The 144,179-nt window shown below is 47.7% G+C and overlaps 1 protein-coding gene across 1 annotated transcript in view; it reads right to left on the bottom strand.

Annotated features, from left to right (window-relative positions):
* SKOR2 (SKI family transcriptional corepressor 2) overlaps nucleotides 1-3,870 on the bottom strand; it is a 41,944-nt gene extending 38,074 nt beyond the window's left edge. Inside the window, exons 1-2 of the mRNA XM_053913144.1 lie at nucleotides 3,594-3,870; nucleotides 1-1,511 (exon numbers count right to left, since the gene is read on the bottom strand). The exon at nucleotides 1-1,511 is cut by the window's left edge and continues 1,124 nt beyond it. Of these exons, the coding sequence (XP_053769119.1) occupies nucleotides 1-1,462 (1,462 nt within the window). The 5' untranslated portion in view covers nucleotides 1,463-1,511; nucleotides 3,594-3,870. The remainder of the gene's footprint in view (nucleotides 1,512-3,593) is intronic.
* Between the last annotated feature and the right edge of the window lie 140,309 nt (nucleotides 3,871-144,179).

Consider the following 144,179-nt stretch of genomic DNA (forward strand, 5'->3'; position numbering starts at 1 on the left):
GTGCTGAAGGCGGCTGCGGTGGGGGCTGTAGGTAGGTGGGCACGGGAAGCCCACCTGGGGTCCGCGGGGGCCAGAACATGCAAAAGGGCGGGTAGAAGGCGTCCTTGCGGCCCGCGGGCCAGAAGAGGCCCGACAGGCCGGCCTTGGGCCCAGTGCCGGCGCTGCCCGCGCCCCCCAGGGCCTCGGCTGCGGCCCCCGTGTCCTCCTTCTTGTGGCACAAGCCAAAGGCAGCGGCTGCGGCCGGGAAGGTGTAAGGGTGCGGAAAGAGCCCCCCGCAGCCCGGGAACTTCTGCAGCACACCCCCAAACGAGCCCTTGCTGGGAACCGGTATAACGGGATAGCTGCGTGGGCCCTTGGAGCCGGCCGCCGCGCCCGCGCCGGCGCCCACGCCGGTGACGCAGCCGCCCCCGGCGCCGCCCCCTCCCGCTCCCGCGCCGCCCGAGGCCGCGGCCACCGAGAGGCTGGCGGCGGCGGCCGAAAGACTGGCTGCAGCCACGACGGCCGCCTCCTGCAGCGAGTCGTCCTCGTCGTCGAAGCGCGGCCGCTTGTGATGGGGGTGCGGCGCACCTGCCAGCTCCGCCAGGGGTGGTGGGGGAGGCGGCGGCGGTGGCGCCCCCAGCAGGTGTGGGCCCAGCAGTCCCCCGCCTCCAGCCACTGCTGCGGCCGCTGCCACCGCCGCCGCCTTGACCGAGCTGAGCGGATGGCAGGCGGGGTGCGCGCCCGGCTGAGGCAGCGCGCGCTTGCGGCTACCGCCGTTGAACATGGCCTTGACGTCCTCCCAGGCGAAGACTAGTTCGTCCTGGGGGCTCTTGTCTGTGAGCTTCAGGTGACGACGCCACGAGTTGAAGTTGGCTGCGTCCGGCTGTGTGTACTTGGCGTCGGGCGTACGGTGGGAGTGGAAGATGAACTTGTTGGGCGAGAAGTACATGTTGCAGTAGCTGCATTTGATGCACTTGGCGCGGGAGCTGTTGTAGCGCGCGGGGATGAAGCTGCCGCGGCAGCCCCAGGCGCATTCGTGAGATACGTCGAAAGCGAAGTTGTCCGGCAGCTTGGGCGGCCTGTTTTCGCCTAGGAACGACTTGCACAAGCGCTCGGCCTCACGTTTAGTGATCATGCCACAGCGGCGCGATGAGATGGGCATGGCTCCTGCACGCCGCAGGATCTCCAGCTGCACGGGCGTGCACTGCACGCACGTGATGCCAAGTGCTACGCGGCGATTGTGGATCTCGTTGTAGCTGAAGTTCTTGAGGAGAGTGTTGGAGATCTGCGCCAGGCACAGGCGCTCCTGCCCGTCGATCACCAGCGACACGATGGGAATGCCGTAGAGGATCACCTGGCCCACCTGGTTGGGTTTGAGGTTGGCGTGGCCCGTGCGCTGCTGGCTCAGCGCGTCGGGCTGGAAGGCGCTCGAGGGCGATGCCAGCAGGATGTCGTTGGGCCCCGGCAGCGGGCTGGAAGCCATCTCCTCCGGCGGGAAGCCCGGGCCAAGCCCTCAGGGTCTGCCTTGGAGACTGGAAGAGAAAGGAGAAAGCGTTGTGAAGAGCCTTTTCAACATAAAACACAGGAGTGGATTGAGTCCCTAACTGAAGAATTATAATAACTTCCTTGCTTTGACAGATACGTGATAGTCACCTGGCAGAGTAGACCAAATTTCAGACACAAGGAAGTCATCCCTTAATTTTCTTCCAGGTCACCCTTCTGAAATGCAGGGACTTGGAAGGACTTTTTTTTTCTTTCTGTTCTAAACATCCAAAGTAAATTAGCTATCCCTGATTTATAGAAGCTGTTAGAATAAATGGCATGCCCGCTAGAAATTAGGAAGTAACGATGACAGTTGCAACTAGTACAGATTACAAAAGTTATGAAAAACTGGGGCTTGGCCATTGAAACCCCAATTTAAAAAGAGGCCATTTGCATGAAAATTGATTTTGATTAAAAAAATAAATCCAAACCTTTTAAAAAGTGATTTTTGTGGTGTCTGTAGTTTCCTTGTGGGAAATTCGCTACTGGTTGAGACACATATTATTAAAGCAAAACAAAATCCCTCCCTCCTCATCTTTGTCATTAGATACTTTCATACTGTAATTAGATATTTGGGGGGAAAGGTGGGGAAAATTTACAAAGCCATATGCATGATTGCACCAAAATAGGGGGTCGCACTTTCAATTTTTCAAAAAGCTTACTTGCTGAACTGACGGTTCTGCTTCCAGAGAAGTAGCTTAAACAGATGAAGGTATTGACTAGTACGTTTAAAAACTGTGGGGTTTTTTTTTTGTCATTTCCATGACAATGAACAAATAAACACATGCGCGTGTGCTAGGTCTAGAACAGTGCAAAGAAACTAATAATTTTGCGGGAATCATTATTGATGGGCTTAAGTGGCAAATTAAGGTGTAAGGTGAACCACTTTCTGGGACGTAGCTCTACAGATAGATATCTCTGTCTCTTCAGGGCGGATGTAACCACGCTATAGATAATCTGGGTACTAGGTACTCCGTGGGCACATTGAAAGCGGAAGCCCTAGGTTGGGCCTGCAGTAAAATTCCTATCATCTCTGAGATACCATAATGAGGGAAAATATCCAGTAAATGGAAAATACAGAAAAATCAATGGAAAGAAACCTTTTTGACAACCATGCAAAGTCAAAACAAAGTGGCTCATTCCCTAGAAAGTAGACGTGAGCTTTCTCCCCCAGCCCCACTCCGATGTTGTGTGGGGCGCAGCCCTGGAGAGTCACTGATGCGGTAGCACGGCACTCGCGGACAAGCACACTGGAGTCTGTTGTCACAGCGATTTCAGAGGATACATTATCTTACTCGTTCACCCACATCGTCACACCCTTGCCCTCTCTGGGCCCCTGCGACATCTATCCCCTTGCCTTTGCCCTTCTGCCCTCGGGATACTCAGCTCTCACTACCTTGCGCGGCCTCCAGGAAGGCTGAACAAACCTCGAGGCGATCAATCCAGAGGAGACCCTGCCTTGTCACTTAGGATGGACCAGAGACAGTATTTCTAGGGGACAGGGCATTAAATGGCAGGTCAAGGCACAGTGATATTGGGCCTGACACAATCAGCTCTAACTTCTCCAAATGGTCCTTCAGTGTTCATTTCCCTCCCAAACAAGATTCTTATTACCTTAATAAGACCTCGAGATAACGGGAACACTCGCTTTGGGGCAAAGGAGCGCGGCGGGCCTGGCCCTGGCGGAGGGCTGGTTTTGCGTTACAAATCCGCATCTTTAGCGGCCATAGACTGAGCAGAAGTGTCTGCACTTTCACCCCAAGCCCTCCCAGAAACTCCTATGATAGCAGGGACACGAATAAGAGGGTTTAGGATGGGGGGGGTTAGTTTAAAGAGAGCAAGGGGAGAAAAGACAATTAAAAGTAAGTTGGACAGGAAAAGGAAGCTGGAGAAGTTCCTTATCCTACTCACGAGCCAACAACCCCAACTTAACTCCCTCGACTCCCAAACCGATCGCCACGAAAACCTACCGCTGCGCCTTTCCTAACCCGGAGAATCCCACCGGTGGGGATCTCAAAGAGTGAACCGCACGAGCTGTGTGGCGAGCTAGGGTCGGCCCGTTCTGGCAGTACCTGGTGACCCCTCCGTGTCTTTACGCGCGTGGCTGCCGGCCCATCTTTCGAGGGCTCTCGGAAGCGAAGCATCCAAGCGGGTCCTCGAATCCAGAAGGCAGGACTCGGCGTGAAGATCCTGATGATCGCTGGCGCTTAATGGCGCTCGAGCCCCGACCAGGGGAGAATGACAACCCGATTTGCGGCGGGGCGTCCCCGGACCGCAGAAAGTGTGGGCGCGCGGAAAGCCGCGGCAGGCGAGCCCCAGGTGGAGCGCAGTCTGACAGCGCCTTTCTCTGTCTCTGAACTCGTGTCGGACGGAGGGGACGCCACCCAGCGGGCAAGGTGACGTCACCGTCTCCCTGACACTCCACATTAAAGGGCTGGCATGTTACAGGGAAGGAGGGGGAAAGCGAAAGAGGGAGAGAGCGTAATATCTAGATACATTCTGAGAAGGCACGAAAGCTAACACCTAAACAACCCTCCATTGACAAGGACCTCCCCAGCCCCGGAGCAAACCGCAGCCAGGTGCCAGAGCGGCGTGTCTGATCTGGGAATGGAAAGCCGAATAGTCTGCGTGCATCCGGGGGACCTGGATCCTGGAGGCCCCAGATTCTGGAAGGCGCCTCTAGAAGTGGCTATCCCTGCCCGTTATTGTTCCCGTCCCTCAATTCCCGGCGTCACCCTCCTTCAGGAGTGATCCCTCTGGTACACGGTGCACATCAGTAACCTCACTCGTGTTTCGGAGAAATAGAAACTACAGTCAGGCAGAGAATAGAAGAGCTTCAGCACCTCGTTTGCAGCTCTGCAAACTGAGAAAGAGGGAGAAGTTCTGCGTAGGGCGTCCAGTCTGAAAACTTGGAAGGAAGCACGGGGAGTGTCCTTACTTTGGAACAGAGTTCCTTTTTAGGTCAAGATGCCGAGAATCAGTGCAGCACTCTCTATTTTAGAAAGTGTGCGGTCAAGCGAGGACCTCACGTGAGTGCGTGTGCGCGCAGATCTGTTAACTGCAGAGTAGTTCTCTCACCCATGTTCTGAGACCCACGAAGCAGCCTCAGCACCAGGAAAAGGTGAGACTGGAAGGCACCAAAGCCTCAAATCCTGACAAGCCCTTACTCAAGTTGCTAGTTTCCCCGGAAAAGTAAATTTCTCATGGAACTATGTGGGAGCATTCCCACCCCCCAAAGGGACAACTAGGGTGAGAAGGAACCATTCCCCATGGCTTTCCCAAAGTGAGGCACTCACTAGGATATAACCAAGTGTCAGTATATTGCCTCCTAATTGATCAGCTGTTGGGAGTCAAAATTACCATTCCTGGGTTATCAGAAAGGGAATACGCTACCTATTCAGAGGACATTCTAAGAAGGATACACTCAGGGGGGCGGGATTTGGGAATCCTTTAACTTTTTCCTTTACAATCAAAGCTGAATTTTCAGTTGCTGCCTGTTGAAACACACAGGCTTGAAGGTGGGCGGGCACATTGTTGAACCGATCCGACAACCTCCGCTAACCTGGAAACCCAACCAGGCACCATTGCAGCATTAACAACAAACCATCACTAACTAAACAGAAAGGGAAAATGCGAAATCTTAACACTTCGTCAAAGGTCAGTAAGATCAAGGGGAGTCAATCAAACAGGAAAGCAGGTAATACAGGATTTGTGACTGTTTTAAATTAATATGCCAAAAACAGTTTCAGAGCCATGAAAATCACAGCATTTGTTTGGACATAAGTTTTCAAATGGCAGTGAAATAATTTTTCATTCATCTCCTAGTTCCTAAAGGCATTAGCAGCACAAAATAGACTCTGTTCGAAGGGGCTGAAGTCAACCCAGTGCTCCCTCCCCAGTGTCCTCCAAGCCTCCCATCCAGAAAAGAAAGGAACCTTAAGCTTTCTGCCTGCCCAGCCCATTTTCCAGCAGAGTATCATCGTCATTCCCAAACCCCTTCCCAGGGACAGCAGAAGGCCTCACACTCTTCGGAAGCTTCCAAGGCCAGACCTGTTTTTCCCACCTCCCCTGACTCCTGTTTGGTTTGGGGCTCCCACAAAGTGAGGCCCTAACTTGCTCACTGTTAATGGAGGCCAGGCTGCTAGAACAAAAGCCTGACCCTCGAGGAAAGAAAGCCTGGAAATGGGGCCGATTTTAACACTGAAAGGGGAAGAAATGAAAGTCCTGTCCATGCATTATCATGTGTCACAGGGAAGTGCCTGGTCGCTGCCCAGGAGGGAACACCACGGGGTCTTCGATTTTTATCTGGATGTTCTCATCTTTGCCCCCCAAAGTCTCCTCTTCCTCTTCGAGATCCCACCTTTTTTCTTTTAAACTGTCTTCAACAACATCTTTCTGTGAGAAGAGAAACAGAACCAGTCTTTGCCCTCCCTCCCATCCCAGGTAACACTCGGGTAACACTCCTAGGTTACCCAAGGAGTGAATCCATTAATCCGCACCTGGCATTACCTGTAGCCACCTGCTTATCTGATCTTTCAACATTAACATTTATACACTTCTTTGGGGTCTTACTGCCACACAAACCTATGACTTTCACACAAAAAGTTTCACTGGAAAGAGAAATGTGTGATGTTAGGTTAAGTACTTTTATACGAATAATTCTAAGACTAGAATTACTTCCCAACCCCCGCCCCCATGCCTGAGCCATCAGAGCAGTTCTATTTTTGGAAGATGCAGGTGGAGAACAGTTGCTCAAAGCCAGACTCTGTGCTCCAGAGAATGTTCACCTTGACTTCTGGAGCTGGGCTGCAGAATTACAGCCTTTTTTATACGTTCTGAGTCTGAGCAACTTTCTGTCACTCATTATCTCTTTGACCCTTCGCTTTCCCCTCAGTCTGAACAAGTCTCCTGATGGTCCTCTACTGCCCTTCCATGTTCCTCTCCCGGACCAGGGGCTCCTGGTCCTTGCCGTTCCCTGTCCTGGCCCCCATAGACCCTGGCAGGCTCAGGGAGGAGCCGGCGGTGGCAGAGGCGGAGGCAGCGCGTCCGGGCAGAGTTAATCAATGCTTTCCTATTCCAGCTGACATGCATTTTACACGTCGGGACTCTCCTCAGCCGGCTAATTGATTCAAATTGTTTTATTGGTTAAACTGGTGTCACCCGTTCGCATGATCTATCACCGCACGGAGGAGAGCATTTCCACTCTCATCTCCGTTCCGGGCGGCTGCGGTTCACCCAGGCCAGGGACAGGTAAAAGAGCCCAGACACCGGACCCAAAGGAAAACCACAAACCGAACTGGCCCCCTTGGAACTGGAGAGGCGACGCCTCGATGCAGGCGCACGCGGCCGACGTGGCAGCTTGGATGGAGGTTTCCCGCTGTAGCTTTTAACAATTGGTTGAAGCGAACCCACACCTAGCCTGGGCGTCCAGCACTTCGGAAGCATCTGTTTTAGAGCTACGGCGGCGGACGCTGCGGGCTCCAGCCCAAGGCCTAAACAGAGGCTGGAGCTGTCCGTGGTGCCGAAGCGAATCCTTCGTTCACACTGCGTTCAGGGCTCTCCCGGAAAAAGTCTCCCAGCCTGTAACCATGGGAGCCCTGGAGTCGACTCCTGACTCCACTATGGCCTTGTAGAGGCAGGCGAGGGGCGACCCAGAAGCACACCCCTTGTTTCTACACTACCTGCCCTACCTGCAAGTACTGAGCCACTCCCCACTCCCACCCCTGCTTTTCAAGGACCATAAAGGTAGATAAAGGATTTTTAACACAAAGTCATTACAGTCAGAAGCACCAGATATTCTCTCTCCTCCCACTCTTAGCCTCGGTATTGGAGATTCCAGGATGGTTACAGATCACAGAAACAGCCTCTATCCCCTCACGCATCCACTCCTGCCCTAGTCTCAGCCTTAGGCAGAAGTACTGATCACTGCTTCTGTGCCCCTGCCAGAGGTGTCCCTGATATTGGTGTCTTTGCATCAGGCAGGGCAAGAAAATGGTTTCCCTGTTAGTTCCAATTCTGACAGAGGAGACCTGCATGGCCCAGAGGGAAACTGGAAGATTGGCAGAACTAGCAGGGACTTCACGTTCTAGCAGGGCAGAACTTCAACTCTCTTGAATTTGGGTATGTCAGAAAGTACAGGAGAGTCAGCCAGATGAATCTGGGTGCCCATTTCTCATCAATCACTTACTAGATGTAGAAGCTTGCTTTGATAACTAGCCCCCATGCTGTGTTTCTTCATCTCCAAAAATGAGGCAACTGGTTCATAGCCAACAGGGGTGCTGTGAGAATTAAATAAGATAGTGTATGTCAAGTGCTTGGCACACAATAGTCATTTAATGCATGGCAGCTTTGCAAGCACCTTCCTCAGAGAATGGGGAGAAGCGTGAAACCTGTACTCTTGCAAGATACTTTGGATATCTAGCTCTAGAAGAAATGACATCAAAGGCATTTTAGCTTAGTAGTGAGCAGAGTGGTATATAGAGGTGGCTAGAACCTCAGCTAGTGTTTGCTTAATCTGTTTAAAATAAGTTAATAATGAAAATAGCAAATGTAATGGTCATTACGATAATGATTACTGATAGCCTTCAGTTCTCCCCAGTTCAACCCCAAAAGGCTTTCTGCAGCCTGGTATGGCCAGCTCAGACTCCCTAGGTTTTCCTCCAGTGCTCTACTTGGAGTTACACGAAGCAAACCAAGGATTAGGAGCAAACCAAAGACTCACCTATGATGGAAGTCACAGAACAAATGAGAAAGGCCTCTGAGTATTCTGAGGGTGGCTCTTAGTCTTTGAGCCTTCTCAAAAATATTGTCTATAAACAAATGCCCTTTTCCCTTGGGCCAGAAAAGTACAATGAGAACAGAAAACTAAAAAATCTGAACCAGGAAAATGAACACAGTTTGCAGGATCGATATCCTTGCCCCAGAGATTCCTTGAGATCCTCATCCACCAATGACTGTGGGAGTCAGTGAGTCCTTCTTACCCTCCAAAGAAACACCACCTTTGTAAAAAATAAAGATGGTGGAAGAAAGAACCAAGACTTAATTTCCCTTAGTCAGAGGAAGACACCCTTATGAGAAAACTTGCCCTTGGGTTAGTGTCAGAGGAGACTCTTACCCCACCAGTTCACAGAGGCCAGGACTAAGGGAAACACTTGCTCTTAAATGTGTGTGTGTGTGTGTGTACACACACACATATATGTATATATGTATATATATAAAATAAAAGATTCACATTTCTTCATATGACCTCACAAACTTGTAAACACAACAACACAACAAGGTACATACATGTGCACATAGCTTGCATGAAATAATAAAATCCAGAATGGAGCATGAACTTAGTGCACTTGGTGATAAAATTCAAAGGCACACAAAATACTGGAGGACGCACATAAACCCATGGATGCAGGCTCCCTGAACACACGAATGTGCATCGGATAGGGACACTGGCACAAGGAACAGGCTCTCTCCCTTCCCTCTCTTCTCCTTTCTCTCTTTCTGTGCTTGCACACACATATGTGCCCTCTACTTCCCTCCTCCCCATATTGGGAAGGAGGGGTCCTTTGAAATGGAGGTGGTCCCAGCTGGAAAACCCCAGAGCTCATTTAGATCACATCACTTCAGGCTTTTGTCTCTGCTCCTGAATAACCTAGGCCGCTACAACAAAAGGATAGGCATCTACATGGAGTTTTCATTGGCAAAGATGTGTCTCAAAGATGCTGCTGCTATAATAATGAATAATGAGGCAAGATGCTTGCCTTTTGATTGCCACTCCTAAACAAGGGAGTGGAGAAAAAGGGAGAAAAGGAGAAGGAGAAAGTAAAGCAAGAAATAAGGTTGTGAAAGAGAAAGCCAAGGCAAGTATTTGTGTGGATTCATGCAAAAGAGCCTTTACTTGTATGAAGACTCCAACTACCACCAAGAGTAAGAAATGTGGTTTGGGGCTTTAAAAAAAAAAACTGGGTCTTTTGTTTCAGGGAACCAATTTAAGAAGCAACTGAGGCTGAAGATTCAGAAAGGGTGTGGAGCAGGACTTAAAGCTGGGAAGGGGAGGCAAAGGAGTAAGAGTAAGGGGATGGGGGTGTAGATTTGTCTGTTGACGTGTCTCAAGAGAGAAAATGACATAGATATACATTTAACATCTCCCTAGCTGACACTGGTGGAAGGAACATTGATTTTATTTCCTGGGGAAATGAAGGCATTTTCCCCCTTTCTTGTTCTCTTCTCTCCCACCCTTTCCCCATGCGAAAATTTTCCACTTTGCCATCAAGCTCGATCCTATCAGCTAATACACTGTTAAACTATCATGTGCTCTCCGGCTGCCCAATGGGCATCAGGCCTTCAGTTTTCCTCCTGACTACAGTCGTTAACTCAGTGGTAGCAAAAGGTAAAATTAGATATTAGCAAAATAAATCTCAGGGAAGAGGGGAATAAAACTCTGAGTCACTGATTTTTCCCCTGAAAAAATAGCAACCAGTGAATATTCAGAGGAATTTTTCTTTTTCTTTCTTTCTTTCTTTTTTTTTTGGTGTATTTAACAGTACTTTTTAAACAAAAAAGGCTTTTCTCCATGGGATTAGGGATGCAAAGTGAAAACATAACCAGACCAAAGGCAATACCAATCCCAAACTTTTCCAAGATGCATTATGATATCATTGACAAACTCTTAATGTTGGCAAATAATTAAATTTTCCATCTTTTAGAACTGTGTAACCTTGGGTGTCTTAGAAACAAATTGTACAAACAAACCGCAGAGATGAGCACTGAGGGTTTCAGAGGAGATATAATGAACCAACTTTAATTACTAACTTGAAATTAAAAATGTAATATACAGATTTAAATTTATTTTCACCTAAATTGTGTATAAAATTATATGGCTTTTGCAGGCTAAGAAATGCTTTGTAACCAGCCATGCTACTAAAAAGTCTGAAGTAGTTTCCAAAACCGAGTTCCCAGACTCACACAGTAATAATGATACATTTATCATTACTGATGACCACCTACTGGGTAATTATTGCTTTGTTACTACTATTACAATCAAGAGATTTCTTTATTTACTGTTAACATTCACTTAAAACTGAATGTTAATGACTGTTCTGAATTCACCAAAGAGAGTTTTCTGTTATATTTCAGGACTACTTACGTTCTGGTTCAGAAATGGGAAACCATATTATAACAGAGTGGAAGGCTGGTTGAGCACTTGGTTCTCACCCTTTCTCGAGAATGAAAATGGCTTTCTGAGGAAATCTGGAGCAAAATTTTCCAGCTCAGAGTTGCAAAAGGTTAACATAATGCAACCACTTGACTTGTGCTAATTATGTAAGTATTTTATTACAGGACATTCATTCATTATTGATACTTGTTTGCAGTAACTTCCTGCTTGGGGAGTTATATTTTATATGAGAAGTAAACAACCCATGGCTCCAGGGCTAGCCTCCCCCAACCCCCTAGATCTGATTTCCTCCCACCCCTTTGTCTGGTTTCACAGTTCTCCTTGGTTGTTATGTCCCTATTGAGGCAGAAAGACAATTCCCCAAAACCTTACTCTCTTTCCATTTCTTTCTCCCATTCAGGACTTTCCAGTTCTTAAAAAGGCGAGAGCTTGGGGTTTGGAGAGTGTTGGGGTGGGGATGAGGTAGGTCTGAAAATGAACCTGGTTTTAATGTTTCCTTTTACATCACATGAAGAGTTTTCATAAAAATCCAGGTTCCTTGAGGCCTGGTCACCAACTTCCTCTTTGGAAGCAACTTCAAGCTCCCAGCCCAGCACAGCCAGGCTAGCCAGAGGTCAGGAGCTGGTCATTAGGGAAGTGGATGTGGTGGAAGCCATTAACCAATGGAAAGGCTCAGAAAGAGGTTCCTCTCTAAGTCAGAACCCAACCTTAGTGCCAGTCATTGTTGGCGAGGTTTCCAATTTCTTCCCAGGGCCTACTCCAAGTTGCACAAGGAAAAGGTATGGGTTTGCCCTTGTGAAGGATTGTGCTTGTTGTTTGGCTGAGGGGCTCTCAGAAGTTTCACTACAAAAAAATGCACTGGCCATTTGAGGCTGGCTATCTTGTAAGAGGCCAGTGTTTCCTAGAGGGAAAAGGCCCTGGCATAGGCCTCCAACCTAGGAGCAAGGGTTTCGTCTTGGGCTTTCTTCCAGGTCCTGAGACCCCCTGCTTAAGAGTCTCAGTTCAGAGCTGGGATAGACACAAGATGCCAAGGGTTAGCATGCTGGAGACTCTTAGAGGCAGTGGGGAATTGGAGATGATGGAGAGGCAGTGGAAGAGCATGGAGCAGTGTGTGTGTGTGTGTGTGTGTGTGTGTGTAAATATCCTGTTATTTTAAGGTTTGGGTAAGTTAGGGAAGAACCAGGTGGAAGCTGGGGTCTCAAAACTTTGGACTAGTTTGAAAAGAATGAAATGGTATGGCCTGGAATGAGGGGTGGCTTTGGGAAGGTTCTGCAAATTAGTTGAGACTGAGCAGGACTTGTCACAGGCCTGGGCAGCACTGGCTGAGCTCAAAGTGCAGGTTCATCCAGGGCCTCTGCTATGGAACCTAGAACTTCTGCACTTTGCACATGGGTGAGGGGATGATGGATAACGGGAGGGTGACTAGGAGTTGGGAGGGCTCTGGGAAGATGAATTCTGGGTGGAGGGGAGTGGAAAAGTGCTGAGACTGGGTCCTGAGTGGGTGCTCTGGTGTAGGCCAGCACAACTCCCCCTCCACTGGGCACCCAGCTTCCCTGCTGTTACCCCACACCCAGGTGGAACCGCTCCTCGTGGTCTATGGAGGGATGCCGTTCCCAGCAAGGCTTCCTTAATGGTCCTTTAACAAACTCTTCGATCTCTTTGGCCGCCCTGGCTCTTGCCAGCCTCCTCCCTCTTCCTTTCTCCACTGCCTCCATCAGTTATTTATGACCAGCGTTAATTATTCACAAACAGAGAAAACTCCAGCTTTGGGAACTTTTCTAGGAGCGCTTGGGGGTTTCTTTCTTTCCCGCCTCCAGGTGGGTTTGAGTACTGGCGACTTTCTGAGACTGTTTGGCTGGATACTGATTTGAAGTGGAGAAAGGGAGCTAGGCTGGGGTCAGGGCGCGGTGAGGGGTCGGGGTGTGCATGTGTGTGTGCGTGCGTGTGTACCCCTCGACCTAGTCAGGTCTTGCCTTTGCAGGCCCGGTGTAAACTTCTGGGACCCGGAAGTTACCAGGTGCGCTCGCGGGAGTCGCTGTCCGGGCTTGGAGGTGCTGAAACCGCGGCGTGGGCTCTCCGGCGGCGGGCTGCTGGGATGTGGGCACGAAGATGCGGCCGCAGTCCCCGCCAGGGCAGCCTCTTTCCGCAGCTTCTCCGAAAAGTCTCATTTGCTTCTCTCGCTCTGTTTTTTATACTGCCCCCCCCAACCACCACACACAAGTGACAGCAGAACGCTGTAACCAAAGATTAATTGCCTTAATCAAATCGACCCACCCTCTGCAATTAATCTTTTAGCAACAAATTAGACCGTTTACCTCCACCTCTCGGGTCAGAGGAGGTGGGGTGGGGCGGGGGATGAGCAGGGTTGGAGACTTTGACAAAACACCCAAACGGTGCGGGGTGGGGACTTGCGAATGGGTGTGGGTGGAAGGCGTTAGGGGAGGGGGAGGCGGAGGTGAGGGTCAGCTGCCCGGCTGTGCCGGGAGCCGGAAGTTCCTGGAGTCCCTTCCAACCCAGTTTTCTCCGAAGAAGGGGAGGCCGAGGGCGGAGGACAAGGCCACTTACCTGCCTGCGCCGCCCTTTTTCGGTCTTTGACCCTCCGTGCTCAGTACTCCCCGCCTGCCTCGCGCAGGGCGGCTCCGCCGCCTTTCTCTGCCTCCCGCGGCGCCTGGCACTTCCCCCGCGCGGGGTCCACCGGCGCCGCCGCCCGCGGTCCTCGGCACTCCTGCTCCCGGTCGGGTCTTCGGCCTCGACTCTCTCCCCCCTCGCCTCTTCCCTTCTCGGCTGTGCCCCGCAGCCTCCCAGCTCTTCCCACTCCCCTCCCGGGCAAGTTCTTAAGTTTGGGGTGAGGGTCGCTCTTCTCGCGACCAGCTTCTAGGCTTAGCTTGCTCGGATCCGCACCCCGCCCCCCCAACCCAAGCCCAGACCTAGGTCTCTGACGCCGCCTGTTGGTCAGGCAGGGCAGGGCAAGGCGAGGAGTGCAGCGCCAGCTTCAGCCCCTCACCACTCACACTTCCACCCAGCGGTCCAAACGTGAGAGAATGGAGGCGAGGGTGGGAGACCTAATAATTGGAGAGGGGCCAGAACAAGAGGGGGCAATTTGCCTCGGGGGCGTGCAGCCCTACGTGGCAGCTTAGGCTCCCTGCCAAGAGAAGGGTTATCCCAGGGCGCGCAGGTGCACCTCTCGCAGCCCTCGGGCACTAGACTAAGAACCCGCACCCCTTCATCAGTCCCCTAGGAATAGACTACTGGAGGTGAGGTCGGGTCGGGAGGAAGAAGTCCTAGGGCAGCGTTGGTTCTGAGCACCCATTGTGCGTCTCCAAAACCGGGTCTGGGGTGAGGGGTTTGCGCTCGACACCACCAAGGAGGAAAGCTTTAGGGCTAATCTCATATGCTGCTTAAAAGAAAAGTTAGCCCAATCCTTCTCATTAGGAAGTGTCGGACGCACGGAGGGGCAAGCGCCGGCCAGGGGTTCCAGTCGGAGTGCAGCGCTCTGGGCGGAGCTCGCAGGGGCTACTGGTCGAATTTGGGAGGTCTGCGCGGTGTTCCAAGAGGCAGCCTTTCAGGCTCCGGCCTGGTGGTGCCTCTCTTAGCCACTTCCCAAGTGCAGGCAGCGCTCACTGGATCACTTCACCCTTGGAACTTCTTGGGAAGCCTGGGTCTAGCCCCTGCTCCACCAAGACATCCGCGGGAAGGAGGTCGTATCCCCCTCCCCATTCTCATCCTGTCTTTTTCATTGAAGGAATTGATGGACTGTTCCTCTCCTCCCCCCTCCTTCTCTAATAAACGCTTCTCATAGATTATTCGAGGAAGAGAAGGAAGGCGGCTGCTTAAAAAACAAAAAGCCATAGCCCTAATGAGTTCAATTACAATGTGGTAAACACATTGCCTCTACGCTTTAATTAAGCCTGCTGCCCAATTTTAACTCATTAGTAATTCATTAAGAGAACAGCCCCGTGCTGGCGGGTGGAAGGCAAAGCAGACCGATTGGAAGCTGCGGAGTCCCGGCACTGGCAAGCCGCCGCCAGCCCTAAGCGTCGCTTGTGAGTGAGGCAGGTTTGCCACCCGGTGACTTCAGCACCTAAGAGTACTAGAGTCCCTTCTGCCCAGATGCGCGGGGCTTCGCCACTCCAGCCCGGGCGATGACTTTTCCTGGCTGGAGTTCCTCGGGCTTGAAACAGCCTTTGCAGACCTGTTGTGCGGGTGGTGAAGTTGTGCGGGCTGGGCCACAGGTGGGGAGAAAGTCCCCGGATTTAACTCGCCTTTCACCCTCAAGGTCAACCGTAGTCCCCCGGTTCGGCTCATTCTGCCTCCACGCCTCCCTTTGGCCTCGTTTCGGGAGATAAATCTAGGTCCAGACTTGGCGCTCGGCTCCGGCTACCCGCTGCACGCGTCGGGAACTTCTGCTCTGGAGAAGCTTCAATATCAATCAGACCGTGACTTTTTTCGGGGTGGGGAGTTGGTCGCTTGGGAGTGGGCGGGAGGAAAAGATTGTCGGCCAGGGAAGTGGTGATTTGAACGGGGATCAGACCTCGTCTTTCTCCTCTTTCGATCTCTACTCGACTACATGGACATGTTTGTGACTGTCAGTTGACGCCAGCCCTCTTTATGGAAAAGAAACGGAGACAGAGTTGCAGATTGAATCACGCGCAGGCAACGAGAACTGTCACGGTCTTTTCCTCGAATAATCGAGGAAGGGAGTGCAAGCCGTTCAGCTCGAGTTGGTCCCTTTCTTCCAGTCCCTGTTCAGCGGGTTCTAGGAAGAAAGTCCTCGCGTGTGTTCTGAGCGTCCCACAGCTGAAATAGGAGGAAACTCGTGGGTCCCCAGGCTTCAGCGCCGAGTTTCCAAAGAGAAGGGAAGGGCCAGTGTTAAGGGGTGAGGCTTTGGTTCAGGAAAGGACCTTTCACTCCCTTCGTACGAGCCCTGGGCTCACACTTTTGCTAAGAGGAAGCATTGGGCACCGCACCCCGGCCTACTGCGCCCCCTGGGTGAAAAACACCTTGCGCTGGGCAGGGGTTGGCCGGGTGCCGCCTCCGAAAGGCGGCGGGGGTCTGCCCAACACTATAGTGTGGACCCCGCGGCCCTACCCCCTGGACCTCGGGGAAATGCCGGAGGCCGTTTGCCCACTCTTCCTCCCGAAGCTCCTTCTCGGAGTTGTCAGTTGCCTCTGCAGACCCACGCCGCTCCCTTCCCTCTCGCAAGCGGCAACTCCTCCTGGAAGCCAGTGAATGGACGGGATTTCCTCTCCGCTGAGGCTATTGGATCCCGCAGCCCAATCGCCCAAGGAGCGCAGGGCACGCTGCGGGGCTTCGCTAACTTGTCTTTGTGCGCTCCGGGACCTTAGGAGAGATGAGGGGGGTGTCTTTACATTTCAGTCTATCCGCATCTCTCCCCTCCCTCAGCCTGGAGGCTGGAAATGCTGCGGTTTCAGATTGGGTACACTGAGGACGTGGGTCACACCAGACTACCTGGGCTCCCCAGAATCGGCTGGGGAGGCACCGCGGCCCAGCCTGGTCCCCGCACTCGCTCCTTCAGTAATTCACCGTGGAGCTATCAGAGGGGGGCGGGGGCGGAGCGGGAGCTTCCGGGCGAGTGTGGCACCAAGTTGCGTGGACCCAGCTCCTGGATCCAAGGCTCCCACGAGAGTTTCGTGGGTGTTGCCTGTGGCTGATTTTCACGGCATCCGCGCTGTCCTCACCCTCCTCCCCAGCTGGTCTCTGGGGCAACAGCGCCTCTCGTGCCCCGGGGACTCGCCGCGCGGAACTTGCCTGGAAAAGGGAACCTCTCCAGCCCAGTGAAAATCTAAGCCCAGTGAAAATATTAAAATCGGATCAGTACCCCAGGAAATCCGGGCGCCTAAAATGAAGGAGGGCGTGGACAGGGATCAGAAATGCGTGGCGGCCGACTGGCTCAGGTCACCGGCTCTTTCTCGGGAATTCCGGTGCGGAGAGCCCCCGGACGTCTGCTGGAGAGGTCCGAGGCGCTCGTCAACGAGGGCGTTTTCCTCCGCTCTGGGGAAAAAGTTGCCGGGGCAAACGTTTCCGAGAGGTCCCTTGTGCCCCACGTTAATTACAGCTGAAATAGATTACCTTCCTTCAGTTTTTCCTTCCCTAACTCAAGGACGGGGAGGTAGGCTATAATTTATTCCTGTTGACAGTGGTGTAAATAAGCACGTTTTTGCATTACTAAGAATTGACTGCTGGGGGGCGGGGATCGCTTCTCTGCACTATCAGATGGAGACTTTAGAACTGGCTCTGAGACAAGGTGACCTTGGTTGTCCAGTGCTTTCATCTAAGCTCCACCCCTCTTTTTAATCCTGACCCCAGATACCGAGAAAAAGGCTGGAGGAGGCCATTTTAGGGGGCACCGCTAGGGATTTGCCTGATCAGCTTAAGCCCACCTTTTAGTTTCTTTTTTTAATTAATTGATTTTTTAAAAAACAAAGGAATGTGGGATTTTTTCATTTGATATATTTTAAGAGAAGGAAAGGTAGGGAGAGAAACAATATGTGGTTGCCACTTGCACGCCCCCTACTGGGGACCTTGCCACAACCCAGGCTTGTGCCCTGACTGGGAATTGAACCAGCGACCCTTTGGTTCACAGGCTGGTCAGTCCACCGAGCCACACCAATCAGGGTCCTTTTACTTCTTTTGCAAACTTTGATATCACCAGGGAAGATTTACCCTTAGATACTAACTGTTTGTTAATATGCTAAAGATATTTTTAACTTTCTTGACTAAGCTGACAAGGTGACTATGGTGACAGGGCTGCCACCCATCTCTCTCAATTGGCTCTATGTCTGATATGTCACAGAGCCAACTGAGAGAGCGGGGGGGGGGGGGAATAGAAGAGAATCCACTCTTCGGAACTGCACAGAAAACAAAGATACCTGTTTATTAGTCTCAACTACACAGGCTAATAACAGTATACAAGCCTGTCTTAACAGGAATTGTTAAGGGAGTCTGGGCACTTGCTTATGAAAGGCAAGACTTGAGAGCAAGCTGGGAATTTCTTCAGGAAAAATGTCACTGTAGCAGTAAAACAGGAAGGGTACTCTGGCTCATGTTTGAGATATTTCTTGAGGGGAAGGAAAAATGTGTCCATGGTTAAAATACTTTCCATGTGCCAGGCACAAGTGAAGAATTGTACATACATGTTTCTATTTAGTCCTCATGTGATTCTCATGTGCTAGGTATTATTACCCACATTTTACAGATTATGAAAACTGAGGCTCAGAGAGGATACTTTTTCTCAAGGCCACACAGATAGTAAGTGGCAAAACCAGATCTCTTTGAATCCTAGACATGCTCTCCTTTCTCCTATGCCACCCAACTTTGATCCTTTTAAGAATCTCATTACGTGTGCTTTAGATCCATTTGACAGATCGCAAACCCAGAGTCCTTGGACCATGGTTCTCAGATGCGAGGGTGGCCTACTCCTAGAGGCTGCACTGTCAGCCAGCCTGGAACGGGGCCCAGATCTGCAGCAGGTGATTCTGAATCTGATGCTCTGCGGGTATGTTTTGAGAAACACGGCCATAGAGGTTAGTAACTTGCTCAAGGTCTTTAGGAGTGGGCCTAACTAGTAGTAGACCCCTGTTCTCCTTTCTTTCCCATCAAGGTCTCAGTGGAAGGTGATGGCTTCCTTATTAAAATCCTCAGTTAGGACCCAGAGGCTGGGGTGGGGTGGGGAAGGAAGGCTGTAGCTACGGCAGCAGGTTGCACCTCTTCTTGACCTCCCAGAAGCCACCAGCCTAGGCTTCATGGAAGTCTGTGTCCTGAACTTCTTTGAGATCACGCATATCCAGCCCACCTGGAGAGGCAGACTCAGGCACTCCAAGGAGCCACACTGCCCTACTGCTGGGACTCAGAGAGAAATGAACCACAGACATGAACTTGTCTTTCTCCATCTACAAGTGTGTGGCTTAGACGAGGGTGGGAAACACAGTCAAAGAGGACAAACATCTGAATGGACCCGACACATAGAATTTAAGAGAAACTCTATATCATGGGCTGTAGGAATTCACATCTGACCTGGGCCGTCCCTGAAAGGTTTTGAATTTCCCTCTAGGTGTGTGTGGGGCCTGAAACGCACCCAGAGCTACGTGCACGCAATCAGACAGGCTCTGGCTCCACTGGGCGCCAATAAATCTGTTGGTTGGTGGCCCTTGTCCTCTGTCACACTGAATTCTGTGAACATTGTAACAGAAGTCTTCAGGAGCAATTCCCCTGCTTAATCTGTTTTTAGGCTCATGCAAATGTTTATCACCAAGATTAAACCAAATGACTCTCTTAACCCTTGAAAAATGTCAAATCAGAGGAGATTTCTACTTGCCAATTCATTCCTCTGAGATTATGGCAGAAACCAAAACATTTTAGACCCATAACGTAGCTTTGCCCTTCAACATTTCAGGACTGTCTTTGCCTGTTCAGGCTGCTATAACAAAGCACCACAGACTGGGTAGCTTATAAACAACATAAATTTATTTCTCACAGTTCTGCAGCTGGGAAGTCCAAGATCAGTCTGCCAGCATGGTCAGGTGAGGGTCCTCTTCCTAGTCCATAGCTGGCACTCTTTTGCTGTGTCCTCCTGTGGTAGAAGGGGCTAGGGATCTCTCTGGAGCCTCTTTTATAAGGTGCTAACACCATTCATGAGGATTCTACCTCCCAAAGGCCCCGCCTACTAATACGTCACTGTTGGGGGTTAGGATTTCGACGTATAAATTTTGGGTGGATATAAACATTCAGAGCAGAGCACTGGGATAACTGTGATATATCATATGTTAGCATTGTGTGTGAAATAATCTGGCACATACAGTTTTAATAGCACACTGTTAACTCTGAATGGAGTCCTTATCTGCCCTGCCTTTTGGATGGCACACATTCTGCCTCTGGCTAGCCCAGCCACAGAAATGTATTTACTATAATGAAAATGCCACATTTTACAGCACTCTCCCATTGTTATGTCATATGGTGTGAACTTATTTGAGAGTTGAGCTATTCCACTGCAATAAGGCACTTGAAGTGGGGGAGGGGGACTTATGTAGTTTCCATCCCTTTTTTCTTGCCCAGGAAGACAGTAAATATCCCACCGATTATTTTTTAAAGCTGGCTAGAAGGGGGAGTAGGCAGTAGTAAGAATTCGTAGGACTTTACATAGGCCCACAGTTTTGGATGCAGGACCCAGTGGAAGCTCTGGAATCAGAGACTCTAGCAAGGCCTTCTGTGCCTCAGAATAATTTTCCTGCCACCTTGCTAATACTTGAAATTCTACTAATGGTGATTTGTTTCTTTGGAGATTTCTTTAAACTCAAGCAACCATTTATAAATTAGGAAGAATTGGTTTATCAGATTTCTCCCGAGATTATATATTTTAATTAGCTTGAAGGTGTACAAGTGTGAAGATGCCAGGTACCTGGGACTAGAAAGGAAAAGGAACAATCTACAGGGAGAACAGAGCAAGAGAAAAGGGCCCTAGAAGAAGAACCACTAACTTTACAATCTCACCAAGGGTTAGTACTGCCCAGAACTGGGTGAGGTTCTGTGAACCGTGCCAGCAAGCCCTTTATCTTCTACTTGGGGAGGTAAGATCAACGTTATTGTTACAGAGGACAAGGCGGGGTGGGGCGGCATACAATCAGGGCTAACTGGAGTGATTCAGACTAAAAACAATCCAGGGGCATGGAAAAGCCAAGTCCTCTTCTTTGTGTTGAAAGTCTGGGCCAGAGACTTGGGGGACTTTTGTGGTGCCAACAAAGTACCAAAGCCCCAAACCAAGCAAACATTTTCTGAATTCTCATTTCTTGTTACAGAGATCTCTGAAGAAATGAGTCTTCCCACTGTGGTATAGAAAGAAATGAGAAAGAAACATGGAGAAGAGTAACATGCAAGCAGAGTGTCAGCATTAGCCATTATTGCCCCTGCCCTCCAGAACCAATGGAGGCAGAGACCTTCTGGCTGCCAGCCCTGGCTCTCGTCTCCTAGTGGAAACATCTTGTGACTGAGTGTACTTATCAATGCGTGGCCCAGTCGGTAGTTAGCACTCAGTTGTTTATCCTTATACTCCTACCTTCTTCTTAAGGAAGAGGAGTGCTAATCTCACTGGTCAGACTTTAAGAAGCTGATCAGGCCACATTGGCTAGAGGAAGAGGGTGTGTCATATAAGGTCAGTGCAGGGTGGGTGGTCATTGCTGTACCTTTTATAACTACTTATAGCAAGATTTGGCATTTACATGTGGGCACTGGCAAAAGTGGAACTGAACAGATTCCCACCCAACCAGTTCAGCAGCATTTCTAATAATGATCTCCTTTAAAGTACCCTTATAGTGCCAGGGAACTGGAACACAGGCATGGCCATGCAATTTGCTTCAGGCAATCACTTATTTGGAAATATGAGTAAGGATCACTTCTGTCTGGAAGCTGGAGCTCTCCACTATGATCTCTCTCCCCTTTGCCATGACACTGAAAATATTTTGGAATTCCTTCATCAGCCTGGGTTGGAAACAACACGGAATGCCCTACAATGAATATGTTTCACCGCTGAGAAACCTTTGTTGAGGTTTCATGCACATCCCATAACATTCACCCATTTTAAGCATAAAATTCAATGAGTTTTCATATGTTTACAGTATTGTGCAACCATCACCATGTTCTGGTTTTAAAACTTTCCCATAATTCCCCAAGGACCCTTTTGCTCATTTATAGTTAGTCATTCAGCTTCCCCAGCCCCAGACGATCACTAGTCTACCTTCTTCTTCTGTAAGTTTGCCTTTTCTGGACATTTCATATACATGGTGTTTTGCATCCGGCCTTTTTTCACTGTACATAATGTTTCTGAGATTTATCCATATTTCTAGGATCATTAAAAAGAAACGTCTAATCTTGAAATTTATTGGACAACATAAGTAGCATGAGTTCAGACCAAGACCCCGTGTGAGGGCCAGTTTACAGATGTAGATTCTGATAAGAATCTCTCCCCCATCCAGTGCTAAGGCTGAACTAGACAAGTGTCCTTGTTGATTGTTTCTGAGCAGCAGATTTATTTATCCTTTGTCCTTTCACAGAATGTGGTCCCACCTTTATGTCAGAGGCCCCTATCTAGACTGCCTTCCTTATATCCAGTGCAACCATCAAAGAGGCCACTCAGGGTCTTCGGGGCAAGGCCATTGAGTCCCCAGAACTCTTGCTTTCATTTTGTCTTCGATAGCTTTGTGTTTCTTACAATGGTGCCATTTAGGCAGTGCATTTAAAAATATATTTTTCACATTTTGTCTCATATTTTAGATGTTTTCACGGAAAGGGACCTTCAGAATATTTTGTCTGCCACACTGCCAGAAAGAGGAGGCTGGCAAGTGCTGCTTACAAGTCATTTGCTCAGCTGTTCGGATCTTAGACAGGTGGACAGTGAGGGGGGACTGTTGACATTCAGAGCAGAAGTCCCTGCCTGCTGTTTTCTCTCTGCCCTCACTGCCCTACGGAGTCTAATTGGGAGTCCCGTTTGTGGGTCCGTTACTTTTAGCAGTAGTCTGCAGTCACACCTTCATATGACTTCCCTTGGCTCCTCCTTTGCCCTTCTGGTGGGTCAGTAAAAGCAGTCATTTCTCAGAACACACGGGAATTTCCAAGGTCTCTGACCGGCTTAACATTCATCAATACTGAAAATTGGGGTGGGAATGTCAGCAACTAGAGAAACTGAGGCCTAGAGAGGTGAGGTGATTTGCCCAATTTCACTGAAGGTTGAACTTGAGCCCAGACCCACAGACACTCTAGGACAGCACCCATTCCACCACCCACTCTGCCCCTTGTTGGTAACGAAGAAAAATGGAACAGGAAGTGTTGCGTTGGTGCATTCATTGACTAGAAGTAAAGTTTTCAGAGACAATGTGAATTTTTTTTATCTTTGATTTCTCATTCTGCGTTTCCCCTTCTTTTATGACAGTAGCAGCTGAGAAAAACAAACAAATGAAAAACTACTGCTCAATGCTTCTGTTTTAAAACAATACGAATCATTTTGAAGGGAAATTTCTGGCTCCTCAGCAGGTTAGAGCTGGCTGGCTGGTTTGACCCTTTAACTGGAGGAGAGGGAAGGAGGAGCCCAGAGCATCAATCCGGTTTATCAACCCCTCCACAGTGAATTTCTTGCCTGATTTTGGGGGAAGGATAATGTTATTAATGTCCTTTCCAGCAATTTGAAAAAAAATTGACAAGCATGGCTTCGAGGGAAATCCTCAGTGATTGAAAATACCATTAGAAACCAGCTCCTGGTGTTCGCGCTGTCGTTTCCAAGCGTTCTGATGAGTTTCATTGGAGCCCTGCACTGTATGGAGTTGGCTGAAGCCCACGAGTGTGTGTGTGTGTGTGCGCGCGTGTGAGTTGGTGATGGATGAGAAAGAGGCAGGCAGGTGTTGTTTAGTCACCTGCATTTGAAACTGAGACAAGCCACAGACAGAATGTGCAGGTTGGTGCCTGGTGCAGTTACCAGCCGCGGCCTCCAAGTCGCCTCAAGCTGCGTCTGCGTTGTGCCAGAACGTGCACTGAAGAGGAGCAAACCCCAGCCAGGACGGTCGTCTGAGTCATGGGGGAAAACAATCACAACAGCAGGTGGAACCGCAGCCGAAAACACCAGCTTCTGGACCAAATTCAATAGTTAAAAAAAGAGGAAAAAAAAGAAATGTGAGAATTTCATTTTGTTTCTGATAATGATTATTAGGTTTTTAAGAATACTTGCAGGGAAAGTTTGATTATTTGCTATTAAAAAGGATGCTTGCATAGGTTTAAAAAATCCAAGACAGTATCCCACTCCCTTTCTTCATCTTAAAGAACCTTCTCCTTAGGGTCTAATCTTCATGTAGGTAGATTTAAGTAGCTGAAGTTGTATACATCTAATTGGATGGAATTCGAGTCCTTCCCTGAAGCTGTAAAAGAAAAAAACGGGCCAGAAACATGATGAAGTGTTCTTCAGGTGGCAAGAATTTGAAACTGCTGCTCGAGCACTCCCAGGACATTCCAGCAGCAGCGTTCAAGGCCACACCACCCAGGCAGTGCCGAGTCAGCACTCTCTTCTGTCGTGTAGACAGAAGACAGGCACGAATGGACGAAGGTGCAGCAATGAAAATCACAGGCACAAATGGACGAAGGTGCAGCAATGAAAATCACAATGAATAATTTCAGCCGTTGCCAAATCCCAAGACCTGATTTTGCTTGCACTTGACTCCCTTGTTAATAATATAGGACAAAAAGCAAGAGGTAGAGCTGTACCCAGTTAAGTGCCCCAGTGGTCATGCTGGAGATGCCCTGCCTGTCTCTCTTTGGCACTCAGTTTTCTAGTACATGCCCCCGGCTTCCCACTGCCGGCATCTGTGACTCTCCTTGCGGGCTGGAAGCATTGGGGATTTCCTGTCCTTGGGAGCCGCCCCCCAGAGAAAGACTGATGGAAATAGGTGTATATCCTGCTCTACCCGCCCCTCAGGTAGCATGTTCTACACTCTGTCAGCATGACTGAGCTGGCTCACAGCAGTCACCTGGTTGATGATGTACCCTTTGTATCCTTCCTTCCCGCCCCGGTCTCGCTTTCCTATTTCCCTCTGGTGTTTCCTGGGATCATCTCCCAAATAAAGCATTTGTGCTCAAATTCTTATCTTGGATTCTATTTCTGGGGAAATCTAACCAAGACCCAGGGGAAATGTTTCTGTTTACTGAGAATTCTGTGTGACATAGGGCTGTTTGTCCTACTGATTTGGCCATAGATTCAAAGCACATTAAAGCCGGAGTGCAGGCTCGCCCTGCTCCAGTGGTGTATTTTGTGGAAGGAAGAGGAAATGGAGGCTCAAGTAACGCAGGCCAGTGGTTACAGAAATGAGACTAGAAGCCAGCGGTCCTGGCCTGCAAGCTGGAGCTCCCCTAGGTCCCGCAGCTCACCATGCTGGGCACCCTGTAAGTCCCACGTTTGACCAAGTATCCTTTGTGTCAGGGTTTCAGGTTGAGAAGTCACTGACTCCCCCTTTTTCTACCAGGCAGGGCTTGAAGTCAACATGCCTGTTTTTTAGCTTTTTGTTTTTCTCTAATTACCGTGAGTCACATTTTCTTAGGTTGGCAGATCATCATGTGATTCCATTTTTCTTCTATTCATTTGCAAATATTTATCGAGTACTGAGTTGGGCACCAGGCATTGTGCCAGGTATAGGAGATATCGCGGGGTATCATAGTCCCTGCCCTCACACAGTGTACAGCCTGTGGGGGAGAGGAAACAGAGGAGCAGAGAAGCACAATACAGGCAAAAAAGGCAATGCTGAGCGCTCTGAAAAGAGAGGAGGGGCACAGAACCCAGCCTGGGGCTCCCAGGAAGTCTTCCAGGAAGAAGTGACATGTAAGCTGAGACCAGAAGTTAAGAGAGGTAGGTAGGGCAAGGGTTCCAGGCAAAAAGAAGGGCTTATTGGAAGGCTGGTAGGAGAGAGAGCATGGCCCGCTGAAAGGGACTGAAAAAGGTTCAGTCCGGCTGAAGCTTAGGATGAGGTTGAACAGATGAGGCCGGAGAGGCAGGCAGGGCCCACATCACCAGGGGCCTTTATAAGGTGTGTAAAGAAACTGGATATTATCGGGAGGACAGTAAAGAGTCACCCAGGTACTTTAAGCAGAGGAGTGACATGACCCTATTACATCTCAGAAAGACTGCCCTGGTGCTCTGTGCAGAGTAGAGTGGAGGCAGGCGGGTCGGGAGGCAGGGAGACTACTTAGGCAATATTGACCGTGGCCTGAGATAAGGCAGTGGCAGGGGGCGGGGAGACTGTGGGAGAGCAGCTATGGGTGAGACTCAGGAAGACATAGGAAGGTATTAGGGAGGCTGGCTTTAGAGATCAAGCCCATCTCTGGCTTGAGCAGTTGGGTGGGCAGTGGTGCTGTTGATGTGTCAGTTTTTGTGGCTAACAGGAGGCTGCAGTCCGTGGGGCTGCGGAAGAAATAAGAAGAGGAAGTCCCCTGCCTGTGCGTCTAGTCTGGAGAGAGGATTCACATAGGAAACACAAAAGGTAGGAAAAAATTAAGCACCAAGATTCAAAACACCAAAGTCATAGAAGAACAGAGAAGAGAGAGAAGTACGTACGTGTTCTACTATGTGAAATTCAAATGCTCACGAAAGTACAGAGTACAGTGTGACGGATCCCCACGCGTTCCTTGTTTGGCCTCAAGATTTGCCAGCTCGAGGCCAGTCTTATTTTTATCTGTACCTCTAGTGCGCCCCATCCTGGCTTTTTGAAGCAATACAGACATTGTAGCATTTTGTCTACAATTATTTCAGGAACTATCTCCAAAATATAAGAACGTTTTAGAGAAAACATAACTATACCTAAAAAACTGAACAATTCTTTAATATTAAATATTCAGCCAGCGCTCAACTTTTCTTGGTATGTAGGTATTTTTACATATTTGTAAACACATATATTTGGTCTAAATCAATATCGAATTAACATCCATATGCTGTATTGGATTTGTTTGTCTTTTAACTTTTTTTAAAAAATAGATTATATATTTTAGAGCAGTTTTAGGTTCACAGCAAAGCTGACAGGAAGATGCAGTAATTTCCCACAAATCCCCTGACACCACACAGGCATAGCCTCCCCCAACATCAACCTCTCCCCAACAGAGTGGTATGTTTGTTACAACTGATGAAGCTGCACTGATACATCATAATCACTCAAAGACAGCAGTTTAGCAGTTTACGGTTGGGTTCAGTCTTGGTTGTGTACATTCTATGAGTTTGGACAAATGCATAATGATGTGTGTCCATCCCTATAATATCGCTCAGAGTAGTTTCACTGTCCTAAAATTCTGTCCTTTACTTATTCATTCTTTTCTCCCCCCACCCACTGGCAATCGCTATCTTTTTACTGTCTCCATAGCTTTGCCTTTTGCAGATGCCATGTAGTTAGAATCATAATATATAGCCTTTTAAGAATGGCTTCTTTACTTAGTAATATTCATTTAAGTTTCCTCCATGTCTATACATGGCTTGGTAGCACATTTTTCAGTGCTGAATAGTATTCCATTGTTTAGACGTACCACTGTTTATTCACTCGTTCACTTACTGAAGGGCATCTTGGCCGATTACAGGTTTTGATAATTATAAACAGAGCTGCTATAAACATGGCGTACAGGTTTTTGTGTGGACATTACATTTTTAACCCCTTTGGGTAAATACTAAGGAGTGTGATTGCTGGATATTCTTTACCTTTTCATCTACAGATTCCCCTTCTCTCTCTCTCTGTATACTTAAAGTTTGTTGAAGAAACCAGGTTGGTTGTTCTACAGAACTTTCAGCTTGGGTTTTTCAAACTGGAGCCCTGTGGTGTTACTCGATGTGTTTCCTCTGTCTGATACATTTCCTATAATTTGTCCATGAAACCTAGAGATGTGATCAGATCAAACTGATTGCTTTTTTTTTTCTTTAAAGGAGACTTCAGGGGGGGGTTGTGCTTCTCCAGAATCCTTCATCAAGGAGCCCTGAAGACGGAGCATTGTGAGATTAGTGTGGGCAGTCCTTTTCAGTGATATGCAGAGGGATGATGCTCCGAAGGTCTTACCCTCATGCTTGATAGGTGGCTATTGACTTTACCTTTGCACAAAACCATGGCCAGTAGGTGTGTGTGCCTGTGTCCACGTGTGGTGTGAGTTTGCTCTCCAGGGTGAGACATGGAAGTGGAGTTTAGATTGTAGCTTAACCAGGGTATCCTACATTTTCTGGCTTCTCAAGGAAATGGAGCCTCCTGATGAGAAATAAAACATTCTCATATTGACAGTAAGGACTGTGTGATAATGACATCACTATAATAAGCCATTGTGTCCACACAGACCCAGAAAACAGGGTTTCAGCTGACATGACTGTGGCAAGAACTTTCATTTTCTAACTGTCTCCCTCTTTAGTTTTCCATCTCTTTGTGGCAATTACATTAGCTGTTGTATTTAATACGTAGGATATTTGTTCTTAGACTTTTATGACTACTGCTAATTAACTGTACAGTCTTTTATTAGTGTTTGAAGTTCTAATTACTGCAGTACCAGGAAGTTCTAATATTGTTTAGAATGCATTGTTTCTTTATTGATTCCCAGGTTTTCCAACTCAAGTGATGAATCTCAGTGAGTTAGTATTCATTAAAAGAGGACACCCAAGTTTAACCCCCTTCTCCGTTGTTAGTGAACAAAGGGGCAGAGAAATGATTCCTTGGAGCTGGGGTTGCTGTTGAATAGCCGGCGGCACATCCCACACCGAGGGCTAGTTTTCAGGGAGCGGAGGGAATTTTTGGAATTGTCAAAGAAATACCAATGTAATTCACCCCGGCTGCTCCCAGCAGGCTGGTCTTCCTCCTTTCCTGCCTCCAGCCCACACTCACTGCCTTGTCTTGGCTCCAGATATTTTCTCAGTGGAAATGTCTCCTTCTCTTCCTAGCCACACTTGACCACCTTCTGAGGTCTTGCTCAGGTATCAGTTTCTCCACAAAGCCTTCTCCAGTTCCCAACATCCCAAAGCGCTCTAGTCTAAACCTCTGTTTGCATGCAGATTTATCTTGTGCCATTCATCAATGGCCTCTTCTGTGTTACCAGCATGCCTCCAACTGGAGTGTAAATTCCAGGAGGGTACACAGCACCTCATGATGATGGAAAGGGGGATACCTGTTATCCAACCCTAGGAGTAAGAGGGGGATTCAATAAGATGACTGGGCAGATGAGAGTCTGGTGCTTGACGAATGCCCAGTAAATGCTGGCTGTTATAATATGGTGAGGAAATGCTCTTTCTAACTTTGCTCCCCTTCTTTGCCGCCTCCCCACAACTTAAGCCCCTTTCTTCAGCTATCATACATGCTGTTCAACCTCAGAGAAATCACTCATTGGACTCTAGGGCTTTTATTTCAGTACCAGGAACACCACTTAGAAGACAGTGGGGGACAGGAACTTGGAAGCCCCTGGTTCTGAGCTTACTTCCTATCATGCCTGCTGCCTTTGCTGGGCTTACTGTTTACCAAGTGCAGAGCCAAGGGGTGAGGATTTCTGTCTGCCCCGTCGGGACATAGGGGGTGAATGAGTTAACATTTACAAAGTGCTTTGAGCTCCTTGGAGAAAAGGCACAATCTAAGTATTCTCATTAGTGCATGAATAATAGATAAGCATAAAGCACTTTGCAAATATGAAGTTCTTTAGCAATGCTAAATAATACTTCCACCAATCTACCTGTGAGTGGAGGGGCCAGTTCTTGAACCTCTGATGGTTCTGGTCTTGGCTGTCACAAATGTGAATCAGGATCATAGGCAAAATCATTTTCCCACTCTGTGTCTCAAGAACAGAGGGGCCAAAATGGATAATGTCAACAGCAACTCATTTAATTCAGTGATGTTTACCTTGTTATGTATATGCATACATGTAAATACATATTTTGTTTAATGTGTATGCAATTTTCATTCACTTAACTGGTAATATTCCGTAGACCTCATTCTTGTTTGTACTTTTTTCCTTCACACTATCTTCTCAAGAGTGATCCATGTTGCTCTATATATCTACTTCCTTGCCTCTAAAAGCTGTATAATATTCTACGGGTGGGTCCATCCTGCTTTACTACTTATCTTCGCCCCCTAGTGGAAACCTGAGGGTCTCCAACTGCACACACAAACATTTTCACCACTGCTGAAGGGCCATGGTGGGCATTTCCCTAGGGTACAAACTCAAGAGAAAGGTTGCTAAGTCATCAGACAGACACTTTGAATAATTACCACCAAAAAGTCTTTCCAGAAAGGCTGCACTAGCTTATACTGCCAGGAATTGTTCACATTTAACTGGAAACTGGCTCCTGAGGATGCTTAACTTGTTCAAGCTTGCACAAGCAATAAAAGTGAGTTGGGAGTTCTGGCCAGGATGGAGGCGTAGGCATAAATCTTTCCTTTCCTTGTACAACCAAAAGGAGGATAACAACCAATCTAAAATCAAGGAACAACCAGAAGTGCCAGAAAATCAAACTGCATGGAACTCCGACAACTACAGAAGTAAGGAAAAAATCAACCAGAACAAGCAGACTGGTGGGGTGGCATGCAGAGAGAACTCTCTGACTGTGTGGGTGAGGCTGGCTGCAGCAAGGTGGCAGATTGTGCTGATGGGGCTGACTGAACAGGAAACTGAGACAGAGCTGGCTGTGGACTTTGGCGCTTGCCAGTGGGAGAAGCACCCAGTCTCACAAGAGGGTTCATTGGAAGGTGCGCTTGAGACAAGCAGGCAGGTAAACTGCATTGTTCCCTCTCTGGCCCCTCCCCCACAGGCAGCGCCCCAGCGCAGCAAAGAGGGTTGGCCCACCCTGGTGAATACAAAGGCCCCGCCCCCTACAACTTACCAGGGGCCCCAAGCAAAGAAATATGGCCCAAATGGAAGGATAGAGCAAAACCTCAGAAAGAGAGCTAAGTGATGAAGAGATAGCCAACCTATCTGATGGATTATTTAAAGCCCTGGTAATCAAAATGCTCACAGAACAGATTGAGGTTGGTTGAAAAATGAAAGAACAAATGAAAGAACCCAAAATGAAATAAAACAAAATATTCAGGGAACCAACAGTGACAGGAAGGAAACCAGGACTCAAATCAATGGTTTGGAACAAAGGGAAGAAATAAACATCCAACTGGAACAGAATGAAGAAACAAGAATTCAAAAAAATGAAGAGAGACTTAGGAACCTTTGGGACAACTTGAGACATTCCAATATCCAAATTATAGGGGTACAGAAGGAGAAGAACAACAGCAAGAAATTGAAAACTTATTTGAACAAGTAATGAAGGAAAACTTCCCCAATCTGGCAAAGGAAATAGACTTCCAGGAAGTCCAGGAAGCTCAGAGAGTCCCAAAGAAGTTGGACCCTAAGAGGAACACACCAAGGCACATCATAATTACATTACCCAAGATTAAGATAAGGAGAGAATCTTACAAGCAGCAAGAGGAAAGGAGAGAGTTACCTACATAGGAATTCCCATAAGACAATCAGCTGATTTCTCAAAAGAAACCTTGCAGGCAAGAAGGGGCTGGAAAGAAGTATTCCAAGTCATGAAAGGCCAGGACCTTCATCCAAGATGACTCTATCCAGCAAAGCTATCAATTAGAATGGAAGGGCAGAGAAAGTGCTTCCCAGATAAGGTCAAGTTAAAGGAGTTCATCAGCACCAAGCCATTATTATATGAAATGTTAAAGGGATTTGTCTAAGGAAAAGAAGATAAAAATATGAATAGTAAAATGACAAAAACTCACAACTATCAACAAATGAACCTAAAAAAAAGAAAAACAACAAAAACAAAAACTAAGCAAACAATTAGAACAGGAACAGAATCAGAGAAATGGACATCACATGGAGGGATTTCAATGGGGAGGGGGAAGAGAAGAAGAGGGGTGAAAAAGTACAGGGAAGAGGAAGCATAATTGATAGGTGTAATATAGACGGGGAGAGGTCAAAAATAGTATAGGAAACAGAGAACTCAAAGAACTTATATGTACGACCCATGGACATGAACTAAAGGGTTGGGGGATGCAGGCAGGAGCGTTTGTGCAGGGCAGAGGGGAGTAAAAGGGGGAAAAATTGGGAAAACTGTAATAGCATGATCAATCAAATATACTTAAAAAAAAAAGAGTTGGGATTTCAAGAACCCAAACCCAGGTCTTTTGATTCCAGAGCCTTTTCATTTTCCAGGGCATCACTCTGTAAGTCTCTGGATCATAATATTGAACACTTACATGATTTCTTTAGGTTTTTATTATTTAGAGAAGACTTGAATTTCAGCAATGGTTCTGCTGGTGTTAATGGCAAGTTGCAGGCAGAAGAGACGGCGAAAGTAAATGGGTACCTCCTGTCCTATTACCTGATTCAACCAGGTCTGGGTGGTTTTGGCTGCCTTACTACATACTATTACATTTTTTCAGGCATTATTTGAAAACGAAGAGAAAGTGCTGTATATCTAAACTCCTGCCCTCTCACCTACCTGCCAAGGGCCAGAATGGTGCGCCTCCTGGCTTGTTTGATTTAAAAATAAATGAGAAATCATAGAACCAGATAGTGATCATCATTTTATAGGAAGGGAAAGGGAGGCCCAGGGAGAGGAAACCATGGGCCTGAGGTCACACAGCTAGAGGCCACCTGAAAACCAGCCCGCCTTCCTTTCCACTTCCCTGCACACAACAACCTTCCTGTTCCTGTTCAGGAATCCACACTGTAAGTCTCAACAACCCGTGACGTGTGTGTTATGAACGGTGGCGAATAGTGGTTTAACAACCACCTTTTTGGGGGGAAACAAAACAAACCCTATTTGTCAGGTTTGCCGATTTCTGTAGCGTAAATATTCCCACCCATGGGCGTGTTGAGCTGCCAGGTGAGGCCACTGACTGTGGAGTTGGGCCACATGGGCCACAGCGCACCATAACGAGGCATTTCCACCCTGCAGACAGGACAGACACGAGCAACTACAAGAGCAGAGGTCGCAGTAAAGTCTGGTAAAATGATTAAGAAGTGATGTACTTTGAGTATTTATTATCTTTGTTTTTAGTACAGTTTATTCAATTGTAAGTTTATGTAATTTAATGTCTAGCAATGGCTGTTTCTGACACCGACCCACAAAATTCCTAGAAGCAGAACATAGCCCACCTGAGCTATTCTGGAGATAAATGTTCTGCATGGCTGGCTTTTTGAGCTCCTTAACTATGAAAGTTTTAACCCTGATAGATGGACTTCTAACAGGGCCGTGCCACCCCCTTCCCCACGTCGTTACACATGAGGCGTTGTAGCATAGTGCTCTTTTTTTTGACAGCTGGGGCCTGTGGAGATGTGGAAAGCTATTTTGCCCCTGGAATACATGACCCTAGACTGCTGTGTTTTGGGAGCTTGCTTTCTGAGGATTTTTTTTTCTCACTCAGTGTCCTGAGCTATGACTTCTTCCTCTTGTCAGTGTGTATCGCCAGATTCTCCCTCCTGTTTTTAATTGACCAGAGATACAGAGAGCCAAACTGATTAGCATTGCATTAAAAATGTCATTAAGCAGTTGGAATACAGGCATGATGTGTCAAACACGTAAATTTTAGAGTGTGCATCTTGCAATATTTATTTTGGCTGCTGAGAAGCCTTTTGGCTTAACTTTTGGTTCTTGTAGAATCTCTGGTGAGGTGGTATTCCCAGATTACTCTGTTCCAGATCTGTGATTACTGCTACAGTTACATCATTACTATACGTAGGTGTGTACTGTATCACCATGCAAGCATTCCATTATAGAAGAAAGGAACTTTCATCTCTGGGCCAGGTCGTATGTCAGCTGCAAAGTAAGGCAGTCCTGGCCTGTAGTTTGAGGGACCCCACAATGCTGTTGGAATAGGAGGTTGAACTCTGCTAAGAGTAAGACTTCAAACGGTGAAGTTCAGGGCACGTCTTCTTGCTCTAAAGGGGACTGGGCCTCTTCCAGCACAGGCTCAGGCAGTGAAGAGGAAGCAGATGTAGTGTTTGAGTTTCCCCTGCCTGAAGGAGGGGAGGTCCCTCCACACACCTGCCCATCCCTGGCAGCGGTGCACGCTGGGAAGGGAAGTGGACTGTACCCAGCTAGCTGGCACTGCTCTTCAGCGAAGCCCCCTGCCCCCTTTCACCAGTGTACCCATTCATCTGCAGATATGTGAGAAAGGCACGACATTAGATAACTGTCCCCCTGCTTTCAAAGAGGAAGTGGTCACCCACACGTTGGCCTCCTTCCCTAACTGCAGGAAAGGCAGCCTCAGGTGCTGATAGAGCACCCAGCCTCTCCTGTGCACCAGCAGGGCACACGCCCCATTCCCAAGATCTCCCTCACAGCATCCCCTCTCCTCATTTTGGGCCCAGAAAGCCTTTGGGAATTCTCAAGGGCCTCTCCCTCATTATACATCCTTTCCTTAAGCCCTTACTAAGTTCTTGCAGGAGACTTACTTGAGGGGCCCTGGAACAGAAGCAGGATCCAGGGCTGAGGGTGGCCTATGGAGGGCAAGGGCAATGAGCCTGTCCAAACACAAACTTCCTTTCCTGTGCTGGCCCTAGCTCGGCTGCTGTTGAATCACTTGGGCAGCTTGTATGAAGTCTCTGGGGCTGGGGTCACCCCATCTAGGGCAGCGGAGAGCCCAGCAGCCAGGGCTTGTTCCCCCCTCCCCCCCCCACCTGCTGGCCTAATTAACAAGTTGGGTCCTTTCCAGCTCCTTGACCTGGCCCTGGGCGCTCGGTGCTCCTGGGGCTGGGCCCCACCGGGGGCGGGCAGACAGTCTTACTTTAAGCAGCCTATTGATCCTCACATGGTCATGTGCCCCTCTTGGGGGACCACTCTCATGTTTTAAGTGCATGCAGTTACTCTCTTGACTGGCTTGTAAACAGGTTTTAATGGGGCTATTAGTGTAAAAGGACAGGAAACTTTCAAAAACAGCCTCTTAAATATTCATGAGGATGTTAAATCTGGCGCTTAATCACCAGTGTTTGCACACAGCTAACGGGAGAGAGGACAGCTGACAGGCTGCCTTCACTCTGCACAATTGACAGGACATTAATAAACGCTCTTACGGGCATGATTAATGGCCAAGGGAACAGGGCTTTTTTTCTTTTCTTTTTCTTCTTTTTTTTTTAAACAAACGGAGCCCCTCTTCTTCAGGGACTCCTGTTCTAAGGGGAGTGTCCATGTGGGGGTGGGAGTGGGACTCCGGGCGGGGGGGTGAGGGAGGCTGGAGGGCTGTCAGGGATAGGGCAAATTATTTCCTTGCAGATATAGTTAACTGAACCTCCCCCCGCCCCAACTGCTGCTCTCCACAGGTCTGGCTATTTATTTCCCAGACCATGGTCTCCTCAGGGGAAACTTTCTGAAAACTTAAACAGGGAATCTCCAGAGCACTCCCTACCTGGAGAATTCTTAACTCAGCCTTGGCAGGGCCATGAGGGAAGCACCCGAACCCTCCCCACAGGAGCTCCCTGGAGGGACCCTCCCTGTTTCCTCTTCAGTACCTGAGCTCACTGCTTTCAGACCTGAGGTAAATGCAGACAAAGAAGGTGGTCTGTGGCTCATGGGCTCCTGGGAGCTGCCCCTCCCCTCCCCAACCCCCCTTTCTGCATGTGCATTTTAATTCCTGGAGCAGCATCTTTCGCTTACTTCTCTCTGTAGCATCTGATATAGAATCCCCATTGAAAATGTATGGGAAGAGTGCTCTTTAACTGGTAAATGATCTGCACGGTTAAACTTCTCAAATGGACCTTGGAGGCTGTCTACTGCCTGCTCCCTACTCCTGCTAGGTAAAAGAGCTGAGGTGCAGAGAGGTGAAACAACTTGTCCAAGACCACGGACTGAGGGAGGGGCAGGGTTAGGACTGGATCCCAGGGCCCCTGACTCCTAGCCCAGTTCCAGTTCTGCATGATGAGACCTGCCCCGGGGAGAGTCAGAGAACACCCCACTGGCAGCTTCACAAGGCCAGTTCATGTCAAGTTCGGCAACACCTGTGCTGTTGGAACCAGGTAAAGCACAGAGAACTCCCCTAGTGTTTGGTGGGGAACCCCAGCCTCATTACCTGAGACCGATTCAGAAATTCAAAACTGTTTCCTCCCCATAAAGGCCAGCTGGGATTTTTGGTTGACACATTCCATTCGGAAATGAATCCAAGATTACCTACCTCTTCTGCATAACATCAGAAATCTATAAAAATCTGTGTTTTTTTACAACCTAGAAACACCCCACTGTGCTTTATAATGGTAGATCAGGACAAAGAATCTTCAGCATCTCCTATAAAACCCTTCCCAGCCCCCAGCTCTTGCTGCCTACATTTCACATGTTTCTGTGAAGTCCTTCCTGTGCATAAGCCACCAAATTAGGGGCTGGGCGGGGATGGCTGACACAAAGATGGATGACAAGTATCCCTGTCCCCAAGGTAGTCTTCCTTTACTTAGCAGTTTAACTTTGGGGCCATGTCAGAAGACTGAATGCAGGACCAGGCTGAGCTTTTTGCAAATATCACTTTTACCATCTTACACCCTTGCTCAGCAATCTGAGGTGGCTTCCGCTCTATATGGGTCTGGCCCAGATGGATGCACAGCCAGTCTTAGCTTCCCCTGAGAGCCACGTACATCCCTGCCTTTCCAGGCAGTGGACTAGGAGACCTTCTACAAGCAACAAGGGTATGATTCTTAATCATAGATTGCTTCAGAGAATCAGTGCAACATGTTTTTTTATGGAATGCCAACCAGGAATGAAAAGTTAGTCTCTCCTGCTAAACAGTTTGCATTAATGACTTCCGTAAGAGCCAATCTATTGATTTTTTTTTTTAAAACAAAACTCCACTTGTCTCTTTCACTTGGATATATAGCTGGTAGGTGCTGCTGGTAAAGCAACCAATTTGAGAAATAATTTCCTTTTCACAATTAGAATAAAAGCATTTTGACAGTTGTAACCAATAATAGCTGCAGCGCCTGGTACAAAGGCAAAACACAGATGATACTTTAAACCCCAGCTAGGCTGGATACCGGTTTCCCAGCGCAAAGCTGGTTGTCAGTTATGTGAATTACAAGGAAGGTTCTATATGTCTTGTTAAGTCACCAAACTGACACCAAATGTTGGACATCGAAACATTTATTTCACAGAACACAACTTTGGATTGACACTATGCCTCTTCTACAAAAATCTCTTATTCTGTAACATTTTTCTGCTGCTTGTGTAAGCAGCCAAATGTAGTCGGGTTCAACATGGCTCACTGAAAACACTTGGATTAGGATGTAGGAAATATAGGCTCTCTTCCCAATAGTCGTCCCCAGTCTCCTCCTGAGAGGTTCTGACTCATAGGTCTGGAAGAAAGGCCCTGGAATGTCCGTTCTAAAAACCACATCCTTGGTGATCCTCTTGCAGGTGGTTTCACAGACTATGGTTGGAGAAACACCGAACCAGAGAGGCAGGGATGAGAACATGGGCAGCCGTTACTCCATAGTCAGGACTTCCCAAAGTCCCAGGCTGCCCTCAACGGGAAGAGAACTCAGCATGTGTCCCTAGTGTGCCCACCAAGCTGTCACACAAGTGTGAAGCATCTACTGGGCCAGCAACAGGGTCACAGCTCTGACAAGCCCCAAACTCAGCACCCATTCACTGTTGTGCTGCCCATTTGAAAGAGGGGATGGCAGTGGGTAGAGGCCTGGGGTGCCAGAAATCCCACAGAATGGATGACTTTGTGGGCCTCACGGTGGACACTCCCCTTGGGTCCTTGTCCTCCTGCATGAGAGAATTCCAGGAAGGTTCAGGAGTAGATTTTGAACAGTCAGATGCAATCCTGAAGACCCTGCCCTTTGAGCAGGAGTTGGTACATATTAAGGCAGCCTTTCAGAGGAACATGCATTACCAACTCTTACGCTTTTGTATTAAGCATTATGTCTCATCTTTACAGTCAGATTACTGGAGATTAGTGGTTCCACTTAGGAGTTTAAACATTGTGCTGACCCACATTGTCAGAGCCATTATAACATAGTGATATATGTTCAAGGGCTGGACCAGCTGGTAGTCAGGTAGGGGAGGGGGAAGTCTACATTTTCAGAGTGATTTCATTAATTGTCTTGTGTAAGAAAGCTGGGGTGCCTTTTTTATACCTAATGCATATATGGCACTCCCCCTACTTTCCAAACACTTTAATTCCCAACAGCCCAGTCCCGTGATGCTCCTTTGCTAAGAGGGCATTTAATAATCAATGGTCACTCATGCTTGCCTCCTTTTGGCTTCTGTGGGTGGAGCCCAGTCCCTGAAGTCTCAAAGGTTTCACTAATGTCTTTTATCCATGTGAAGGATAAAAATAAATCTCTCAAAGGCTCTTAGAAACCTGCCACCCTGTATGTAGGAGGAAAAAGGAGGACAGCTGTTAATTAACAAACTTAAACCATCTCTGCAGGAGTATGCAGCTCCGATCCAGAGAACACACGAACCAAACGCAGTCTTCCCATCAGGTCAGTTACTTTTTGTTCATTGGACATATTCAATCATTGAAAACTATGTCTTAGTTTAGGCCCCATAACAAAATACAATAGACTCGATGACTTAAACAGTAAACATTTTACATAGTTATGGAGGCTGAGAAGTCCAAGATCAAGGTATTAGCAGATTCAGTGTCTGGAGAGGACTCTGTTCCTGGTTTGCAGATAGCTGTCTCCTTGTTCTGTTCTCACATGGCCTTTCTTGGTGCATGCACCTTGGGATGGGGGTGGGGAGAAAGGGATCCTGTCTCTTTCTCTTTTTATAAGGGCATCAATCCCATAATGAGGGCCCACCCTCATGGCCTGATCTAGCCCTAATCACTTTCCAAAGGCCCCACCTCCATCACACTGGGGATTAGAGTTTCCACATATGAATGGGGAAGGGGACACATTTAATCCATAGAACTCTGTGACTATTAAAAATGTAAAGAAGTTACATATGAATTTTACTTTAAAGCCAAGTGTCTGTTTTTCTTAGCAAGTGTACTCAGGACTGGTAGGATGTTCTTTGGCATATCCTCAAAGTGGAGGAATTTGGCTGGAAACAGTTAAAACTTGCTTGGAACCCAATCTGGTGGATAAATCAGTGATTAAGCTGGACAACGGCATGTTTGGCTAAAGAGAAGATAATGTGACTGATTTTGCTGTGTGACCAGCTGGAGCCAGAGGTTACCAAGAAAGGAAGCCCCCAAATGCTCAGCATAATAGTAGCATCAACAGATACAAAGATTAGTATGGGGCAGAAGGGATCAGGATTTGGAGGAGGGAGGAGTGGGCTTAAGTTGCTCTGGCCACCCCATCTCCCAAATCCTGTTGTGAATCACTGGTCTCAACTGCCAAAGGGACTTCCTGGATGATGAACGTGCATTTTATATTCAGGAATATTTGTTCTAAGAAATTTTCTCCTTATCTTACAACCATACATGTATATATATCTATATGACTTGGAAGAATTCTTTCAAATTCTTCTCTCCTTCCTGCTCTTCCAGGAGTATTTCAAATGTCTTCATAGTTTTATTTTTCAAAAAAAATTTCCCCAAATTCTGCATATAAAGTAAACTAATATTTTAACTATAACAGTACCAACTAATTCTCCTACAAATGCTGGTGAGGTCAACAGCATTGTGGAGTGAGGTAGGCGTTGTTATTATTTTCTCATGTTAGAGAGGAAGAATCTAAGATTCTGGATGGGGGGAAGCTGCTGGGCAAAGACCACACAGCCGGTAAGTAGCAGAGTCAGAATCTGTCCCTTGATGTCATTGAAAATTTCCCTTTCAGGAGTGAGGGCATTTCCTGCCAAATGCAAACTTGTGTTCAAGTCCTCCTTCCTGGTTAGAGATGTTCCTGGACTGAGGCTGATGGCTTTTGGGGGGCCTTTTGAGGTGACCAGTGGGCATGATTTTGGGGTCAGTGGGCTGGAAGGAAAATCTCATGCACAGTTTTGCTCTAAGGCATGTGATTTAAACATTCTTTCTCTTTCTTCTTCATAGTCTGAGGAGTTCTGAAAGTCCAGATGACCTCTGGTTGAAAAATTCAGACACTAAAGTGGCCCAAGAACTGACCCAGAATGGGCTTGGTTTCCCACCCTCATCCCATTCTAGGCCCTCCTGGGATTGTAGATCTTTCCCCACCCCACTTCTGACCACCCAAGGGTCCAGCTCCCCAGGAGGATGCTTCCTGACTTGCTGTAGCTGGGGAGTCAGGGCGCTTCCAGCCCTAGGTGATATGGCTGCGTCTAGATGTGCTTAACAAATTGCCTGTTCACTCAATTACATTTTATTTAATCATCTGTAATCATATAAATTATGCCTGATGGTAGTAAATGTTCATGTCAGTTCCTAATTACAGATTGATTAATTGGCCAGGGTGATATGTATTACTACTTATATAAGAATATATGAAGATGATGATAAATTAGGGCTGGTGATACTGAGCCCAGGAACATGGAAAATTTCTAATTACATCCCACTTTTTGGGGGTGGGGAAGCCATCCCCCCTCCCTATCTCATTCCTGTCAGATGCTTCCAGGAGGCATCTTGTTGGCTGCTTTGGGCAACATCCTACTCAAGAAATATTTATTATTATTTGGTGTTTGTGTGTGTCTGTAACATTTTTGCCATGCCATGCTTTTCTTTTTTGGCTCTTGGCAGAGATGAATAATGACAAGCTCATTAAGTTCAGTTGGGCTCATTATAGCCTGCTGGGTCCAGAAAGTTCCCAAGGTTGGAATTGGCCTGGAGAACAGGAATCCAGAGAATGAAGAGGTGAGTGGCTTTATCAGTGTTTATGAAATGATTCTTTATTAGATGATTTCATCTTTGTGTCTCCTTAAAAGTTAAAGCATCACATGGCCCAGACATACCTTACAGTTTTTCTCTAGTGACATTAGACCTTTGTGGATGTCTTTAAGGCAACTTGTGCAGGATGTGAAATTATAAGTCCTCAGCTTTTGAGAATATAGTTTAGTTAGAATGTAGCTGGCTTCCATCACCCATGCTTCCACTCCCACTCATACATGGGACTAAAGGTAAAGATGAGGCAATGTGGGGTATGACATGTGAGGAGGAAAGAAGGAGAACCTGATAATCCAGAAGTAGACCCTGGTTTTAGGGAAGGGCCTTGAGACTTCATCCCAGGTTCCTTGCCTCCTGAGAAGAGATGGGCAAAAAAGCCCGTGGGTGCCACATGCTTGAAGACATAGCATCCCAGAGTGTTGCTGCTGGAGGAAACCGTCAGTGGACTTCTCTCCTTAATGAATGAGCTACAATAGGGACTCCTTCCACTTACTTTATTAGCTGAAGTTTCCCACTGGACTTTTTCGTAGGTCTCATTGGCCAAGATTGACTCAAATTTTCACCCTAAATCAATCATGTCAGAGAGACTGAGACAACTGTGATTGGCCTAGACCAATCATGATTGACTCTTCGGTGGCCTAGGGAAGGAGGGTCCTCTTTCCTGAATATATGATCTGGTAGAGGGTGACTTCTCTCAGCCACCAAGAAGTAAGTGTGTGTGTGTGTGTGTGTGTGTGTGTGTGAGAGAGAGAGAGAGAGAGAGAGAGATTAGGAGCAATTGGTTGTTGAGTGGGCAGCCAACGAGCGGTGTCTGCTCTGAGAAAATCAGATGAAGATCCTGAAATGCAGGAACCATGAATACCCCATATCAGATAGATAGGAACAAGATGCAAATGCCTCCGAAGAAAAACACAATCAATAAGGCATATCCTTCAAATGACTTGGCTTTTATTCAGCTCTTCTCATGTTGCTCTTCATAATACCAGTTGGCAGTTAGAGATGACTCAACTTTATTCTGCGCATCACTTGGGGGTGTCAAATGGTTTCCCTATTAAAGACATCATGCTAATGTGCTTGTGGTCTAGATGGGGCATGTGCAGCACACTGTTAGTAGTCTACTCAGCATTCATTGTATCTACTCTTCCTTTCAAACTGAATCCTGATTGACACAAACCTCGGCTGCAGAGGAAAATCTTCATGACTCTGAGCCACTGGAAACTGGCAGCCCCCTGGCAGTGGCTGTAGGTCCAAGGATGGGCGATATGGTTACAGGCCCAGTCTGACTGAAGGCAACGACTGGAGTCCTTTCGAGGGAGAAAGTTCTTCTTTCCATCCTGCTGGCTGGGAACAAGGAAGCATGTAGCCCTGGCTGCCACTGGCAGCCTTGTGGTGAACATGAGGGGAACAAATGTTACACTGCATGAGACAGAGCTGAGACAGGGAAAGAGAGGAGGGCCTCAATGACACCACTGAGCCACACCTGGAACTACCTCCTTTGACTTGGCTAAGTAAGGTGACAACTTTCCTTATGACTTAAGGCAATGCAAATTGAGGTTTTTGGTTACTTGCAGCTGAAAGCATTCTTCTACTGAAACAAGCATCCATTATTATTTTCTTCTACAAATGAAGAAACTGAACAAGAGAAAGTAAGTGAACTGCCTCAGGTCTTGTAGCCAAGAGAGTGAAGGAAGAATAGAGGCTCAGTCTTTGACCCTGAGTTGGCATGTTTCATTCCATCTAATTCCCTCCTATAACAAGGAATACTTCTCAGTGATCAAAGTGATCTTGAATTGATCTGGGGAGGTTGAGAGAAAGGGTAAATTGTTTCGTAGGAGCCCCAGTAGGGTTGGCCCGAGAAATCTAATTCCCCCTGGGCTGGTTGCTGGCTGCCATCTGGACAGATAATTATTACCCTGCCCTGTCTTTGTTTAACTGGCTCTGTAGTGGGAACAATGGATTCCAATGAATTGTGCTGGTAAACAATATCTTCTGCTTCCTGGGGGAAACTCACAAAACAAAGGATGAGTGCCCCCACCCCCAAGAGGGAGGGGCAGTATGGAGAAGGGAATAGACTCAGGAGCCATGGCAACAGGCACCTCAGAGGTTGGTCATGGGGAAAGGTCAGGCTCACGCAGAGCGAGCACTGTTTGAAAGAGTCTGAAGGGATTAGTCAAAGAACATACATGAAGGACCCATGGACATGGTCAATGGTGTGGGGATTGACTATGGAAGGGAAGTAGGGGGTGGGCTGGGAGGAGGGGTTTGAAGGGGAAAAAATTGGGACAAGTGTTACAGCATAAATGATTAAAAAAATACTGACTTAAGAACAAAAAAACAAAAGAACCAGCATCCAGGGGCACTGCCAGCTGCTGTCCTGAGAGGCCATGCCATGCCATTCCTGACAGTCCATCAGTTCCAGATGGGAACTCACTGGTAGATTCCCCTTTGCAGAGAAGTCAGTCCATGATGCAAGCCCGACCGACCACAGGCTGGGTGAGTCTCCAGGGGGCTCTGGGGCAGAAGTGGCTCCTGGGAGTCGTCCTAGATCGGGCTGAAGTAGCCTGGCCTGTATAGTCTCGCCTTAGTTAGGCACTGGATGTGGGATGCCCTGGAAGGCACGACTTTGAGCAAGGTAGTTCTCTGCAACTGAGGTGAGCCTGAGGAGGGTGACGGCCTTGGGCTGACTGCTGACCTCAGTCCTGGTGGATGCAGCCAGCAGTCCTTCTTGAAGAGGGATCTGGGCAGTGCGTCTCTCTGCCCATCAACCAGCCCCTGTCCCCCATTGAGAATCTACCATCCCTGAATTCTTCTCTGGAGGTCAGTGGTTCCCCTTTCTTTTCCATTCCTGAGATGCCACAGGACAAGGAGCAGTTTGAACAGGGAGACTCTCTTGCAGTATCTTGGTCTGTATTCATACCAACTGTGAGCCAGGTGGTGTGGGGAATGCTCCGTAATGAGCAGCCAAACCTTAAGGCTTAGGGCCCACCTCGCAGCTTCAGAAGGAGGACCTCTTGGTGGGGAGGCAGATCTGGCCTTTAAAGGACGGATCAACGGCATGAGTGTGGACTAGCCCCAGCCTGTGACGTGAGTCACCTGCAGAGCCTGACTTTGCCTCTTTTTCCTCATCTGTAAAACTCAGATTACATCTCCTTTTTTTGTTGCTTGTATAACACTATTGTGAAGGTATGAAAACAAAAATTTAAAATGTTCACAGAATTATGGGATAGTGCCACTATCATGTCCATTATTAGTACAAGTGGCTTATGGATCGTGTGTAAGCCATGACTGCTTACCTTGGCCCCATCCTAGAAAAGGCAAATGCAGAGTGAAAAGCACTGGACTCAGGGAAAATGACCTTTTCCCTGTGCACTACTTCCCCCTGACGAAGAACCCTGTGCCTTCTTCCCTAGAAGGCCCAGATCAAATCTTACCTCTCTGTGCACATTTGCTCCTGGAGAGTGCACAGCAGGGCGAAGGCCCTGAGTCAGGCCCTGGCTGGGCAGATTTAAGCTGTGGCAGAGAGACCAGAGGCTGGAGCAGGGTTGGGGAGGGTGGTAGGTAGGAGATGATTAGAGAGATAGTGGGGGTGGGATGAGCGTGACACACACCAAAAAGGGCCTGCAGCCCTCACAGGGACTCTGGCTTTTTGCTCTGAGTGAGGTGGGGAGCCGTTGCAGGGCTCTGAGCTCAGGAGTGATGTGCTGTGACTTAGGTTTAAGGGGTCCTTCTGGCTGATGACTGAGGAGACTCTAGAAGGCAAGGGCGGGAGCAGGGAGGTCAGTAAGGGTTCTGTTGGGATAACTCAGGCAAGGGGCGAGGGTATCTTGGACCAGGGTGGTAGCAATGGAGGTGGTGGGAAGTGGCTGGGTTCTGGAAGCACCTGGAGGTAATACTGGTAAGAGCCAATGACAAATGAGCAAACTGGTCCAGAGAGTGATTTGGATCAAAAAGGAGTGAACTGCCTAGAGCTGTACAGCTGAATAGGTGGCAGGCCAGGACCCAAAAGCCTGGAATAAACCTGACTCCTGTGCCTGAACCATGCGTTTCTGTGGGTATGAAGTGCCTGTCAGCTTCTGGGTGCAAATGTGTGTGTGTGTGAGCCTGTTGGTGTGTGAACATGTACTTGTGTCGGTGTCGGGGGGGGGGATGGGTGACCTGGGCTGGGGCAAGTGGAAGCCACAGGAGAGGAAAGCTGCAGGTCACTGGTTGCCTCTCACCCCTGAACAAGTGACCCTTTTGTGCCTGTCCCCACGTCCATCCTCCTCATGCCGCCTGGCACCTTCCCTGCCCAGCTCCTTGCAAGCCCGGCCCTGCAGATCCCTGGGTCCAGGGTAATCTGGCTTTCATGAAGCAGCCCTTCCCCCTTCTGCTCTGACAATGGAGAGGGAAGATTGAACCCTTAGGGCATCATTCTGACTCCTCTTTTTTTTAAACATGTAATTCTCTAGGTCCAAGTCCCAGCTGACCAGCCCTGTGACTGGGCATCACTTTGTGGCTTGGAGCTGGGGTGGCAGGTGGGGTGGGCAGGAGAGCGTGCTCACAGAAGACAGTGGGCAAGAAGAATGGTCTGCTGACACGTCTTTGTGTGTCCCCAGAAGGAAGTGGACCCTCAATGGTCACTTGGGAGAAACATTCATGACACTAGAAAGGAAAAGGGATTCCTGCTAGAATGTTGAAAAGACCACACTGGACCATCCCTGAGGCCCAGGACTCCTCCCTGTGGTCTTGTGGGTGGGTCTCCCCTGGCTCTGGCACTAGTTAGCTGTGACGTGCACTTCAGGAAGCACATCCCCTGGTTAGCTGTCTTAGACATACGCCCTAGGAATGATGCCAGCCTTGGGTGATGCTCTCATATTTTAGCATAAGCTTTATCTTTGGAGAGTCGATGGCACAAAGATACAAATGCCAATTCCCTGTTATCATCCACCTATCAGAATGGATAGACTCCTTAAAGGATCATTCCCTTGTTTGCTTCAAACCAGTGCTTCCTAACAAGGCTCATTATAATCACCTGGGGCAGTTTAAAAAATTAACTTTATTTAATATACAAAATGTAAAAGCTATGCGGTGACAGTCGGTCCCATCCCCCATCAGCACTCGTCGCCCCGTGTCACCACTGTTGGTGGTTCCATGGTACTCTCTTGGAGTGTCTCGTAAAAACACATATTGATATGGATTCTTATTTTATTTTGTGCAGTTTTGTTAAAAAATGTAGCATATACTATATGCATCGTTGCACAGTTCACTTTTTTCACTTAGCATATTTTGGATATTTTTATATTGGTACACACAGAATTTCACATTGCTTTTCTGGTTGCATGGGGTAGAGGAATGGGAGCCCTTCAAGACATTCTTTTTAGAAAGAATTTTAGAAAAATTTTAGAAAGCTCCTCAGGTAATTCTCAGGCAGAACTCCCAACTAGTTGTCTAACCCACATAAGCCATAAGCCAGGACGGTGTCCGCCCTCTGCCTTTCCTCCACAATATGGCAGGCTAAAAACTGTCCCTCCCCCATGGACCCTTCCCAGTCCCTGGGACCTGTGACTACCACCCTACATGGGAAATGATGTGATTGAGTTAAGGGTTTTGAGATGGGAAGATTACCTGGATTATCCGGTGGGCCCTAAATGCGATCACAGGTATCTTTACAGGAGAGAAGCAGAGGAAGACCACAGGCAGACGAACAGGAGAGGGCCACGTGTGGATGGAGGCTGAGACTGGAGTGATGGGGCCATACGCCAAGGACACTGGCAGCCTCCAAAAATTGGAAGAGGAAAAGAACATTCACCTGTGCCATCTCCCTACAAGGAGAGTTGCTGATGAATTCATTCCTTCTGAGTTGAAAAGTGTCTTGGGCCAAGTGTTTTTGAGAGGAATTACAACCTTAAAGCAGGAGTTCCAAAGTACAAACTTCCCGTTACAAAATATATTAGTCCTGGAGATGCAGTGTACAGCATGGTGACTATAGTTAACAATACTATATTGAATATTTGAAAGTTGCTAAGAGAGTACGTCTTAAAAGTTTTCATCACAAGAAAAAAAAATGTAACTGTGTGGTAATGGATGTTAACTAAACTTAATTGTGGTAATCATTTTGCAAAATATACTAATATCAAATCATTAGGTTGTACACCTGAAACTAATATAATATTATATGTCAATTATAGCTCAATTAAAAAAAAAGTTCCAGTATTAACATAGTATTGCAGGGAGGGTGTTCTCTGCCTCATCAGTGGGCCTTTGCGTATCTAGTTGTGTCTTTTCAGAGGCTTGCCTTTTGGAGATAGAGCCAGGAGACTGAGGAAGATTGGCAAGGGGAACTCAAGATGCCATGTTTGTAATGTTTCTAAAAAATTATAAACTCAGCCACAATGTGGCTGTGTGGAGAGTCACTCCTGTGTTTCCGGAAGCCTGCCTCCCACTAGCCTGTGGCACCCGTGTTGCCTCTGCGCGGACGCCTGCCATGGCCTGTATCAGGGTGGGGTCTAACCACCCAGCATCCATTCCCCCAACAACCCTCCAACACTAACCAACAGTACATTTTGAAAACCATGTCAAGTGTAGTTAGAAATATTTTTAGCACCCCAATGTTCATAGCAGCACAATTTACAATAGCCAAGTACTGGAAGCAACCTAAGTGCCCATCAGCAAACAAGTGGATCCAAAAACTATGGTATATTTACACAATGGAATTCTACGCAGCAGAGAGAAAGAAGGAGCTTATACCCTTTGCAACAGCATGGATGAAACTGGAGAGCATTATGCTAAGTGAAATAAGCCAGGCGGTGAGGGACAAATACCATATGATCTCACCTTATGTTCTCAACTGGAACATAATCGACAAAAGAAAAAAAGCAAACAAAATACAACCAGAGACATTGAGGTTGGGAACAGTCTAGCAGTGGCCAGGGGGGAGTGGGGTGGGGACAGTGGGAAGAGGGGATTTCAGGAACTATTATGAAGGACACATGGACAAAATCGGGGGGGGGATGGTGGGGGTGGGGGAGGGAGGTGGGTTCAGCTGGGGTGGGGGGGAGGGAAGGGGAGAAAAGGCATACAACTGTAACTGAATAACAATAAAAATTGAAAAAAAAGAAAAAAAAAAGAAATATTTTTACACAGCCCTGACTGGCATGGCTCAGCTGGTTGGGTGTCATCCCACAAAGCGAAAGGCCATTGGTTCGATTCCCGGTCAGGGCACATGCCTGGGTTGTGGGCCCGGGGCCCTGGTGGGGGTGCATGTGACAGGCAACCGATTGATGTTTTTCTCTCACACTGATGTTTCTCTACCTCTCTTTAAAAAAATAATAAAATATATTAAAAAATATTTTTGTGGGGATTCAAATACAGATTTGATCCATTTAACCCCCGAGGGAAGGGCAGGCCGAAGTGGAAGGTGCGAGATTAGTGACTCTCAGGCTCTCCCAGCTTGGGGAGTCTGAGGTCCTACGACACGTTCTTGATTAAATGCCTAAATAATGATGGGATAAGCATTCAGCCACTGCACAGTTTTTCTTATTCAGCAGGATCAGCCTTTGCTACATCAAGAGAACCATGTTAGCAGGGCTGCAAGCCAAGGCATGGACCATACCTCCTTTTTGTGAGCCGACTGTCTATGCATCCTTCCCATCCTTCCCTTAAAATGACCCATGAGATCAAGGTCAAACCTTTGGTGTGTGCAGTCTGGCCCCCACCTCCATTTGCTGCGTGATATTGTTGCTACTGCCTTCCACACCTGTCCTCATCCTCCCCGCTGACACCCCAGACACTGCCCGTTCCTTCTCCCCTCGTGCTCTCTGCCTGCCAGCCACCCAGCTTCTGGCACAGCACCTCCTCGACTTCCCAGTGATCATTGCCTCCACTTCCCCAGGACTTCCTCCCCACTGGCAGCTGGATCTGCTCCCCTCTATGCTCCTTCCAGTTCCTGGCCTCTCCTCTAACCTCTGCTGCATTCCTTCACCCTTCCATACACAGCCAGCAGGAGATGACACATTTTGCAATCACACTGCCATTGTCCGGCCCACCTCCCTGTGATCTGCACATACGGCACTTCCTCAGCATGTGCCCTTGCCTCCCACATGGGCCCCTCCTCTCTCTGCTCTTCCACTAAGTCCTCATGGGCTTCCTTTTCCAGGAAGGTGGTCCTCACCATGTCAGCACTGGGCAGGCTCGTCTCTCTCCCCACTTGCTGACTCTCATTTGGCGAGTTTGTCTCCCATGCTGTCTAGTGGCAGCTTTTGTGCTTCATCGAATCCTGTTGCATGACATTTTCTATGGACTGACTTGTGCCATCTCACAATTCACATGTTGAAACCCTATGTCACTGTTTGTGGAGGTAAACTTTTAGGTCATAATTAAGGTTAAATGAGGCCACAAGAGTGGGGCCTTGTAAGAAGAGAGAGAGAGAAAGCTCTCTGTCTCTGTCTCTGCCTCTCTGTCTCTCACTCTCTCTGAGCACACACCAAGGAGGGGCCGTGTGAACACACAATGAGGAGGTGGTCATCTGCAAGCTGGAAACAGAGTCCTCACTAGAATGTGACCAGGCTGGCATCCTGGTCTCGGACTCCCAGCTTCCAGAGCTGTGAAAAAATGCATTCCTGTTGTTTCAGCTGCCCAGTTTGCGGTATTTTGTTGTGACAGCCCGAGCAGACGCAGACACCACCTTTTAGCCTGTCTCTGTCTAATAAGGTGCCATCCTAGGCCAGAATGTTTTGTTAAAAACATTTTTTTTTGCCATTAACATAACTTTATTACAGTATGCTGTTATAATTGTTCTATTTTATTATAGTAATGTTGTTAGTGTCTTACTGTATCTAATTATACTTCATCATAGGTATGTATATGTAAGAAAAAATGGTATAAAAAGGGTTCAGTATTATCCATGGTTTCACACACCCACTGAGAGAGATACATTATCTCCTAAGAATGTATCTTGCTGATGCATTCTGTTACAAACTGAGCGCACTAGTATGACCAGTGTTTGGGTCAAGAAATTAGCATTCTGACAGCCCACTCTACACCCCCTTCCCACCTCTGCCAGACCCCAGGGCAGCCACCATCCCGACTCCTAAGCCTCGCTCGTTTTGCCTGGTTTTGTGCTTTATGTAAATAGGATCACATGGCATTCACTCTTTTCGTCTGGCTTCTTTTGCTCAGCACCTGGTTTGTGAAATCCACCTCTGTTGTTGTGTGTGGTTGTAGATTATTCATTCTCATTGCTGTCGGAAAGTCCACTGTGGGAATACGCCACAATGTATTTATTTGTCCGTTCCACTGCTGATGGGCATTTGGGGAGTTTCTGGGTTTAGCCACTGCAAGCAGTGCTGTTACAAATGTCCTAGCACAGGTCCTCTGGTGAGCACGTGTGGTTCTGCAGAGTCTCCTCTCAGAGTGGAATTGCTGAGCGGCAGGAGATTCGTATGCTTCTGTGGCTACCATTGAACAGTTTTCCAAAGCACTTGAACTTCTTTGCACCCTTTCCAGATATGCGTGAAAAGAGTTATTTTTTAAAATTCTCCTTTATGCCCCTGGCATAAAGAGATGAGATGAGTATTCAGGAACTGCCCTCTGGATGAGTAGAGAAAAAAGGCTTTTGTTGGTGTGCAGGCATTAGTAGGCCCAATGGTACATGTGGGAATGAAATAGGTGGGGTTCATCAGGAGCTTACCATCCTTGGTAGCAGAATGTTCGGGAAGCCTCCTTAGCTGTTGACAGCATGATCTTTTCTGTTTAAGTCCTGGATGGGGAGGCTGTGGTCCCATCTCTAACTCCCGGGTTTCCTGATTACTTTGTTAAACATTTGCAGTGGAAGTTCATTCGATCCAAGATTCTAAGACCTAGTAAAACAATGGAAAAGGAATGGATCCTAGGCTGGGCTGGGAGAAAGTTACAGGGAGTGGGCACGCTCACGGTGGCAGATTCAGAATTAGAGTCTCCCCATCAATGATGGGCGCCTCAGCTTTGGAAGGCTCTAGCAAAGACTGGATGCCCAGCAACTGGAGGTGTGTCTGAGAAGTTCCTGTGTGGGGTGCTGGGTCAGTCCCCTTTCCCCCTGGAAGACTCTGAGATTCTGTGAAGAGAACCTGATGTCGCAACATGGGTCTTTTTAGGAGGGTGAGATATGGAATAAGAAACAGATAAGCAAGAAATGGAGTGAGGAATGCATTCTGAGGATGGGGCGATTATGAACCAAAGGAGTGAGATGTTGGTAGCATGGATTCCAGGGACAAAGGGCTGGGTTGAACCGTGGAGGAGATGTTCATCTTGGGGTCAAAGCCAGAGGTAGGAGAATATGATAGAATGCCACTCTCCTTAGAGATTTCAGGAAGTTCCATCGGCTGGCGCTCAGTTTTGGGGGGCTTAGGAGCAACTCTGCCTGAGGCAGAGGATTGGACCAGATGATCTCTCAAGATTCCTTCCCTCCCGATGATTCTGGGAAGGCATTTCTCATTGTCTTGACAGTCCTGAATGTCTTTCCTTAATGGGGAATTTATCTGCCGGATTCAATTTAACTGTTGCATTGTATTTTGTACATATACCTGCCCTGGGGCAATGGTTACATTTTAAATAAATCAAATAAATCAATAAATATGATACGCCTCACTTTAATCATTACATAATGCAAAAAATTATGATAATGCCACATTAAGTTGCAAATTAAGACATGCAAAAGTAAGGAAATGTGGAAATGAATGTTCTCCCAGCAACATTAACTCCCCTGCCTTGTGATGTGGTATAATAAAGTCTATATTTATATCTGCCTACCTAGCAGTCTCTCGTTCAGCACGGGACAATGTGGGGGATTATTGCCATTAAGAACCTTAACTTTTGTGTCTGATGGCTTGTTGTAAATGTGCCATCTTAAATGAAGCATTAGCTTGGCTCCTGCCAGGAAGATAGAAGGGTGCAGCAGCGGGAGCACAGGCTTCGAGCAAGGATGCCGAGCCAGCTATGTGGCCTGCCCAATTTATTCTCCTCTTTGGACTTCTGTTCTTTCAATGGTGATAGGCAGTTTCCATTTATTTATTTATTTAATATATTAAATTTATTATTTAAAAAAAGATTTTATTATTTTTAGAGAGAGAGGAAGGGAGGGAGAGAGGGAGAGAAACACCAATGCACAGTTGCCTCTCGTGCGCCCCCTACCAGGAACCAGTCCAGCAACCCAGGCATGTGCCTGGACTGGGAATCCAACTGGTGACCCCCTGATTCGCAGGCTGGCACTCAATCCACTGAGCAGCACCAGCCAGGGCATGAAATCCGCAGCTTTTAAATGCAGATTAAAAACCCTGTGTGCTGCATCTAGACCTTTGCCCTCCCCACACCAGCATCAACCTTTTCTTTTGCGTTATTATGGTTCATTTATAATTTCACTTTGAAGTAAAAGGTTTTGTTGCTCAACAATTTCCCAGTCATGGCTCTAGTCCTAATTTTACAGATGATGAAGATCAGGGTGGTGAATGTGCCCCAGATCACACAGCTGGTTACTCTCAAGGAGAGCTTCACTGCAGGCTGCCACTCCCTCCCAGGCCAGCAACCTTCCATTAACCTTGCCCTTGCCCCCAAATGAAAGCTGCCTTTTGGCTGGTGTCTGGCTCCTGGCTCCTGGCTGGCGCTTGATGCAGAAGGGCGGGCTGGCTGTGTGCATGCAAATTATTGCAGCAAAGGGTGATGGGAATATCAGAGGTGTTGGAGTGAGGTGGACACAAATTCTGACCTCACCACTTGCTGCTCTGCAACCAAGAATGATTTTCAGTATGTTTTTTCTTCTGTAACATGGCGGAAGGACATCGAACCTTTTAGGGTCCAAAGGAATAATCTCTGTGGAATCCGTGTCACAGTGTCCAGCCCCTTACAGGCCTTAAAGAAATATTAGCTGAGTTTTCAAAACATGCTTTGATTTGAAGAATGACTGTGTTTCCCCAATTTCCCTTGAGCTGCCTCAAGATTTCACTATTGAAATTCCATCAATAGTGATATACTGTAATAGGTTTAACATTCTTCTCTTCCCACCAGATAATCTTACCTCTCTTTTCACTTACAGACACCTGGAAAGAGAACATACTTAAAGCCCCCAGAACCTTCAATGGCCCCCTACTGCCTATGGGATTAAGTAAAAACACTTTACTCTTCACATCCTGCCTACCTACAAGCTAGGGCAGTCCCCTATGCTCTCAACATGCCTTTGGCTTTTGCACCTGTCCGTCCGTTGCCCCACCTGCTTCCTCCTCCTGGGACACCCCCTCCTCCCACCCTTCTTTCTTGCACTCCCCTCCACACTGCCCTGTCTCTGCTTATCAAAATGCAGCCTGCCCTTGAAGGCCCAACCTCCTCTATGAAACTCTGATTGCCTTCAGAATAACATACCGTCCTCTGGCTTCTGCCCCTGAAGCCCCATTTATGCTTCTGGAACAACTGTTGCTTTATTCTCCCTTGTTATGCAGTGCATTCTGGCACCACAAGGCCCCTTGTTTCCTGAGAACATGGACGACATCCTGCTTATCTTTATTGCCCTTGCAATGATGATACAGAGAGACCCTTCCTTGCAGGATAAATGCTGACTTGAACCAGGACTAAATGTTACTAGCTCTCTGATCCTTCTGTATGACAGGAGAGGCTGGGGTGGGAAGCATGTGCTGGGTGCATGGGGAAGAGGGCTGGGCAGAGGGACCAGGAGAGGTTCCTAAAGGCCAAAACGAACTTTGGAGCCCAAGTTCCTGGGCACCACAATTTTGCCAAAGGTGGGATCTGCAGAAGTGGAACCAAGAACCTCACCCAAATCACCCAGGGCCTGGGAGAAGAGAGGTTGGCTGGGCCGTTTACTGCTTCAGGACTTCTCTACAGTCTTTTGGAAACCCCGCAGTGTGATTACCCAAGCCTCTCACCGGGAGCTGGAGTTTTTGAGTCCCAGCGCTGGCATTATTTGGGCTGAAACTGGGAAAAACATCATTTGTTTTTCCTGTGTGTTTTACTCAAAAAACTACTGAATGGGGTTCACAGTCACACTTGGGCTGCTCTCCAAGGAGCCTCACAGTTTATGAGCCCCACTTCCTGCAAAGGAGGGGTGGGTGCAGGACTGCGGAGGTGACTTCCTGCTGTTTATAAGAGTTGTGGGGAAGGATAGGAAGTTCATAGCAGCACCACGAAATGAGGCTTTTGGGGGACAGAGGCAGGGCTGAAGCTGACACCAGAGAAATATAAGACACACAATCTGTTCTTCAGGAACTTCTGCTTAGGGGCAGGGCAGCCTTGGGTGCATTCCTGATCACTGGAGCTGGGACTTGGTTACTCAGCTCCATAGCAGGGACTCGTTGGGCGCCAGTTACGTGCCCCAAAATATATTAGGAAAAAGCAGTGTTGACCCAATTATGCTGGCATTCAGTCTCCAGAGCTGCCAGCTGTCCTGCTGGGTGGCCGTTGCTCTCTCCTCTAGGTCCTGGTACCCAGGAGGCTTCCCTTGAGTGTAACACAGGCTGCAGACCAAGCGTGCATGCACGCTGGTGTGAGTGGGTCCGCCTTGCGCACCATTTCCAGCTCCAAACAGATCTCCTTTGGGGATGAGCACAAATATTGATGACCTAGCCTGGCTCGTTCATTATGCGAGGATCTTGTCGTGCTTTAATTATGAAATATCTCAAAATTTCAGGAAAGGGCAGAGTAGAAATGCTTCATACCTAGCCAGAATTAGCACATGTAAGCATTTGGTCACATTGGTTTTAGATCTTTCTTTTGTAAGAAAGAGATCAGAACCTCACAGGTACAGTCCCCTGCTGGGCAGAGCCACCCTGGTTGCCATCCGATTCCTCTCCCAGGCCTATGGCTCTTCTGGTTGCCTCCCTGCCCCTCCCTCCCGCCAGAGCTTCTGGGTGGGTCCCAGGAGATCAAGGTTGCTCCTGGGCAGCCCCAGCATCAACACCTCCCCCCACCAGCCATGGGCACCATTCCACTTGTTTTACCAAAGGAATCTTCGAGGCCAAACACCTTTGTTGCCATGATGTGGCTCAGGGGTCCCGCTGCTGTGCTGTTTGTGGGGTGCCCGAGAGAGGAGGCTGAGCTGTCGGAATGAGAGAGATGGAGAGGGAGCAGGGGAGAGCTGGAGTATCAGAATGAGTGATGTGCAATGTTCAGGGGTCAGCGCATTACAAAATGATTCTCGTTAATTATTTAGAGCCGCCATCTATTGCATGGCAGGTGTGGACAGCCAGGAAGGGATGTCTGCCTTTCTCTCTGAGTCACTGAGAGAGGAGAGGGCAGTGCAGCCTTGGGTCAGTTTTACAGGGTGTGTCTAGGGGTAGCCCCATTGTGGGGGTCCCTGGAAAGGGTGGGACCAGGCTGAACAGAACTCCCCATCTTTGAGACTGCTGGCATTCAATGCCATGGTGGAACTACTGAGTCAGGCTCTATATAGATGGAAGCCAAAGAGAAAAATCACCCCCATGATACAATCTAAAACAAGACAGTGCCCAGGCCATCTAAGGCCAGGCTTGGGTAGAATAAGCAGAAGGGTGGTAAGAGACAAAGACTGTCTGGAAAAATATTCCCTCAGCTTGCAGGGGAGTAAGTCCCCCCCACCACCCCCAGTTCTTGCTTTTTTGTGAAATGTCTTCTTGTCTCCCATGCCAAGTCGAACAGTTCTTTGTTGGCCCAGTGTGGCTGGCTTCCCCTGGTATGACCTGCTTGCCTGAGGATGGTTGCCCCCTCCTGCTGTGGACACCTGGCTGGGCAGCTTGACCCAGGTCTGAATGGTGTCCTCCTGACTCTCCCAGTTCACAAGGGTCCTGTCGTCTCCCTAATGCCAAGCCAGGCACACTGGTTCCTGAGGGAGTGTTTTTTTGTTCATTGGTTGGTTGTTATTTTTCTTTATTTGAATAAGATTACTGTCAGAGAAGAAGCAGAGAAGCAGATATTGAGGAGAACATAGAACTAAAAAGGTCTAAGTAGAAAAGAGCAATCCTGGGCCCGTGGCAGCCGAGCTGAGTGGTCAGCAGTATGAGCCTGGAGGCGAATGCACTGGGGTTGGGCTCAGCCCTGCCCAGAAAGAGTGGCATCACTGGGGCAGGTTTACTGATCTGGCCCAGCCTCAGTTTTTCCATCTGTGCAGTGGGGCTACCACGTGTAGCTACTGTGAGGATGAGCTTCTCATTCCCACGTGCATCTGAAAACAGGGACATGCTGTGAATGAACCCTGACTGTGGTCTGGGGCCTCAGGCATAGTCCTGAGGTCGCGGAAATGCCCGAACATTCTCCTGTGTCTTCTAGCTCCTGAAACACCCCTTGCTCACTGGGACAGGGAGACCCCACTTGTTCACAGTTCTGCATCTGTGCAAATACTTGTGGGCCGCTCCACTGGTAATTGCAGTGGTGACCATGGAGACGCCATTGCTTATTCTGAGTGGTTTCCCTTCCCACCCCAACATTTCTGATCTTCCTTCCTAGAGGTTTGGCACCTCTGGTGGGGGCACCGAGCATGTCTCCTCACCCTGGATGCCGTCCTTCCCCACTCTATATTCCAGTTCTAGGTCAGACTCTTAGGCTGCTGCAAGGGATGCCCAAGCGTGGCTGTGGCACATACCAGTCTTCTGATTCCCTGGGAGGGGATGAATGAATTGTATGAGAGCATAAAAACCAGCGCCGGGTGATAGGGTTCCTGTGTGAGAAGGGACTGAGAGAAGGAGGCGAAGGTGAAGTCGAGCCAGTGGGAGTTAGAAGATGTGTGATCCAGCCCGAGAGACTGCACCCACATGCTGTGTGACCCTGGGTCACCGCTTCCCCCACTTTGGGCTTCAGTTACCTGATCACTGAAATAAGGAGATAGTCTAAACTCGAATATTAGCTCAGTTCTAAAATTTAATGATCATAAGATTTCCTGGGATGGAGAAGTGCTTAAGATTTGCACCTCCCAATGGAGGAGTAGAGAGCTGGTGGCACATTCCTGAGGTCCCTATTTAGCAACCCCCAGGGGCTGCCCCTCAGCCTGGCCTCCTCACCATGATTGCACACTCCTCCTGGGTCCATGCTGCCTCTCCAGATTGGCCTCAGTGCTTTCTGCCTCCTTCTTTTCCTCTTCCGAGCCTAGACTGCTCCAGGATTTGTAATTGGTTCCCTGCCTCACTCAGATACCACCACACCAGGCTCAGCCAATTTCCCTCCCTCTCCATGCATTTCTTTCATCCGTCTGCTGTTGGACCTGCCTCCCCCACCGTCACCGCTTTCCCTCTCCCAGAACCTTGACTCCGGCTCATCCATCTTCCTGGAGCGCGGCTGGTCCTGGCGCTCCCCTTCCAGTGCATCCAGGGGCCAGGTGCTGTCGGGATGCACACATGGAGAGAATGAGATGTGCCCCCCTCCCTAGGTACAGGGAGGATAATGATCTGAGCGCTTCCCTCCCAGGGCATGATGAGAATCAGTGAGTTAATGCCCATAAAGTATTATAATTACTCCATGGAGTCATCTGATGGAGCGATGAGGAACTGGGCATCTGGCTCTAATTTACTTAGAGCTGGAGAATTCAGGCAGAAGCAGCAGCCTCAGTATTTCTTTTCTTTTTGTACCAACCATTCACCCCTATGCAGAGCAGTATCTCCAAGCAGATAGGACGCTGCCTAGTGAGATACACACACACCGAAGTCTTAATTCATGACACCTAGTTCTGAAAGGTTGTCCCCACACCCCACCGCCTTTGACAGACTGGGAAGCAGGTTCTGGGCCCTTCAGTGGCATCATCTCCACCACCCCGTGGTTGGTAGGGAGTTGGGAGAAGAAACTTCATCTCATTCCCAACCATGCGCTGCTTTCTTTCTCGCCTCCCTTCTCCCTTCCTCCCACTTCCCCTCCCTCTCTCCCTCTTTTTTCCATCCTTTCTTCCTTATCTTTTTCCTTCCACATGTACTTGTTTGTGGTGCAACCCCATGCTGGACATGACCCTGGGTTTCCTCTTTTGGGAGTCCAGCCATCAGGGAAAGGATAAGAAATTGCCAACCTAGAACTCCGTCATGTGGAGCTGGGAAGTTCCACTGGCAGAGGCGTGCAGCCTCTGCTTCCACTGTACCCACCAGCCACTTCCACATCCAGCTCCTTCCAGCTTCTGGCCCTGCCTGCTGCTGCTCTTTCCTCTACCCCTTTGTGCATGCTGTTCTTCCTTCCACAAGTCTCTTCCTCCTGCTTAGCCGCTGAGACACAACCTTGTCCTTCCAAAAACCTTCTCAAACCAGGCCCCACCCTCCTCCCATCCTCACCAAGAAGCGTTTCATCCTAAACCCTAGTGACATGGCTCCATGTCACTTGGCTGTTCATGATCTCCATCCCCCAGACTGCTTTGGCTCACCGATGTGCAGACTTGCACAGACGTGTCATTTTGCCTTTGCTTTATGTGTTCAACTTCACAAGGCTAGCACCAACCCCCTTCACCTGGTATTCCTGGCTCATCAGGGTCTGTTTCCTCCTTCCCCATTGTCTTCCCAGCCGTCTCTTCCCCTCAGCGGGGGCCCAGCCTCTGGCTGTGTTGTTTCCACCGGACCTGCCCTTTGTGAACCATCCATGACAGAGGACATCAGGACTGTTGCTCTGACCCTGCTCAGTGTCTGCCTCACCTGGAACGCAGCCTCACCCTGTGAACTTGAGTGTTACAAATACTGTCGCAGGCCCTGCAGACGTCTCTCCCCTCAGACCGCTTATCCAGCTCTGTCCCTTTTAAAGACAGAGTAAGTGTAAGCCTTATCCCTGTCTTTGGAGTGTAACACCTTGAGCAGAGACCGTGATGACAATGGAATCTCAATAAACCTCATTAAATATTTGTTGATCAACTGATTTGATGATTTGCTTGGCCATTCGTCCACTTTTGGACTTCGGCATTGAGCTCTTTGCCCATGTCATGCATCAGAGGTCACGGGTTTTTGTCTGGCCCAGACTCGGGGGTGGAAAGGACACGGACTCTGGTTCCAAGGGAGGTGAACCAAAAGAATTACTAGAAAAAAGCTTTTGGTACCACCCAGATTGCGTGGCCAGACTTGAGTTAATGCCTGTGAATAGGCGACTCTTGTAGCAAATGTGTGATTCTGGTCCTGCTGGAACTCCGTTACAAGGAGTGGCCATTTGTAATGTACATGAGCCTTGCGCTTCCTGGGGACCCTCATTCTGCTAAAATATCGAACATGCTTACAAACCTAAGCACCTTCTCTCTCACTGGCAGCTGTAATGACTGGAAGAGAAAACAGCTATTTCCAGTTCAAACGAAGAGGTGTTTATCATTGATCGCAGAAATAAAAACATGACCTCAATGAATGAAAAGCATCCTCCCCACTTAATGGAATTTGCCCAAATCCCCTCCATCATCTCTCTGCCTCCTCTCCCTCTCCTCCTTCTCTATCTTCTTCTATTTGATCAAGGGAATCACTTCCATGGGATTCATACTGGCTGCAATGCTCAGTGACAAGAGGAACCTGCAGGTTTTTCCAGAAAGATTGTACAGATGCACAGTCCACAAACAGTGGAAAGTAGATAGGTCCTCAAAGATATCAGCCTGGGCCCCAAAAGGGCTTGAGTGGAAAAGGCCCTTCTCTAAGGTGGTCTGATGTCTTCAAAGTCAGGCTTACTGCTAAATAAACTGCTGGCTGGAGTGCAAGTCCGCCTGCCACCCCCGGCGGAGGTCATTGGTGGGCAGGCCTCTGCCCAGGAGGACAGCTGCCTCCAAGTTGCCTGGCCACCGGGCTGCCCTTCCCCTAATGTCCTCCACTAGCCCATCAACTGGACAGGGAAATCTTGTGTCCAGGCTCCTGGCCACCCATACCCCAGCACTGGGGACAGACCACGGTCTGTTCTGGGGGCCCTGAGCCACATCCAGCTTCCTGTCTCCTTTTCTTTTGTTAAAGCCAAATGAAACAATGTAATTAGCTTGTTACAATTAAAGTGACTCGACTGGATAAATTGTAATCACCCAGAATCAAGTCAGGCATCCCTGCAGGTCCAGGACATCGCAGCTGAGCTGCCTCATTTGCATAATTAAAATATACAAATGATAATGGATTTTGTACTCAATTTCCAGCGGCTGTGAATTTGAGAAACTCTGAAATTAGAATAACAGAGATGAAGCCCGCCTTGAGGTAATGGGGATGACAAGTTTTGACAGTAGGGGTGTTTATAACACTAGTTTCTCGCTACAAAATAAATAAGTACAAAAAAGATTAGAGAACGATATTAGTTAATAGTTCCACGGGCAGTGGGAAGTGGAGATAGACTATGATTACCTCTGTGAATTTACACGGCTTTTTTTTTCTTTCTCTGACAAGCTCTCGTCTAACCTTAGGGGATACCTTCCCCCTGATTATGAGAAATTGAGAATGAATTAAATGCATAAAAAGGGCTGTCACAGATCTACTCACCAAAGGAAAAGAAGAGAAATGAAATTAGTCTTGCTGCTCTTGCTTCCAGCTAGGGGTGGGTTGAAGGCAAAATGTACTGAAGGAAGCAGAGAGGGCGAAAGAGTCGGAGAGGCTGGGACAGTCAGGGAAGGAAGGGGAGCGGAGGGCAGAAATCAGGGGTGCAGGCAGAACTGAACAGTGTGCAAGCCAGACTACAAAGTTACTTATAGAGTGAGATTTGAGAGTCTTAGAATACACTCTGCAAAGGGACCAATATATACCTTAAATATAAGCACTGTGTTCTCTGCCAATACACTGAACTCCAACATGTGAATGAGGTTATCCCTTTTCATCTTGCAATTTCCACAAGAACTGTATTTGTCCTACTCATTGGGTATTCTCAGGACCTAGCACATAGTAGGTCCTTAATGACTATTTATTGAATGAATAAATGAATGAATAGAGCCTGAGGATAGTATATGAGTATTGTAAAGGGATGGGTAAAGACCTGAAGGTTCAAATTAACTGTTTTTCCCATTTTTCTTGCAGCTGGCAGGGCCCTGGACATCAGCATGCCCTTTTGGGCAGCTACCAGGTGTCAGAGCCCGTCTCTCTGGGCCAGCTTGCCTTCATCTTGTGGTCAGTTGTTGCAGAGGAAGGTAGATGGATCTCCTCGACCAGGAACAGATGGAGAAGAGTAGAGGGCATCCTGCTGTCTGGGCAAGAAATCCAGACCCAAGGCTCTGGGCCTCTCCCATTGCTGGGCTCAGCACAGGGGCTGTGCAAGGCAACGAGGCAGGAGACTGCCTGTCCCAACAAAGCCACCTACTGAAGCACCTTCCCAACCTCACCAGAAAGGGTGTGCAGAGTGGGACGATCCAAACATTGACCAAGCAGCTAATCCATTGTATGGTCACAGGCTTGAGCAAGGAGATGTGCCAGGGTTGCTGGAGGCTGCTGGTTGAAGTTTAAGGCTGGAGGAGGAAGGTTGTGCAGAGAGGCAGCCCCTCTGGCAAGGGTGCCTGGGAATAAGCATTCCCTGGAGCCCATGAACTGAACATGGACCTTGGGGAAAGTGTGAGCCCTGATATGGGAACAAGAGGAAGGAAGGGCCAGCATTTATTTTCCAAAGGGTGTTCCTTACACTGGCCTTCCAGGAAGAGAGTAAGTAGCAATCTATGTCTTCTTTTGAGGGCCCTGGCTCTGGGGTGGGGTGGGGGCAGCTACCTCATCCCAGGTTCCAAGGAACAATGGGACAAGATGCCACAGCAAAGACAAGGCTCCTTGGAGGGTGCATACCAACACAGGGCTGGTGACCACCGATTTCATGTTAGCGACGGTAGGGGCTGGCCATGCCCCGTGGGCCAGCACAGACTGGGGTGCGGACCCCTGAGTGTGTACTGGGCCTCACTGTCTTATGGGCATCAGAAGTGCCACTGAAGATTGTCCATTGGTTCATCCAGTCTTGGCATCTGTCTCTGAGAGCATTTGACAGACGTCACCTTCGAGGTTTGACAACTTTGGACTTGTCCCCAGTATTCCCAAAGTTCCTTCTAATTAGTGCTTAGGAGTTTTCCATAAGTTTATCCAAATCCTTTTAAAAACCACTTGAATCATGGCCTGCTGCTTCATCTTAGACTTTTATTAATCTAGAACTTCTTTTAAGATTAGGAGGCAGGAGGTGGTCAAGTTCTGCCATTTGGGATGTAGCAACATGTCTGCTTGCATGCCTCTTGTGACTTTTGCCAACGATCTCAGCTCTCAAGTCACCAAGCCCCAGCATCTGAGATGCCTTCTCAGTCTTCCCCCTTCCTCCCGGGCCACAGGGCACAGGGTGTTTCACAGAGGCTAGCGAAGCCAGCCTTGCAGTCAGGATGTGGCAAATCCCTGAAATCTGCTCTTGGTGTGGGAGGCCCCTCCCTTAGGCTCAGAGGGACCACCATGCCCTGCAGGCCAGGTCAGGCCTCAGGAAAATGATATAAAGAGAGATGTTGATCTTGAACTTGGTGACATACGCCATCTCGTCAGAGGCTTGGCATGGCTACTCAGCTAGAGGCCTGGTTACTTTCCCCAGGCATATAGTGCCTGGAAGAGAAGGGCCTGTTAGGATGTGTTGTATACACAATTCCCATGCAGGGCCCATTGAGAAAAGTGGGAACTGCCTAGGTTGTCCTCGGCCCACATTCACAACCTCCTTTTAATAGGCTCTTTCTTCCCCATTGATCTGGAGGGCAGTGGTGGCTGTGCACCTATAGCTCCAAGTATGTACTTGATAGACAGTGCTGTTCATTATAGACTTGCTGAATGAATGAATGCACACCGGTGATAACTATAATTATGAGACCGCGGAGAAAGAAAGGAGTGAAGTGAGGAGGAGGAAGACCTTGAGGGGTATCTGCACGCAGATGTCAGGCAGAGAAAGAAGCACTGCAGGGAACCCTCCCTGAGAAGCAGGAGGCCAGCACAGTTCCAAGTCACTGATGCCCTGGAAGGGCTGGGCAGGGCTGGGCCACCTGGCCAGGGCTGAACTTTTTGCACAAAGAATGTGATCCGTCCACCTCCTTCTCAAATAGACCCATTTTGGGTCAGGAGATTGCCCAGGTGTTCTATTTTTCAGATCTCCATGAGGGAGACCCGACAGGTGCCCACCTCCTCATTTGGAGTTCTTTGGGACACCCTTATCTTGAGGGCAGACAAAGGCCACCAGGGCTGCTTATGGATTTTCTGGGCATGTGGACTCGGAGGGCTGAAGCTCTACTTCTGGACAGCTCTGGCCTTTGGGTGTCTCCCTCCCAGGGGCATCTATGTTGTACACGGAACCTCCGGGCAGCCAATCGGAGCCCTTGTCTAGTAGAGGATTAATTTTTAATGGGTTTTATAGCACGGCAGATAAATCAGTGAGGGAGAGACAAGGAATGGCAATGCCTAATGAATATCGATTGGGCCATTTAAAAGGGCAACCTTGCCAAAAGGGGGACAGCCACCCAGCAGGTTCAGATCAGCTGTGCTGAGTGACCGCGGGGCACCCGCGGCTCCTCCCTCTCATCAGTGGCTGAAAAATTTCTCCAGCTTGTTGGGCACTGACGCCAGGAATTTCACCACTTTTGGAGCAAGGGTCATGACCTTTGAGACAGGATAAGGAAACTATTATCAGTACACAATCCCTTAGAATAAGGTAGTTACGGAGATTTTCCAAAGGATCTGAGAGAGAAGGGGATGCTGGAGACAGGGGGACCCTGAGAGTTTTCCTGGGCATGGCTGTGTCTGGGAACACAGAGGGCAGCACCTCAAACAGAGGCCCGAACACTTTGGGGAGGCATTGGAGGTTTTAGGGGCAGGCTCACCTTAGGAATGGTATGCTACATTTTTCCACGTTAGGTTTCCTTAAAGATTTGATAAAAATGTTTTTCATTAAGCTACATTTTCATGGAGGGGAGTGAACAATTGGCCTATGTAAAGAAACGTCTCCTTGCTGTGTCTCACCCCGTTTCTGCTACAAGTGAGACTTTCTTCAGTGATGGAGGGAGAACTAGCCTCAGGGCAGAAGCTCTGGATTCAAGTCGTTTTTCTTTATTTTTAGAGAGGGGAGGGGAGGGAGAAAGAAAGGGAGAGAGACATCAGTGTGTGAGAGATACATCAATTGGTTGCCTCTCACATGTCCCCTACTGGCCACCTGGCCCGCAACCCAGGCATGTGCCCTGACCAGGAATTGAACCCATGACCCTTCAGTTCACAGGCTGGCACTCAGTCCACTGCACCACACCAGCCAGGGCTGGGTCCAAGTCTTGATTCCAAGTGTAACTAGCAGAAGTACACCAATAATAAACAAATTGTGCTTTGAGTTGAAGAGTATACCATCAGGTGCTGAATTTTGCAGCATAGATTGTGACACAGGGGTTTGACAACCTCCGAGCATCCGGCTAGCTCTAACGAGCCATGGCTATGCAGACGGTTTATTGTAGGTAATGTGACACGGTGCTGAGACTTGCTCGTACGTGCCAAATTTCCAATGAGCGTGCCCCTCTCCCGCTTGGAAAGTCCTCTGGTTTTCCATGATGGGGTCTTCAGGCAAAGCGTGCCAGGAAGTTCTCTTCATGGCTTCCCTTTAGGGCCTGAGAACCTTCAGGCCTGTGAACCTCGAATAAACATTCACTTCATTAGCAACATGCGTCCTGGGAGGGTGGGCCATGGAAGGGCCGGAGACAGGGAAGGCCAGCTAGAGGTGCCTCTGGGCATCGTTGTGGGTTGGTAGGGGTGCTTCTATTGAGCCTTCTTTCTCGCCTGCTCCCTTTCTCAGGTGGAATTTACCCTCCCTAGTTCAGCAGTCCCCTGATATTGCTAAATGAATGATATTCCTTACCACTCAAGGTTTGGTCACAAAGTTCCCTCCAACCAGACCTAGGGGGACCTATCAGTGCTTCTCTCCAGGGATGGGGGCCCCAGCTCAGAGGGCCTAGTTGTAGGGGAGGGCTGGAGCAATGGTTCTCACTAAGTGGGGGACACATGGGATCCCACAGCAGGGGGCAGGGGGGCTCACTTCAGAGAGGGTTTGGCTCACACTGTGGGACTCTGAGGAGTGACTTTAACATCAAAGACCGATTCCCATTCAAGAGGGGAATCAAGTGGGTAGCCAGCAAGATCTCCTCTTGTGTTTCGAATCACTCCACTGGTGTGGAACTTCTGTGAACAAATGCATTTTCCTCTCATTTCTAGGCCTGTAGAATGCTATCTGGAGTTGGAAGCAACTTTGAGAGATTGTCTAAGCCAATTTATCTCCTTAGGGATAAAGAAACAGGTCCAGAGGGGTTAAGTCTCGCAAGATATTAAAGCCTGTTGGTGACAGAACGGAATGTGTAAATGGGAACACCCTAACCAGACTGGAAGCTCCCTGAGGGCAGCGGCCACGTGCTCTCCTGTAACTCATAACATGTAGCAGACCTGTAGGCATACAGTAAGTGCTCAGGGAAACCCTAACGATCTGTAGGCGAGGTTCTCAAACTGGAGCAGACATCAGAACCACCTTGTGAAGACAGATAGCCAGGCCCCATCCCTCGAGTCTCTTGGTCAGTAGGTTTGGGTGAGGCTCTGGGAACTCCCATTTCTAACAAGTTCCAAGTGATGCCGATACTGCTGGTCGGGGTGCCACACTCGGAGAAGCACCGATGTATATGTTTTATGGATTTACCCATTTCTATATAATTGGAAACTCTTCATTCCCAGGAAGGCTACTTTATTAGACAGTAAGTGGCTATCTGAGAAATCCCAGACTTAAAAGATACTAGTTTAAAAGTATTTAAAGTGAATAATTACCTTCGGGGTGGTCTAGGTAGAAAGATTAAATAAATTAAGTGGAGTCAATAGGAGTTTAAGCATCATTTGTTAAAGCAGTACTGTTAGTATTTCTTTTCCTAGTGGAAATTCTCTTCTTGTCACATAATCCTAATTAATTATTGTATAAAGACCTGAAAACTTAAATGCACAAGGGAGTAATAATCTTATGTTTCATTAACCAGCAGCTTCAAGAGGCAGAACCGAGTGTGCAGAAGGAGCAGGAACAACATGCGGAGAGCGGGGGCCCCTTCCCAGCCGGCCCAAGGCCTGCCCTGGGCTTCCACTCGCCGCTGACTGTGTTCATGGGAACACACATTTACACTCTTAACGAGGTTGTCTCTGTTCAGTGGAATCTTATCGGAGTTTGCCAATCAATATGAATTTTAGGAGTATTTATCATTGATTTTGCAACAAGCTTTGTAATTACTGAATCGATATAAAATTCTCAACTCATTAGGAGATTAGCTTTTAAAAAATCATTTATATTGTATTTAACCAAAGGCACCGAAGTAACTTAAAAAAAACCCCACTTGTTTAATTACTTACTTTAAAAATGAACCAACGCTGCGGACCGAAACTCACTCTCCTGGCCGGTCAAAGCGCACTGGCCTTGTGCCTTGCCTTTGCCGGGACCGCAGCAAAAGGGTTGCACGGTGTATTCTAGAACTGTCCGCCTGAGCAACTTGGAAAGGAAAAAACAAACACCCCTGCCCGCAAAGCATTCCTTAGGCCAGATAAATATTGCCCCTGGTTTACTAGTTTAACTTGGCAGTTTTGAGGTTGTATTTCATTGGTTGTCTGTGTGTGGAGTGCTCTCCTTGGAACAGGGCTTACAGCGTCTGGTCCGCTGAGAGGTAATGGACGTGTGGGCACAGGGTTCATATGTGGTGGATTAAATTCTGGTGCAGGTGTTGGGTTGGGTTGGGCAGGTGTTTGTCCACTTTGTAAATAAAGAAATTCAGTCCCAGAGGAGGAAACAATCAGCCCCAGCTCACCTTACGTGTTTGTGGCAGAGATGGATCTAGAACACAGGTTTCCCTGTTGTTGGAATAAACGTTGGGCAGAGCAGTCCTCTGAGGGGGTAGAGCTGTCACTCACAGAGCATGTCCCCACTAGAGACTCTGCTTTAGACATTCACGGTGACCGTAGAGCCCCGAGGAGCCCTGCTCAGCCCCTCCCACAGGGGCCTAGCAGCCCGGGCTGTTCTGGCTCCAGCGGGCAGCTGCCACCAGCAGTTTCCAGGGCTGGAAGCTCAGTTCTGGGGAGTTCTGAAGGTGTTTCTCCTGCCACCAGGATTGCAGCGCCCTGGGTACTGTCCCTGGGAGCCATGGTAATAGCAACAGTCCCTTCCTTGTGTACTGAACATAAGAGTTAAAACTTTTTTTGGTGACTTATTGATTTTAGAGAGAGCAGAAGGGAGAGAGAGAGATAGACAGACGGACATCAATTTGTTGTTCCACTTACTTATGCATTCATTGACTGATTCTTGTATGTGCCCTGAGTGGGAATGAACCCACAACCTGGGTGTCTTGGGACAATGCTCTAACCAACTGAGCTACCTGGCCAGGGCCTGAACCTAAGAGTTTACACAATGTCCCCAAGTGCAAAATCATACTTGATTCTTACCACCACCCTATGAGATGGGCTAATCCATTTTACAGATAAAGACTAGAAAAGCTTATGGAATTAGGTGGATTGCTAGTCATGAGTAAATAATTGGAAATACATTTCTCTCCCCTTCACTACATCACCAGGCCATCTTCCCAGGAGAGGGAAGAGCCCTAACACTGAACCAGGAGGCTGGGCTCTGGTATTCACTCGGCTGGCCCTTCACTCCCTCGGGTCTCAGTTCCCACTTTGGGGAGGTGGGGAGGATCATCTGCTCTTCTCTTCTTCTGGTGCAATTTATTTCCAACACCCAGCACATGTTTATTGTGTTCTGCACTGACTATCGGGGTGACTTGTTGCATGACAGGTCTCATGAAGTAGACTTGTTCTCTGGCTTCAAGGAACTTACTCTGTGTTGAAAACAGCATTCACCCAAGAACCTTGTCTTGGGATCAAGCTTCCTTCTTGTCCTTTGAGACTGCCATGAGTTCTGGCTGGTTCACTTGCAAACAGAGCGTGTTCATGCAATTATAGTTTCAGCCTTTAAACTTCCTATCCTCTGTGGCCATAGTCTGAACCTTTCATGCCCGTCATGACCATCATGCCCTCAGCCCTTTCATGCCCATAAGCTCCTCCTATGTACTCACACCATCCATTACGTCTCTGGGAGACTGGCAATGGGGCTGTGCGGGAGTTTCTAGAGTATAGATGATTCCATGCAACTACTCCTACTTTGAGGGAGCATTAGCCTATGGTTTCAGCCTGCAGAGCTGTCATGGCCAGAAGCCCCAGAAGTGCTGCTTAGTTGGTGGCCCTTTCCCTTGTCCTTTGGGAGAAGCCTGGCATGAAAATGACAGTAACAACACCTATATACATCTGCAGGGTGCTTTACAGTTTCTAAAATTCTTTCATCTGCATAATCTCAGCTGCTCTTCCCAGCAATACTGTAGGTTGGCTGGACAAGTCACAATGATGCCATATTATATGTGAGGACACTGAAGCTTCCTCAGTCCCACATCTGAGTTAGGTGTTCCTCCCATAATACCTGTCCATCTCTTATACAGCCTTTGGCAACATGCTACTGTGATTGCCCGTTGGCTTGGCTACTTCCCCTCATAGGATGAAAGCTTTGTTATAGCAGGAACTTTGTGCCACTGGGTCACTGTTGCATCCCTGGTGGTTTGCCTGGTGCCTGGTATAGTGTGGGAACTCAGTAAATGCTTGTTGAGTGAAGTATGGATGGAAGGGAGGGTGAATGGATGGGTGGATGAGTGGATGGGTGGGTGGATGAGTGGATGGGTGAGTAAGTAAATATGAGCAGGTTCACTCAGCCTGGCTTCTGGTCCATAGGTTGCCCAGCAGTGCAGTGGCCACTGGAGGTCAGAGGGTGCCTGGTCAGCTGGTGTGTGGGAGGTGCCACGGGCCCTGTGGGTCACGTGGTGATGGAGAGGCTCTCCTCGTGCTGTTCTGGACAAAATGGTGATGCTGGTGTTTGCATTTGGGCCCAGCCATCTCTCCCCTCAGGGATCCCCCTCCTCTTTCCAATGGGTTGTCTGTTGCCCCATGTGACCCAAGTCCCCAGGATACCATTTCTACACTTTGAAATGCCACCCAAACATACTGGCTGAGTGAAGAAAGGAGGTGACCCGAGTCATCATCGACCCAGAGGTGTGAATGACTAATGAGGTTTGGAGGTGTTACCCCTGTGGAATTTCAGTCACCTACAGACCAGCTGGGCCCTGAGTGGGGGGGAGCACATAAGCCAACTGCTGGGCCCTGCTGCTCCTCTGGAAGGAAGCGCCCTTTGGCTGCCATCCCAGGAACTCCTGTTAATAAATCAGAGTTTTCTGCCACCAGCTGCCTGGCATCTTGTTCTTGTACCAGGAGTGCAGTTGCCAAATTGTCAGTGTGCTGGGCTGGGGGTGGTACAGTGTCTAGTGTAATGAACACCCTCAATGTACCTCACCCTGGAGTTTGCCCAGAGAAACCAGACTCCAAGATGGCTCACGTGGCAGCAGGGTCTTACTGTTCTCACCAGGGACGGTGGGTTAGTCAGGGAAGGGTGGTTGACAGACTGGCGAGGGAACAGCTGTTCCCAAGGATGAGGATGAAGGCTGTTGGGCTGCAGCCTGTGGGAACTGGCTCCATGTCTGTATAAATGGCCTTGCTGTGGATGGACATCCTCAGAATTTAAATACTAAAGGGTATCTTTGAAACTTTGAACTTTTCCTTCCATGCTTCTCAACTCATTTTGCCTCAAAAGAGCTTTTACAATTATTATTGAAAAGAAAATATAGTGAGGAAACTTTTAAAAAATGACCTTTGATCACAAAGAATTTCATATTTGCATATTGCTATACAGCTCCAGTTCAGATGTGTATTTGTAGTGGATAATCTAGGTGTTCTCATCATTTTGCTTAGTCTTGTCATGCTGCTGCTTCTTCTTCTTCTTTTTGAGAAGAGGGAATAGGTGCAGGGCTGTGAAGCTGTCTGCCACCTGCAGAGGCTGGTCCAGGGCTGGGCCTCCTAACTCAGCCCTGGGTGCTCTTACTGGGGACACTTACAGGCAAGGCCAGTGTTGGGGGTGTTAGAGGCAGAGAGATGGACAAGAGGACCTCTTGGGGACATCTGGGTCACCAGCCATATCTGATTCATGGCAGCAGTGCTAGTGCCTGGCTGGCATCCTCACTGGACAGTGCAGTGTGCTGGGGAGACACATTCTGGACCGTTGGGAGGAGAGACTCTAGTTCAATCTTTCCATTGTACAGATGAGGAAATTGGAGCCTGGGATGCAAAGCGACTTCCCTTTCCTCTTCTAAGAAGGGTGTTCCCTGGTGAATGCCATGGTTTGCAAGGTGAATGTAAGACCACAGAGAAAAATCAGTGGTTCACATTAAGGAGTCAAGTGTGACATTTAAGTTAAATCACAGCAAATGAACATATATTTTTGACTCATAGAAACAGCAGTTTCATAGGATTCAACCTGTTATTTGTGGAGGCGAGGCATATATGAGGAGACCTCCCAGAAGATAAACAAAAACATTGAAAAAACAATTCAGAAGGATTATTGAAAAGCTGCCATAAGGCATTTATCATTTAGAAAATTTCCGCTAACTTTGAAGGAAATAGCAGACTTGCGTTCAGACCTGCACTCCAATGTATGAAAAGCAGTTATCATAGCGCCTGACACAGAGTAAGGGGCCAGTAAATGATTTTTTACCTTTTTTATTTCTTTTCTTACAATTGAGTTTATTGGGGTGACATTGTTAATAAAATTATGTAGGTTTCAGTGGTACGATTCTATAATACATCATCTGTATATTGTACTGTGTGTTCACCACCCCAAGTGAACGTTTTTTGAATGCATGAATAGTCAGATTGTTCATTTCTGGTTAGCTATTGACTCAGCTAGGATTCCATTTGACTGTTTAATACGGAACTTGACTATGGCTTAAAGAACTAGGGAGTTCAGTTTTCTCACATGAAAAATAGACCAGGAAGAGGTTATCCAGAGCTAGTGCAGCTGTCCAAGCAAGGCAGCAGGAACCAGACTCCTTTGTGCTCCACCATTCTTAGCATGTGGGCTCTGTCCTCATCACCTCAACCTGGCTGCTCTTACTCAAGAGATTAGGTTCAAGTTTCTGGTAAGGATGTTTACAATTGCAAAAGGCACTGTGTACTTGCAAACTCTTTCTCTTTTGTATCAGAATAACAATAGGTTTTCTAGATGCCAACCACTAGACTTCTGCTTGCAATTCATTGGCCAGAAGTAGTCACATGATCACCCTTAGCTGCAAGAGAGTTTGAAGAGTAGCAGCACTGACCAAACTGGGTTCTGCTGGCCAGAGAGGGGAGGTGCGTATTAGTAGATAATGTGCATGGTCTTTCTGAGCTGTTTTAAACTGGGAAATGATTATTTAGATAAAGGAGTAGAGGTTCTAATTTCAGAATCTCTGAGTATAGGTTCTATATTCACTTATGCATTCATTTCTTTATCCATCCTGCAAATATTCATAGAACATCCATTATGTGTCGGGCGCTGGCTATGAGGTAGGAATGCAAGGGGAACAAAGACATCTGTCCCCAAGGGGCTCAAACACACAGACATGGGATAGTAAGGTCCACTGGGCAGTGAGAGATGACAGGTCCAGGGAGGCAGTGAGAACAGCATATGCAAAACCAGGAGGAAGAAGAGAGTGAGGGGAAATGAAAGGAAGACTTGGGGTCAGGAGCAGGATTATCGAGGGGGCGTGGGGCTTTAAGAGACCTGGGAAGGAAAACAGCAGGATCAGTAGGTCTAGGTTGGCAAAACCAGGCTCGGGCACCCACTGCAGGCATCAGTGGGGTGTGGGGCACAGAGGGGTAGTCTAGACCAACATGGAATGTTTAAATCTTGCCCAAAATGGAACATCTTTAATGTGGTACATCTGGACACCCAGTTACCAAATACCTTTCCTCTGCCTACGTGGAGCTGGAAGGGACTTGTGAGACCTGGATCAGAGGTCTCATTTTACAGATGGGTAAACTGAGGCTCAGAGAGCCCAAACGACTTGTTTATGACTGTTTTACCAGTTAATGCCCACACTGTGACCGAACCTGCAGCCTGCTGACTTCTGACCTTCTCTCAGACACATGGTATGTTTATAAGCACTTAATTCTCCACGGTCCAATTTGGTCCTGATAGTAGTCAGATGACTCGGGTCTAGTGGGATCCCTTACCCCAACGTTCTACACAGGGAGACTGAGGTTGAGGAGGACAAACCTCCTGAGCTCCTGAGACTCTGGCCCAGGCCCCTTCTGTCCCTCGCCACCCTTCAGTGGAACACGTCAGCTTTCTAACTGATGGCGTGGTTGGAAAACTGACGCTGTCTCCACCAAGGTGAGATGTGGTCCAAATGCCACTAACCAGTGCTAGCCATTTCATGGGCGTGGACAAGTGAAAAGAGTCTCACTCCATGGCAATGACTAGTGGCACTCTCACCTGTATCTGGGCCCCAGGAAGACAAGGAGGGCCTGCCGAGCTCCGAGTGTCCTAAGTGCTCTGGCACTCTGTATCATCTGTGACGATTGGCCATGCTTGGCCACCACTCGGCTACCCATCATCAAGGGGCAGCTCCAAAAACGAGGAGAAACCATTAGTGAGCTGACAGGGTGTGTAGCTGTGGGCAGTGATGAACCAGCCACCAAATGACCTTGATGCAAACAGACAGACTATCAATTGACCTTTGGAGAGTTATGGTCCAACATTGGTATATTACTATAAACCGAATATCATAGTTTCTCTGGATTTCACAAGTTTTTTCTTATTGTTCTTTTCCTGTTCCGGAATCCCATCAAAAACATCACATTATTTTGTCAGTCATGTCTCTTTAGGAGACATGTCTCTGTGGTAGTTCCTCAGAATTTTCTTTATTCTGGCGACCTTGACAGTTTTAAGAACTGGTCAGAGATTTTGTAGAATGACCCTCAATTTGAACTGGTCAGACGCTTGTCTCATGGTTAGCCCGGGGCTATGAATCTGGGGGAGGAAGACTACAGTGGTGACTGATGAGCTCTGTCTGGGGTGGGGAGTTTGGGACCTAAGAAAGATCTCACAGATCTGGCACATAGGGTGGTTTGCTAATAACCTTTGTCTAGCTCTCTTTGACCTTGAAGGCCTTTCAAATTACTTCCTGACTTTGCTTAAAACCCTGTGCTAACTGCACACTAGGTAAATATCTGGGACTCAAAGCAGGACCAACTTTCAACTAAGAAACATTGGGTAGCAGCCACATAACCACTTTTTGCATCAAGTTGGCCCCAGGAATGCCTCCCGGTCACAATAGCATAAACAATAAAAAAATTACAAACAGTAAAATTAACCAACATTTTCTCATAAGGAAAAAGGAAAAGAGAAAGAGAAAATAAACAAGGCAGGGAGCTCCCAGCCAGCCCTGAGGGTAATTCAGGTTCTCCAGGTAAGTGAGCATTACATATGGCCCAAAGGCTATAAACCACCCTAACAGGCAGAATGACTTCCGCATCTCCACCTGAAGGGGCCCATTGCAATAAGGTAACAGCTCCTGCAGATGCCTCTAGCTTTAACTATGAGAACACTTGCTTTATAGCACTACCTGAATGATCTACATCCTGCTCTCGTCAATTTCAGGAGCGATTTGGCTTATGTCTTTTGTGTGTGTGTGTCTATGCAGCACCCTGAAAACCTTTGGCACTGAGAACATGCGAGGGGGATGAGTCACAGCTGCAGAGCTGGCAGTGGGTAGAGATGGGCCCTGAATTACATATTGTTAAGAGAGAACTCTCAGAAGTTCACACTAATAAACACAGGGACAAGACTAACCCCCATTTTGCACTCATTTGCTCATTTACTTCCTCCCTCCCTCCCTCCCTCCCTCCCTCCCTTCCTCCCTTCCTTCCTTCCCAAAACCTTATTGAGCACAATACTGTGTATTAGGGATACAAAGAAAAAAGAGACTGGCCTTTCTTTTCAGGACCTCCTAGGTGGGAGAGGGAGACAAGTACAGCGGTGTGCTGAAGCCAGCTTCTGCTGGACAGTGAGCTCGATATTCAAGAGTATTTGCATGTTTACCCCATCAAAGTCAGCAACTGCTATAAATCAGGGCTTGTTTTCCCTTTAAACCTTGGAGAGCCAGTTTACCCTCACACAACTGTGAGATGCACATAATTAAGCCAGTGAGATGACATAAACAGAAAGCGAACAACCAGGAAGCCTATGCATTTCATGGGCTCCACACCTATGCCTATTTTAAATCCCAGCTCTACTACTGAGCTGTGTGGCCATGGGAAAGTCATTCAACCTCCCTGAGTCTCCATTCCCCCATCTTTAAAGTAGAGATAATAGTACATTCCTCCTAGGGTTGTGGTGAGGATTAAATGAGGCAGGATGTGTGTGGCATGTGGGGGATGATGAGAAGGCTGGTTTGCCTGGCATGAAGATCCACAGAGGAGAGAATCAGCATGAAACTAGAGAAATCAGCTGGATCACATAGGTGGACTTGAACCTAGCTGAAGGGTGGCCAGGGAAAGCTTTTGGGCAGGGGTAATATGATGACGGAGGAGTTTTGTTGGACCCAGGTAGAAATCAGGCTGTTCACATTTTTATAGATCCACGGAGAATGACACGCCCAATCTGAGCCCACAAACCCAGCCAACTGCTAGTTACTGCATCAGCTCCTATTCATGCAATGTATCACTGCTCTTGGTTGACTTCTGTATCAGCACTGGCCTAGAAGCTCCTGGAAGGCTGGGACTTCTCTGCTCTCCTCAGTGCCTGGTACAGATGAGCACAGAGGAAGCATCACAACCCCCTGCCTGAGGGTGCCCAGCTGCTGGGAATTGCCCAGGGCCAGCTGCCTTTCTGTGGGCTTTTCTTAGGCAAAGGTCACAGTTTGTTCACAGGAACCTCCCCTGGTGGTTTTATGCGGAGGTCTGTTGTCAAAGGAGTACACTTAGGCGAGCTGTGTCTTTCCCAGGCTGTGGCAGGGTTTGTCATCAGAGGTCAGGCATGCTGCTGCCTGAACAAAGCCTGTGCTCGACTAGCAAGAAGAAGGGAATGGTTATGGGATGGGCAACAAACAACAAACAGTGTGGTCTGTCATCCCACTTGCCCACCACCCATCACACCCCATCTCTTGGCTCACTAGCTGGAGATGTGTTTAGTTGGTGGGTGTGCTTCATTCTCATAAAGACCTTAGTGGAAGAACTCCCTGGAAGTCAACCTGCTCTCACCTCTGAGGCTGTGAAGAGTGTGGGCAGCCAGTGAACATGCTTCTGAGAATGAGATCAGGAAAGAGACCAGGAGTGGGGTGAGCATGACCCCTGTAGGGTCAAGGGGTTTGGCAGAGGGGAAAATGTCCATCCTGAAGCCAGGGCTGTGTTCTGACCCCTCTTAATCCCTAAGCAGGCATTCTCCTGTGCACAGGAAAAAACTAAATAATTGCCATTAAGTCAACTTAATTCGCAACTCTCACCCATTTCATCCCTAAAGCAATCCTTTTTGAGACAGGGTAGCTAGTCTGTCCTCACACAACAGCTGAAGTCACTGAGGAACAAGCCAGTTAAGCGACTTGCCTAAGACTACACAGGTCTTTTGAATCCCAGCCTGCTGGTGCTTTTCTCAGTTTATCTCTAATTTTTGGAAAAGCAACACAAAGCATGTATCCTCCAGGTGGTGGGGAGTAGCAAAATTGTTCTTCACTGAAACACCTTGCTCAGCATGCAAGACTCAGCTCAAATGACTTTTCCTCCAGGAAGCCTTCCCTGACTACTTCTCTAATTACAGTGGACGCTTGTTCAACAATGCAGAGGTTAGGAGTACTGGCTTCCTGTGCCATAAAAAACCAATGTATAACTATAGTAGGCCCTTTTCATACTCTTAATCCTGACCTTGGAGCTTATCCTTAAACAACAGGAGCTTGAATGGTGCAGGTCATTTGAATAGAGGTCAATTCACAAGAATAGGTGGACTCGCACAGTTCAAACCTGCTTTGTTCAAGGGTCAATTTGTGTTAGCTGGTCTGCCAATTTTGGGCTGGCCTCTTTGCAGTGTACTTTAACCATTTACATGTCTTTTTCATTAATTCTTGAGGGCAAGAACAGTAAAAATTGAAGCAATTATGTAATTAAAAAAAGTTCTACTCCACCATGTTCCAAAAAGGATTTATGGAAAAAAGTACCAAAAAAAAGTAAATGATAAAATTTGGTTTCTGGATGAGGTTAATCTTCTAAATGAAGTTAATACCCAAAAAAGGTATGTAGCCTTGAGCCATGGTTAGGCTCTGTGGTACCTGGTAGGCCATGCCAAGACAGAAACATGTTGGGTTACAGCATTTACCACGTCCTTCAAGTGAAAACAAGCCAGTTGCAGTGCAGAACAGTTTCCTGGTTCTGAGGCTAGAAAGACACTTCCAGTGGGTTCTCTTAAAGGAGAAGCCACGTCATTTGATGGACAATGATCTCAGTCACATCTTTTCCATAAAACCATGGGGATTAATCTTGGAAAGGCCCTGAATGGTAGCTGATGGCCAATACTTCAATTCACTCTAGTTAAGTGTGTTTCCACAATGACACCAAAGCAAGTGGTCTGTGCACCCACATCTCCTAGATTCTGCTCAGCCTAGGTCAATGTTTTGGTATATTTGGAAGGGTCCTTAACCTTCATGAGGCCTATGAACCCCTTACATTGCATGCAAAATTTTGAGTGCATGTTTATGAGCATTTTTCTGGGGTGAGAGCCCATAACTCGCCCCCACCCCCAAGGTCCAGAACCACTAACACAGAGAAATGGCTAGACTGCATGCATGTCACATGGCTGGACAGCATTTGAGCTTGAGCACATTGGAGGAGCTATTTAAGAGGCTCCTCTAAGTTTCAAGCTTTTGATCCTACCCATTAAGCTTTTGATCTGTGTCATTTGGCCAGGAGTTTGGGGCTATCCTATTTGATGAGTTCTTAGAATCAGGTTTTTGATGCTGCAGTTAAAGGCGGCCCATTGAATTGGGCTGGAGTTTGTGTTCCAATGAGAGTTGAGTTGCCCAATGAGCCTGCATGTTTAAACTGAAGACCAGAGCTGGAACATGGCCAAGTGTTAATGGAACAAATAAATAGAAAGGGCAACACCCAATTAAAAGTGAGAAGAGCCAGAACAACCAAGCAGCCATATATGCCATTGACCGTGGAGCACCATGGACTCCGTCAACACCTAACACAGAGCAGGAGCCGGCAGGGGAGGGAAAGGAGATGGAGGCTGGGAAGGGAAACAATCTCTTGGTCCATGTTGCCTTTCATTAGATTGATTAATAAGAGTCAGTAAGTAAACTCCAATCAAAAGATGCCCTAAGCCCTGAAGAAGTCTCATGCTCTATTTTATATTTTGGACTGTTTTCTGAGTAGAGATGCAAAATGAGCCATTAGCCAAATGAGGCTGGTAAGGTGGTTAGATGTTCCTTACAGATAGGGCAAGGGGCAGATAAAGTCACCCACTGCACCCTGGGTGTGCCTGGCAAGACATTCTTTTGTTATCAGTGTCACTGTTACTGTAGTTGCAAAGGGACGCCTCCTCTGCGGTGAGGTGGGATTCCCTGTTTCGGTAATCGCCGATTACAGGAACTTGAAAAAAGTCAATCATTTCCAATACAGCAGCACTCAGGGGGCCTGTATCTCATGCAAACCATAGATTTTTCAATCAGTCAATCAATCAGCAGATACGTATTGATCGCCTACTACGTGCAAAGACAGTTCACAAGGAGTAGCAGATGGAAAGCCCGGACCAGCCTCCATGAAGCTTTCTTAAAGACATAGAGTGATAGGCTTTGCTTCCCTAACTCATGCGTCCCCAGACTGCCTGTGGAGCTTGGTAAAATGCAGATTCTGATTCAGGAGGGCTGAGGTGCAGCCTGAGATTCTGCGTTGCTCTTAAGCTGGGGCATGGACCACACAATGAGTAGCCTGGTGGAAGACTGCAGACTGGCCTGAGTGAGGAGCTGGGAGGCATGGTTCTCAATAAAGCCCTGACACTAATCTGCTGTGTGACCTTGTCCCAATCACTTTGCTCTGAGCTTTGCCTTTCTTTTAAGTAAAATCAGGGGTCTCTTTGGGCAGCTTGTACACTGCACAGCACTACTGCCGTGACTGCAGGTGAATGCAGTACACAGCCTGCCCGAATGTATGCAGAGTTCCTGGGGGGGTGGAGTTCTCAACCTGGCACATCATGACCATCCGGTGAGTTTTAAAAGATACCAATACCTGAGTGCCCTGAGATAAAGGTTCCAGGATGGGGGCTGGGCAGGGGCATTGTTCTCTAAAGCTCCTCGGGAGATTAAGGAGATGATCCATCTGTGACTCTCAGAGTATGCCCACAGACACCCAGTTTGTTTAACTCTAGACAACCAGAGAGAAGAAAGATTATGCAGAGTAAGGAGTCCAAGGGTTTTCCCAGAGAAGGTTAGTAGGTTTAAACAGAGTGACCAGGAAGGAGAAGTCATTCCAAGTAGAGCCACGTGAACCAAGGTGCGGAGAAGAAACCAAGTCACCGAGGCTTCTGTTCATGTAACACAGTGCTGACTGGGTTGGAGGTGGGCACAGACCTATGAACTCCCGTCTCTTGGGAGAGGCAAACAAGCAAATAGCCACATCCACGAATGTATTATCATGACAATAGTGAGGGCTTAGAAGGATAAAACAAAGGGCATTCCAACAGGGGCCCTGATTTCGAAGCACCTCTTTCTGTCCTGGGTGCTTTATATCTGAGGCCTCAGAGTCTTCAGGATCCAGCTCAGCTGTGTGGAGTGAGGGTTGGGGAAGGGAGTGGGCAAGGGCCTTCGGAGAAGTCCTGGGCTTGCACCCAGCTGGACCAGCTCTGTGTTTCTCCTGAGGAATGGGCCACCTCCGGGACTCCACTATCACATCTTAATAAAAACGGGCTGCCTGAGTTTCATCCTCACTTAGATGTCCTGGATTAGATGGTCCTTAGGTGTGTGACATTAATCTTCAGCATTTGAGCTCGAGCACATTGTGGAAGTTGTTCATTTAAGAGGCTCCTCTAAATCTGAAAGGCATTCCTCCTTTCTTTCCTTGTCAGTCTCACATTTCACTCAAAGTTGTCCATTTCTAACCTCATCGTCCTCCTGTCTATCAGACCTCAGCCCAGAGACGGTGGCCCACGAGTCCTAGGGGAACGACCCGGGGCTGGGACTGTGTGTTCTCTCTCCTGCCCCTGGCTCAGGCTCCACTCCACCTAAACCCAGGTCTCTCTGGGCATCTTAACTAAAGTGGTTCCTGCCGGTTTCCGAGCAAAGGTGGCCTTCCAAAGCCATCCACACTGTGATTGATAGCGCTGCCGAGGTGGGAGACAAAGAAACCCTCTATGGTTTTTGTATTAATGCTGGGTTATCTCCCACGGTATTGATTTTTTTGTTTGGCTTTTGAAATTTCTCTTTTCTGTTCCTGAGCCGTTTCTATAAAAATGAAAAAGGAGGTGAGGGATGATGGCACCTGGCTGACGAGCTTTGTTGACTTGCGGTATTAGCCACTGTTTTCCATTAGGTCTTTCCGAGCCTGTCACCTGCCTCTTCTGGGCAGAAATATATTTAAAATGTGGTGTGAAAAGGTCCACACGTGTTACTTGTGAGGGACTGACATCAAGTTTAGTCACTGGATTTAATCTTCCATCCTTAAGCACTTGGGTCCCCTTCAAAGGGGCAGTAAGGATTTGGGTGGACCCCAGCCTCCCTCTCTCAGTTCTGTTCTTTCCTCTTTAAGGAGCCCGTCTTCTGCATAATGGCGAAGCAGGGAAGTTGGTCTCAGGCACTCTGTCTCCCTCTCTGTTCTACTTTCCCCTCATGCATGTTCTATTCCTCTCTCTCTTCTCCTCACCCCTTCCTGCTCTAAGAGTCACCCACAACATTGTGAGTAACTGACTTAGAACAGCTTGGAGAGGGCTCCTCACTCATGGGATTCTGCCTTCCCTGGGACTTAAATGAAGGCTTAAGGGTGTTGAACTCTAGACAGTGGAATTTCATCCATCCTGCTGAGAGAGGAAGGGTGACACTGCAGCATTCCTGAAATCTGGGTGTTACCCCTAAGAGCCTGCACTTCATTCAGATTAAAGGAGCATTGGGCCAGTGCAAGTAGTATGGGTGCAGCTGACATCCCAGGGCCATTCGCTCATTCATTCATTCATTCATTCATTCAACAAGTATTCGAACTGCGTGAAGGATCTGTTTGTTTTTAATGTTATGCGGGGCCCACAACTCTACTTTGTCAGGTACCAAGAACAGTGCTTGTTACATATAGTAGGCCCACAATACATGATGGTCTACCATTGTGCCTGCCTCACCCTCAGTGTGGTTTAATGTGCAAGTCGGATCCCTCTCTTACTCAGAAGCCTCCAAAGACTCCCCATTTTCTACAGAATAAATTCAGAATGGCTTTGAATGGTCCATAGGCCTCTTCATGATTAGGTCCCTGTCAATCTGTTCAACTTCATCTTCAGCAATCCTCCCTGCATGAGAATTCTCAAGAGAAATAGGCCTATTTAGATGTGTGTGTATATATACACATACATATGAAGAGAGTTATTACAAAGAATGGGCTCATGTGAGAGGCTGGAGACCCAGGGCTGCTGATGGTGCAGATGAGGTCTGAAGGCAGTAGGCAGTGTTGGAGAATTCCCTCTTGCTTGGAGAAGCAGATGTTTCTATTTAGGCCTTCAGCTGACTGGATGTGGCCCACCTACAGCAGGGAGGATAATTTGCTTTACCCCAAGTTTACTAATTTAAATGTTAATTGTTTTATATGTCAACCCTCCAAGTTGACATATAAAATTAACCATTACATCCTTTTTGCCTTCTATGCTCTGACAATACTGCACCTCTTTTTAGCTTCCAAACATGGCTCCCTGTCTGCTTCGGGGCCTTTGCATATGCTTTCCCTATGCCTGGCATACCCTCCCCCAACCTTGTCTGCTCAGCACGCACATTTTCTCCAAGCCAGTCTCATCTGGGAAGCTTCTCTCACTCTCCCTCTCTTCTGATGTCCCCTTCTCTGACTCAGAGGCAACCTTGGGTGCTTTTGTGTCACTGTTCCCACTCTCTTTTGTACTTGGCTTTATTACATTACTTATCATGCTATAAACATTGGTTGGCATAACTTCCTCCCCCTGGGGAGGCAGGATTTATTTTTTCACTTTTGTCTAACTCAGACCCTATGATGGGGGTTGGGGGAAGATTTCTTAGGCACTAGGGCCTTAACCAATGATCTCACAATCACCCTAACACCTCATTTTATTCATTTATGAAGTGGTGGATTGGATTAGTAGGACAGCGACCACTGATTACTTGCCATGATAGTCATTCTCTACTTATTTCATAGTCATAGAGCTTTTAGCTGAGCCAATGACTAAAATGTAGTAAAACTACATTTCCCAGCAGCCCATACAGCTGTTGTGACCATGTGACTACATCAGGGCCAATAGGATATGAGTGGAGGGTCCCCAGCACCTTCTAGGAGGCTTTCTTCTCTGTCACTTCCTCTACCTAGCTGCCAGGAATCACATGCCACCATCTCAGACCATGAGTATATGAAGTGGAGGCCTGGAAGCTGTCTGCAAACAAATGAGTATGGACGCCACACATTCCTTCTGTGCTGCCTACACCTCACTATCCTGGTTACCACTGTCCTGGTTAAGTCACTATTTTTGGAGTCTTTGTTACCTACAGGTGAACCTAATCCTCAGGATGCATCTGGAGAGGTGCTTTTCAAAGTCTTCAAGGAATTCAGCAAAGGGGGTTCCAAAGACAGGAGGCACTCACCCCTGTCCCAGCCCAGTGGCGTCTGCTCCACCTTTGTGCATTTGACAGACACATTGACTTGGAACTTCTGTGAAGATGGAAGAACTTGAAGCTTTCCAAAGTCCCATCTTGTTCTCACATTTTAGACTCTGTCCATATAGACAACCAAATAAAACAGGTAGCGATCCCACAAGGAAGAGCAGGGCTTCTCCACTATGGTGCAGAGATAAACACAGACACGAGGCCCAGGGGCCTTTCCTCACGGTGGAATGTCAGGCACTGTGGTGGGTGCTGGGGCAAATACCTCAGTCTTCTTTGTCTGTGTCTGGAGTCTGCCTGAGCAGTGTCCTCACAGCTCCTTCCCACCCCATCCTACCCATCCCAGAGCTAGGCAGGGCATTTAAGGACATTAACTGAATCTGCAGATCGAACATGGCCATGAATGAGCACCTGCTGACTGCTCCACCATTTGTACACTAAATGCTCTCACCAGCTGTCTTGAAAGAGTGTGGGTTTGTTTTTGGTGGCTTTGCTGAGTGGCCTCCTTGCTGCCCAGTCTTATCCCAGGAGTCTTTGTGGTGAGCTCGAGAGGCTGCCCAGCACCACGTGCATTGCTGAGGCCAGCAATGTATGCCTGCATACATAAGGCTACAGTGGCTTGTGCACATCCCGTGCTTCTTCCCTCCCAGGCTGGCATCGTTCTGCCAAAGAATTCACTCGGGTGGCCTAGAGGGGTGCCTACTGTGGAAGGCAATATAATGGCTCCAGCTTTTATCAGGAACTATTATTAGCCCTGTTTTAAAGATGGGAAAGCCGAGGCACAGAGAGGTTCAGTAACTTGCCTGTGTCTCCCAGCCTGAAAGTGATTGTCCAGTGCCAGTTCTTAACCTTATCTGCTGATCCAGTGAGTGTGGACGGGCACTGCAAACTGCAGGACATGATCCATGCAGAAGGCTTTGCTGCTGTTTTTTCTCGTCTCCCAGATGGGTGGTGGCCATTGGCACCTCTCTCTATGAGCTGATTCTCACTTCATCTTCCTGGGTCCCATTCACGCAGCCTGGATGCAGTGAGTATGTGAGCCTGTGTGTGTGTGTGTGTGTGTGTGTGCGCGCGCGCGCGTGCACGCACACCCATGTGAGGCTGCCCTGCCCCTGCTGCCTCCAGCCTTGGCTGCAGCTGCCATTTCCGATGAAGGAAACTCTGCACTTTGCCCCCATCACACTGCCTATCATTTTTCCAGCCAGGTGCTTGTCACCAGCACTCAGGGAGAGAGTGTCATCTGGGCCTGAGGGATGGCTCAGCCAGCCTGGGGCTCTGGCAGAGGTGCAGCCTGTGCCCTGGAGGTGGGGCAGGGCAGTCTCTGCCCAGCTGTCCCAGTGATGTCGGGGTGGCCCTAGGAGCCATGCCATTGTCCTTACTCCCACCCTGGGCTCTGGGTCCTGTCTGTCAGATCAGTGTGAGGGAGGAGGGCCCATTCCATGGGGGTAGGGAGTCAGACCATGCTTGCTCTCACCTGGGGTCAGCCTCCATTAGTCCCTTCCTGACACCTTTTCTGTTGCAGCCTCAGCCTTCAGTGGAGGGGAGAGGACGTGAGGCAGGTGAAGAAGGGCAGTCTCCAGAACCTTCCAGGTCAGAGGTGTTGGTGACATGGAGGTGAGGCTCAGGTTTAGGACTAGGGAACAGGACCCCTTTTAGACAGTTTACTAGAGAGGTAGCACCTGGGGCCAGGGACCTGGAAGTCCCAGCAGCTGGGAAACTTCACCTCTCTGTGCCTCAGTTTCCTCATCTGTAAAAGGAGAAAGTCAATAGGCCCTGTTTTATGGATGTTGTAAGGGTTAAATGACTTAGAAGAAAGGGGCTTAGCCTTAGTTAGGATTCAATAGAAGGGTTACGCTATCATTATCATTATTACTCTGGTTGAGGGCCTGCCCTTAACCCGCCATGGGACCTTGAACAAGGGGTCTCATCTCTCTAGGTCTCAGCCCAATTATCGGGCTGAATCGGCAGCCTAGCCTCTCTGGGCCATTACTGTATAAGGGGAACAGTGATTCCTTCCAGTAAGCCCAGCAACAGAGATGGTCCTACATAAAGAGCAGGCAGGAGACGAGGGGGCACTGGTTCCTTGGTGTCCTGGAAAGGCCCTGTGACTTCTGAATGAGGAGGCGGTTTGCTTTTGGAACCCCTATCTTTTTTCATGACGGCCCAAGTTAGCCCAGTTGGTAACCTTTCCTCCTAGGGGTTTGCTTGCAGCCAGTGAGAAATTGGGGTAATGCCCCCAGGGTTCGCCTTGCTTTCGACACAGGTTTTTCAAAGGCCATCTGGTAGAAGGAAAAAAATCTTCGAGGCCTAGTGGAATGGTACGTGAACGGTGGTTTTCAGGCATGTGGCAGGTATTGCTTGGGGGTTGTTGTGCTTTTTAAGGGGAAGAGCCTACTCAGTGCTCCCACAATTATACCTTATAGGCAGCCACTCTGGAGGAGGTCCCTGCTTGGCTGCTTGGATATGCGACTCAAATATATCTGGTAGTTCTATCTGCCCTAAACCCTGTTCTGGGTTAAACTTGGCACCAACTGCCAGTGCATGCGCTTGCACTTCTGTGTGCATGCAGCCCACCCTGCAGCTTGAGAGGCCCTTGGAAAACATCGCCTTCATGCCTGCCACTTTACAGAGGAGGAAACTGAGGACTGGGAGAGTGAGACTTCCCCACAGCCACACACCAGCTGAAGGCCGGGAAGGCCTGAACCAAGGTCTGCTAACTCCTGCGAATCTCATACTCTTTCTGGGATGTCAAGTTCCTCATTTCGTAAATGAGAAAATGGAAGCCCAGAAAGGCGCATTGAGTCACTTAACGCCACAAACCTGGGGCATTATCTGCCCTTCCCCATTCATGATTCCCCAAATACCCCAGTTTTTTCTAGGGGATGACACTGCATATTGACCAACAGTGAGGAATCCTGGGTAAAGAGCCCCCACTAGTCAGAGAAGCAGACCCTGTGTTTCATCTGCCTCTGAGGCTGTGTTCACTTATTTCCTTCTGGAGCCAAAAGCCTGGCCCTTAGAGCCCCTGCAATGCAGACTTTTCTGTGGCCCTCTGCCTCCCTCCCTAATGAAACCTCCCAGCTCCCCAGCTCCCCAGCCCACCTAGCCTGCAGTGCACACCCAGCCTCCAGCCCCTGACTCACTTTCAGCTGCAGTGTGGGCCAGGCCCTGCCCCTGACAATGGCCATAGGTGCTGGATACATGCATAGTGGATTATTTTAATTCTCTAATGACTCTATGAGGGGATTGCTATTATTATGCTTAATTTAAAAAGGTAAGAGTCAAGGCCTCAGGTGTTTAAAGTAACCTGACCAATTAATGATGTGAATGGCTGTTAGGAGGTGGTACAACAAGGATTCCAACTGGTTCTAGAGCCCAGGCTGTTCCTGACCTTTGAGTACAGATGGCAGATTGGGAGCCCAGCCCAAGACAGCGCTGCAGCCACTCAGCAGCTTCCTTGCCCCAAGGCCTTGCAGACACTCAGTGGTACCACTCTCCCCTCTTCTGACCTCCTGGAACACTGACACCTGAATCCACTGGGATCTGATTAGACTGCTGCCCTGTTGCCCTGCTGGTTTCCCACATGGACTAGAACTACTGCCCATCAAGGGTCAAGCCCACGTTTGTTTTCCTGGTGAGCTGATCCTGCTCATGGAATTCAAGAATCAGGAGGGACCTTTAAAACAATCTACTCCCATCACCTTCATCGGTTTTCTTTTCTATACATAACTTCCATCTTATTTTTCTTTAAAAGTGTTCATGAACATTAGAGAAAATTTAGAGAACATAGCAAGCAAAAACAAACAAAAAAGTACTCATAATCCCATTTGCCCATTTGGAGATAAGTATGATGAATATTTTGGTCTGTATTCTTTTCACCTTTTAAAATCATGAAATATGGACTTCTGGCCAAGATGGAGGCATAGGTAGACACACTGTGCCTCCTCGCACAACCAAAAGAAGGACAACAACAAATTTAAAATCAATTAACAACCAGAACTGACAGAAAATCGAACTGTATGGAAGTCCAACAACCAAGGACTTAAAGAAGAAACACTCACCCAGACAGGCAGGAGAGGCGGAGACAAGCAGCTGGGGTAGAGATGACTCACAGCAAGGCGGTGGCTGGCAGAGTGGGCAGTCCCACATTCACGTGCAGATAAACCAGGAGGAACAACTGGGGAGTGAGATAGACCGCACAACCTAGGGTTCCAGTGAGAGGAAATAAAGCCTCAAATCTCTGACTGAAAACACCTGTGGGGGTTGAGGCGGCAGCAGGAGAAACTTCCAGCCTCACAGGAGAGTTTGTTGGACAGACCCACAGGGTCCTTGAATGTACACAAACCCACCTACCCTGGAACCAGCACCAGAAGGGTCCAATTTCCTTGTGGGTAGCAGGGGAAGTGACTAAAAGCTGGGTGAGAGCTGAGCAAGTGGCATTGTTCCCTCTCTGACCCCTCCCCCACATACAGCATCAATGCGAAGCGAGGTGGGTTGCCCCTCCCTGGTGAACACCTAAGGCTCCGCCCCTTACTAGGTAACAGGTGCTCCAAGACAAAAAAAAAAAAAATGCCCCAAATGAAAGAACAGATCAAAGCTCCAGAAAAAATACAGCTAAGTGATGAAGAGACAGCCAGCCTATCAGATGCACAGTTCAAAACACTAGTAATCAGGATGCACACAGAATTGGTTGAATATGGTCGCAAAACAGAGGAAAAAGTGAAGTCTATGAAAAGTGAAATAAAGGAAAATGTACAGGGAACCAATAGTGACAGGAAGGAAACTGGGACTCAAATCAATGTTTTGGAGCAGAAGGAAGGAATAAACATTCAACCAGGAATTCAAAAAAAATGAGGAGAGGCTTAGGAACTCCAGGACATCTTTAAATGTTTCAAGTCCTTCCCCAGAAGGAGAAGAGGAAGACCAGAAGAGGAAGAGGAAGAAGAGGAGAAGAGAAAGTTTTCAAGAAATTGAAAACTTATTTGAACAAATAATGAATGAGAACTTCCCCAATCTGGCGAAGGAAACAGACTTCCAGGAAGTCCAGGAAGCTCAGAGAGTCCCAAAGAAGTTGGACCCAAGGAGGAACACACAAAGGCACATCATAATTACATTACCCAAGATTAAAGATAAGGAGAGAATCTTAGAAGCAGCAAGAAAAAAGGAAAGATTTACCTACAAAGGAGTGCCCGTAAGACTATCAGCTGATTTCTCAAAAGAGATCTTGCAAGCAAGAAGGGGCTGGAAAGAAGTATTCCAAGTCATGAAAGGCCAGGACCTACATGCATCCAAGATTACTGTATCCAGCAAAGCTATCATTTAGAATGGAAGGGCAGTTAAAGTGCTTCCCAGATAAGGTCAAGTTAAAGGAGTTCATCAGCACCAAGCCCTTATTATATGAAATGTTAAATGGACTTATCTGAGAAAAAGAAGGTAAAAAATATGAACAGTAAAATGACAACAAACTCACAGCTATTAAGAACTGAACCTAAAAAAACCCCACACAAACAAACAAACACAAACTAAGCAAACAACTAGAACAGGAACAGAATCACAGAAATGGAGATCACATGTAGGGTTATCAGTGGGAGAGTGGGAGAGGGAGAGAAGGAAAAAGGGTACAGAGAATAAGTAGCATAAATGGTAGGTAGAAAATAGACAGGGTAAAAAAAAAAAGAAAATAGACAGGGTGAGGTTAAGAATAGTATAGGAAATGTAGAAGCCAAAGAACTTATATGTATGACTCATGGACTTGAACTAAAGTGGGAGAATGCCAGTGGGAGGGGTGGTGCAGGGTGGAGTGGAATAAAGGGGGGAAAATGGGACAACTGTAATAGCATAATCAATAAAATATATTGTAAAAAAATGAAATATTTCACATGACATATTGAAAGTACAGGGAGTAATATAGTGGACGCTCATTTTGTGTGACAAATGTTTTATTTACTATTCTTTTTAGAAAATTAAATATTACTATAGGCGAAGCCTGCTCTGTCCCAAAGCCCCTGCCCACTCCCATCCCTTTCTCTGCCAGAGTGACTCTTATCCTGACCTCAGAGAGCACCTTTCCTGCCCACGTTTATCCTTTGCCACATTCCTCACCCATCACAATGCAGTATTGCTTTGTGCTAAACTTCGCATCAATGCCATTTTCCAGCATATATAGCTCAGCAACTTTCTGTTTTTCTCAGCATCACAGTTTTGGGATTCGGCCATGTTGTTACCTGTCAATCTCGTGAACTAGTTTTCACTGCTGTGTAGGATCCCATTGTCTGATTGCGCGACGGCCCTGTACTGGAGTAGTACTGTACTATAGTAGTACATGCTAGAGCGCCACGCAGTATGCTACGCCATGTTACTGTATTGTGTTTTTCCAGTCTACGATTCCTGGTCATTTAAGCTGTTTTCCACGTTTGATCATAAATAATTCTACAAGGAGTATACTTGTCTATGTCTCCTTCTGTATAGTGACAGGGAATTGCTGAGCTGTAGAGTATGAACAGGCTCAACTTTACTAGCTATTGTCAAATTGTCCTCCAAAATAGCTGTAGAAATTTACATTCTTATCTGCATCTCCATGGTGACACATCTTTGACGAAACTAGGTATTATTAGGATTTTCAATTTTTTCCCTATCTGATGGGTATGAATTAGTATCTCGCTGTCATTTTTAATGGACATTTCTCTGATTTTTAGTGAGATTGAACATCTCACAAGTTATCAGTCACTCCCGTTTGTGAATCAGGTTTCATCTACTTTGACCACCTTTTTACTAGGCTGTCTTTGTTTTCCGGGTAGATTTGTGAAAGCTCTTCAGGTATTCTGACTACTCTTATATTTTTCATCACAATGGTTGTAGATACATTCTTCCAGTCTCTGGCGTCATTTTTCTCTTTGATTAGGGCATGTGTTTGCTTTAAGGTAGGTCCATTTGTCAGGTATTTCCTTTACGGCTTTTGCTCTTCAAAAGGAAATTTTGTTAAGGAAATTCATCTAAACTGATGCCATACACCTATATTTCTACATTTTTTTTTAAGGTTGAGAGTTTTGCTATTTTATGTTTAGGTCATTAATCCACATGGAAGTTACCTTTTTATATGTTATAAGGCAGAAAGTTTATTTCTTCCACGTGAGTAGCAACTCTCCCAGTACCATTTCGACTCTCTGATGACAAAGCTGAGAGGTTCAGAGAGGTGGAGGGACTTGTCCAAGGTGGCGTGGTGACTCAGTGGTGGGATCGTGACAGGGAACACATTGTCTTACCTCCCAACCTGGCATGCCAGATCAGCCATCCTACTGTGCTGTACTTACTTGCCTTGGACTACTTTCTACCATTCTCATACAGAGATGCAAACATCTGGTGATACGTCTCCTGAAAGTTGAGATTCTGTCCTTTCCTCCTATCACCTTTATGTACTTAACAGAAAGCTGAGTGTCTGCTAGGCATCTAGAAGGGCCATGCCGAATAAATAAATCACTGAATTCAATAGATTGATTCCAGAATAACCAGTCCTTTTAAATTCAGCTCTTTTTTCATCTTGTATAGGTTTCTATAACTTGACATATCTAGTCATTCAGTCAACAATTCCTAAGCACCTACTATGTGCCAGGCTCTGCTGCTGGAAATTAAAATAGGAGCAATACGTGTGCTCTGTTCTTAAGGAATATAGCTGGAGAAACTGCAAAGTAAAGCAACAATTGTATGGCTGTGCTACTAAACACTAGATGATGGAAGACTGGAGGGGGATGAAATCTGGCCAAAAATCAGGAAGGCTTCCTGGAAGAGGAGACACATGAGCGGAGTCTTTAAGGCTGAGGAGGAGTGATCTATTTGGCAAGGGGAGCGAAGGGTGCAATACTCCAAAAGTGACATCATGGGCAAAGGCGGACGCATCTGCCCACAATTCACGACGACCGAAGCATGAAATAATTAGTCTACTGAATCACATTTGTTAATTTTTAAGAGTTCAAAGCCCCTGCTTCCTAGATGATTCTAGCCTAACTGAGGTTTGACCACAGGCTAACATGCTGCTCTCCTTTCTAGGGATTAAACCAACTGGCTTTAGGGACCTTACTTTGTAATTTTCTATCATCTAAAGTAGGCTTCAACTTTTTGTTGAGAAGTGTGGTTTTCACTTTGTTTCTTGACTGTAAATTGACATTCCCTTTCTTGCCATCGTTTCTGTTGCCAATGCTATTATTACGGGCCTTTCTCATGCAGCCGGAATAACATATGAGACACCAGCCTGGAGTGACAGTGCGCCTGACAAAAACAGAAATAGCCCGGCTCATATTATTTGCAAAAGAATTATCCCCTGGAGGTGATTTTTAATTTGGGGGTTTGCTGCAAAATGGAAACCTGACCAAGGCTGCTTTGCAACCCAAATGCCTGTTTTCCCAATCAATTATCAAAATGAGACTTGCTGGGTACTGTAGCAAGTCTTTCTGGACTCTTTCCTTTAATGGGTCAAGTCCAAGTTGCCTCTATTATTGGGAAAAGCTGGGGGCAACGGAGCAGTTTAATTTGCTGATTAGGGGGGAGGGAAGACAGGGAAAAAGTTCTCATATCCAGATAAAGAAAAGCATAAAAGGTGGGTGGAACGGGTCTAAATTAGAGCTGGGTACGTCGGCTGGGCGGCAAGAAGGCAGAGCGTGGCGTGCTGGTGGTTTGTTTGTAAGGGATTAATAATTCAGCTCCAGAAATAAGGTTAGGGCTTTCGCACAGCAGAAGCAAACTTGTAGAAAGGTTAATTGGGATCTACCGGGTACTGGTAAGTGGCATTTATGCTATTTTGGTATTTTTTGAGACTTGAGGGAAAAAGAAAAGAGATAGAGACAGGAGCAGAATTGGATGTGGAAATCTGGGGAGGCCTTTTCTCAGCATCAGAATTTCATGAAATTGTTCTCCTGGCCCCAGCAGGGAGGGGGATCGGCTCAGAGCCTTGAAGGGCTTGAAAAATGAATTTCTGTGTTGCCTCCATTGTAAGCCTTGCACGTGCTATTTAAACTTGACATGTCATAAATCCAATAGCCGCAAACAAGATGGCACTGGCTTGCTGTCCACTTTTATTTGTGTGGACGCAGGAAATGATGCTGGCATGTGGAAGTGACAGGCACTGCAGGCTGCTCAGTTAAGGGACCTGAGGGCTGAGCCTGTGACCCTACGAAGCAGGGTCTCAGGGTTGGGGACCCCTGTGTTTTGCGACACCCATTTTCCTTCTGTCCAATTGGCATCTAAATGATGTGAGCTTAGGATCAGGGCATGTCCCTCACTCCCAGAATAACCTTGACTGCAGGGGGATTAGGGTGTGTATTTCTGAGCTGTAATAAAACTTCCCGGTTTCCATTTGCAGTAGTCCCCTTATCCACAGGGATATACTCCAAGGCCTCCTGGAGATGCCTGAAACTGTGGATAGTACCGGGCCCTGTATGCACTATGTATTTTTTTCTATACATACATAAGTGTGATAAAGTTTAATTTATAAATTAGGCACAGTAAGCGCTTAACAACAATTATACAATATACTGTAATAAAAGTTACGTGACTGCAGTCTCTCTCACTCTCTCTGACACGTGATCTGATAGCTGAGATTGCTACTAAGTGACTAATGCCGTTAGTCTATACAGTGTGGACATGCTGGGCAAAGGGGTGCTTCACGTCCTGGGTGGTACAGAGTTGGACAGCCAGAGATTTCAGCACGTCACTCAGAGCAGTGAGAAATTTGAAACTTAGGAATTGTTTAATTCTGGAATTTTCCACTTAATATTTTCAGTTAACTGCGGGTAACTGAAACTGCAGATAAGGGGGGGACTACTGTATGTATAATCAACTGTCTCTCTGACCCGGCCAGAGCTCCTTGGGGACAGGACCACGTGTTGGTCGTGTCTCATGCGCTCTCCTCCTTCAGTGTTGGGCTTCATTAAACCATCCAAAGGCCTCAAGATTCCCTGAGCAGACGCTCCAGTCTTCCGGACTTCTGTCTGTCGTGGCTTTAGACCCCTGTTGGTCTGAGTGTCAACTGATTTTCTAATGATTTATTTTCAGGTGAAAAGTTAGCCCACGGGTTTTCTCTGTATTTCAAACTATCTAACTTCTCTTCCTTCTCTGGCATGTCTGACTACGGTTCTGGAGAAAGAGGTGGCTGTGATAGAGACTGAGGCCTGCGGGACATTGGAGGTACACCCGCCTGAAAGGGGTGGCATAGAGAAAGCCCCCAGCTTGGGAGTCTCGGTCCCTGTTCCATCCTCCCTGCAGTACCCCAGAAGCCTCCCTTGCCTTCTTCCCCTCTGTCAACACAGAGATGTCAAAAGCTGGCAGAGTGCTGAGCTCTTGATTGGCATCTGAGGCTTGACTGAAAGGGGCAGAGAAAATGCAGTGTGGGCCTCAACCAGAGCTTATGGAGCCGGGCAGCCTACTGGGGGAAGAGTTTGACAGGAGGTGCAGGAAGTGCCCAGTCAGAGCTGCCAGCTCTCATGTAAACATTTAGTCCTGAGTCAGGGACGAGTGCCCAGGGCAGTTCAGCTTTGCCTTGGCTGCAGTGGGTCAGGACGGGCTCGGGTCGGCAGCGCAGAGCCCAATATGCCTGCCTTCCCAGGGGCCTGGCCTTGCTGCTGCTGGGTTGCGGGCTGCTTTGTTAAGGGGGGGCCAAGGATTCTGCCCTGAGGGTTTTCCTCTGGGGTTTTATAAATCAGCCAGTGAGACAGCCACTTTCTCGCTGAGATGTCATATTCAAGGCCCAACCCAAGATCAATTGCTGGTTGACTCAGATTCCCTGTCATGAAGCCTGGGCCTGTTCCTGCCCTAAACTGGGGCACTAGCAAAGCTTGGTTTTTGATGCTTCTGCTCAGCTATTCTTCCTTTTTCTGGCCTCACTTCTGCTCCCCAGACAACTTTTTTCCATGTTAAGAGGTTCACCAACGATTGCTTTACCTTTGGATACTAAAGTGACCTGTTACCTGTCAAAGAGAACATCCTGCAATTTGTCTATGCTGCCAGGAGGGGGCAGAAGTTCCATTGACCACGTGCTGTGAACGGTAATGTTAGGGGTGAAAACAGTCACAGAATGTTTTGTCTGACACTGTATTTTTCTAAAACCCCTGAATTTGTTACCAATATTTTAACATTAGGAGACTGCATATACAAATCTTTATACAACAATTATACAATATACTGTACGGAGCTTGCTTTGAAATATTGGGGTATTTGGCATCATTCCCTGAGGACTATGGCAGCTGGGGCTAAGTTCAGGTTGTGGGCTTTGGGCAAGCTGGGCAGCCTCTTCCCCACGGTCCTCATTTCACCGGCATTTATATTACCTGTCTGCTTCCCAGAGCTCCTGATTTAAGCTTTAGCCATTGTCTAGGGTTAGAATAAGCATTAATTAAAAAAAATTTAATTGCATGGATCCAAAAATTAAAACAACTGAATTTCAGTGGCAATAAGCAAACTCAATATTCACATATGATGCCTTAGGATCAACTTTTAGATTTTCACAAAATCTGGGATACTTTTCTTACTAAACCTGCCCTAAGCTGGAAGCAATTTCAGTTTTCAGAATATATCACTCTTTCTCTTACCTCTAGGATGACCAACCATCATGGATTGCCTGGAGCAGAGCGGTTTTCTGGAATGTGAAACTTTCAGTGCTCAAACCAGGAAAATCCTGCGCAAATCGCCCTTAAGATTGCAGCTTCGACAAGTCTGTCCTGACTTCCCGAGCCTGCACCAGGGCCCCCATTTCCCCTAGCCCCGTACTCCCCACCTGGGCTAGTTTAGCTGCTCACCTGCCTGTCTCCCCCAGACTCTGGGCGCCCCAGGCCCATGGCTCTCCTGTTCAAGGTTGCGTTCCCAGCACAAGCAGTTACTAACTGTTGAATGCTGAACACGGACTAATTCCTCTGTCGCGTAAGGGGCAGGCACAACATCTAACTCGGCTGTATAGTCCTCACAGTCTGCACGTGGAGAGCGCACACTAAGATGTTTGTTGAACTGAATTGCATTGAATTGGGCCAAGGATTTGGACAGACAGGTATCTGTTTTGGTAAAAGAAAAAAAAAGGAAAATAATGACCTTCTATTACAGTCTCTATCAGATCATTTTGACTGTGACCCACAGTCAGTATACCTCCCCCCACACGTGTGAAACCAAAGTGTTGTGCTGTGGTTCTCCTTACTACACAGCAGGCGCACTCTGATCTGGTCTACTCCTGCTCTGTTCTGTTCTGTTCTATTCTGTTCCATTCTATCCTATTGTTTCATGCTTTTTCATTTAAAAACATGCTGGTAATAACCTTGACTTCATTGTCACTAATGGTCACTCCCTATAGTATGAAAAACTGCTCAGAGTGTGGCTCCTTGTCCAAATTCTTGGTGGACTTTGGACATCATATTTCAGCTCTTTCCCAGGCATGAAGGTGACGTCAGACTAATCAAATTCTTTCCATTTGTCAAGTCTCATCTCCATGAAGCCTCCTCTGATAGTACAGTATGTTCATCTCTACTTTACCAACAATTTATGGTAATTATTAATTGCAACATATTGTTTTTCTCTTTTGTGTCTTGGGTGTTCCTTATTTCCCTAAGTAGATTGTAAGCCCTTTGTGCACGGGTATCAGGCCCTACATGTTTTTTATGTTCCTCTTTTGACAAGTATGCTAAAGAAAATAAGACTTGTTTTGGATTAAACTGTCTTATACCAAAGTGGGCATTTCTGTTTAATATGGACCATTCTATATTGAGTTAAGCTTCTCTTGGTCAACATATGGCAAACATTTTTGGGGGGGCCTTCTCCGGGACAGGCATGACAGTCCCAGGAATACAATGGTGAGCAGGATTTGCCTTTGTTCTTGCCCTTGTGGGGCCTACAATCTAGCTCTTCCTTGGCCTTATATTGGGACATAGAAGACCTACATTCACTCCCACTGCCCTTCTCCTTGTGAGCTTGTCCCTGAAGTGGGGTAATAGTGCCACCTTGCTGGGTGAAGGGCTGGAATGTCCTGACCCTGAGTTCAGTTTTGAGAGCATGCATTTCGTGGCATTCTGCCTTTCACAATCCCCTCTGCCCCCTGCCGCCCCCCCCACCCCCACTACACATGCAGGCAGATGAAGAGAGGACAGAAGCTGACTGAGGAAATGGTTGACTGTCTGGGTGTGAGAGCATCCCCATGTCCTAGGATGCTGTCTTTTTAAAAAAAATTTATTGAATTTATTGGGATGACATTGTTTAATAACATTATATAGGTTTCAAGGGTACAAATCTAGGATATATCACCTGTATATTATATTGTGTGTTCACCACCACCCCAAGTCAAGTCTCATTCCATCACCATTGGGATACTATTTTTTGATATCTGGTTGTTGTGTTTTTGACACTTCACTGTTGCCTCAACTCTCCCCCTCCTGGTAGTCTGCTCTGTGTCACCACCCAATGGCTCCTTCCTGAATAGGGCCAAGGGGCATCCCCCCAATGAAAAAGGAGGCATTTGTCCCCATCATCCACGACTCCAGCAAAGAAGCATTGTAAGCCTCTCTCCGGGGAGAAGTCGGCTGCAGAATCTTTTGTTGAACGAAGCACCTTTCACGTAAAGAAACTGCGGCAAGATAAAATGACACGTTGCTAATGATGTATTTTATGGACTGCCATCTGTCTCTGGAAAGGTCAGAGAAAAATGGCAACTTGGTTGCAGGTGATTGGGTGGTGGCGGTGGCTGGGGGACAAATGGCTCTCATCGGAACATGACAAGGGGCCTCGGTGACATCATATAAATGCCCTAATTGGGAAGTGGTCAATTGAGTGGGCCTGACTTCTGAATTTGATGTGTCAATAAACAAGCTCAAGGTGAGATGCTGGATCAATACTGCAGGACAAGAACCATCCGGCAAATTTACTGCAAAGTAATTGGGTGCAAAATGACTCAACTCAACCTTCACACTGCGGAGAAGCAAACAAACGGTTGGCCCACTGGTGACTGTTCCTACATGTCAGCGGCTGCTTAGAGCACTGGCTGCCTGCTAATGGCCTGGGGAGAGGGAGCCCTGAGAAGGACAGGAAGCCCAACACTTGTTATGAGGATGCTGATTTCAGAGTAAAGCGTCTCACTGTTGGCCGGTATAACCGAGGTACTTCTACCAGGACTATATATAATCTTTAATATGATGATTATAATTATTGTAAATCCCTTTGTTAACTCTGGATTGCAAAATAGATGAGACCTGGAGGAAATCTTTCTATCTCTACCTCTACCTCTATCTCTGTCTACATCTGCATGCCTATGGCTGTCTCTCTATCTCTATATGTCTACGACTCATCTATCTAACTGCCTACCTCTGTCTCCATCCCTGATGCTGGTGGCTGTCTCTCCAAATATCTCTATCTATCTCCTATTGGTTGTAGCTTGTTCCCTCTATCTCTGGGTGTAAGAAAAAGGAAATAAAATTTGTCAGTTGCATTACCTTCAGGTTGCCTTGGCCTGGAGGTGGGTGCTGGGAGTAAGAAGGGTGTATCCTGCCCTGGCCCAGTGGTGGGAAAGGTGTCCCCTCTCAGAAGCCCCCTGCTGTACCATCTAGGTATGTGGACTTTGGAGCAGGTTGGGTCAAGTGTGCTGGAGCTGCCTCACACTAGCTCAACTAGAGCTACTTGTTAAATATTGAGGGATTTTGTGAGCTGGTAGTTTGAAATGGGCCATGGTGGGAATATTCACACCATGAACACCAGCAGAGGCTCTACATCAGGCCCCTTGAGAGTCATGTGCTAGCACACCACTGGGGGGAGGAACAGGAAGTCTAGGATCCAGACAGGGAAGGTGAGTCCAGGTCTGCGCTGCACCCTCTGAGGCTGGACTGCTGCTGGGCAGTTACACCTCCACCTGGGAGGTAGGTGTTGGGTGAGACAGAGAGGCCGCTGAAGACAGCCGGGAGCCAATGGCTGAGGAAGAAATGCCATCCATGTTTTGAGCACCTTTTCTCAAAGTGGCCCAGGTTTAGGAAGGACTGGTTGGGATAGTAAAAGGAGCACTGGACTTGGCATTAGTAGGCTTTGTCCTTCACTGAGTAAGCAGAATAGGGCAAGTACAGAGCCAATAACCAGCTGGTGTGCCCTGCAGGGCCTGTAGGCTGTAGTTTGTTGAAATACTTCTGTGCCGGCTGCCCAGACCTGTGGAGTGCCCTGTCCACAGCTCTAGTCCCACTCCCACTTGAGACCGCTTCATCCCGCCATCTCCTCGCAACTGAGCAACCAAAGGATTACCCCCTGGAACACCTTGGGGCCTTGGGGACTCTGCTCCTGTGTCAGGCCAGCTTCCGTCCTGATGGGTCAGTGTCCTGCCCTATCTGGGGCACAGAGCAGGAGGATTTGAAGTCAGGGGATATCATCTACACCATTGAGCTCACCTGGGAGCCCCTCCCTGGGGGCAGAAAGGACAAGGTGCCATATTACCACCAACAAACCACTGGCAGAGACAGGGGCTGCTGGCTGAGGTGAACAGAGTGTCCAGGGCAGGAGGAGATGGGAGACTGGCACTCCTAGGGGAGGGGCAGGTTGGTCAGTGCCTGCCGCTAACAGTCTGAGTTCAGACATCGGTTTGGCCGCTCACTGATGCTGTGTGGCTGAGGCAAGGCACCCAACACTCTCAGGCCTCAGTGGCCTCATCGGTGAAATGAGGTTGCTGAGGACCAAATGAGCCCGTTCACAGAGGGTGCCCAGAACATTATCTGGCTCTTACGTGGGGAGCTTTCGAGATAGTTCTTGTGCCCTATCCAGTACTTCTATTATTTCCTGCAAGCCTCACGGCAGCTGTGTGAGAGTAGGTTTCATCCCCGGTAGCCCCATTTTTATGATCTGAAGACCGAGGCTGAGAGGTCTAATGACTTGCCCTTGGTCTCATGGCCCATCAGTGCTGGAGCCGTCTGGGACTGAGGCCATTCCTTTTGTGTCCAGCATGGTCCCCATCATTCTGCTGATTTGCAGGTGCTAAGGAGGCATGAGGGGAGATGCAGGCTTGCGGAAAAGGACAGTGGGGGAACTCCATTGACCTCTTTGTTCTACGTAGATAGATAATGGATGCACTTCCACGTTCTCTCTTCACTAGGATATGCATTATCATTCTAGCCCAGTTTTTTGGACCTAAGAAATAATTCAATAAATGAGGGGGAGGATTAGCAGTGGCAGTGGCTGAGAGAGGAGGCCAGGGGATGCAGGTTCCTTGCAAGGTTCTGTCATCGCTGTGCTGGGGGCCTCGGGTCGAGACTTTCCCTCTTTGGACCTCTATGTCTTCATTTTTGGATGAGTGGTTGGACAAGACAATTGTTCAGGTGACTCCCAGCTTGAACTTTCAGTAGAGGTTTGTGAAAGTGCTTTCTGATGGACCCCAATTTGGCAGAGGAGGGAACTAAATTTCACGACAATGTGCCTAGTTGAGGCCTCCCGCCTCCCTCTTCCTCAAGCTGCCTGTGAGGCCTGAGGGGACTGGTCAGATCAGCATATTGGGCCCTGAATGGAGCAGAAGAACCAGTCAGAAGATGGGTTGGGCCCTTACAGGTGACCTCTGACCTCAGAGCCCTGCCCACCCCTTCCAAGTCCCTGCTTGCTGGCTAGGATATTCAATGTGCACCCTGGCTCAGTCTTGGCCCCAAGCCTCAGGTATCCTGGGATCATCCATCACTCTAGTTATTTTCTTCTCTGGCTTAAGAGGATTATCCAGACCGGCTGTCTCACTTGTCAGCATTATGCAGCGACACTTTCCTTCACCAGCCCTGCCTGTCCTGAGCACCGGGGACAGCCAGGCATTCTCCTGTGTCAGGTGGTGCCACAGTCACTCTGTTCTGACATCCCAGATGTTGATGGCAGTGCCCCAGGATCTTGGCAAACAGGGGTGGGACTGACTGAGAGGCTCCTGCATGAACCACCAGCAGGTTCTGGATTTCTGACTTGTTTCTTTGATCTGCATCTGTATCATCACATATTTATACCACATTCTGTTGGAAGGGAATTTAATAAGGGCTGTGAGTGTGCCTAACCTGGAGGAGGGGCCCACAGGAAGGAAAAGTCATGGCTCCTACTGTAACCAATGTATGCATAAAACTGATACACAAGAGACAATTTCAAAACCCTGTGATCCAGAGTGAAATAAAACGTAAGATGTCACGTATCAATGAAGGGAAATTTGCATGCTTTATTTGGGATTAAGCCAGGGTTATGGTGTTATCTATCCTGGAAGGCTTTCTGGAGGAGGCAAGGGGAAGCTTTCTAGAGGAGGCAAGGGGGACACTTACAGTAGGGTTCCTTCCAGTGGGAGGAACCCTATTTTAAGACAGGACAGATCCTGTCCTGGGACAGATGTGACACCTGGACAACTCCCTCCACAGCATTCCTCGAGTGTCTGCATTGCTGGTGCGGAGCCCAGCACCTTTCTGGGCTCCACAGGAGATGGCGAGGTGGCTGGCCGCCTGGTGGGCTGATCTGCCATGGAAACACTGCCCGAGGCCATTACCTGGGACTATATTTCTTTAGGAACAGGCAGCCTCCCCGGGAATTTCATTTCTGCTCGAGTTTGTGTTTTCACACAAGGCTGAGTTTCCATCCACCTTCAAGTGTCCTTCCCCTTTCCCATTTCACGCTCCTGTCCCTAAATAATGTTTGCGTTTTCTATTAATAGGACTGTCTTGATTGTGGCTGGTCCAAGCTGACCTACTTTCTCCAGTTTTTCTATTCCAGAAACGGTGCTGCCTGATTCTCTTAGCACTGCCTACCATTCATCCATTTATTCCGCATGTGGTTATGGGGCTCCTGCTGTTTAGAGACTACAAGAAAAACTATGAAAAACAGTCCCAGGCCCCTGGTGGCTTAGAGTCAAGTCAGGTGTATACACCTCAATGATCTATCCAGGTAATGCAGTGCCATCTGTGCGCCGGGGGGTGGCACTGCCTGTGTGCGTGCATGTCTTCTGCTCAGACAAGGGCAGGAGCTCCGGGCTGGGCACACTCTGGAAAGCATTGGGAGGTGTGGGAGCTCGGTGAGTTGCAATGTTTTTCCAGAGACAAAGTCCTGCAGGGGTAAACTCTCTTGCTTCCAATTTATAATTTCATAACTCGTCAAGCAGAAGAGGCAAAGGCCCAAGGAAAAGACTGCTAGCTGGCTTGCCACCCACTTATGCCCTCAGCCTCATTGCCAGAGACAGGTGAGTCTCCACTCTCTCTACCTGCCCACCCCGCCATTTTGATTTGAATTGAACCTTTCCTCCCCTCTGTCCTCCCACACTGGACTCACGCTCACCTCTGTATGTTTGCTTCTTATGTCGTCCGCCATGAGGAATTTCTTTCCCTTTTCTCCATCACTGCAGTAGAGTTGAAAAACTACTCACTTCCTTTCCACCCACCCCTGTGGTCTCCACACTCATACACGTCCCTGCCTTGTTGAAGCAGGGCTTGGCTGTGACTTGCTTGGACTTCAGGGCAGACAAAGTGTGCGTCTCATCTCTTCCATGAAGAGTTCAGCCATGTGACTTGGCATGACCAATGGGATCTTAGCAGATATATGTGTTCCGTTATCTGGCTATGGCCATGGGAACAAGTCCCAACTGACCCGCTAGTGCACACCAATGGTGGCTGTCCTTTATTCCAATGTGCACCTTAGAGCCAAGCCCAGTGAAGCCCAGACTGATCAGTGTCCTATGGTCACATGGATCAGAGTGAATGATTATTGTTTGAGCCACTGACTTGGGATGGCTTGTGGTAATTATCAGAATTAATCTGGGAATAGGTGGCTGATACAACCACCAGTGATAGAGTCCCTGTTTTCCCAGCACCTTAGGACCCCAAGTTGCTTCCTTCAGGAAGTACTCCCAGATTGACCATGTGTACATTTCTGTTCTTCTGCTCTGTGCCACTTGAGCTCTCTTTGACTGCCCTTTTTGCTATTCTCTGAGGGTACTGTTGCCATCTGTCACAGGGCCTTCCTGCCTTCGTAACTGTGCTGTGAGCTTGACGAGACTGGACTGGGACTAACATATCTCTTTTTGTCACTGTGTCACTTTAGGGGCCAGGCACATAGAAGGCTCTCAGTGTCACCCAATGCTTCAAGAAAAGTGCGTGGTTGTTCTGACACCTCTGGGGTCCTTCGCCACAGAAACATCATTCAGCCATTTAGTATGTAGCCTATGTTTCTAGAATGGGCAGGAGCATTTAGGTGCGGCTGGATCCCAGGGCTGTGGTATCCAGGGACAGTTAGGAGTGTCCCTGGGCGCTTGGCCTGTTGACCTCATTAGCCACCTGGGTTTCAACATAACTATTTTCACTGCTGGACTGATTCTCAGGAAATGCCATGTACCTGGAGTTACTGGGCTCTGTGCCCGAGTTTGTGGGTGTGGGGAGAATAGCCATTTCCTGGACAATTATGTGGTGGCTGTTCTCTGAGGAGGCCGGTGTCCAAAAAACACTCACCCATGTCATCAGCACAGCTTCGAAGGTGGAGATAACTTCCCCTCCAGGCACATCCCTGCCATGGCCCACTGCTTCCACGCCTGGATTGTCCCCCACTCGCTCCAACACACTTGTCCTTGCTTGCTAGAGGCCTCCTTGGCCTGCCAGGTCTGTCCTAATACCACTTTCTCTGGGAAGCCTTCACCTCGCCCTCAAGCAGAAGCTGTTTTCCTTCTTGTGGATCTTAATTTATTCATCTTTTTGGACACTTGAAATTACATTATGTTATAGATATTTGCATAGACACCCTTGACCTCCTCTAGACTGTGAGCTCCTATGGGGGGCAGGGTCCCCTCACTTGCCCATGTATTTCCCAGTAGATAGGAAGAACTCAGTGCTGTTTATTGGACTGAGTTGAATTGCACACTCTCCCTGCTTCTTGCCCCTGTGCCTCCCAGACCCCCACACCTGCATGGCCCTGGAGCAGCCTGGCTCTCCTTGGATTTTTCTCCATCTGGTCCTTTGCTTCTGAGCTCCCTTTGTCATCCAGACTTCTTGTCACATATGCCACTGTCTCTGGACCTTGCCAAGTGACTACCAAATTAATGATAACATAGCTTCAAGTTCACAATGATTCTCTCACATGTCACCTCAATGCTCTAACACAAGGGTAAAAGCATCCAGTTTCAAGTAACACTGATGAAGGAGAAATCAGCCTGTAGGGGGTGGGTTGAGAGAGATCACAAAGAGGCCCCCGCTATATCCCACCTTCATTTTCATACCATTTTCATACCATGTTGGCCTTTTAAAGACAAAGTAAACCCCCTGTATCGAAACAGTGTCTGTCAGGTGCCCCCAGTAAGAGCTTTGGAGGCACATCTCTTTCAGGGGAGGATGTTGTAAATGTGCCATGGTGGGTACCCAGCCCAGTGGACACTCCTGCTCAGAGTCTAGCCTTCCCCAAATCCTTCCACCCAATGCCAGGGGACAGGGTGGAAGGGAGAAGAAATCAGGGGAGGGGACTCAACCACCCCTACTCCCTCCTTCCTGCCTTCTTACACAACTATTCCTGTGCTCCCTGTTGTGTGCTAAACCCCATGGGTGTGGAATGGTGAATGTAGTGGAGAGACCTTTAGACAAGGCTATTACATCCATTAAGATTTGGGCTCAGCTGCACACAACAGAAAGCTCAAGAGATTGTGGTGTAAACAAGGGAGCAGTTTATTTCTCCCTCATTTGAAAGAAGTCTAGAGGTGGCAGTGTCAGGCTGGGATGATGGCTCTGCCTCCCAGTCATCAGGGACCCAGTAACTTTCTGATTTCTGGCCCATCATCTTTAGCTCACAACTTACATCCTCAAGGTGGCCTCCTCTCAAGATGGCTGCCAGAGCTCCTGCCATCTGATGAACATCTGAGGCAGCAGGATGAGAAGGACAAGGGCAAAAGAGTGTACCTTCCAGTATAGACTGTGGGCCAGGTTTATCTGAGTGAAGAGGAAAAGGAGACATTTCTGAAGGGATAAAGGACAAAGATAGGAGTATGCAAGTCATGGCGAGATCTTGAATGAGAAGATTAAAACTGATGGGAGGGAATCCATAGAGACTTTGAAGATTTGAGGGCAGCAGAAACCCAATCCTTGTGTTGCACAAAGACTCAAGTTATGACAATTTGTAGACAGTGGAAAGAGCTAAAAATATAGTTTCCCAAAGGGCTGAGATGATTTCTGGATGAGAACTATTGAGAGGTATTAAAGGATGCTGGTTGTCAAGGAAATGACCATTCCTGCCTTTGGAGCCCAGGGCAGAGGTGCCTCCAGGCTGAGGGTGGTCTTTCCAATGATGATTGCAATAGACTTCTAGACTGCCGACTGGTGACAGGGTACGAGGGAGGGCTGCCAAAGAAACCAGCTGTCTCTAGATAAGATGCAGGTCTCCAGTAAGGGCTGGAAGGGAGCTTAGAGACCACGAGGACTTGCTGTCTTTTATAGGAGTAGAAACTGGAGCCTAGAGGTCAAAGGTATTGCCTCAGCTCACCTACCTAACAGAGAGGTAGAACTAGGAGTAGAACACAGGTCTCCTGCTTTCCAAGAATTATGTGAAAACATTTCTAAAAATAGTGGAGGGGTGAGTAGACCCCACCGGACATGAGGAAGTACTTAGGAGGAAGGGGTGTGGTCAACCAAAGTCAGATACCCTCTCTCCGATCAGCATCACCCACAGGGCATGGCTGCTTGGGCATCTTCCTGTACCTTCCACTGCAGCTGACATTTGCCCCAGGCTCTGAAGAAGGAGGACATCTCATTGCTGGACATTTTAATATCTCTTTCTTCTGCCTTTCTCCTCTACTCTCCCCCTGCCCCCGCCTCCATCATATTGAATCACCCGGGTGTGAAATATAATAAAGCATTGTACCATTCAATCTGTCGGCTATTCCTTAAAGGTGTACTCTAGGTAAATATCCCCTTGGCCTGTGAAAAATGAGCTTACCTGCAACAAATGACTTTGATGAACCTCAGGAGCCAGCCCTCTATCATTCTTTTCCAATTGGCTTCCCCAGCCAAGCATGGTTTCCCTGCACAAATTTGTCTTGCTGAAGGAAAAGTTTGTCTAATTCACTTCACTCCCAATGCCCCAGCTTCCCAGCCTGGGTGTCCCTTTATCCAGCCACCGCTCTCAGAGATGCCTTTCTTCTGGCAGCCAGGGAACTCTTCACATAGTCATCAAATGCCTCACCAAGTCGATCCAAATCAGAATCCAAATTAATCAGTCCTTCCATGAGCACATAACAGATGTGGCTGACTGGAAGCGGACTCAGTCTGGATTTGTGAAATGGATGTTAGTCCATGAGTTGCCACATTCTAGTGCTGTCACTTTGAGAACTGAATGTCTTTTGTACCTCAGTTTCCTCACATAGGAAATGGGGCCAGATAATAATAATATCCAATCTTCCCCCTTCACTGGGCTGAGTATCAAATAATTTTTTACAAGTGAAAGTGCTTTGAAAAATGCCAGTCACTATACACATATAAGCCTTAAGACTCATTATTATTATTGTGGATCGAAACTCTTTAGGGGATGAAAGAAGTTTGTTCATTTATTCAGCAACATTTACTGAGTGCCTTCTCTGTGCCAGACATTGTGAGAGGGACTGGGGACTATTTAAGGGAATAAAAGCATCAAAATTCCTGTTCTTCTGAAGTTTAATTTTATTTCCTCACAATCTACCACATTTTTTGGACTATAAGACACACCTTTCCCCCCAAATTTGGGAGGGAAAGGGGGTGCATCTTATAGACTGAATGTAGCTAACCTGGCTCGCTGGGGGCAGGAGGTGGTGGTGGCTATTTATGTTATTAAGTATTTTAGCACACTTTTCGCTTCAAAATTTTTTTCCTTATTTTCCTCCTCTAAAACCTAGGTATGTCTCATGGTCCGAAAAATATGGTAGTTGTGATGACAAAACCGACGTGCATAGGAATCGGCTACAGGACAAAAGTGTTTATACTATATATTGGTGAACTAAATAATGTATCTTATTTAAGTATCCATTTCCTAAGTATCACTGTGCTATGATGTGTAATTCTATTTAACTGCAACCACCTGTATCAGTATTTTTACAGCGGAGGAACCTGAGGCTTGGGGAGGGAGATAACTTTCCTGAGGTCATGATGGAGAGCTGGGATGGAGGCTGAGGCCTTCGGACTCCCCTGGGCTCCTTTCTCCATGACTCAGCCTTGTTCCTGCAGATGGAGCTTGCGCTGTGAATTCAGGGTCCATAGTGTTCAAGTCAAGTAGTCAGAAAAAACTTCAAAGAAATTACCTCCCACTTGTCTTTGAAGGAAAGGAAGAATTTGCATCAGGGCGGTGGGCCGAGGAAGGCATTCCTCAGAGTGGGGAGATAGCAGGGAGGTGACTAGCCTGGCAGCATGGAAGCTAGGACGGGAGAGGGAGGTTGGGCAGAGCTGGATCATGGAGGGGCCCAAGGTGAAGGCCAGGGCGGGGGTGTGTTCCTGACCAGACAGGGAAGGCAGGGGGCATCTTGCTGTTAAAATAAGAAGCAGACCCTCTCCTTGCCCAAGAGTTTTATTTCTCAGCTTCCAGCATAGTTAGCCTGTAACTAACTAGCTGAGTGATGCTGGGTAATTAGTGTTCTTCCCCTGGGCCTCAGTTTCCCCATCTGTAAGAGGAAGGGGTTGGAAGAGAGGGTCGCCGAGGCTCCTACTAGCTCTGAGATGCCTTGATTCTGTGATTTCATAATGAACTCAAAACATGTACACATGCAGATCACAGCTATGTACCTGCGAGAGCCTTTTTCCTTCTCCGCTGTTGTAATTTTAGATAAGTGCCAAATGCCTCTTTATTCTCCAATATAACAACATTGAGATGATTAAGCCACAGACTGTCTCATAATAATCTGGGCATCCAATTCCAGCTTTCTGATGAAGCCACCACTTACAAGAAAATTGGAAAATTTAATATTTGCAAAAACAAACAATCCCTCCACCCCGTTGAACGAGGCTGAATGTTTTGGGGGACTTAGTGTCTCTCTCCTCAGGTTCTCGATACCTGGAGCTTTATTTTGGAAAGTCTGAGAATCTGGCAACATGCTGCGGTTACAGTCCTTGTTTGGGCCCGTGTCTCCTTCGAGGGTCAGACTCAGGGGATAGATCTGTGGCCTCTGTGAGAGGGTGAGCCTCTAGAGGTAAACTTTAAAGGGAACTCACACAGCTCAGACCAGTCACGAAAGAAATGAGAGCCACCTCGATGGATCTCTTGTGCAGAGTGGTAACTGATGACGGCGATAGTGGTTCAACACATTCAGCGCCCGTGGGGTGCCAGGCAGGGTCCTCGGCACTTTACTTGCATTAATTCATGTAATCCCCCTGCAACCCTCTCGGGTGAGTACTATTATCATCCTCATTTTGCAGAGGGGGAAATGGAGGACCAGAGAGGTTCAGAAACTCGCCCAATGCCACATAGCTAGTCAGAGATGCAGTTGGACTCTGAATCTGACAGCCTGGCTCCAGGGCACTGTTCTCCCATGATGCTCTACAGCTTGGCAAAGTTTCCAGCTTCTGCTGTCAGGAACCATTTCCCACCTCTCACCCTCAGTCGCCCTTGTTATTCATGCAGATCTGCATCACACAACAGGGTGAGGAATGACTTACTCATTTGGGCATCTGACCGATGGACACCCCCTTCCACCACTGTTGAGCACTTACTAGTGCCAGGCACTAGGGATGAGGGATGAACACAGACTTCCTCTGGGGGTTTCATGTTCTAGTGAGAAAATCAAGAGACAACAGGCACAGTGTGCTGGGGCCACAGGGGGCCCGGATGGGGAGTGACGTCCTTCGCAGGAGTCAGCATAGGGCAGAGGACCCTCTTATCCCCTTTGCTTCTTGCCACCAGGTCTGCTCACCATGGATCCCTCCAGCCTGCCAGGCTTCGTGCATCCTCTTATTTTCCACTGCCAACCCCATTACCTTCTTCCCTTTTGTCCCCCAGTCACCTCTTCTTGGTGGCTTTCTCTACTTCTCCTTACCCTTCTGTGGCCAGTGGCCATTGCCTCCCTGTCCTGATGCTCCAATGCCCAGCACTGGGGTGGCTCCGGCTGGAACCCCCTCTTAGCATCACCGGTAAAACCATGAACCAGGATGTTTGAGCTGATGTGGGTATGTTAATCAGGCTTCTCTGGAGAAACAGAGCCAATAGGAGATACATATAAAGGGATTTATTTTCAGGAATTGGCTCCCGTGATCATAGGGGCTGACGAGTCCCGGGATGGGCAGTCAGCAAGCTGCAGACCCCAGAGAGCCTGCAGTGTAGTTCCAATCTGAGTCTGAAGGCCTGAGAACCAGGGGAGCCAAAGATATAAATTCTAGTCTGAAAGCTGGCAGGCTTGAGACCCAAGAAGAGCTGATGTTTCAATCTGAGCTCAAAGGCCAGAAAAACCCTCAATGTTCCAGCTCATGCATCAGGTAGGGGGAGTTCCCTCTCATCTAGACTTTTTGTTCTAGTCAGGTCTTCAACTGATTGGATGAGGCCCACCCATATTAGGGCAAACAAACTTGTTTACTCAGTCTATGGATTCAAATGTTAATCTCATCCAGAAATACCCTTATAGATGCACCCAGAATACTGTTTGACAAAATGTCTGAGCTCCTGGTGGCTCAGTCAAGTTAACCGTCACAGGAGACAGCTGATGAGGGGGCAGCAGTGGATTGGATGGAGGCTTCCAGCATTCTGTGGACTTCTATGGGCCTGACTGGCCCTGTGAAGGTGGAGGAGGCAAGAGAGCAGAATAGTTAAGGCATGGGCTCTGGAGTTGGGACTGCCTGGCTTTGTACCCAATCCTTGCTCCTTGTTTTATTCATAATCTGGGACAAGTAACCTCTCTGTGTCTTAGTATCCACATCCCCAAAAGGGAATTGATAATTGTAACTACCTTTTAAGACTATTATATATATTAAGTGAACTCATGCACATAACACATCTAAAACAGTGCCCAATACATATGAACTACTATTATCCCAGGCTTCTGAACTAGTGGCCTGTGGGGGATCTGGCTGGTTCGATGGGGACAACTTTGGTCTCTGGGTGCCCTACCCTTTCAGGGCTGCTTGAGTAGTAGGCATCAGTCACACTTGTGAACTTCCTGGTACAGTGGCAGGAAAGTTAGGCGAGGGATTCAGGAAGTCGGTCCAGCGTCCAGTTGTCACACCTCTCCTGCCCAGCTGGAGACTTCAGGACTCTCCCAGGTGCCCATAAAGCTGGGAGAGAAGCAGGGAAAAGGGCCTGCTGCATGCTGGGGAGAGGACAGTGGTCTCCCAAATAGGAGGGGAGGCTGGACTTCTGGAATGAAATAGTAGCAAGCCACTGTTGCCAGTGGTCTAAAGCTGCATCCTCCAGCTTGGCAGCGAGGAAGCCAATTCCTCCTCTAGTGGCCTTGGCTGCCTCTGAGTCATCTGTCTGGGAAGAGGAGTGGTATTTATTGACCTGTCACCTCTCATCAGGCGTCATTTCCTAAGTAAGTCAGAGGACTAGGGCCAAAGCCTTTCAAAGGAGACTCACTCACAGGAGTTTATAAATCATCTATGCTGCTATCCCCATTTCACAGATAAAGAAATTGAGCCCAAGATTGGGGAGAGAATGGCAAAACTAGTAATTGTCCATAATACTCCCAACAGCCCCCCAGAATTGACATGATCACCTGTTTCTACCAGTAAAGAGCTGGGGTTCAAACGGGTCTCCTGAATCCTTTGCCCACTTTTCTCTACTGCAACATGGAGTCAGAGGTGTAAGTTACATTTAAAGAAATAACTCCTTACGCTAAAGGGAGGGCTCTCAGGTAACACTAATATCACAGAGGAGCAGCTGTGAGGTGGGGAACTAGTTTAAACCCCAGAAATCACCCCACATTGACCACTATCTCAATCTGTAAGTCAAGCTGGCCTTGAGCCCTCTCCTCTCTTACCCTTCCCTTCTCTGTGTTTCCCTCTGGCAGATACGTCTCTTGTCTATTCAATACCTATTCCATTCCACCCTCTCCTCTGCTTTAAAGCCTTCTTATACAGGAATGGTCATTGTGTACAGGATGGCTGAAGCTCCGGGGGTGGGTAGGACCGCTCAGGAGAGTGGGTTGAGTGAGAAGAGAAGGGACCTGCTTCCAATCCTAGGGGGATGAGCTTCCATCTAAACAGTAAGCAGAGGAAGCTGAAAAGAAATGTTTTGAAATGTTGATAAAGAACCAAAGGTCGTACAGTGTTAGGAAGCCAAGGAGACCAAAGCTTGGGGGAGGAGGTTGTTGAATCATGGTGGGGACTGAGTAGAGTGACAGCTGAGGAAGGTCCTGGGGGCTTGGGAGTGCCATCAGCATGGCCAATGAGAGTGGTTGTGGTAGTGGGTGAGGCGGCACCCAGATGACAAGGGATTGAGATCTTAGAGAAACTGAAAAACTCCAGGCAGTGAGAGAACTTCCCCTGACAGGAAGCAGTGGTGCGGGATGTTAAGATGATGGAGAAGGCATTTCCCAACGTAGGAGCCTGCTTTAGGCTCCTATGCTGAGCATGCTTTAGGACCATAAACATAATGAGAGCCGCTGACATTCACTGCGTGACATCCCTGTTCTAAGTGTTTTATGGGGCTATCTCATTTCATTGTAATAACTGTATTAAGTAAGTGTGGTTATTATTCCAGTGTTCAGACATGGAAATGGAGGCACAGAGAGGATAAGTAGCCTGCCCAGGTACTGAGTACCAAGCAGGGATTCAAATCCATGCCTTCTGACTCTGCAGAAGGGGTGCAAGCCACTAGGGAGGGCAGATCACAGACCCTCCAGAGCTTGGGGATGATTGATCTAGCAATGGTCTAGAAGAGATGGGAAAGGATGGGATCAATAGTCCAGGTGGAGGGGTCCACCTTGGCAAAGTAACAGAATACATCTTCCTTTGAGACATGAGGGAGGCTGAAAGGATGGATGATAATGATGCAGAGTCTCCGAGGCAGAGGGAGGCAAGTCAAGGCAGTACATATGAGATGACCTTGATCTTCCCAGGAAAGTAGGTAGCAACCTACCCCAGTAAAACGGGTCTTCTTTCTCACCCACTTCCTTTTATTCCTTTTTTGCCCAACCCCCTCTTCTGTTTTCATCTGGAAGAAACAACCCAGGCCATAGTCTCTCATCTAAACTGGGCATTTGTTTGTCAGTGGGGAATTAGGTTATTGTGAATAAACAGAGGAAGGGGAAATAAATTCAAACAGATTGCCCTGAGGAAAGACTCTGAGAGTTGAGGAAGAATGTGGAAATGTGAAAGGATAAAAGGGGTAAGTACTGTTTTGATTTTATTTCTAGGACCACTGAGGGGAAGTGCAAGTCTTGGTGAGGCATTAAGAGTTTTGTTTACTGCTCCTATGAAGGAGGAAATCAGAAGTCTGGAGTCTGTGAGTTTGGGGTCTCAAGTTAGGACTCTTGTAATGAATGGATTGGACAGCAGAAAATTTTTAAAAAGTTTAACTTTAAGAAACTTAATGCATGCTAATAACAGAAGCTTAGAAAGTACAGAAATGTATTAAAAAGCCAGGAAATCATTACTATTTTGGATGTGTTTCCTCTATTGTTTTGTCTATGTAATAAAAAATTTTGAAATTGCACCATATCATATTTTTCTGTATAGTTGCAGGCATTTCTCCATGCCATTAAAACTTCTATAAAACATACTCAAAAAAGTAGAGGGTGGGCAATTAAAATTATTTGTAGTTAATTTAGTTCCCTGGTTCAAAAAGGCAAACATGCTTTTCAACTGCTGGACAGCAATCCTCCCTAGGGGGTCACTGCGTTTATTTGGCCCTTCCCCTTGTGCAAGAGGGTAAGTAGTCCGCTCCCAGTGGCTTGCTTTGGTGTCAGTAACCTGAGGAACATCCCTGTGTGCAAACCTTTGTTTGCAGTTGGACTATTTCCTTAGGATGAATTCTTAGAAGCAAAATACCTGAGGTGAAAAGGGTGACTATTTTAAAGACTGTTTCTAGAAAGCTGGCTTCTATCAGTTTGCACCCCTCCACAGGGGCATGAAGTGCATGTAAATTTTGGGAGTGCCCAAACTCTGGAAGGCTGGGGTTGGGAAGGACGGCACTGACATCCTGATTTGGACTCGGAACTTGGAGCCAGCTGGGAGGCTGTTTGTTGCTCTGCTCTGGGTAGTCATGGCTGCCTACCAGGTGTTCTGGGCTCACGGTTAGAGACCCACAGTGAGTCTTGCCCTGGTGGAAGAGGGGGCAGGGTGCTTGGGCTGTGTGCCAAAGTGCTGGGTGCGGGAGAAAGCAATCCTGCAAATGATCAGTAACATCTGAACAGCAGTGGCTCTCTTCCTCAGTAATAAACCTTTCGAAAGTCTAGTAAATGTGACAAAGCTTCTCCCCGGACACACACACACTTTCTTCAATTTCAAGGGATTCATTGATCCACAGAGGTCTTAGGGTTGATGAACACTAGGTTAAGAACCTCTGCGATGGAGACCATTAGCGATTCTGGCCCTCTTTCCAGGTAGTTCAGCACTTTGGGGACTCTGTTCTGTGCTAGAAATGTCAGGCCCAGCTCAGGATAACCGTAATGGTCTGCATCTGTCCTTTTCGGCCCAAATCCCTGCATTGATAGCGCCTTCATGTGAATCGGGGGGAACTCTGATTCTCAGCACTAGGGGTTAGAGAAGGTGTCTGGACCACAAGCTGGGGGAGAGTGCATGGGAGAAAAAACACACTCATATTCACCCACATATATGTATATATTCCCAGATATAAACATACTTTCACACACATACACATCACTTTCTCATACCCCCCCACGTATGCATTCTACAAGTACACACCCACATCCACACATATGTATTTCCAGAGGCACACGTACTTTCCTCCCCACCCCTAGCTTTAAGCCCTGTCCTCCACGGCCTCTGGCTCAGCGCTGGGGCTTCTCTTTCTTCCTTCACTTGGTCTTGGCCTAGATTCCCCCTCCCTCTCTCTTTTCCTCCCACCCAAAGGTAAATAGACCCTCCTGACTTCAAGCAAAGCACAGGAGGAAAGTGGTAGATAAATTTAACAAGCATTAAAGTTAATATATAATTTAAATATGTATAAAATTATTCTGCGCATCGATTAGAAAATGGGCTGTTGACCATTTCAAAGCAACAATCAATTTCAGAGTTCACAGGTCAGGTCAAGTTTCTTTCTAATGATCTACAGAAGCAGCAGCATTAGGGAGATAATGAACTCCACGGGCTTACAGAGGTGATCTATGGCCGGGTGGCTGTGGGGCTGCCCAGCAGCAGCCAGGGTGGGCTGCAGACCAAGTTCTCCTGTGGGCCTGTGTAAAAGCTTGGCTGGGCAACAACCTGTGATGTAATCAAGGCAGCCTGTGGGATGACTTGCCTTTTTTTTTTTTTTTAAGGCCACGTGGTTGCCAGAGCTCTTGGTTGTCAATGGGCAACGGCAGTGGAACCCCATGAATGTGGTTTGTGAGGACAGCTTCTGTTTTTCTGGGAAGATGGCCTGACAGGGGCCGGGTGGCTTGGGGGAGGGCGCAGACTGATGAGATGTGACCTCACTGCTGGTCTGTCCCAGGGGCTCAGGCCACATCTTGTCGATAAGCAGAGATCCACCAAATTACTGAGCGGTTCCACAGCTGGAGGTGGAGGACCTTTCGAGGGGTGTCGCTAGGTCCCTTTATAAAACTGAGAGGCACCAAGACTTGGGGAGAGGGAGGGTAGAGGCACTGGAATGGGACATTGGCCCAATGACGACGGGAATCAAGGACATGGTGAGTAGTTAAGGCTGCTGCTACCTTCATACACAGCTTTCAGTCCCCTTCTGACCCCGGGAGGACATGGGGAACCAATGTGGCTCCTGGCTCTGAACAGGATCAGGGATCCCAATCTGCCTTGTAGTCACTTTCAGCTCTTGACCAAAGGGCAGGTGGACTCAAGGCAAGAGACCCTAGATCCCAGAGCTTCCTTTTTTTTTTTTTTTAATCTTGAGAGTCATTTGCTCTGAAAAGGCCTTGAGATTTTTTTTAAATTTTAAAAAAGATTTTATTTATTTTTACAGAGAGGGGAAGGGAGGGAGAAAGACAAGGAGAGAAACATTAGCCTGCAACCCAGGCATGCGCCCTGACTGGGAATTGAACCTAAGACCCTTTGGTTTGCAGGCTGGCGCTCAATCCACGGAGCCACACCAGCCAGGGTGGCCTTGAGATTTTTTGATGTAATGAGATGCCGTAAAAAATGTCTGCCCAACTCACTACACCTGAGTTGATCTAGCCTTCCTGCTGGTATTTGAAGGGCAATTAAGAAGGTTCTCTGGCCCCCTCACAGATGGCTCTCAGGGAGACTTGTTCTTGATGCCTGAAAGTCTACCACTAGAAACATGTTTATTCCATTGATCAACACATTCCCTTTTTTTTAAGGTGTCCATCTGCCCTGCAGGTCACTGGTTTACCAGTCCAGAGTAGGTAGTCAATTTGGTGGGAAGTGGTCTCAAGAGGGAGGGAGGAATGCTAGCCGAGGAAACAGAGGAGCCAGTGTCTAGTTGTCTTCAGTGCCATGGTGTGGACAGGGTCTGTGGGTCAGCCCTGAGGGCCCCCTGAGGGTTCGCGCTGGCCATGAGCCTCTGACAACACTGCCCTGGGGACTAGTGAAGGCAGTGGGGAGGGAGAAGAGGGGAACTGGGAGAGAGAAAGGAGAAGGAGATGGAAGGAGGGGAGAGGTTGAAAAAGAGTTGCCCCCAAGCTGTCTTGGCCACTTATACATCTCCATTTGAACATGCTGATTCCTAGTCCTTCCTGCCGCCCCATTTCTGTCCTGTCTTCCTTCAGATCTCTCTGTTGGAAAAGTGTCCTGAGCATCCCTTTCTCAGCAGTTACTGATCCCTTCCCTGCACCGCACCCCCAACCCCCCCACCCCCCACCGCCCCGGACCCTGTACATGAATGTACATGCTCAGTGGACACAGTGATCAGCTGGTTTCCCTCCCTGCTTGACTGGCAGCTCCTTGAAAGCAAAAACCGGTCTTTTTTGCTGTGGTATCCCTGGGCTGCTCAGTGAATGGCATCCCCGTGGTAGATGCTCAATAAATGCTGTTTGAGCTGAACACAGGCATAGCAGCTGGCTGCTGGGGTTCATTCCATTCCACGCATGCCCAGTCATGCCTGGGGAGGGCAGATTACACCCAAGGAAGCCAGGATGGAGGGTCCTTTCTGAGGGGTGTTTACAGAAGGACCACCCATGGTGCATGGAGCAGAGGAGGCCCTGTCCTGTTCTGTCCTAATGATGGCAGCAAGGGTGGCAGTGTCAAATTGTCTAGATGTCCAGGAGCCTCCCAGATTTCCCCCTCATTGCACTTGGCAAACTTCCTTACTGTACCCTCTACTCCTCTGTCTTCTTGGGTTTCTGCCCTGCTTTGGGTCCAGGAGGCCTTGAAACTTTAGGCTCCTGTCCTCAGGGGCAGATGTGACTCTGGAATGCATGCCTAGTTTAATCCCTACAAGACCTCTGGAGAGAGGTGTGTGTATGTGGGGGGGAGCGGGCAGGTAGACAAGAAAGCTTCTAATAATTCTGAAAACACTAGAAACTGACACCCAGGATGGCCCCCTGGAAACAGTTGCTATTGAAGAAGAGATGTCAGGGCACCATGGAGAAATGTATCGTAAAATTTCCACTGAGAATGGCACCTGTGCCCCCATCTCCCTCCCATGCTCATCAGCCCTCTCCTGACTCTGCCCCATGTGCTGGGGGAGAGCAGGTGTCATGAGCTGCACCCCACAAAGTGGTGGGGACGAGTGGTTTGGCTCAATTCTGGCCATTGTTTCAGGAGGTGTAAAGAACAACCCCACGAACAGGTTTGTAACAACCTTCTTCTTCCCCTCATTAATCTCGTGAAGTGGAGGAAGCAATGTCTGTACATTACTGAATTAACCAGGCATGTAATTAGCGCTCAGGTGCTCAGCGGAGGAAGAACCGCTCACGATTAGTCAAATTTAGCTTTAATGCCCTAAAGTTGGGGGAGCTGCCTCATCGCCCACGATCCCTAGTATCCTCTTCCTACCGCCCCTCTCTCATGCTCATGGAATTTAATATTTATGGTGTTTGTGAATGTTTATGGAAATTTATGTAACTGTTCCAAGTGCTGTAAATCATGTCCTGACAAGCGAAGTCCGTGATTGTGGTGCCTGGACAGCCAGGAGCCTGCAGGAGCCGGTTGTGGGAGCAGTTGGCCTTCCTGCTATTTCAGAATCTTCCATGAATTGGACGGAGATGAATGCTGTTGTTAATTCAATGGTAATGGGGCCCTGATTATGAGACCATCTTTGTAATTTGTGTGGGGATTTGTCTACCAGGTGACACTGTGTTCCAACAAAGTGCTTTTGCTGCAGAAAGAGATACATGAGGTCTTAGATCACAAAGGTACCTCGCAAATTGTCAGGACCCAGCCCGTCATTATGCAGATGGGGAAACTGAGGCTCATGTTGGGAAGCTGCTTGTCCGTGATCACACAGCTAATGGCAGAGTTATGACGTGTGGCTCCTCAACACTGTGTGGCCTTCTCTAGACTTCTTGACTTGGATCTGACCCACCCTGTTCCAAGAGCCAGTGTTCTGGAAGCTACCCTTATGTTAACAAGCCCAGTGGGGGACTGATACACCTGTGGAGGGATCTTTCGATGGAGGTAGGGTGTGGTGGGAGAAAAGAGACCTATGTTTTCCTCTAAATAGAGATGTCTTGCTGTGCTCTTAGGAGCTTAAAGGGTAGCATATGAGTGAATAAAAGTAATGCATGATAATGCTTTGGGTACAGGGAGCATCTTAGTCATGGGCCTGGGGAGTTGAACAGCTTTTGTGGAGTGGAGTGACTATTCCATGCTGTTCAAATTATGTCTCCTAGAAAGAAGACATAAGACAGGTGGTGTCCTGACAGGCTAGTCAGTTTTCTTCACTACTTTATCTGTTTTGGACAAAAGATGACATGCAACTTCAAAGCTTTTGTTTCTAAAGTCAGCTCCCCCATCATGTAAGTATGAGGTTCTAGCCTCAGCCTTTCCAGCTCAATTTCCTACAACTTCCTGGTAAATATCTTCCCCAACAGGCAAACCAATCTCAGGCAGACCTTGGAGATATTTTGGGTTCAGTTCCAGACCACCACAATAAAGTGGTTATTGTAATAAAGCAAGTCACATGGACTTTTTGATTTCCCAGTGCATATAAAAGTTATATTTACACTGTACTGTAGTCTATTAATTGTGCAGTAGCATTGTGTCTAACAACACAATGTATATACCTTAATTAAAATACTCCATTGTGAAAAAATGCTAACCATCCTCTGAGCCTTCAGCGAGGCATGATCTTTTAGTCGGTGGAGGGTCGTGCCTCCTCCATGTCGATGGGAGTGCAGTCTCTGCAAAGTGCAATAAAACGAAGCACAATAAACCAGGTGTGCCTGTGACTATACCCCAGAGCGTGGCTTGATCCCTTTTTTTCCCTACCACAGTCCCGATCTATCTGCTCATTTTGGGAATGCTCCTCAGTAGCCCAGACTAGTTCAACTCAAACCTCACCTGTGGCATGAAGCCTCCTCTGAGTGTTTTGGGGAAAGAACCCCAGGAACCTGGAAGACTTCACTGTCACAGGAGATCAAATAGGGTTGACATGACTGCCTTTGCTCCGAGGGCTGCCAGCCAGGCAAGGCCATGGGGGAGGCACGTGTGAGGGAAAGGGCCGGAGCAGAGAGGGGCCAGAAAGATAAGGCCAGTACACATCTTTGCCAGGTTCAGACATTTGAACTTGAATTAGAACTATAGAAGCGTTTCCTCGAAAGGATGGTAACTGCTGACAAGGGCTTATTCGTGGAGCATAGATATTCTTAATCAGCTTTGTATTAACTTGCATATGTTTATAAGCTCACCTCTAAGGGGCTTAGTACTTATATGTGTTTGGCTTATCTCCCTATTGAAATTATTCAGAGTTAGAGTTCTCTAAGATTCATGGGTGTGCCCCAGAATGCTGGTGCTCAGATTTTCTGAGCATTGACATGGATTTTGCATGTCTTGCTGTTGGAACCTCCTCTCCTCTCTTGTTTCTTGCATCGAGCTTAGATCTGGAGGCCAGAGGTGATCAGGAAACAGCAGTAATGTGAGATTACCTGACCCAATGCAAAATAATGCCAGGCACGCCCCCGCATAGCTCTTTGAGTCTGCATCTCTTTAGAAGTGCACCATTTTAGAGCCGTTTAATTTCACTATCTGCCAAGTCCCTGGTGTTTGAATCATATCAGAACATTTCAGTGAGGTCTAAGATACCCAGAATTCCCTCTTTCCTCATTATTACTGGTAACTTCTATTCTGTTTTGCTTTTATGCAAAATGATGACAACAGAGTTTCACCCCACCTTAGATACGACATGTCTCTAAGTCTCTCATCTCCAAACAGTACGTGCCCAAAGTTTATTGTTTGGGTACTCATTGATGGCCCTGGTCTCTCATTCTTGAATCTCCTCCTTTTGATAAAACACGCTCTTTAATTACAAACGTGCTCCAGACACTGGCCGTTCATTCCCCATTCAGCAACAGCAAACCTGGAACGGAAGCAGGGAGGTTAAGGGAAATGTTTGAGGCCTATAACTAATTCTTGCACTTTAGCTCTGTCCTGCACTCGCTGTGTCCAAGCTCGACTTCCCTGAAACAAGCAGGATTAGTGCATAAAGGGAAGCCAGGGTCGTAATTACACCATGTGTGACAGGGCAGGAGAACCACCACATAAATCCCCGGACAATTATTAAAATGGCCCAGTGCATTACACAAATTACAACAGGCTGGGACTTTTGGGGAGAGGGAGGGGAGTGAAGAACCAGTATTTAAGTGTTCTTGTAAGCCATCTAAGATATTAATGTTGCAAAGCTCCTTATGAATATTTAAGAACGTAAAATGGAGCTCTGCGCGGTTCCACATCACCGCAGAAGCCTGGAATACAGTTGAGCCCACTTAAGAAGGCAGAGCCCCAGTGCCCAGCAGACTGGAGGCAGATGAAGCGGGGCTAGTGCATTTGCAGGGAAATGCTCCTCACAGGCTAGTGTAATGATGTTGCATCATGTCCTTAGCAAAGGGAATTTAGTTAAAGACTCAGACAACTTTTATGGGCGGGACTCCCAAGGAATTATTAACCCGTTTCCCACTTTCCCATGATATTAGGAGATGGATGTTGTCCCTGATTGGGTTTTGACACAGAACTGGTGAAATCTCCGTTTACCCATTCTGTTCAAGGCCAGGTTGTGCGGACCCTCTTGAAAGTGGAGTCGGGGGACTACTTGGCTTGTCAGGCAGTGATTTCTCAGAGTTACATTTGTGTCCCTTTTAAGCTGATTCCTTACGGGAGACAACTGGCTCCAGGTTCTTTTCAGGAATGATGGAGTCCCCCGGATAAAAGGAACAAGCTACTCTGCCAGAAGTGGTGGTGTTCCTAGAAACCAAGTTAGATGGCACCTTTCCCAGCATCAGACCTGGTGAGATCTTGTGCTGGAAATGGAGTGCAGGCTCTTCTTCTATAGGTGGCTGGAGAGAGCCAGAGGGACTCAGGTGAAAAGTATAAGTAAGGACTTAGAGGTTTTGGTTCAGGCTTCAGCTCACCCCACGGTCTTACATGTCCTGCTTTTCCCACCTGTCAAATGGTAATAATATTCTTGGCATGTCTGCCCATCCATGGAATAATAGATGTGGGTACATTTAAGAAGAAGGGTGCTTTAGAATATGTGACATTCCGTAGATACGTCAACAGTATTATTCATCTATTTTTTTTCCTTCTCTTTGCCAGTGAGTCTGCTTTATTACACTTCATACTGCCTCCAGTTAAAGGGACAGAAGGAAATGAAGTTATCCCCACCCAATGCCCTGCCCGGCCCTTCCAGACTCCTGGCCACCTCCCTTGAGGATCAGGGTGGCTCCGAGGCTGGAGGCTCTGTGGCCTCTGTAGCAACCTGTGGCTGGGGTGGCCCGTGAGAAAATAGAACAAGGGTTTGCCTGAATGAAGGGATCTGAGAAGACCCGAGAGGGTCCTTCAGTGCACAGTCATGTTGGGGCGAGAGAGGAAAGGAGACTCCGTGCCCTGCAGAGCTTTAGGCCCCAGACAGAGGGAAGGGAGCACAGACTTAAGGGCAGACAGACAGACAGCCTATACTGATGCCCCTCAAGGTAAGCCTAGCCATGGAATGTTCTGGGCGTGCAGGTCCTCTCCACAGTTCAAGTGGAGAGTAGCACTTGTCCGAGTAGGTCCTGGGTTTCATACCCACATGGTATCAACAGCACACCGAACACCCTGAGTTAGCAGTATATTCATTTCCTCAGAAGCTCATGACAAAAGAATTCCTTGATCTCCTTGTTTTTCAAATTTTGATCTTGATAACTGCTGTTTATTGAGATACCACACAGCCACCTGAGAGGTAGATACTATTGTCTCCATTTGACCCACAGAGCTCAGGGAGCCCCAGGTTCTTCTCAAGAAAGACTTTCTGCCTGGCCCAGACCCTGACACCTGCTGGAACCCTCATGGACACTCCCTGCCTGGCATAACCATAGAAGACACTGTGAGCCATCGGTTAAATCAACAGCTTCATTAAATCAACACAAATAAAGCCCTAAAACACCGAGTCAGCAACTTGTGTGCATCTCATAGGCCTATCTCCGTACTTACTGGCTTGTGTGACCTTCCACAGCTCATTTATCCTCTTGGAGCCTCAGTTTCTTCCTGGAACACGGGTGGAAGGAGATGAATAAGAGTACCTGCCTCTTTGAGTTAATGTGAGGATGAAATGAGCTAATGCCTATGAAGTGTTTCGCACGTGGCACAGATCACATGCACGCTAGGTGGTACTTAGCATCTCCATCAGAGGCCTGAGATTCATTCCACTGAGAGCTTCAAACTCAGACACCTGGAGGAAAAAATCATGTGTTAACCCTTTATCTGCTAACAGTGTTACAAGCCTAACATCATGAGGTATAGAGTAGACAACCTCAATGGTCTCTTTCAACTTTGAGATTTTCTATTAAATGTTCTTGGGGTGATTGAGACCCTGCAGGAAGGGGTACAGAAGAGGTGCCCAGAGGCCTTGGAGGGAGGAGTCAGGAGGTGAAAGAAAGCCTATTGCAAGGAAGGGATGGTTTTTAGGAGGGGCCTGTTTCTGCAGGTTTCTGGGCCAGTCTGATTCTTTGCAGAGCGCTCCCCTTTGATGGTCTTCATTAGCTGTTTGAGGCAAAGGTGAACAAATCTGACTATCCCCCTGAATAACATGTAATTTGCATTAATATTTGTTAGGCATTGTGCTAAATACTTGGTCATTGAATCCTCACTCACAATAACTACCACCAGCCTTTTTTGCTCTTGGAGAAATCAAGGCCAAGCAGCACAGCTGGGCAGTCATGGCACCGAGGTTGAACCCAGGCATTCTGAATCGAGAGCTGTGCTCTTAAATGCCACAAGCGTTTGTGAAAATGTGATGCTTTCAGCCTGACTCTGGCCCCATGGTCCCTTTGCAGTTGCAGTATTCATGTGGCCCCAGTCCTCCACACGCTTAGCACTTAAAAATAATTAGTATCTACCCCGTGCCAACTGTAGTCTATAGTTGGGAAAGAGGCTACTAGATCCTAAGAGCTCGAAGGGTTGGGATGGGGTTTGTGTTGGGACATCTATACTCTGTCAACTCCTTCTTGTCTGAGGATCTGCACCCATTCACAGACTGGGGACAAACAGTCTGAGCCCAGGGGTCAGAGCGGTCCTTTCTTCCCTGAAACGAACTGGCTTGCAGGGGTGCTGGTTGTTCCCTGAGGATTACAGAATCACAGACGTGTGGAGTGGAAGAGCCCTTGATCTCGTCAGCACTGTAGCCATGCTGAAGAAGACAAGATAAATAAACAGTTTCAAAGGAGGGGACTTCACATACGTGCACTGTACAATCCATTTTACTCTTGATTGGAAAACCCCTGTCTTTTTCCTTTTTCAATACAGATTCCATTCTTAGAAAATTTCTGACTCTTTCAGCCCTCATCCATCTTCTTTTTCTTTGAATATGAGGGGCATTTACATTCTATAGACAACCACATTATTATATTCTTTTGGTGTTCTCTAATCGTTTCATGTGGAAGAGTTTTGTTTCTAGTAAACTCATATCTTGGATGGTAAGTGCTTTGAGGGATGGGGTTTATGCACCAGCATAGTGCCTGTATGAACAGGTACTCAGTAAATAAAGGGATGGACAATTGGAGAGACACTATCTTCTCTTCTCTGGAATTCTCCATTGAGTCTAGCACAGGACTGAATACATGGTATATGTTCTTTGATACTGCAGACCCTCCACAGATTAATTCTTTCTTTTTTTCTTTTTTTAAAGAAGCCTCATGCCCAGTACTTGGGGACCATGGAGTCTGCTGTGACAGCCCTGGTATGGCCTTGGAGGAACTGTTTCATCCTATTTGCCTCCTGTTGGGGCTTTCTATCTGGTACTTTTTACCAAGAGAAGTATAGGTGATGGTACCCTCTTGGAAGGCAAAGGTGTGACTTGACAGGCCCATTGGTTTTGGGTAAAACAATCTTGAAACAGGCAACTATTTTTGGAGGTTTCCCCTAGAATTCCAATGAGGGACGTCAAATCAGATTGTGGTAATTAGAAAAACGATGGAGTCCTCTAGGTGGACTTCAAAGATGTTCTTCAGTGGTTTTCCAAACTTAAACACATGTTTTTTGAAGCTTCAGAGCCCTTCCTCAAACAAAATCTCACCTGTAAGCCTGTAAGTAGAGTTTGAAGCTTCTCTGATGGAAGTGGAGGGTGATGTCCAGAGAGCCTAGCAGCATTCCTTGCTACTGGAGGCACTGTGAGAAGCCCTGTGGTTTCTTGGAGAATACTGTGAGAACCAACATTGGTGTCTATAGGGGACAATCGTCATTCATTTTGGTGACTCAGCACCTAAACCGGCTTTCCATTCTGGGGGAAACATAATTTTGGATCAGGATACATTTATGAATATGCGAGCACTTATTAAAGATGTTTAATTCAACATGCCAGCCCAAGTATCTCTAATAAAAAATTTCTAAAATTTTTAATTTTTTAAAGATTTTATTTATTTAGAGAGGTGGGAAGGTAGGGAGAAAGAGAGGGAGAGAAACATCGATACGAGAGAGAAACATCTGTCCGTTACCTCTTGCACACACCCCAGGCGGGAACCAGACCCACAACCCTGGCATGTGCCCCGACCAGGAATCGAACCAGCGACCCTTTGCTTTGCAGGACAATGCTCAACCAACTGAGCCATGCCGGCCAGGGCAAGATTTCTAATATTTTTTAGAAGGCTTACTGAAATTTGTAGTCAATAATGGCCCATAAGGAATGAAAATAAGATGCCAGAAAAGTTTGATATAATGTAAAGAATGAAAAAAAATTAGGCAGTTAAGGAGGTTGAATGGAGTTACGATATGCAACCTCCTCACCCATCCATTAACTCTTCTCCCCAAGGAGGACTGGAAGACACTTCTTTTACCAAATCACTGAGAAAGCTCATAGTGGGGACTGCCAAAACCTTTAAAAAGGGCCATAGCAGCGCTTATCTTCATGCCGAGAGTTCTGTAGCTGAAATGGGATCCTGATTTCATTAGGGATACTAGGATTCCCAGGGGAAGAGACCAAGAAGTGACGCTTGAAAAACCTCCAGAGGCAAGGTGGTGCATGTATTATTTAATGTTCTTAATTGCGACAGAATCCATGCTGGCTGGCTTAAGCAGAAGAGAGATTTTATAAAGGCATATGAGGTACTACCCAGGATGCCCTGGGGGTGGGGTGATTAAGAGCAGAGCCCGGGGCTGTGGGATGGCTTTGATGAGACACAACTGCTCCTTGGCACCGGCAATGCTTAGGACTGGACACCAGACCTCTGTATGCTCGCCATGGCGGGGCTGGTTGTCTCTACCACGTGCTTGCTAGACGTCAGCTCCACCGCACAGAATGCCTCTTCCTTTCGCTCCCTTCTTAATGCAACATTCACACGTGCCTGTGTGATCTGTCAGAATCTAAGTCACAGACCTGCAGTTTAACTGCATGAGGATTTGGGAATGTGAGAACTTTTAGCTGGGCACATTGCTCACCTCAACAAATTTTGTTTAGTTAGCAAAAAAAAAAAAGGGGCGGGGGGAGAGTGGCTACCAGGGAAGTGTCTCATTGTTTAACACAGCTGGATCCATAACGGGCAGCAAGGTGGCCTGGGAGTCAGAGCGGCCCAGACCCATCACGGCCTTTGGGATAGCTAACTGATTATGAAGTCATTTGCATTGAAATATAAGGACAGCCTTCTAAGAACTTTCTTGGGCTGTATAATCAAAACAAACAAACAAACAACAAATGTGAGGACTAGGTAATAGAACCCTCTTTTGAGTCACCAAGTATAGAGAACCGCTGCTTCTCACCCAATTCCTGAACTTGGGCCAGAGACCCAGAGCCCAGACCGTTTGGGGAGGGACTCGGCAACCACTCCACACCAATCTGGAGAGTATACTTGGGGAAGACATACCAGTAATCTCTGCAAACCCTACTCCTGCCTGCAAACCCTACTCCTGCCTGCCTTCGAAGAGATCTGGAGTCTTTTACCAAGGCAATGGTGGTTTGGTGGGAAAGGATACATTTATACCCCTTAGATCTTTCTGTGGCTCTGAGATAGTTCCTGGGGATCCAGTATATCACTGTGGTCCATTGGTCAGTGAGGTATCTTATGAGAGGCGATAAATGGAATTTTAACATCATACCTGGTCTAGTGGACCTCGAGGTCCACTTCATGCTATTTTTTCAGTTCCTGACTGCCTAGTTGGAATGTGTGTGTGTGTGTGTGTGTGTGTGTGTAAATATATATTCAGTTCCAGGAAGAATTATTACATTGATTCCCTGATTCCCTTAAGGGTTTCTTTGTTATAAAGTACCAAATGGAAGAATTAAATGAGTAAACCCAAAGAAATAGCCTGTCCCTGGGGGAAATTATTAAAGCCATCAAAGACTCAAAAGGCGCAGGGATTCCTATCTCAATCTCATTTAAATCACTTAACTTGTCCAATGTGGAAAGCAGATATTTCTTAGGGAACAGCAGTAGGTTATTATAAACGTGGTGGAGGGGCCTCCCGTTACAGCTATGCCCCATACGGCCGTCTCCCCGGAGAGAATAATCCAGCCCCTGGCACCAAATCTGTAGCTGTTCAGATGGCTGGTGGTTTTTAAAAATTCAGTTCCAATTAGAAGTCACAGTCTGCTTTCACCTGGCAAGGATCGCAGTGTACCTTCTTGCTCCAATCCCCCATCTCTATGTCACGGTTTATCCCGTGGAGATATTTAATCCTCTCGTCATCCTCCCTCAGGCTGATTCGGTCTGTTGACATCGCTCGGCCAGGACTCAGAGAGCAGGAGATGTCTGTGCTTAGATGCCTGGGTAAGATACATGAATGCCAGGCACAGGGTTGGGTTCTGTGAAAATACAGGTGCCTAAAGATTGATAAACAACTTAAATTTTTTTCTTTATTATATTTTGCAATATATTTTAAATAAAATTTAATATAATTTAAATCGGTATCTTGTCGCTATTTAATTATTTTTTAAATGCATTTGTATGTGTGGACATTGCTAGTTTTCTTTTTTCTTTTCATTGTTGTTCAGTTACAGTTGTCCCACCTTTTTCCCTGTTGCCCGCCCCTGCTAGTTTTCACCCCTACCTGAAATGCCATAATCTGCCGAGCTCTGCCGTCCCGTCAGAGCCAAGGTTGCTACTGGCTTTTTTCTTTATTCTAAGTGCAGTTGCTATAAAGTCTTCATATAAATTATTGTACCCTGACCAGGAATCTTGTCTTGGGTTTGGGTTGTTTCCTTGGGGTATATTCCCTAAAATGGAATCACTATGCCAGACGGTGTGAGCCGTTTTATGCTTTGGTCACATAGTGCCCTGTTGCTCTCCAGGTGGAAAGAACCCATTCACAATGCCACCGACCGAGCACAGGCATGCTATGTCCCCACAGTCCGCCCGGCTGGGCTTTATGTGTTCCACTTATGTTGGCTACATTTAATATCATGCGATGACACCTTAAGTTGTATTGATATGCATTTCTTTCATTGTTAGGAAGTCTGCATCTCACACAATGCGACATCGTTCTTCTTTCTACAGTTTGTTCGGGGTATCTTGGTCTCCCTGACAAGTTTGTAAGCCTGACTGTGGGGGAGACGGCACATTGTCCATGTGTCTGTCCATCTATCTAGTCATCATTTACTGAGTGCTTGTTATGTTCTAGTCCAGGTACTAGGCGAGGTTTGAAGGGTACTGGAGAAAAAGGCGCCATCCTTTCTTCAAGGAGCTCTCCTTTCATTGGAGAGAACAGGAGCAGTGGTTATGATTAAATGTGACTGGAAATGTGCTCCAGGTGCTAACGGGGTCAGGAGAGGAGCACAGGAGGGGTTACCTAAGCTGTCCTCAGGGGAGCCATGAAGTACTTTTAAGAGGAACTATGCCACGTTCAGACATACAACCCTTAGGGAGGGTGAATCAAGCTTCAGAAGGTAAGCAAAATTAGCCAGGGGAAAAAGGAGTGAAGGATGAATTAGGATCTTCAAGAAGAGGGAACAGCATACGTTTTTAAAAAGGGGGTACATGGAAAAGAGAATATTATGTGACCTACAAGAAAGGAATGAGCAGGAATAGGCTGGGAGAAAGCTGTAAAGTTAGGGGTGTTTTTGGCTCCAAATAAAAGAAAACTCAGATTTAACTGATTTAGAGAGATACTTCTGTCATCTCATCAAGCAAGAATTTCAGAGGTACAGCTGCTCTGGAGCTGGCCAATTCTGGGGCTAGACAGTGCCACGAAGGGCCCAGGGTGTTTCCATTTTTCTGCCTTGCCATCCTAGTGGGCTTCCTTCACGGTCACCAGACGGCAGTGTCACTGTCAAGCCATCTTTGGCAGACAGAACAATGTGGAGCAGATGAAAAGGACTCTGTCTTTTTTGTGTCTCTTCTTAAAAGCCAGGACCCCTTTCCAAAAACCTCCACAGAGGATCTCCCCCTCCTTGGCACACACTGGGTCCTATGGCCTCTCCCGAACCCAGATCCAGCCAGGGAAGTGGCGTTGTCATGACTGGCTTAGATTTTTTCAGAAGTTCTTTATGAACTGAGACTAGAGTCACCTCCTTTGAGAGTAGGAACTGATCTCAATCAGAGCTTAGACACCTGGAGCTGGGACGAAATGGACACAGCTGACGGAAGAGCTGCAGAAACGAACCAAAGGCTCAGTCCCCCTAGGATTATTATCTTGTCTCATCTTTGCCTGGGTCTGCTCAGCTCCTTCCACATGTCAGCAAAGATGACTGCTAAAACCTCCAAATGTGCATCTCCTATCTTTGCAACCCCAGCGAAAAGACAACTTCTCTCTCCCATACAGGCTCACCCAGGCCAGTTGCTGTATCCAGGGAAATGGGGTATTGTGGAGGTCAGGCCGGGATCAACTGCTCAGTCCTGTGGGCAAAAGAAAGGAGATGGTACAGAATGTATCGGGCAACCCAAGGTAACGGGCTCACTTTAAATGCTGTTGACTGAGAGAGGAGGCAGTGGGAAAACAGCATTAAATGGCTTTCAATCCAGCTCTGAGTCGGATGTGCGGGATTCACAGCAGCATACTACCCAGCCGACTCCAAGTGCCGTAATAATTTATTGAAATCAACATGCTGGTGAGACGGGAGCCTGACAGACAGCAGATGGCTCCCACACAAAAAGGCTAATCAATTGCAACAAACAACAGCCATCATAAAAGAGTGCAACGCACACAGCATGCACACACATCTAATCGGCTCGGAGACAAAGGCTCTCCTCGGCCCAGCCAGGAGAGGGAAATGGCTTCGGCCAGGCAGCATCATGGGAAAGCCTGGGTGTTTTAGGCCCCCTCCAGCGGACCTGCCCTCTGTGGCTCACCCTCGCACATCTCCGCTCCATTCACATCCGACCCTTCAGGCTTCCTCAGTCCCACCTTGGGCTTTCCTACCTCTGTGCCTTTGCTCACTTCCTTCCCTCAGCCTCCATCCTTCCAAACAGCCCTCGGCCCATCCCAATATCGACTGAGCAGGTGCTGTGTGTCAGGAACTGTGCTAGGCATTGGGGTTTATACAGGTTACAGGCATGGTCCCTCCCACAAAGTTAGAGCCCAGGATCATGATGGCCTAGTAAAGAGACAGTTCATTGTTTCAGTTCAAGATCAAAACACCCAAAGTGCTCTGGAGCACAGAGGTGGGGCTAACCCAGACAGTGAATCCCAGGGGAAGAGGGTAGTCAAAGTGGTCTCTCAGTTAAGCTGGTAATAGAGAAAGGGGAAAGGGACATTTCAGAGGGGGAGACCGCTGCATGTTTAAAGGTTTGGGACCGAGAGGAAGCATGAAGCACTGGGGAAACTCTGCCGGGTCCTATGTGCCTGTGGAACACATGTGCCTATGTGCCTATGTGCCTATGTCCAAGGAAGGGAGAGAGCCACTAAGGCAAGGAGGTACAGGGCATGAAGGTCTTGCTGGAAATGTCTGGGAGTGTAAGCTTTACTGGGAGGGGTGACATGGGAAGGTTCAAGGGAGGGGGCATTTTAAGTATTTTTGAAAAATCAGGCTGGTAGCAGGAATTGGATGGGTTGAAGGAATGCAAGACCAATCAGGACACAACTGTAGTGATCCAGAGTGTTGACAGATGCTACAAAGACCAAGGTCACAGGACTCAGGAACAGCAGTGTACCAAGTGAGGGAGGGCGATGGGCGTACTGCAGGAGTGGGCAAGGAGGTATCAGCAAAAACTCAGAGGTCTCCCTTGTGAACTGGCTGGTCTAGGTTTAATGTTGTGGGGTAGGCAGAGAAAATGATTTCTGCTCTTGCCCCCTTTCTAATGGAACCCCCCTCTTTCTTGCCCTCCTCCAGTGGCCTGGATCTAGCCCTGTTTCTGGGGCCCAACAATTACACAATTTCCTGGACCTCAAATGGCTTTCCTGACAGCAGAGTCTGTAGCATGGTCTCAGTGATGGGTGACCCTTGTCCCGCTGAGAAGATGACTGAATGCAGCCTGTACTTCACGCAGCTAAATGTGTTGAGGAAGGGCCTCCTTTGTGCCCAGCACAGAGCAAGGTAGTTCGCAAAAACAATCTCTTAGATGTTGATTGCACTTTTTATTCAACTTTCAATGACAGTTTTCTTGCATGGCCTTTCTTATGTTCTCGTCCCCACCCCTATTCCCATGGTTAGACCTCTATTACATTCCATTTCACATTGAATTATCAGTATTTGTTCACGCATCTGTCTCTTCAGAGAGACTGGGAATTCCTTGAGGGCCTGGGCCACGTAATCCCCCTTGCCTCCTCCAGCGCACACCTGCCCGCTCCCCCCTCTGCTCTTCCTCATCCCTCCATTTGGAACAGCGTTTGGTGTAGTTCGTACTCATCGCTCAGAATCCCAGCCTCTCTGGTTGGGGGGCACTGCTGTCATTTCTCAGCCATGAACAGTCACTAGTATTGTTGGGGGTCAGACACAGACAATTCCCCCAGGTTTTTAGAGCTCGCAGTTGTGGGCTATAGCTCTTAACACTCTGCCGAATCATCTGATATCCTCCGATCAGTCAGGCTTGCTTGAGGGAAGGCATTTTGGCCTGGAAATGGGACGCTTTGACGATGCCATAGGAAGGAAAACACCCGGCTTTCCGCTTGGGAATGGGACTTGTGCCTTTAAGACCTGTCTTGGGAAATCAGCCTGAGCAACATAATTGCGAAGAAATTACCCCAGATCACACCCACACATTCATTACGCGATTCCTTATTGACACCTTGACAATTTGCTCCAGGAGACGTTATTGCATCCTCCTCCCTCTGGAACGGGTACAGATGCATATAGACACACGCGCCCACGCATAATGTATATGTGCGGCGGCGCGCTTTTATTATATAATTATATGAGGCTATCAATCAGTTTTCATTTGGAACTCTTGCATTTATAGTTCAGGAAGTTATTTAAAGTCAAGGGGTAGAGAAGAGAGCCTAAAAGAACTAGAGACGAAGAGTTGCATTGGGCGGGCCAGTGAGCATCTCTTTGCCATTCGGGCACTGCACCCCCTCCTGCCCCCCAGCCCCCCACTCCTCATGCCTTCACTGTAACGTGTCTTGCTACCCGTGGGGACTCAACCCTGGGAAGCACCCACAAGAGGAAGGTATCAGTGGAGCAACTCCGAGGGGACCTCCTCAGGGTTATAAGGTACTATCGTTGGCCGCTGTAGACCCTTCTGTTGGATATGGGAAGTCCTATGGCCACACGGATCTGCAGGTGCTGGCAACGGGACCGCCGGCTGCCAGTCAGACTCAGGTACCACCCATGGTCCATGAAGACCAGGCGAGACCTCTTAGGGCAAGGCTGTCCTACGTTTTAAAGCCACGCACGACACATGGAAATGAGACTATTTGAACTGTACATTGTAGCAAACTGCAGGGGACTGGGAGTGTCTCTACGGGGCCTGGGGAAAAAGTTATTCCATTTTATTTAATTATACAAAATGAAAAATAAAATCCAGTGTATTCAGAAAGACATACAATATGTTGAATCAGGATAAAACATTTTCCTGGTTTTAATGAGAAATGTGGGCTCGCTTCCTTCCATGAATGTAACTGTTTGATATCAGGGTTTATATCTGAAGTGCCTGTAAACCAAGACTGATCAGGACTCTTGATGATGATCTCTACAAATTCTCGGTAGTTGCCCTTGATGAGTAACTTTGCACAGTGGATGATGAAACATTTAAAGGCATTTTTATAACCATTAAAGATTCATAACAGTTGGAAGTATATTTAAAGAACTTAACAGGCTTCCTTTTCTTTCTTTGACAAATGGAGTATTCAAAGTTTTTGCAGTGGTGCAGATGGGTTTTAAGTCCAACTGAACTTACTCACGTCGAGGAGTCGGAAGAATGACGGCACTCCAGTCTGCAGAGTGCCGGTGTGTTGTTGGAGCGCTCACTTGGCAGCTGGCTTGGCTGACACGTGAAAGGTACAGACACTGCAAAGAGACAAAAATATATGACATATGAGTTCAATCCAGGGCCACTGCCACTACACCTGCCAGTAAACTCCACCTGGCCTCTCTGCCCATTTTTCTCCTTTGATTGCAACATTTTGGGCTGCACACGATGCCCCTTGGTATGGGAACCACTCCAGTATCGCTATGACGGTGGCCTATGGGGCCTGCGGCTGGCTGCTGGAGTAGGTGTCCAGCTGCAGAGTGACTCCTTAGTCATTCTCAAAGCTCTGAAATGTAGCATGGGTCAGATGCCATGTGTGCATGGAAACCACAGTGGATGCTGTCAGACCCCGCCCACCTTAGGTGGCCTTCTGAGGAGCCCTGGACAGGTTGCTTGTGGCCAGAGGAGACCATCCCCAGGCACTCTGTCTACCCAGACCTCTTGCTGTACCCCGATGCCCCGTGCATCCCATCCCTGGGCCTTTGCTCACACTTGGGCCTTCCAGAAGTCTTTCTCCTCTTCTGTCCTCATAGTTATAGCTTATCTGGGCTGCAAAGCCCAGCTTAAGCCGCTCTCCCCTGCCGAGTTCTATCTGACTAATGCGTCCCATAAAGACCTGCCTCCCTTGAACTTTTAGACCCTGCCATGGGCAGCCCAACCCTCACGCTAATTCATGCTGCTTTTTAAAATCAAAATGTACTCTTGTCCCCAGCTGGAGAGTGAGCACCGAAGTGCAGCTAGTTCCTCAGGGGACCTGATCATACAGTGCCTTTCATATAGTAGGTGCTCAGTTTACATCATCTGAGTGATTGATAGGAAGCACGTTTCATACGGCAAAAATGGTTCATTATGATGCTACTTAATAAACTCCATCAAAAACAATGATTATCAGCACCAAATTTTTGTGTAACATTCTGGAAATACCAACTAGTTCTCAGAACACAAAATGCTTGAGTTACAACTGTCAAGACGTGCCAGTGTGGCTTTTCTCCCTTGCTGAGCAGTCAAATAAGTGCTCGATTTTATATGATATTACAGGATCATTAGAACTTTAAAATACCCCTTACCAGCCAGTTCAATGCTTTCGTTTTGCCCAAGGGACATTTCCATAATAAGGGAGGGCTATAGAAATAGTTGGCTATTTTTGTAAGGAATGAGTCCTCCCCAGCCTGACTTTCCCTCGAGAAGACATTGCTCACAGGGCAGCGGACAAACTGCAGGGCCAGGAAGGTGATGGTTAACAGCCCACTTAGGGACCCTCTAGGTAGTTGATCTTGGAGTTCAGAGCCCAAGTTTGCCTGGGTTTGTTTTTTTTTTCTTAACTTAAGTTTGTGATTGACTTATTATGTGCACTGGCACTTTGAAGAGATTCGAATAAAACACAGTGAGAGTTCAGAAGCAATGTAAATGGCCTCAAAGAAAAGAGAGGGGGAAAAAAACGACGATAATCTTTTTTAATGGCTGTAAAATGTGGGAAGGATAGATCATGAGCTCTCTGCATGGGGCCCTTGTCTGATCTCAATCCAGTATTGTAATTTAGACATGACTTTTTATTTAATTTCTGACTGAGAAAGGGAAATTAGAAAACAGCATTATCTCAGCTGCTTCGTTATAATGAACAATATTTCACAGTGCCAGCCCTGGAGTTACCTTCGGAACTTCTTTTATGAGGCGGATGTTGACTCCACTTCCAGGAGCGCTTGAGTTTGCCCACACACTGGTTGCTTGAGGAGCAAAGAACGGAAGTATGGTTTTTAATTAGAAGCTGGTTTAAGGCCCAGGCAGCCCACGGGTTTGCAGGTAGGGGAAGGGAACAGATAATAAAACAAGGTGCTGGAAGGCACTAAAACCTGGATTAGGCTGCGCTGGGCTTCCTTACATGTAAATAACAGTCCACTTCTAATGTCCCAACCATGTTTATTTATGTAATTTTTAAATCGGGACCGGGGTTGGGGGGAGCAGTGCGGGGGCGGGGGAGGGGAGAGTTATCCAATCTGTAATTAACCCTTGCATCTGGCCAAAGCAGTCTGCCTTCTGCCCCTTCCACTCCCCACTCCTGGCCACTAAATACATAATGGTCTGATAAATATTTAAGCAGTGATGATGGAGATAATGCAAGTAATCCATTAGAGCCGCCTGCCTGGGCTGGCGAGGGGAAAACGTGGTGCTAAAGTGGGTGGAATAAGTGATAAGACCCCAGGCTGAGCAGCAGGCTTGCTGACCGCAGGGCCCTGAAGTCCCGAGCCCGCTGTGGGGAGCAGGACACTGAGGCCCCAGGAGCCTTTTCTCCCACTGTGGCCCCCCCCAGCCCTTGCCCCTGCCCCATGGGTCAGCCTCCCTGCTGAGTGGGATGGGGCTGGGCCTCCAATCTTGGGAGGGAAAATGGCAGGAGAGGGAACCTTCCTAAGGAGGCCAAGTGCAGTATCCGCACTTCGTCGGCTGGGGCTTCAAGGACAGCCGGCTGCGAATCTCTATAACCAGCATAGCCACAAGTGCTCGTGTGCACAAGGCAGTTCCAGGTTACGCCAGTTGTCCGGCTTGTTATTAATAGTGGCCTCTTTCACTTTCAGGTGTTCCAATTTGGACAATAAATTATGTGGTCATCCCACGCGTGACCTTGTAATTACATGCTTCAGAGTGATGGAGGGGGGCAGGCAGCCATGATAGTGACCTTCCCGTATAACACTCTCCAGACCCAGCTGTATGTATGAGTCAAAAACCCAACGCTCCGCTACAGAAGCCCTTCACCCAGACACTCATGTGCACACTCACATGGAACATCGCCTCTTGGCTTCTGCTAACTCCTCTGGCGCTCACTTACATGTCCCCCTTGGCTCACTGCAATCCCTCCCTGGATTATAATGTTGGTGAACACGCCTTGTCTCGGAGGGTTCCTTTGGGGGCTAACCTGGGTCTGATCCACTGGGCGACTGCTCAGTGTTGACTATGTTTGTAGAATGAATTAATTATGATCATTTGTGGTTATGTTAAATCTCCCTTATTAGCTCAGAAGGCCTCTGACTTCAGCAAATGATTTTTATCCCTCTTTATCCAGGGCATCATTCATATACCCAAATACATATCCACATAAACTCCTCTTCATACACATGAACACGCCTCAAAACTATCACATATGAAGACACGATATGTCATGGATACTCTCTTTCAAGAGCTCCTCTCCACCCTCAGAAAACAGAAAGATCAAGGTCTTCATTTTCTATGAATTCATCTCTGCTAGCTTCTCTTGTTTGTCTTCTTGGGCAGAAGTAGACAGCCAAGATGGTCCTTGTTACTCACTTAAGCCTTTCTATTCCCTCTTCCCTTTCACTCATCTTGTCATTCATTTCTTCACCCACTGACTCATTAATAATCAGTTATTGCATACTATACTGGTTCCTGGCCTAACTGCAGGCAAACCCTTCTGATGCCTCAGTTTCCTCATGACCAGAATGAGCTGAATATTACATTGCTGGCTTCTGAAACACCATCCAGCCACTTCTCGCAGGCAGATTTCACATAAATCCATGTGTCTGCCTCCTTCTAGCTCCCAGGGGGCAAATCTGGAGAGTGAGGAGGGAGGGGGCCTCCCAGGGCTTCACACCCTCAAGCCTACTTGTGTATTGACTTCCCTCCTGGCCTCCGCGTCAGCCTGTGCCTAATGCTGCTCAGCTCTGTCCCTCTAGGGGGAGCCCAGCTGCCCTCCCCCCAGGGTCAAGGGCCCCTATGGCTTTTACGTCAGCCCTCTCCCCATGGGAGAGCCCTTGGGGCATTTAATTTAGTGCTCTGCTGCCTGCAGGCCCCACTTCCCAGCAGTGAACCTGCCTGGACTTGCAGGTCTTCATACCCTGCTGGTCATTCAGAGGTTCACACAGCTGCTGGCCCTCTCCTCACCTCCAGCCGAAATAACATTATTCAGACACACACACAGACACAGACACACAGTCACACAGACACATATAAAACACGCATGCATACATCTATGCACCACATAACGTATGCATATGGCTTGCAAATACAGTTAATAACAGCAATACCTGCTTGCATACTGTAAACTTTACACATGTGCAAAATTGTGTACACATATATGTACACACATATACAATATACACATGAGCAAGCATATACATCCTAAAATCATAGAAAATATGAGACAGAGACCAGTCTTCCAACATCTTCAGAACTCCCATGTGTGAATCACTTTGCGACGTGCCACACGAGAGTGTATGTGTGTATAAATATGCACACTCTGATCTAATGAATATATACCACCTTTCCTCTTTCTCTCTAATATCTTTTCCTCTACGTTATGACTCAAATTGTGGGTGGCTGCTTGCAGCAATTTAGTTTTTTCTTTTTTAAAGGATATTTTTTAAAGCAGCTTTAGGTTTCCAGCAAAACTGAATGGAAGGTGCAGAGATTTCCCATAAAACCCCTGCCTCCACACAGGCACAGCCTCCCCCGTAGTCCACACCCCCAAGGGGTGGTGCATTTGGCACAACTGATGAACTTCACTGACACACCACGGCCACCCAAACTCCATAGCTTACATTAGGGTTTATTTAGGTTGGGTGCTGTACATTTGATGGATTTGGACAAATGTACAATGACATGTGTCTATCACGAGAGTGTCATAGAGAGCGTTTTCACTCCCCTGAAAGCCCTCCGTGCCTCACCTCTTCATCTCCCTCCCACCGCTGGCAGCCACTGATCTTTTGACTGTGGCTATAATTTCGCCTTTTCCGGATATCCTATAGTTGGAATCATATGGTAGGTAGCCTTTTCAGATTGGCTTCTTTCACTTAGCAATATGCATTTTAGTCTCCCCCATGCCTTTCCATAGCTTGTTAGCTTATTTCTTTTTAGTGCTGAATAGTATTCCATTGTCTGGATGGACCACAGTTTATCCATTCACCTACTCAAGGACATCTTGGTCTCTCCCAAGTCTTGGTAATTATGGATACGCTGCTCCCAACACCCACGCACCACTTTGTGTGCGGGCTGACGTGTTTTCAGCTCCTTTGGGTAAACACCAAGAAGTATGATTGCTGGATCACATGCTAAGGGTGTGTTGAGCTTTGTAAGGAACTGCCACACTGTCTTCCTAAGTGGCCACACCGTTTGCCTTCCCACCAGCAATGACGAGAGTCCCTGTTGTTCCACATCCTTGTCAGCATTTGGTGTTGTCAGTGTTCCTCAGTGGGACATTCTAATGGGTGTGCGGTGGTATCTTATTGTTGCTTTAATTTGCATTTCCCTGATGACTTGTGATGGAGAGCATTCTTTTATTATGCATTTTTGCCATCTGTATATCTTCTTTGGTGAGGTGTCAACATCTTTGACCCATTTTAAAATCAGGTTTTTATTTTCTTATTGTTGAGCTTTAAGAGTTCTTTGTATATGTTGGGTAACAGCCTTTATCAAGTGTGCCTTTTGCAAATATTTTCTCCCAGTTTGTATTTGGTCTTCTCATTCTCTTGACACTGTCTTTTGCGGAGCAGAAATTTTCATTTTAATGAAGTCTTGCTTATCAATTTTCTTCTCATGGATCGTATCTCTTGATGTTGTATCTAAAAAGTTATTGCCACATCCAAGGCCATCTAGGTTTTCTCCTAGGTTATCTTCCAAGAGTTTTATAGTTTTGTGCTTTACGTTTAAGTCTATGATAGATTTTGAGTTAGTTTTTTCATATGGCACAGTATCTTCACCAAAATGATAGACTTCAGAATTGGGAGTAACAGAATTTTAGGCATTAAGAAGAGAGTTGGGAGTCCCTAGAATCTCAGCTGACTTCTGCCTTTGACAAGCCCTGTGCTTTTGTATGGGTTCCCTTCCCAGTGCAGACACCAGTAGTTTGCTTTCTGGTGTCAAAGAAATCTCCACCAGCAGCTGAAGGGGATCCATCACTCACCACCGAAATCGAAGGACCAGAGAGCAGTCACCAGTCTGGTACTACTTGGTGAGGTCAGGAACTGAAGTAAGTTTTTTTATATGTCTGCATGTTGCACCTGGATCAATAAACAGGTTTTTAAAATTGTTATTCATTTTACAACTCAATAAAGCTTAATTATGAAGAAGCAGAAAGGCAAGCAGAAGCCATGCTCACATAATATTGTATTCTTCGCAGCAATTCCTGCGGGGCCCTCGTACTTGCATTGCAATGTAGAACAAACCAAATTACGGGGACTATTCAAAATTCATTTAAAAACATCATTGAGGAGCATCATAATAAAAACACAATGAAAAAGACAAGCTTGGGTTGTTAATTTGTAGAGCCGTGCATGTTCGTGGGACCTGTGTGTGTGTGTACTTCTGGGCGCGCGCACACATGTGGCCTAATTAGCTGTGTTGGGAACAGCACAGGGCAGGGGACAGGTATGAGGGCTGGAGGGACTGGCACAAGGGAGCATAGAGATGGTCAAGGACTGCTGGGAAATGCCTGCATCTCTGTCTCCTGCTCGGGACAAAAGCCAGTGAGGTGATGTTGGGACTTGAGTCCCAGAGCAGCATCTGGAGTGACCAGGACACTGATGGGAGGTTGAGGGGCACCCTGGGGATCAGGCTTGGGAGATGGTGTTCAAAGAACTCGGGCTCTGCCTCTCACTCACCTGGCCTAGCAGGGGAGCCTGCTTGTCCCACCTGCAGACAAAGCGCCGGGAACTCTGATTAGCTCTAGTCCCAGTAGAGAGCACCTGGGGAGGTGCTGGTGGCTCAGAAGCATTTAATTGTGTGCCAACTGTCACCTTGCCAGGAGAGCCATGTGCCTGTCACTCAAAGCCAGCTGGCTCATGTGAGGGTGCTGGCCTGCCAGGTGCTCAGAACCTGTGTCGGAAGCTCACTCAGCCTGGGTTCTGGATCGAGGGTACCTGAACTTTCGATCCTGGCAACCAGTGTCTACTTGGACTTGTAATTTCAGCCTCTGATGAGTCCTTCATCTTGGCCTCATCTTACCTGACTTCTAAAGCCAGCCATGTCAACTTTTTTCTTACCAGCTTCTTGCTTCCTTCCGCCCACACCCAGGAGGACTGCCTTGGCTTGCCCTTTTGATGCCCAAATCTTAACATGTTGGAGCAAAACTTGTCTTACCCTCCCCCATGCCTGATTTTGCCATTGTTTCTATTGTGACATTGAGCCCTTGGCTTTGGGCCTCAGTTTACTCATCTGGAAAACAGGCATCATTAAGTATGCCTTCCCTCCCTCCCTCCAGGAGTGTTTTCTGAATTAATTAATTCTCTTAATTAATTAATTAAGTAAAGCGCTTTGAGATACTTAGACAAAAGGTGCACTAGAAGTGCAAATTATTATTTATTCTTAATGAACCCTTCTTTGGAGATAATTTACTCCTGATTCTGAAGGGAAGCACAGTGTACCCCAGGGGAGGAGAAAATGACAGGGTTGGTTTTCTTGTTGGTTTGGGGGAATAGAAGGGGAGGGGGATTATTATATGTGGTTATTCTCTCAGTAGGCTAATAGTGAAGGAATTAGCCAGGCATTCTTTGCTCCATTCATTTGTGCTGCCAGAGCTGGGATTGTTAACCCATGAAAGTACAAAGGCAGACAGCTCCAAAGGTAGACCAGTTTTAGATGGAATCACGGTCTGGCTTTAAGACTGGGAAGTCACTAGTGTTACAGAGAAGGTGGGGGTGTGGGGGGAGAGAGAGAGGCGTGGGGGAAGGTGTGTTATTACCTGCTGTGGGTACTCAAGGAGAGAGGAGAGTGGAGGAGACTGTGTGTTGGGGCTGCTGGCTGCTCCGTGCGTGCTTCTCACCGAGATTCTCAAGCCCTCTGTGCCACCTAAGTTTCCTCCCAGCACCGACCATATCCCGACTTCCAGCAGGCTGGCTCTCTCTCTGGCTTTTTTCCCCTAGGCCAGGACCTTAGCAAAACTAGGAAGTCTGCCTCCCTGGTCTATTACTACCCTGATCTAAGACTGCCTTGTCCCCAGACGGGCCCATGGCCTGCAGGGCCTCTTCTCCACTCCCTTCAGCAATTCATCTCAGGAAGTGCAGTTGTGGTGGGAGGGGGAGGGGAGCAGAGAGGGCTTGGTGTCCCAAGGCAATGTAACAGGTTTCTCTGCTTGGAGGTATTTGCACCTCTACAGAGAGCAACTTCTAGAACAGACAACTTTGAGAGTGAAGTGGGTCATCCCGTTACTTCTGGGTCACGTGAAGGAGGGAGGAATGGGAAGGAACTTTAATTATTTCCTTTCTGTGCTTTTGTATGGTTTGACATTTTTTCCAGTGAAGATGCATGATTTTGATTATCACCATCTCCTTTGTCAAGCAGATGAACACACAGCCTAAAGAAGACATGAAAGCATCAGCCAGAACAGGGTGGCCGTTCTTCTCCTTGACAACGCAGATACTCCTGACATCACTTCCCTGCTGTGGGAGGTGCTCCTGGCCTGGCCTGCAAGGACAGGGGATTGGTCAATAGTACCAAAGAGAGGAGACATGGGCTGCGGGAGGCAAACGGGCAAGAGCCTAGAAATGCAGATGCAAACACATGCCTCCTAAATCCCTTGTAGACTACTGGACTTTTGCAAGCCGTTGAAGGCTTTCCTAAAGGACAAAGAGGGGACTGGGGCCTCGGGTAACTGTGGCATGGTGTGAACACTGCAGAGCCATGGAGGGTGTGCTCCTTTAGAAGGGAGATACGCTGCTGTGAGCCGGTGTCTGACAACATCTGCAGGATGAGAGGTGAGCAGCAGGACCACCGCGTGGGCTCTGGAGGCAGAGGACCCACGTTTGAATCGCAGTTTTGCTACTTGCTTGCTGGTAACCTTGGGTAAGTTACTCCAGCACTTCATGCCTCAGTTTTCTCATCTGTTAAGTGGGGGGTAACAGTAGCATCCACTACATGGGGATGTTGTGAGGATGAAATGAGTTAAAATGGAATAGCACTGGACAATGGTGGCCACATGGAATGGGCTATATGTGTATCAACCATTGTGATTGTTGGTGCTATAGCTTAGAGTTCATGCAGGCTTGGGAGTGTTGGTGCATGCTTGGGGGAGAGGAGGGAGCCTGCCTTAGTCTATACACATGGGGCATCCAAGAACCTGCTGGGGATGCAGCCCTTTGGAAAGAGAGCGTGTATGGTGGTCCAGGTCTGGTGATTCTGCCTGATGCCTAGTCTTCAGGCTGTGATCCACCAGGCCCCTAGGACCCCAGCCTGATTCCTAGAGGGGCCGCTGGCTGCAAGGAACTAGGGAATGAGCAAAAGCTATCAGTCCTGGCAACTGACATTTCTGTAAGACACAGCCCCAGGCAGTACGTGCCGCTCAGGCCTGGTGAAGGTGAGCATGGGGCAAGGAGGCTCGCAGGGAAGGTGTGGAGGCCAGTCTGGGAAAGCGCAGTAACCTTGAGGATAGCTAGACATGCCCCTGGGAGTCCTTGGCAAAAATTTGAGGGGGCAGCTCTTGCCAGAGGAGAGGGCAGGATCAATGCCAGAAAAATGGTGAGCTTATTAGAAAAGGCAGAAAAAAAAATCTCACAAAATGTTCTTTATGATGCTGCTTGCCTTCTAAGGACAGTGGGCCCTGTTTTAGGAAAGGCCCTCGGTCCCCTACAGGGTTTCTCAAACTCTAGGTACTGAAGGATCAGTTTTTTTCTTTGATTTTCAGTGTGTCATAGATGAATATTTCTATAAAAAGCAGTAAAAATGAATTACTAGAAAAATGAAATAAAAAACAGATGTACAACATACAATTTCCAACATTTTATTACTAAAGTCAACACACATAAAATTACCCTGTCAGATTGCTGTAAGCATGTAATGCTTTCTCTCAGTTTCTGGACTTGTCTCTATGTGGATCAGTATGAACAGGTGGATGCCTGGATTGGGTTCAGGATCTCACCTGGATGTTGGCTCAAGGAGATGTGTGGTGCTTGGGGCAGCAGGCGGCTGGAAAGGGTGCTGTCTTTGGGTTGAGGAAGTGAGAAAGGAGTGGATTAGCCTCCTAGGGCTGTTTTAACAAAGTACCGCACGCACACTACAGTGGGGGTGGGGCATGGCTTAAAGCAACAGAAATGTGTTGTTTCACAGTTCTGGAAGCTAGAGGACCAAAGTCAAGGTGTCCGCAGGGCCTTGCTCCCTCTGAAGGCGCTAGGGAAGGTCCTTCCTGTGAGTCCTGGCATTCCTTGGCTTGTGGCTCTATCACTCCAGTCTCTGCCTCAGCCTTGACCTTCTTCCCTGTGTATCTCTCCAAAGCTCTGTCTCCTGTAAGGCCATCAGTCATTGGGTGTAGGACCCACCCTAATTCAGTGTGACTTCATATTAACTTGATTATATCCTCAAAGATACTATTTCCAAATAAGGTCTCAATCTGAGGTCCTGGGTAGACATGAATTTGAGGAGGTGGAGACACTGCTTACTATTCAATCTGGCACAGGAAATATGAGTGGACCCAGACACTGGAGGCAGCAAGGACCAGGAGGGCATAAAAAAAAATGAGGGACCAACTTCATATGCTGGACTTGTGAAAGTCTGGGCCAGTTATTCCTGGATCCCTACAGGGTACGGAAGTCCTGGGTGACACTTGGACACTCTACTGGTGACCATATTTGTGCCCTTGGGCCATGGTGGCCCGAGGGAGCTCTGTTCATAGGGGTAGTACAGGGATCCCTATGGTAGTTGAACTTTGCCTTTCACAGCCTCTGAGGATGCAGAGGAGGGTGAGCAAGGGGATCCTGAAGCAGAACCCACACTCTCCATACCCTCAGTGTCTGGGAGAGCCCTGGACAGAGCTCTGGAGGGAAAGGCAAGGGGCTGTTGAACTTCCCTGTGTGTGTGAGAGGAAGCAGAGCTCAGTGGTTAGAGCTCCAGCGCTGGCATCAGACTGCTGGGCTTGAAGTCTGGCTTTTACCATTGGAAGCGGTGTCACCTTGGACAAGTTATTCCCTGTCGTTTTCCTCACCTGTAACAGCTCCCACTCCTAGGACTGTTGTGAATAATAAATGTGATAATATATGGAAAGAGCTTGGCACAATTCCTGGCACATGATAACCACTCAATAAATGCTATCCACTATCATTTTTAGACGGGCCAGGAAAGTGCCATTCTGACCTGTGCCTATGAAGGAAATAGGTGTTGATTTATAAACACCACGCATTATTTTGAGGGATATGTTTATATACCATCAGCAGCTTTTTTTGAGAGGTCAACTTGTGCTTGATGGATTTATTAAGTGAACACATCAAACTTCTGTTGAGCACTGACTACTTGCAAGAGGCAGTGGGAATTCAAATGTATTTAAGGGAAGGCTGCTGTACTTTGGACAAAAAATTAGGCAAAGCTGGTTCTCACTGAGGTGTCAGCCTTTAAAAAAGGATTTCATGCAATTTTGCCTCAATACAAGATATTCGATTGCTTGACCTCTTAGGACTCTCTGGCCATTGGTTCTGCAGGACGATTTAAGGCACGGGGGCAGACACAAGGCCCGCAGGCCGAATCCGGCCCTCCACCTTGTTTTATCCAGCGGGGCACCTTCTCTCTACCCAGTGGCAGCACCAAGCTCCTTGCCCCTAGTTAAGGAATAGTTACATTTATACAGTCCTAAAATTACATTCGGCCCTTTGAAGGCAGCTGTGAGGCTGACGTGGCCCCCGGTGAAAATGAGTTTGACACCCCTGATATAAGGTGAATTATTTCCGTAAGTGTGAAGCGTCACTATTAGTGCTTGTCTTTGTTTATTTCACGGAGACTGTATTACTAATTTGAACTCTTAAGCGGTTTCTCTGTTTCACCAAAGAAAAGTATTTTCAGTTCATTTTGGAAAATATCTTGCGTTATTTCATCCCATGATGATTCATAACAAAATAAAAAATGTGAGTTATAACCAAATTGGATTACTAATATGTAACCGTAGCATTGCTTAATCTGGCTTGCTATTAAAGGTTTAATAGAAAATATCATTTGATTGCAATTTAGAAATAAAATTTGATTTCCGTATTATAACTAATATGAATAATAAGCCCAAAAATGTCTAATATACTTAGGCATTCCTATTAACACAATGGATACGCTTCAGATGTTGCTGGCATACTAATTCCAAGTCTCATTGTCTCCTGTACCTTTCTCGCGCGCTCCCTGCCCTCACCCAGGCAGCCTTTACCAGCAATTAGTTTTCAGCTGGATTAGCCCTTTGGAGTGCCATGATAATTAAAGTGTTATGCCTCTTTAAATGAAGTTGGCTGCTGGTGCCAGCCTGAATTGCTCTCAGAAGAGTGCTCCCTCTCTCTGTGTAGTCAGGGGCCATGGGTAGCTCTGCCATATTGGCTCTGGGCTGGGACCTGGAGCTCATTTACTCGTAGTACTTGGTGATTCCAGATCCCCAGGCTTGTCCTGTCTTACCACGGGGGAGGGGCTGTGTGCTTTCCTTCCCTGATAAACATCTGCCACTCATTCATTCACTCATTCACTTATTCATTCAAAAATTATGACTTGATGACCTACTCAGTACCAGTGCTCTGCTAGGTGCTAGAGTTACCACAGTGATTAAAAACAGATATAGTCTCTACTCTTTTGGAACTGAATAACCATAATAAAGAATGCATAAATACATACTCTGGAAAAGAGAAACATGGTTCTAAACAAGCAATAATAAAGGAAGCTGTCCAAATTGGGTTTGGGGGAAGGTTTACTGAAAGAAGCTGACATGTGAAGACTGAGTACGAGTTCTAAAAGGAAAGAGGAGTCGGAGGTGTGCAGGTATGTGCAAGTGCCCCGTGTGTTCGAGAAGGCCAGAGGGATGGGGAGGAGGGGCTGGGGGTAGCCCGACTATGCTGAGCTGTGGGCCACATGGGGAGGATGGTGCTCTTTATCCTAAAAGCAGCAGGAAGGTACTGAAGGGTTTTAAGCCACATGAGCAGATGGGCATGTGATAGCTTAGAATGACCGGAACAGATCCTACTCTGAAATCTTAGGCTCCGATAACCCATTCTCAGACCATGATCTCTGTCCAGCTCGCTCTCTCTCATTCCCCTGAAATCCTCTACCTCTTCACCCGCATAATCTGAAAACACGTTCAGATCGTTCTCATTTAAGAACCAACCAAACAAAAGCAAGCCCTCCGTCAACCACACACACCTGAGCAGGAGTTGTCCTAACTTACTGTTGCCCTTCACAGCCAAGCAATTTCAAGTCCTCATGACACTCTTTTTGGTCATCGCCTCCCACATCCCTCTCAAATTCTTGCAGTCTAGCTCATGTCCTACCTGATCCAGCGAACCTCTTCTTGCTGGTCACCACTCACTTCCATCATGTTGAATCTAGTGGATGTTTTGGTCCTTACTGGCTTGACGTCTGCTGTCATTTTACACTGTTCAACAATCCTTCCTTCTTGAATCTCTCCCTTTCTTGGTCTGTGTGATTCCAATTCTGTTTCCAGCGACCTCTTAGGCTGCTCCTTCTCACCTTCTTTAGCAGCCTTCCTTCGTCCACTCCCCCTGTAGTCGCTGGCATTCCCCAGGACTTGCTTTTGGTGTTCTGCTCTCCAGTTCCCATGTCATCTTTGGGTGTCTCCTTCACACCATGGCTTCAGTTATCACAGACATATTGATAACTCCTGAATCTCTAAGTCCAGACTGAGTACCAACCTGTTGCCCACCTGCCTATAGGATGTACTCCAAGCAAATCAAGGCCAACCTGTCCAAACAGCACTCATACTTCTCCCGAAACCTGCCTGCCATTGCCTGTCTCAGTAATGGACACTGTCATCCAGCCAGGAACCCATCGGTCTCTACCTACACTAATCTCTACCTTCCTGCCCAGCTGCCCTTGCCAAGTACTTAGAGAGGCCTGCAGCCTCTGGGTCTCTGCCATCACTGCCTTAGCACAGCCTGCCTGTGGCCCCTTCATCTGCTCATTGTCCACGCCAGGCCTTCTGCTCCTCTCCGCCTGTCTGCCCGAGTGCCTCGCACATTCCCTCCACGCCTGGGAGCCTGCCTTCCCAGAACCCAGCTCTCCTATTTTATTTTTAATCTTTCCTCGTAAATTAATCTCTCCTGCTACCTAATCATGCCTGGTGCCCTTCCCTGAACTCTCTCCACTTTGCCTACCTCAGTTGGGTAATGAGATGCCCACAGCTGCCCGCAATCTCCCAGACTCCAGCTCAACACCAGAGACCATTTCCTCCTGGCTTTGTGTCCTGGACCCTGCACACGCATGTCCAGCTTATCTTGCCTTTTTTATTTATTTCTCTGCCACATCCCATCGCAAACTCATCTCATTTGTGCTCTGCCCTGGAGCTGTGTCTCTCTCTCTCTCAGGGGGTGCCCACTTTTGAGGTGTCCCCCACTTATTGAATCCATCTCTGTCTTCATGATTATTTTTTCCTTCCTGTGTTAATGCTTCTGCTTTTCCAAGCTGAATCTCATTTGGGGGCACCTTACCCAAACAGCTGGCTTCTCTAGGTCACAGATCATTTTTTCACCCCTCCCAAGGCAGGAACATTTGTCAGTTTCATAAGAAGTTTTCCTCTAAATGCTAAGAAAAAAGTGGGTCTCTCCTGACAACCTTCACCTTAACTAGAAAAAGGTCATCATATATGTGTTATTTTTGCCTCACCTTTCAGAGAACCTAAAGCTAAGTGCTGCATTTGATGGCAGCAACTGTTTTTTTCGCTGAGTCTCTGTCCAGTTTCATTTTCCCCTTGCTATGTGGCACTCACGACTTATTAATTTAAAGGGACTAGTACATGCGGTTTTGTGCCGTAAGTTTACTTCAAATGTTTTTGGAAATAAGCAAGTCTGGGTAGTACATTTAGTGCCTGGACAGTCCATGTGCTTTCTGGCCTTTTCTCTCTCTCGGCGCACAGCTCCTGCTCCTCAATCCTCTGAGCGTTAAAGGATGTTGGCGTGGATGAGGTTGTCCCTCAGCCACAGCCACAGAGATGTGGGTGTGGCCAGCGCTGGGCAAGGTGACCCACTCAGGTAGGCAGAGCAAGTGGGGCCCGCAGGAGGGGGCTGGCATTCTGTCCCTTCTTGCTGCCTACCTCCGGCCAGTTTCCCTTTCTAAGTCAGGCTTTTCACCCTCAAAAGGGGTGGGGATAATAAAATCTTCGGGATTATGAGAAATAAATGAGACAAAGGACATCCTAGAACCTGACATCTGGGGGGTGCTCAATTGAACTTTCTATCCTTATTTCTTGGAGAGGCCCCCTGCCCATGGATATGCACCCCTCCCCCCATCATATGGCCTGAAACCCCACCTGTAGAGTCAAATTAAATGACTCGTTTAAAAAAGATAAACATCCCCATGGTGTTTATACTTAGCCCGTCTGAGACTCTCACACAGAAGAAGCTGTCATCAGGGCAGCAAGGGAATCATTTGCTGTCGGGAGCAGAAGGGGGAATTTCAGAGCAGAGTGTTTGGGGGGCATTGCCAGGGAGCAGGGTGAAGGTGAGGGAGGTGCATCTGATTACAGGGTTGGGGAGTGCCCTCCAACTTGGCTTGTCTCTGGAATGCCAGGGTGCAGCTGACTCCCTGGGCTGACTGGGGTGGGGCCTGAGACTCTGCATTTCTGACAAGCTCCAGGCCTCTCCCGGGCGGCTGATGTCAGGGCCCTGCTCACCGTGGGGAGGACTTGCCAGACTT

The sequence above is a fragment of the Desmodus rotundus genome, chromosome 10 (genome assembly GCF_022682495.2).
Source record: "Desmodus rotundus isolate HL8 chromosome 10, HLdesRot8A.1, whole genome shotgun sequence".
Lineage (NCBI taxonomy): Eukaryota > Metazoa > Chordata > Mammalia > Chiroptera > Phyllostomidae > Desmodus > Desmodus rotundus.